The sequence below is a fragment of the Centroberyx gerrardi genome, chromosome 9 (assembly GCF_048128805.1).
Source record: "Centroberyx gerrardi isolate f3 chromosome 9, fCenGer3.hap1.cur.20231027, whole genome shotgun sequence".
Taxonomy (NCBI): domain Eukaryota; kingdom Metazoa; phylum Chordata; class Actinopteri; order Beryciformes; family Berycidae; genus Centroberyx; species Centroberyx gerrardi.
Window position 1 is genome coordinate 31900727 of NC_136005.1, and position 144179 is coordinate 32044905.

The 144179-nt window shown below is 41.0% G+C and overlaps 3 protein-coding genes and 1 pseudogene across 5 annotated transcripts in view; 2 read left to right on the forward strand and 2 right to left on the reverse strand.

Moving 5' to 3' along the window:
* Nucleotides 1-2949: 2949 nt before the first annotated feature.
* ttr (transthyretin (prealbumin, amyloidosis type I)) lies at nucleotides 2950-19250 on the reverse strand. Of its 2 annotated transcripts, none has more exons than XM_071914962.1 (4): nucleotides 19180-19250; nucleotides 14529-14668; nucleotides 5315-5450; nucleotides 2950-3411 (listed from the first exon to the last, which is right to left on the reverse strand). In XM_071914962.1, the coding sequence occupies exons 1-4, from the start codon at nucleotides 19243-19245 to the stop codon at nucleotides 3304-3306; spliced, it is 450 nt and encodes a 149-aa protein (XP_071771063.1). In that variant the 5' UTR covers nucleotides 19246-19250; the 3' UTR covers nucleotides 2950-3303. The 2 variants fall into 2 exon arrangements, with proteins under 2 accessions (XP_071771063.1, XP_071771064.1); XM_071914963.1 differs by having other exon boundaries at nucleotides 19174-19245.
* Nucleotides 19251-24925: 5675 nt separating this feature from the next.
* Nucleotides 24926-31241, forward strand: LOC139924038 (stonustoxin subunit beta-like; annotated as a pseudogene).
* A 1147-nt stretch (nucleotides 31242-32388) lies between these two features.
* Nucleotides 32389-83566, reverse strand: trappc8 (trafficking protein particle complex subunit 8). Of its 2 annotated transcripts, XM_078285683.1 has the most exons (30): nucleotides 83284-83566; nucleotides 76047-76256; nucleotides 69621-69704; nucleotides 66501-66590; nucleotides 65598-65772; nucleotides 64808-64961; nucleotides 63538-63637; nucleotides 61081-61343; nucleotides 59727-59842; nucleotides 59280-59430; nucleotides 57527-57627; nucleotides 56328-56433; nucleotides 55698-55829; nucleotides 54564-54788; nucleotides 54208-54313; nucleotides 53276-53470; nucleotides 51181-51356; nucleotides 50115-50189; nucleotides 47657-47765; nucleotides 47045-47202; nucleotides 45591-46030; nucleotides 44970-45126; nucleotides 44110-44206; nucleotides 43713-43781; nucleotides 43562-43620; nucleotides 40313-40519; nucleotides 36860-36961; nucleotides 36356-36498; nucleotides 35891-35980; nucleotides 32389-34403 (listed from the first exon to the last, which is right to left on the reverse strand). In XM_078285683.1, the coding sequence occupies exons 1-30, from the start codon at nucleotides 83438-83440 to the stop codon at nucleotides 34154-34156; spliced, it is 4497 nt and encodes a 1498-aa protein (XP_078141809.1). In that variant the 5' UTR covers nucleotides 83441-83566; the 3' UTR covers nucleotides 32389-34153. The 2 variants fall into 2 exon arrangements, with proteins under 2 accessions (XP_078141809.1, XP_078141810.1); XM_078285684.1 differs by lacking the exon at nucleotides 69621-69704.
* A 60059-nt stretch (nucleotides 83567-143625) lies between these two features.
* LOC139916400 (cytochrome P450 2K4-like) overlaps nucleotides 143626-144179 on the forward strand; it is a 4369-nt gene continuing 3815 nt past the window's right edge. The window contains exons 1-3 of the mRNA XM_071905262.1: nucleotides 143626-143755; nucleotides 143859-144019; nucleotides 144152-144179. The exon at nucleotides 144152-144179 is cut by the window's right edge and continues 152 nt beyond it. Coding sequence (XP_071761363.1) covers nucleotides 143641-143755; nucleotides 143859-144019; nucleotides 144152-144179 — 304 coding nt within the window. The 5' untranslated portion in view covers nucleotides 143626-143640. The remainder of the gene's footprint in view (nucleotides 143756-143858; nucleotides 144020-144151) is intronic.

The window sequence follows — 144179 nt, forward strand, 5'->3', positions numbered from 1 at the left end:
AATCCACTTGGACTCCTCTCTCTGGGCTGTGTTCAGCAAGACTCTAGATTCACTAAGACTCCGTTGTGAGGGCAATCTGTGCATTTTTTTGCATTGCTTGAGCTGAGAGCGCAGAGTTTTCATCTTACTCACTAAGAAATTGATGCAAACCAAGTTGTGGCGTAAACAGCACTGTGCAAGCAAATAGCTCCCTTCATCAACAGCTGCAAGCACAAATTGCTTCAGCTGTAAGCCTAATCCAGCAAGGCTGGCACCCTTGCGCCCCAGAAACGCCTTTATGATTGGAGTGTTCTCCAGTCTGACCTGCGCTAAACCAGTCTGTGCCGGACCACCTAGTCTGTTTGATGGTCGGGTCTGGTTCATGTATGTAAATGTATGTAGAACACAAGAAGGTCAGCCTTGCAGCAATTATAGCAGCCATTTTGAATGGCCAAACTGTTTGTGGCAAAATCTTACACCACCTTTCAAAGGATGTTTTAAGCGCTACAGTAACTTAGGGAGTCGGTGTTGTGTGAAGTGTTAGTGAATTGGGCGCAATCTCAATTTGCATGGCCTCGCCTACAAATATATCTGTGGGCAAAATAAGGAGATTTACCTATAATTTGCATATGCATGACCATAACAGGCGCAAGGAGGCTTAATTATTTTGACCAGTGCAGTTAGACAACTTTCCACTCACTATGCGCGATTACTGAACAGCATGGCTTTGTGATATGGGGTTTTTGGTGATATGGTGCCCTCAGTGCTGCGCAGACCTTAAGTGAATCTGAACCCCAATGTTGTGCGGTGTTCTGGTACAAATTGGTTATGTGGGACAGTCGATGGCAAAGGGAATAGGCCTACTGCAGTTGAACTCTCAAAGGAATATCTGGATATTGTACATGTTTTAAAAAAAATGTGTTCACCAGGCACTTGCGACATTGTATGGGGAAGGTTTCTGAGACACGAATGAAAACCGAAATGCCACGTCGATGTTGTGCCATCCTTTAGCCAAACCAAATGGCACCCACTTGCCGCAAGCCACCTCATTAGTTTGCCGCTACGGTAGCTGAAGGGGAAAAAAAGGAAACGTCCTCAATGTCCCAAGTGCTTTATGAAGAAAAATAAGGACTGAAACTGAACAAATTGCCAAGATGTCCCATTCCCTGTTCTGACAGAGTTGTTCCATATGTTCTACCATGCTGAACTCAGTCCAGGTGTCCTCTGCCCTGGTCTATCAGCAGGGCACAGAGGTGTACTGTAGGTGGAGCTAGACGACCAACTTTGACATCACCCGCCGTCCATCGCAAGAGCACCGTTCAATATTGGGTGGGGTGTGAGCGGTGGGCAGTGGGAAATGTCAAATTTGCTCCTCAAAGCTCTCCTTCTCTCACACAGTACTGTACGTCATATTCATCTGACTGATGGGTTTGTCATTTTAAGACGCTTTTAAGAATTAATTTTGATGAAAAAGCTGAAATACACACCAATCTGGTTGAAAATGTCAATGTAGCACCCACTCTGCACATGTTCAGTACTTCATCTCTGTCTTGTTCTGCCTTTCATTGGCTAGAAGCATGTGCTAGGGTTTCCACCACCACCCCATCCCCCCCCCCCCCCCCCCCCCAAAAAAAAAAAAAACTACTTTTTACATGGTGAAGTTGACCTGTTAGCTATATCATCAATCTTCTACAATCTTTGGTAACAGCCAGTATAAGAGTTGAGTCTGGTGTTGAACCGTTAGACTTTGTAAAGATTTATTTTTTTCTTTTTGTCAACGGAAGACGAAATAAACACTTCATTGCCATGTTCTGGAAAACAACCCTGATGTGTGTGTCATTTGTTTCCCTGTGGGTATGATGATTTCCACATGGTCAAAGCGTATTAGATGATGTTGATGAACATGATGATCATAAATCTGAGAGCAGGGTTCAGGAGGTTACATTCATAATCCGTTTCATCATTACCTGCTTCAAATTGCTGTAATGTCGTCCACTTGATTATTACTTGCATTTAATTACTTTCAGTTACTATTGAACAATTTTGCTGCCAAAGCATAAGCAGCCAAATGGTTTATTCCAATTCAGCCAGTATTTTTTTTACAGTATTCATATTATTTATGCAATCAAATTATCCCCAACCTTGTATGAGAGAAGGTGTGTGTGATTAAACATGACAAGGCAAGTCAGTCTGCCGTTTAGCTGCTTTATTAGAACAAGTATACCACACACATCAGTGTTTGGTGCAAAACGGGCGTCAGTGACATTTTACATTTTGGCTGAAAATAAGTATTATAGATCATTGGAAAGCTTATGTTGAGCTCTATCTGATGGCCAGAAGAACACAAATCAAAATACTCAAGTGAAAACCCTTGATTAAATTTGGTGCAATAGAAGTGCAACTAAACTGAATAGCTTTTTATAACATATACATTTTCTGAATTGTAATCTCTAAAAGTATTGTGTGTTGTGTAGTAGAGTGTTGTGTTTTGAATAAAAAAATCATTGCTCTGCTATATAATTAGGGAAAGATCACTTAACGCCCCTCTCACTCATAACCCTTGACATATGAGTGAATTACAGTCAGTATCGTATGCATTGGGACAGTGTGCTTAAGTTTTTTTTTTGCTGCTATTTCATATCAAATGGAAGACTGAAAGACCACAATAAAAAACTGACAGTCCTTTAATAATAGCTAGCCTATTTGTGTGGCATTTTCTTTGAGTTCGCTAATGTCCACTCAGCAGAATAGAAACAGAATGAATACTTAAAGCAAAATTCCACTTTAGTTGATACCAGAGGAGGGGGAGGGATACCATTTAGGAGAGATAGTTCCTGTTTGGGAGACCGGATCTACTTTTATATACTAATTTTCGCGTAAAACAAGAATAGAAATACGACATGACGACTGACTGTCACCAACTTGTTAAATGTCAGTTTTCAGGTTATTTTCGTGGCCTCATTCAAACTCTACAAACACTACAAACTCGTCCAGCTGCATCCGATCTTGGTGAGTTGTTTATATTCTCGTTTTAATGGCGGTCAAGTGCCAAATAACCCCCATGTTAAAACTGAGTGGAATATTGCTCTAACAGTAATACAACAGTGTAAAGTTACATACAAAATAACAACGCTCTAGACATGAAAATTCATTTAACACTCCAGTTACTGTAAGTGTACCTGCTGGCAAAACATAAAGCCTCCTCCTCTTTTGTTGTAAAGTCCATATTACACTGTACATGTGTCAAGAGCCAAACACTTCAGCTTTAGCTCACTGCCCCAATACTTCCAGCATACTGTGTAAATATGTATTGTGTGTTCTGTGTCACTGGTGTGTGTTGGTGACGACGGCGGTGGTGGTGTAGGAGTAGGGGCTGAGCAGCAGGGCTAAGGTGTAGTGACGATGACCTTCAGCGTGGGCCTCAAACACCACCTGCACACAGGAAGAGCAAAGATGAAAACCTCCATAATACATATTTAGACAGTAGACAATACCAATATAAACCCATAGTGTCAATGAAATGACCATTCACACTTAGTATAAACAAAGATGGAAGGAACGAATTACATGTACTCTACTTTCACTACGAAACCAAACTCCTTAATTTTATCCCTGAAATGTTCTTCATTTTTCCATTACTTGAACATTAATTATCCATTAAAAATAACATAGCTTTAAAAAAGTAAGGTTAGTATCATGGGTTTATAAGGGATTTATTCATGGGTTGATTCACACTAGTAATTAAGTTCCTCTCTCCCGGAATTTTTTTATTAAATTAGAAAGTAAGGAGTCAAGATTAAGGGGGTGTTTAAGGAGGTTTTGATGGGATCTCCTCCACTAATAACTCCCTCAATTAATTTTAAGGGTATTTTGCATGAATTAAAGGGTGAATTAATGTACATTAATGAAAATGTAAGGTTATTTTAGGAGATCACTGGTTCGTGTTTTTTTTTTAATTTTTTTTTTTTTTACTTAACCCCTTGCATCCTGAGTTCCCCCTTCACTTTCCCCTTAAGTAGCTTCAAAGTTATAAAAAATAATTTTTCCACACTGTACGACAATGTCACATACATATTCTGTATCCGCTCATTCCAACGCTTCACTCTAGCTGCTTATATTGAGTGAATATTCAAACTCAAGACACTGCTCCATTACATCAAATGGAAAAATCCAGATGTCTTGTGCGTCATTTTATACACGTTTCCCTGTAATTCAGGCTGACATGTTTAGCAGTAGCAGAGTACAAATTTTGTAGACCACTTGCATCAGAAGCTGGCTAAGGGTAATTGTGTTGATCCATGCTTTGTTTATGGACTTTATTATGTTTTTTGTTTTTTTTTATTAAAATGACGTAGTTTGAACTCTGTCTTCTCATCCTTTTAGCATTGCAAGAGAAAGATCACATGTAACAATGCTCTCTTGTAAAAGTAACTCAGTAACCTTTAGTCTGAAAATCCTGAGTTGGACATTTTGGTACTCCTTCCCACCCTGAGTACAAGTAGGACAAAGTGCAAAAAGATGCATGTGAGACAGAGAACAAGAAGAGGCTATTAGTTGTTGATGACAGATGACTTTTGGCCGAGTTGTTCTGAGAAATGTTTCCACATATTGGCGACAAACAGGGACAGTAGTATAGCAAACACTGCTTGGACATCGCCCAATACTGGTGACACTCTGCTGCCGGTTTCCCAGTAGTGTGAGTTGATGGCTTCCCTGACCATACTGAATACACTGTCCTAGATTTATTTGCCTATGTCAGGCTTAAAGGGCATTTAATAGCATTTAAGAAGTTTTTCCTATGATCTTGAACAATGTAATCAATATATGTGAACATATTGGGACATGCAATTTATTAATTTACCCAAAACTGCATGACATCTAATGGTAACGAAATGAAATTGCCATCTGCTATTGGCTGATCTTTGGTGCCAGGTGATGTCACCACCTGTTGTACTCTATAGAAGGTAGGGGTGAATTATTCCTTTAAGGTGTATGGCAAATTAAACATGTATTTTATTTGGATTTCTACATCTAATTTCTACTTTCTATAAATGAGGCCCTTAATCTGCTGTATTTCAACCATTTTAAAATAAGGAACTGAAACTCAGTTATGTGCAGCTTGTAAGTTAGTTAAAATGTAAAAAAAATTGTGCAAAGCTTTATTCACTCGTACTTACTTGTATAAATCAGCCTTACTTTGGCTACTGAAAATTACCTATTCAGTTTAAGTTTTCAACATCTGGACAGATGAATGACATCCATGCCAGGAATAACATGAATTCGTAGTAATATGTCTTCTAGTGACTGCTAGGTGTGATGATGGGTTTATACTCACATCAGCCACTTCATGGAACGGCACACTCCCCTCAGCCTTCCAGTAAGCCTTGGTATCGAACTCAACGCGATACACTCCTGCCGGGAACGCCTGCTCTGTGATCAGATTGTGGACCTCCCCGGTCGCATCTGTCACTCTACAAGAAGAGGTCAAAGGTCACCGAGGTCGTTCACATCCTTTCCACATTTCAAACAGATAGTAAGCACAGAGTAACTGCACTCATTTTACATCAGGTCTAGTATCTGTCAACTACACAATGCCATAACAGTTGAAGAATCATCCAGAATTCAGTGTGAAGCCCTGATGGACAGTTTCAATCTGGTTGACACTGAAATGCTTAGGGAAGTGGTAACAACACTGAAGTCCTCCACATGCACCCTTGACCCAATCCCAACCTCTTGTTTTAAAAATGTTTTTAATTCAGTGTCTGAGGAGGTCCTTGCAAGTTTTAATGACTCGATGCAACGAGGTGTATTCCCCACAGCATTCAAGACTGCACTTGTGAAGCCTCTTTTAAAAAAAAGTAGCCTTGATCCCTCGATACCCAGCAACTACAGACCAATCTCCAATCTTCCGTTTTTAAGTAAAATTTTAGAAAAGCTGGTGAACATTCAGTTAAACAATTTTATTAACTCAAGCAATAAGTTGGAATTGCTTCAATCTGGTTTTCGGGCTAATCATAGCACTGAGACAGCCCTAGATAAAAGTAGTCAATGACATCAGGATACATCTAGATGCAAATAAACCTTCAGTGTTGGTACTACTCGATCTGCGCGCTGCTTTTGATACAGTTGATCACAAAATTCTTTTAAATAGACTTAGGGATCACATTGGACTGTCGGGAACTGTTTTTAATTGGCTTTCCTCTTTCTGGCAGAGAGTTCTTTGTTGCAATTGATGACAACTTCTCCAAAACCTCCAAAATAACCTGTGGGGTTCCCCAAGGATCGATTTTAGGGCCACTTCTTTTTAATCTATATATGTTACCCCTCGGTGATGTCATCAGGAGACACGGCATCTCTTTCCATAGTTATGCCGATGACACACAACTTTATGTGGCCGTGTCTCCTGATGACACAGGACCAATTGATTCCCTTTTAAAATGTATTTTAGATATCATATGTCTGGATGTCACAAAACTTTTTACAGCTCAACCAGGATAAAACTGAAATTTTAGTCATAGGTTCTCAAGCTCAGAGAGAGAATCTGGTCGCAAAATTAAATTCCCTTGGACTTACCCCAAGCCAACAAGCAAGAAACCTTGGTGTGGTCTTTGACTCAGATCTTAACTTTAAGGCTCATGAAAAAATATCGCTAAAGTGCGACCATTTCTCTCTCTGAGTGACACAGAGAGACTAATGCACGCTTTTATATCGAGCAGGCTGGACTACTGTAATGTTCTCCTATCTGGTCTACCCAAAAAAGTTATAAATCAGCTGATTCAGAACTCTGAGGCCCGAATGCTGACCAGGACCAGAAGGAGAGAACACATTACACCTGTTTTAAAGTCCTTACATTGGTTGCCTGTCAGTTTCCGCATTGATTTTAAAATTCTTTTACTTGTTTTTACAGCACTTCATGGTCTTGCACCGGCATATGTGTACAGTATGCTTACAGTATATGAACCAGTTCGGCCCCTCAGGTCCTCTGGCACGAGTCTGTTAGTTGTTCCAAAGTACAGGACTAAAACTTTAGGTGAGGCAGCTTTTAGCTTTTATGCTCCGAGCCACTGGAACAGTCTGCCTGTGGATCTGAGAGCAGCTGGAAGTGTTGAAATCTTTAAATGTAAACTTAAAACCTACCTCTTCAGCCTGGCTTTTGATTAAGAATGGTTTATAGAGTTTATTTACTTTATTTTATTCACTTATTTTATTGTTTTTATGTTGTTTATTTTATCTGTTATTTTATTAATATTAGAGATGACACTGACTTCCGGCGGCATGGAGTGACCACGCCAAGCTCTCGCCACAGCCCTCTGCGAATTATACTGTAAATTCTACCACAGAAAACGCCAAACAAAGAATATATCCTATCAAGGTACGAACCTCATATCCGTGTCCCTATCACTTCTGAAGTAAACTTTGCCGGATTTACTAAACATCCTAATGACATCAAAGACTCGGGCTGCAGCCAAACAATCAATGGAGAACGCCGAGCTTGCCTCCGTGATCCGACAAATCATGCGAGAAGAAATAACAGAAGGCTTCGACAACAATCTTAAGCCTATCAAAGAATCTTTAAGTGACTTACAAACAAATGTTGCGTCATGCATGAGTAAAGTTAAAGAACTTGAGACCGCAGCCGATGCAATGGAAACGACCGCAAAGTCTTTGGAGGAGGAAAATAAGTGGCTCAAGACGGAGGTGTGCAAATTGAAAGAAAAGACTCTGGCTCTGGAGAGTCATAGTAGAAAATTTAATCTGAGAATAATCGGACTGCCAAAGGGAATTGAAGAGGGCAAGCCAACCCAGTTTGTGAACAAACTCTTTTATGAGATCTTTGGCCAAGACGCGCTTGGACCGTCTCCTCTAATTAATATTGCACACCGCACCGGACCAGCGGAACACGACAGGCGCACCATGATAACACGGCTGAACAGTTTTGAAGTGAAAAGAACCATCCTTCGCATGACTTCAGAAAAGGGGAAACAAGGGCTACAGTACCGCGGCCATAGGATAAGCATCTACCCCGACATGACATCGGAACAACGGGAACAGCATGCCACTTTTAACGAGGTGAGAGCACTACTACGCAAGACCAACCTGAGATACGGAATCGTGCAACCAACCAAGCTTCTGATCACTTTCAACAAGAAGACGCATTCCTTTACGCAGGCATCTGAAGCGAAAGACTTCTATATGAATGAGATCAAGCCAACGCTGGAATCCTAGATGCGCTCTCTGCCTATATGACTCGGGGCCGACTGTCATGCAGATGCAGATATGATAAGACTGAATTCCATTAATATTTGCACTCATGAGAGACAATTCCAAAGGTATATCCGCTTAGCCATCTGGCTGTTCTGTTTGTCTACTGGTTAAGTAGTATTTTTTTATTTATTTATTTATTTTTCCTTAGTGTTATTATTATTAATGACGAGTCTTTCTTCAGAAATTATCTTCGTTTGTTGTTGTTGTTTAGCTATATTATTATTTTTTTTATTTTTTTTCTGAGGTGATATTGGACCTCAAAGACCGTCAATCTATACCAGCATACAAGAGACATTTTAGTGTGGTCCTAAAGAAGTAAAAAATTTTCTTTATTTTTTTTTTTTTTCTGCTTTATTTTTTTTATTTTTATTTCATTCTTTTTTCTGTTGGTATGAACAAAACAACTACCACTCTCCATTGCTGTGAACAATGATATTATTGACTGATCGAGTGACTGGTTGGGGGTGGTACTATCAGAGGGCTGATGGGTTAAGCTTTTCCATGCCACAGCTTTGCAACGTGAAGCAGAGTAAAGGGAGTCAGAGAGAAGGGTACAGTAAATATAATGTGATATGTTATTATGACTTTTTTCCCCCTTCTCTTGGGAGGCAGGGAACTGAGGGGGGTATGGGAGGGTTTATGGCTGCAAATAAGAGTGGGGAGGAGGGTGGGCTCCAGGTGAACTGTTCAATTTTATTGAGTAAGATGTACATGCTGACACATAATAAAAAATGTGAATTATACTCTTCCGTATTATGGCCAAATTAGTTACTCTTTCATGGAACTTACGAGGCCTTAACACTGACCTGAAGATTGCCAGCTCTCTTGATATTATAAGCAGAAAAGGGGCAGATATTGCGATGCTTCAGGAAACACATGTTATGGAAAAAGATATATATAAAATTAAGAATAATAACTATAGAGTTGTTGCCTCATCATCTGCTAATAATAAAGCTAAAGGAGTTATCATACTCATGTGCAATAGCTTAAAGTTCCACATTGTTGATAAAGGGAACGACCAAGATGGGAGAATCGCCTATCTGAAAGGAAATTTCGTTGGTGAGAAGATTGCACTTATTACTTGTTATGCACCTAACTCCTACGAACCTGTTTTTTTTTTTACTTCTTATCAAGAATTATTACCAAAATGACTGGTTATCAAATAATCTTAGGGGGTGATATGAATGCTGTACTTGATCCATTGTTAGACAGATCCACATGCACCCAATCTACTTCTTCTGCCAATTCCGCTTTAAAGAGACTGATATCCAATTTCTCATTGGTCGACATCTGGAGACTCCAGCACCATGCAAGGAGAGAATAGACTTTCTTTTCTGCAAGACACCAAACATTCTCAAGGATAGATTACATTTTTGTCTCCTCTGGAATGGTTCCTTCTGTACAGAAAGCTGAAATTCATTATATGTCTATGTCAGATCATCATGCAAATTTGTGCAGGTTCGTCTTTCCCAATGTTCCAACAAGGGCCAGTAGATGGCGATTTAATCTGACATTGCTGCAGAACAAACAGTATAGCGACCAATTTAAAGCTGGCTTTCACGAATTTATTTTACTTAATAAGAATTCAGTCAAGGACATTCGCTTCTTGTGGAGTGCAGCTAAGGGATATATTCGTAATAAATCGATAGCATTTTCATCTGGTCTAAATAAGACACAACTCAAAACTATTTCTGACTTGGAGACCATTCAATCAGCTTTAATTAAGCAACAGCAAAATCAATTTGATTCAGATAGACAAAAAACATTATCTAACATTGAAACAGAGTTAAATGCGTTAAATCTAAAACGAGGTGAATTTCTAGTGCATAGAGCGAGACAATCCTGTTACTTAGATGGCAGCAGTCCAAGTTTTTTATTGGCAAGTAAAATTCGGATGAACGAACGATTAGCTGATATTCCAATTATTATGAACAATGAGGGAGTCCTACTTAATGACCCGCACTTAATTAATCTTGAATTTCAGCACTTTTATAAGATCTTGTACACGTCTGAATTGGACACATCAACAAAAGAATTGGAAAGCTTTTTTGTAGGTTTGAAGCTACCTAAACTTACAGTCAATGACATGAATTTTTTGGACTCTCCTATAACACTACAAGAACTATATGACTCTTTTAAACTCATGAAACAAGGGAAATCTCCAGGATGGGATGGTCTCCCTCCGGAATTTTACTTGCAGTTTTGGGCTGACCTCGGTCCAATACTATTAGAAATGATACACACAGCTATCGATCAAGGGGGTTTCCATAGGGACGTAAATACTGCCATTATTTCATTGTTACATAAGAAAGGGAAAGACCCTATTTTATGTTCCAGTCACAGACCTATATCACTTATAAATACAGATATCAAATTACATGCTAAGGTCCTAGCCTGTCGACTTGAGACAGTTCTGCCAGTATTAGTACATCCCGACCAAACAGGCTTTGTGAAACATAGACTATCATCTGACAATATCCGCCGCCTCCTTCATATTATTCATGGAGCATCCAATTTGCAGTCACCATGTGCTGTGATGTCAGTCGATGCTGAAAAAGCATTCGATAGGCTCGAATGGCCTTATCTTTGGTATACAATGCATAATATGGGATTTGGTGATAAATTCATGAATATGTTAAAAATATTATATCACAACCCAACAGCAATGGTTTTAACAGGAAATCAGTGCTCTCCACAGTTTCCTATTGCACGCGGTACAAGGCAGGGTTGTCCTGCCTCAGCATTACTATTTGCGATTTCCCTTGAGCTGTTGGCTCAAAAAATTAGAATATCTGAGGCAGCTAAACCAACAAACAATTAACAATACACACCACAAAATATCTTTATACGCCGATGATTTATTATGTTATATGGACCAAGTACCTACAACACTCCCAGTCGTTCTTGACATATTTACGAAATTTAGTGCAATATCTGGTTATAAGATCAACTTGACTAAGTCCTTATTACTACCTTTGAATGCAGCAATGACAGATCTGGATGGAAACACAGAAATTCCTGTTGTACAAAATTTTAGATACCTGGGAATAGATATATATCCATCTCTAGATAGACTTATAATCCAAAACTACAAAAGTATGTACAAGTCTATAAAGGCAGATATTGATAAGTGGGCCAATGTATCATTAGCTGAACGCATTTCAATAGTGAAAATGAATATTCTACCAAGAGTAAATTTTTTCGCTAGTATGCTACCACTGCCACCTCCTCTTGGATTTTGGGACAAACTTCAAGGTCGTGTCTCAAAATATATCTGGAAAGGACAGTTCCCTAGAATTAGAACAACTATATTACAGCATGACAGAATGTCTGGGGGTCTAAATGTCCCAAATTTTGAATTGTATTATTGTATTATGCCTTCATGCTTCACCCTTTAAAGAATTGGTTTAATGATAACTCAAAGGTGCCGTGGATAGAGGTCGAAAAGCAAATAGTGTCACCTTTTTCACTTAAAGACGTATTGTTCTCTGCCTTGTCTGACCATTATTGTTTCGAACATTTTGGCCCGATTGTTGCTCATTCTATTTATATATGGAACTGTGTAGAAAAACTGGGCGCTTGGAGATTGGATTGGCACCTTGATACTCCAATATTCAGGAATAACCATTTGAATATTGGGGGGAAACCAATCTACTTCCCACAGTGGCAAAATCAAGGGATTTATACTCTACCAGACATTATGAATGACGAAGGATTAAGGTCCTTCCAAGATCTGAAACATGATTTCAATTTGCCTGGGTCATCCTTTTTTTTTTATCTGCAGTTACGCACTGCTATGCGCACATATGGCGTGCCATGGAATCAGCCTCTCAAAATGCACCCAATGGTGGAAATGATGAGAACTCTCCATCCAGGTGTGGGTTTTGTGTCATATGTGTACAAAAAGATGCAACACAACACTCAAGGTTATATGGGAATTGTTAAAGTTTGGAATACCGATTTGAAAAATGATGGCTTGACAATAGATTGGAAAAGAGTATGGAGGAACATTTCATTAACATCTCGCAATTACAATAATCAGTTGCTGCACTATAAAATGATTCATAGATTCTATCTATCGCCTAGAAAGTGTTGCCAACTACAGATAACCCCCAGCATTTGCTCGCTATGTTCACAAAGGTCGATTGGCACCTACATCCATATGTTTTGGGAATGTTCAGGTGTAAGATCATTTTGGGTACAGATTGCACAGGTCTTATCAGATATTATTGGCACTGAAATACCATGTTTGCCTAATGTTATATTGTTGAATGACGATTCCTCCCTCAATATATTAGGCAAACAAAAAAAAATTTTCTTCTGTGGTCTTACAGCAGCAAAAAAGATTTTAGTAATGAGATGGAAACCACCGCATGTCCTTAAATTAGATCAGTGGATGTCTCTATTTTATAGTATACTTGTTTTAGAATCATCAATAGCAAGTGTAAATGGTGCAAAAAGAGAAACAGTTGAAGCACTTACAGATGCAGCCGAATTAGTCAAACGGCATATATAATACTAGTGGGGTGTAAAGTATATTATACTGTATTGTATTGCATGTATGTATGCATGTGTATGTATGTGTATGTATATGCGTACATGTGTACTGTATATGCTTGTATGTGGGCTGTATATGTATATGTATATACGTGTGCAGTGCGTGTGGGTGTGCGTGTATGTGTATATGTGTGTGTGTGTATATGCGTACATGTGTACTGTATATGTACTTGTATGTAGGCTGTATATGTATATGTATATACGTGTGCAGTGGGTGTGCGTGTATGTGTATATGTGTGTGTATGTATATGTGTATGTACATATATATGTATGTATGTATATGTATATACGTGTGTATGTGTATATATATATATATGTATGTGTATGTATGTATGTATATGTGTATGTATGTATGTATATGTATATGTATGTATGTGTGTGTGTGTATATATGTGTATGTGTATGTATATGTGTATATATGTGCATGTATATGAAACACTTTGCACTATTATACCCCCCTTCATTCCTTTTTTTTTTTTCTTTCTTTTTTTTTTTCTTTTTGTTTGTTTGTTTCTCTTTAATATTTATTTATTTATTTTGCCTTTATGACTGTTGTGCTTTACCGCGTTTCTGTCAATGGGTAATACCTGGGACGATCTTGGTGTGTTTCCGATGTCTATTCCCATGGACTATGTATTGTAGTTGTGCATTCGCTACTTGGTTGACCCAGCCTAATTATGTGGGTCTTTTCGCTGGCGTACTGTGGATGTTTTGTGGATAGTAGGTCAAGCAACGTTGTACTATTGATGGCTTGACACACACATGCACGGAACTTGTACATCTAAATTTATTTGTTTGTTTTTTGTTTTTGTTTTGAAGAGGCCTGAGAGGGGGAATGGAGAAGGAGAATGCTAGCGGCCCAAGTCATGTATATGAATCAATAAAAAATTGGTCATAAAAAAAAATATTATTATTATATATTTTTGCTTTTAAATCTATTTTAATTGTATTGCATTGTCATCATTTTTATTTTTGCATTGGTCTCAAATTATTTTTACGGTCTACACGTGTTCTGTCTAATTGTCCACTTGTCAGTCATCTGTGAAGCACTTTGAACTGCACTAACCTGTATGAAAGGTGCTATATAAATAAAGTTTTATTGATTGATTGATTGATTGATTGATTGATACAGTTTTTGCACAGGAATAGAAAATCCGAGTAGTAGTGTCAGCCAGGAAAAATGTTATTCCTTTAGTTTCTCTCAGTTTGGTCTGACATGAAATATTCAGATCTGTGCAGTGTCCGAAACTTGACTTTTTGGCTCACCTGCCAAGGGCTGGTAAACTAAAAAACATGTACCTGCCAAGAATAATTTTTGCCAGGCTGAAATAATTAATATACATTTTTCATTTAAATATGTCACCTTATTCGTTTTCACTGCTATTTCATGTATAGAATCAGGCACTGTGTGTGAATTTAGAATTTGCTCACTCATTTATACAATGGATCAAGTTTGTAATTCACCATGAAGTGCAGCAGAACTCAAACTGAGGCATTCAAACGTTATCATCTAAGAGTTGCCGGCCAGTGTGGCAGGTGACCATTATTGATTTATCCATCAAAGAAAGATTTCACCAGCATTTGGCGCTGGACAGGTGGTACATTCGGACCCTGAATCTGTGTCAGAAAGGTTAGAAAAACAGATTTTCTGTTCTTTTGCATATCCAGCAGTTGAAAGAGCAAATCAATAGACACAAATGGGCTAAGTGGCATGTTTTCATACATACCCATTAGCAATCTCTGTCCATTCTCCATTGGTGCCCTGCCGAGACACCTTGAGTGTGACGGATCCGGCCGGTGAACCCTTCACCGCATCCAGGATCTTCACCATCAGAGGACACTTGGTGTCTGACTCGCCATGCTTCTCCTGCAGCATAAACACAATGCAGCACTGTGACTTTTACACTTTTACTGTGACATTTTCTATTTTTGTAGTATTTTTCTTATTATTACTGACTTTTTTTGTGTGGCTTTTTTGCCTTTATTAGATAGGTAGTAGTAGAGATTGACAGGAAAGCTAGGGCAGAGAGAGGGGGGATGACATGCAGCAAAGGGCAAGGGCCAAATTTGAATCCATGCCGCTGCGATAAGAACTTCACCTTTGTCCCTCTCCTTCGTAGCTCTTTTAGCCTCTTCTGTTCTTTTTTCATTTTGTTGCTGAGGGTTCAGCAGTTACAGTCCTGTCTTCCATGTTACCACTATCTGCCATATTGATTAGCTTCAAACTGTGACTGTTGTCTTCCTGGTTTGGTTGAGGCGCCTCATTTCTGCTGTAAGTCAGTACGGCACTTCAGTATGCGCCAAATCGTACCCAGGGATACAGAGAATGAACAGACTGAAAGCAGCACATAGACTAAATTTAGAGCAATTCTGTTGTTTTTAAAGAATATTTTTTGGGCGTTTTGCCTTGATTGGATAGCTCAAAGTGAAGAGAGGGGGATGACATACGACAAAGGTCCTGGGCTGGATTCAAATCCAGGACGTTGTGGTTATATGGTACGTGCCTTAGACCACTGAGCCACCAGGACGCCCCCCAATTTAGAACCTGCAATAAGCAATAACCAATCCTGAAACTATGTGGAGATTCCATTGAGACATAATGATATAAGCCAATATCCACACAGCAGCCAGCTGTGTTGCTCTTTTCACCTCTTTTCTAAAGCTTGTTGTCAAATTCTGGTCCAAAAAGAAGCTCCTCCCAGACCATTCAGTAGCTTTTCATTTAAAAAAAAAAAAAACTAGCTTATCTCCTCCCTCCCTGTTTAAAAGCGGCCCTCACCCCTTCCCATTCCTGAATTCTCATAATGGTGGAATCGATGAAGGGAGGGAGTGAACTCAGTACACTAGTAAACTTGCTACCTAGCTCTTCACTTGTCATTCAGCGGTCGAAAGGCCTGGCAAAGCAAGACTGGTAACTGGCGAGATTTCTCCACAGGTACGTTTAGCTTAGCTATTAGCATTTATACACAGTTCTTTGCAATTTTGACCTTGGCAGGCCTCCGTAGTGCAGTAGCTTTGGTGTGTGTTATTTACAAATGTGTTGCGGTTTCTGTCGCCCTCTAGTGGTCAGAAAATTTCGCTTATTGCAGCTTTAAGTTTTTCATTAACCAAACAAATCTTTTGTAATGTTACCTGAATCTAAGTTGTTCTGCGTAATCCTTTTCCAACAAAATCACATCATATCAAGATAAAGTGGGACTGTCCAAATATAAATAATTTCTCTTAATCACTGTGCCTGTGCACAGTTAATTCAAAATGCGTTTTACGTGCAACCGGTTCCTTTCAGTCCAGTTGTGCGCATGTGCAACTTGACTCAAGTCCATCGAAATCTGACAAACTCCATCTAAGTCTGACACAAGACAGCTAAACCTGACGCAAGTCTATCGAAATCTAACAGAGTACATCTATGAATGACAAAGGTGGCTGATGATGTCCTAAAATGGCCACCGTAGGTATGTGTGGCCTCCTTGGTGCTGAAGTTACGGTAGATGTCTGTTGTAATAATTTATTAATTTTGTATTATGATTTTTTTAGACATACTCTATAATGGCTTGGCATTTAGTCCTCATTCAAATTTATGGTCTGTCTGGGATGTGAGTTGCATTCAGATTTGATACAGTATCACTCTGTGTAAAGCTTAGTATGGCATGTCAATCTATGATGTAAAGTATAGTAGTAGCCTACATTGTGTTTTACATTTGTCTGTAGTATGTGTGTTGAGCCTGTAGTTTAGCAATAAGTTCATGTAAATCTATGGTCTCTGTCACCATAGTAAATTTCACATGGAAGGAGGGGGGCACTTCAAGTGTGGTCACCCTAGGGCACCACACTGTGTTAATCTGGGTTTACTCCAAGCCAACTCATACTGTTTTGAATTACAGTATGCTTGTGGGGATTAGTCAGTACTTGCCGCTGGAACTTTGGGAATGGAGAATTTGGAGAAAGGTGACCGTCAGAAACAGGCCGCAGCGTACAGACTTTTTAGAGAGACAGCTGAGAGCCATAAAACAGAAGTGGGAAGAGGCCAAGGAAAAGAATGGTCTTGCTGAAAACAACGGCAGTCTTGGTTGAAGATGGTTAATGATTTTTCTTCTTTTTTTTTTGAGTAGCATAGCCTAAAAACACTGTCGCTCGCCTGTTTCGATTAAAATGAGGAAATGATGATGATGATGCACAAAAGGCATGAAGAATCCCTTAATTACTAGTGTCTCCACAAATCAACCCATGAATAAATCCCTTAAAGCTACACTAAGCGATTTTCCGACCACTAGAGGGTGACAGAAACCGCAACACATTTGTAAATAAACCACAGCAAAGCTGCTGGACTACGGAAGCTGCAAAAGACAAACCTAGTGAAGGACCGTGCATAAAGGCTAATAGCTAAGATAAATGTACCTACGGAGGATTGTCACCGGTTACCAGTCTCGCTTTGCCAGATTTTCCTCCCGCTGAAAGTTACATGTCCCGGTTACATGTGAAGAGGTAGGTAGCAAGTTTAGTAGAACAAGTTTACACGCTTGCTCATCGATTCTGCCATTACGAGAATTTTTTTCCAGAATGGGAGGGGGAGAGTGCTGCTTTTAAACATCAAGGGAGGAGACCAGCTAGTTTAAAAAAATGAAAAGCTACTGAATGGGTCGGAAGGAGCTTCGATTCGGTCCGAGTTTGACAACAAGCTTTAGGAAAGTGGTGAAAACAACAACACAGCTGGGCCGCGTGTGTGGCTGTTTGTTTATATCATTACGTCAAAAAAATCTCCACGTAGCACATGTTAACTTCAGGATTATAGGGTCTGAAATCACTTATTGCAGGTTTAAATACCTATGATACTACTTAGGTTTTTAAAGCTGTTAGTTTTAATGGATAATTAATGTATATGTAATGAGAAATTAAGGACATTTCAGCGATAAAATTAAGGGGTTTGGTTTCGTAGTGTTGTGCATGTGTTGTCAAGTTGGTGCATGTGTTTTCTCAATTGTGTACGTCTCCCACCACTTATTAGAACAGTTTAATCTTTTAAGAATATTTTATCAACACTGTATGATGTGTTTCTGAGATTGCTCTGTTTCCACTAAATTTTGCAGCTGTTATGCAACAGATTTTAGGGAATTATTTTAGAAAAAAAGAAACTGGTCCTGTGTATTGACAATGATAGCAGTTTTTGTGATCTTAATAATGAGTGCCATGGTGAGTTATTCCTGCTGTTAAGTGGATAATAGAAATTGTTCTACTATAGTTGCAAAAAAGTCATCACATTAAAATGTAAAGAAAGATCATCTTAGCAGATTTGTTGCAGCTGATTATGTAATTACTGCCGGATAATGTAGAAATGTAAGAAAATTTAACAAAAATGTCCCTCTAAATGGCTTGAAAATGTAATAAAACCTGTTGATGTAATAAATTGCAACACATTATTATTAAAAATATGTGATAATATAACATCACATTATTACATCAGCTGGTGATTATTTATTTATTAGGGGTGAAACATAATTTTAATAGATAGTCATTGACTAATGATATAAAAACTCAATCTTCTTCTAGTTATTACATTATTAGTCCATATTATTACATCATCAGTTAAAAATATACACCCTTTATAAAGTGATAATTACTGATAAATATTGTGATGTTATTACATTACCTGGAATTTACTACATTAACATGGTTTATTACATTTTCAGCTCATTTAGAGGGACAAGTTATCAGTTTGTACATGGTTTGTCTTGTATCCAGTCCTGTCAAGCATTTTCTAAATATTTTAATTGTGTTACTTTTAATGGTTTTTAACAAGCTTCATTCATTCATTGATTGCTTGATAATGTAACTCATTTAAAGTCTTTAGCTTGCAAAAATTAAATTTCTTTTTCTCCTTTCATGATTTTTGCCTAGAGCAAATCAGGTGAAAGGAGCAAGACCTGTAACAAGTTCTGGACTTTCGAAACTTGTGTGAGTTTCTATGGTGAAATTTTATAGATCAGTGGTTCTCAACCTGGGGGGTCACAAGATAATTAACAGAATGTGGAAAAGCTATATTCTAATACAATGTTTAATCGTTGTGGTAAATGCTTTTTTTTTTGTGAAATAATGAATATTTGTAACATTTGAATCTTCCAGTAACCAATCCAAAAAGTCATCATTTGGTGTCCAAGTTAACCATTCTGCACCTTGATGCCTGTAAATGTAAGGTTGTGAGATGGTTTCGCTTCCTATTTGGAGGTAGTTGAAAACACACAACAGCGCTACAAAACACACTGCCTATGGTGCTATAGTAGACTGTGACAATGCCTTTTCCTCAGAGGCTCGCTTAAACCTTTGGTACACTGAGGCAATGTTGTCTACATACACACACACACACACACACACACACACACTCACCGTGGGGGCAGCATTGCAGAGCAGGACAGCAGAGGCTAGAAGCAGACTGAGCAGTGATTTAACCATGCTGGAGCCCCACTGGTCGTCCTACAGACAAATTAAGAGACAGAACTAACTAGCATATAGACATGACCGCCACGGCCTCAGCTCTCTTATATAAGCTGCCGTCCTCCTCCTACGCCCACTCTGCTGCCAGCTCTGTTGACCAAGTCAATACCTGGACAATGAATAACTCAGACAAATCCGGCTTTGCAGCAAACCAATATAGAGGGATTAGAAAATGTTGGCAGCTAAGGCGATAATCTGCCAGTCCCTCAGATTATGTCTCATACTAAAACACAATGGATGGGTCAGTTCCAACACTGTGAGCTGCTTAGCATATTTCAGCCCTGTGGTAACTTTGCTGCCCACACAACTATTTGTCACTAGATACAATTAAAAGGCTAAATCGCTCAAAAAACATTTTATGGCCTGCATTTTTGGTCATTTTGTTGTGTTTGTTGAATCAGAGAGGAAAAAAACCTATCCATGATATAGAAGTGGAGTATTTGCTGAGTATATTTCTCATATGCGTCCAGCGGAAGTAAAGCAAACCTTTGATATTTGAGGGTCTTGAATGAGACTTGCACCAAGCATGGCACCAATTCAAAATTGAAACATACCGCTGCCAGTATAACATTATTTGGGTTGATATTTCCCTTTAAGGTGGGCTCAACTAAACCTTTTTTGGCGCAAAAAATGAAAAAGGGGCACCTCTTCCACCCGCACCAACCTGAAGCCACCTGGTTTTCGGGGGCATAAGTGCATGCTGATATAGCCCCCCAACTGGGTTGGAGTGAATATTAATTTAGGCTGAATTAGGTCACACACACACACACACACACACACACACAATCTCTTTCTCTCTCTCTCACTCTCAGACACACACACCTTACGCAAGAGTGTGTCTTTCAGTGGCATGGACACTCTCTGAGAAGGCGCTTTTTCATTTTTTCTAAGTGTTGTTAGGGCCGGCCTCATATGACTTTATATAGTCTAATAAATACACAAAGACAGATGTATTTCTTTGGAGTTTCTCTGCACTCCATTTGATGAACACACCAAACCCTTCCTCCTTTCCAGGTTAACCGTAACACCCACGATATTTGAAGTTTTGACTAAGGATTTTCAAAGTACAGGGCTTGAAATGGGCTTGCTTACTGTTGTGTTTTTTTGTTCCTAACTCTGTTGATTTATTGGCCACTTTAGCAGGTGTTTAACCTGTATTTGATCATTGTATCCCAAAGGACTATTTGGCTGTTTGAACACTGGAGTTACATGTGATGTTCTGTGGTCAGTTGACTAAAGAGTTGATTACATGCCCTGCTCAGACTCTTGATAGTTGGAATATTTGTCGCAGCTCCTTGGTGTGATTTCCAGTGCTGGGAGTGTTCACGTTATTAGTTAAATTTTAAATTGCTGTTCAGCTGTATCATTCCAAAATGCTTGTAAAATGTTAATGTTATTCAGTGTTTTAATACAAGCCGGCATATTTTCTTTTCAACTTACCTCTGTGTGGCATGATCCTTGATCTCATACATGCTCTGTAGACAAACGTAAATAGCCCATACACTTAAAGAGTAACTAAACCTCAAACCCAAATCTGTGGTGAAGCCTGACATCTAATGGTGAAAAGTATGGTACTGAACTGGCCATCTGCTATTGGCTGGTCTTTGTGCTAGGTGATGTCACCACCTGTTGTACTCTATAGAAGGTGCCATCACCTGGCACAAAGACCAGCCAATAGCAGATGGCCAGTTCAGTACCATACTTTTCACCATTAGATGTCAGGCTTCACCACGGATTTGGGTTTGAGGTTTAGTTACTCTTTAAAGTAGTTGGTACTAAGTACAGACCACATTGTAAGTGGTACACATGGCTGACTCTGCAGGCTTGGAACAGCCCGCTAAAGGGACAGCTGACTGTGCTGACATGAGATGGCCTGCTAAGCAGATCAGAAACCGAACTGTATTAACAAACAATAAGACCTGAGAACAGTGTACCACAACTCAACCCGGCTACCATATCTATACTATGATATGATACATAACTCTAAAAAGGTATTTGCATCTAAAATCTTTTATGAAGCACTTTGTAACTTCTTGATTTCAAAGGTGCTAAGAAAATAAAACGTACCTACTTACTTACCATTAACAGTTAATACAGTAGCCTATATAGTATATAACAGGTCAGAAACCAAATTATACCAACAATTATAGACTACAGGGACGGCTGACTCTGCTTCAGACAGCTTGCTCAGCAGATCAGAAACTGAATTGTATCAACAAACAATTATACCAAGACCTGAGAACAGTGTATCACGACTCACTCCAGCTACCATATCTATACATAATTCTAAAACCATTTACGTCTAAAATCTTAGGAGGCTGCAGCTGCTGCTCTGAGCTAATAGGACGGCTGACACTGCTGGCATGGAACAGCACACTCAGTAGATCAGAAACTGAATTGTATCAACAAACAATCATACCGAGATCTGAGAACAGTGTATCACAAATCACTCCGGCTGCCAAATCTATACTATAATATGATACATAACTCTAAGAACCTATTTATGTCTAAAATCGTACTATTTACAGTATCTATAATCAGAGTCTCAGGTGTCTCTTGGGTGGAGGGGGGCTGCTGCTGCTCTCATCCCAGCTAGCCTTCCTCTTCCTCTGACTCAGGAAGGCATCACAAGGCATCGGCACATTTCTGGGCCTGGGGAAGGTACAGAAGACGGACAGCTTCATGTGGCCCTCTGGACTGTAGTGTGACTGTCAGTCAGCCTCCACCGGCCCTCCAGCTCCCCTCTCTCAGAGCAGCAGACTGGGGAGAAGACCCTGAAGAAACGGCTGCCTGCCACCTTGAAAATAAGACCACAATGGAAATAAATGTTTTGTGTAACACTTTCATGTGCCATCCTCTGGGTTCAATGTAACACGGTAAGTCTTTTAACTTGTTTGGTTATTTTTTTTGCCCATAATAAATTCAAGCAATCAATCACCTCCATAAGGCAGACGTGGTTCCTGGGGTCTGCCTTCAGGGCTGCTGGCTCGATCTTGCCTGGGTGGCTTGGAGTCACAAGGGAGCGAGCAGAAGACCTGGAGGCTGCTGTGGACACCATCACAGCTGCCGGTGTTTCCATCACAGGACCTAGGGATGGGACAATATATTGAAATTCAATATATCACAATACAAATCTGATAATATGTATCGTGGGGCAAAAAAATGAATCGCAATATTAGCTAGGTCTATATCTTACTCTGCTGTAGTAATCACAAATGAGAACGCTTGCCCATCACAATTTCACAAGCTCTATCAAAATGATATTATTTGCACTTTGTAATGACATTTTTATATTGTTGTTTACTACTTGTTTCTAGCAAGCCAATGCCATTGCTAGAAAGATTTGTGGTTCAGAAATAAACATTATTCTGCACAGTCATACTTTGTTGTCATTGAACTTTTATCTATTACATTGCATCGTGGTTGCAGTATTTCCCCTACCATGGTTGTGCAAATGATTCGGTTCGTTTTATACACCAAAGTTTGCCGGCTTGGCAGTGTTTGCCCCTTCAGGCAAATCACACAGTATGTCACCACCTGTTGTACTCTATAGAAGGTGACATCACCTGGCACCAAGACCAGCCAATAGCAGATGGCCAGTTCAGTAACCTACTTTTCACCATTAGATGTCAGGCTTCACCACAGATTTGGGTTTGGGGTTTAGTTAAAGAAACAGAAAACTCCACCCAACCGGTGAGCCGGGCCACTTGAAATAAACGCACAATCAAATGACAGGCAGAGACAGTTTAATCTAAGCGGAGTTGACAGGTTGTGTTGTGAGAATGTCGGGAAAGAAGAACTAGATATTCTGTCTTATTTTCAACACATTGTGAGTGATAAAACAATGTGTTCAAGTGAATTTAACTTGTAAACAGACAAAAATATCATTGTCATTTTCTCATTATCCATCTTTGTGACTGAAATTACTATAGTGTAAAGTTTGCTACCTAGCATGGCATAGTATAAGGGTGTGTGCCCTTATACTACGGTAACCTGGTAGTAATGTAAATAGATGATGACCTGGATGAGAGTTGTCTTTAATGATGCCCTGTGCCCTCTTCTTACAGCGGATGGTATAGATTTCTGACAGTTGTGGTAGATCGCTACCCGTTATTCTAGAAGCCTGACTAATAACTCTGTTCAGCCACTTCAGATCTTTTGCAGTCATATTACCAAACCATGCCACTAAGCCGCCAGTGAGAATGCTTTCGATGGTGCACCGATAAAAATTCACCAGAGTTCTGGTTGACATACCAAATTTCTTGAGACATCTGAGAAAGAAAAGCCTTTGTTGAGCTTTCTTTAGTATACAGTTGGTGTTGACAGACCAGGTAAGAGAGTCAGAGATCTGTATTCCTAAGAACTTAAATGAGTTAACACGCTCAACAGCCGAACCATTGATGCTTACTGGAGTGTGGCTGGCTTTATTCTTCCTAAAATCTATGATGATCTCTTTGGTTTTGTCAACGTTGAGAGATAAATTATTATCTGTACACCACCGGGCCAGCTCCCTCACCTCCATCCTATAGGCGTCCTCATCATTATTGTGGATGAGACCAATCACTGTGGTATCATCTGCACACTTAACAATATGGTTATTGTGATGCTTGGCAACACATTCATAGGTAAACAAACTGTATAACAGAGGACTCAGGCAGCTCCTGTGTTACGGATCAGAGTAGATGAGTATTTTGTTCCCTGTCTCACTGTTTGGAGTCTCCCAGTTAAGAAGTCGCACACCCAGGCAACAATTTCTCCAAGCATTTATTTATTACAGAAGTCAGTGTGACTGGTCTATAATCATTTAGACATGTTACTGGTGTTTTTTTAGGCACAGGTACAATAAATGTTCTTGTAAAACATGTCAGGACCAAACAAGATGCCAATGACTGGTTAAAAATATCAGTGAACACCGTACATAGCTGAAAGAGCTCGAGAAAGATTTTACAACTCTGGGTGAAATCCCATCAGGGCCTGCCGCTTTACGTGCTTTGACAGATCTAAAAACTTTAACCATATCATTCTCTGTCACCTGCAAAGACTTGTCACAAATTTGGTCCTCTCTCAGTGGTGGTTAAGATGTATAAACACTTGTCTTTTAGTCATTTAAAGGCAGTTTTCTCACTGACCACTAGATGTCCTACATTGCAGTGGATGTTCATCAATTAGTTACATGAGTCACACGTTGGTTTTGAGTTGTGTCGAGATTAGTGTATGGCAGCAGGTTGTAATGTAGTGGCAATGTATGGCTATTGAAGTTAACTGCTAAATTAAAGTAATTTTCGATGCTGGTTAGTTTTATGTGTTGAATGATAGCTTTGAATGATCATTAGAGGCTGAGTCCATTGATACTGTGTCTTATTACAACGTTGTCTCTTAGTGTTGTGTCACAAGAGTGATCTTACAGCTGGTCTATAAAGGTTCCTACCTAAAAACCTTATAGTGATGTAGTGACCTCAGCAGATCTAGAGGGACCTAGATGGAGAAATGAGGCTGGGGGGCTGAGTCCTAAAGACAGGCCTGCTTATATTTTGGATCGATGTCAGTTAATAATGAAGTGAAAAAAGAACAGAGTCATTCAGAGTATTCAATCATGTATCTCTGACTTAGAAAATAAATGTGATCTAATAACTAAAGCATGTGTATGACAGAAATTGAGGCCCTGCCATATGTGTCTGGTCAGTAGAGTCTGGCTGCTGGGTATCAACTGAACTTCAGAGTCAACCCCAGTGGACTAGACCTCTATGGACCTCTATGGAGACCTCCAAGTTATAACATAACATATATAAAAATCATTCAAATGTGACATGTTACGTCTGTGTTAATCTACAGTCAGGTCAGTATTCCTCAACCTTTTCAACACATTAAAAACACATTTAAATCCTGTTTGGCATGCAGGTTTATTTCAGTGAAGATATTAACCCATGTAGGATTTTCCTGCTTACATGATTTTCAAACCAATCTTACTTTTGGCACTGTAATTATCAACCTGTCAACTGGTGTCCATGAGGATATTTCATTTCTGCCCTTTCTGTCTGCCTGTTGTTGTGACCTAAAATACCAGAAGGGCAAATTGATCCTAGAGCTTTACATTGAACCAAATGAAAACACAAAGCAGATCATTGGGTCAACTGTTTGTGTTGGTGACAGTAGATTAGCATTATCACAACTCATTTCAGAGCAGTGTACGAAGGAGAAAATTGGACATGTAACTTGTTTCAAACAGGGAGTTTACACTGAGGGCTATGATCTCTTTTTCAGAAAACCCCTGTGTACAAAATCAGGCAAAAGCAGTCCTCAGTAATAAACAATGAATAACAAACTATACATGAGTGGAGGAAAACTCAGCAATATATAAGTGTTTGCTGCTGGTGTGTGTGTGTTTCCAGGTTGTCATTCTTTTTTTTGTGATCAATTATTTATTGTGTGTATAAGGAAGGGGGAGCACCATCACAGTCACAAAAGTGACACAAGGCAAACAAACAAAGTGTACTACAACAGTACTACCCCCCCCCCATTTCCCTTGTTTTCCTCCCACCAACCCACTCCACCCCCACCCTCTAACCCCTAACATGATGAACCAAGGCAGTGTACATAGATAAAAACACAAAAACACAAAAACAGACACAAAAACAGCAAACAAACATTAACAAAACTACCAGTACAACCCACCCATTCCTCCCAACCCCATCCCCCTGCTACCCAGGAATCCCATGATCATTATAGACATAAACCAGCAGCATTCAGACACAAAGGAATTAGATAATTATGCTAATTTCTTCCATCATCCATGATAATATCCACAGAAGTAGCCAAGAGTATACATATATGTATATGTATATATATGAAGTAACCAAAGAATGTACATATAGTATATACAGTATATATAATATTCTAAACAAGTAAGCAAGCAAGCAAATCCATGAAAGCACAGCTGAAAAAGACAGTTAACCACAAATATTTATAATAAAACACTAATTTTTTCTAGTAGCTTTGACCAGCAAATAATATTTTGTGTTTTGGCATAATGTAATCGTGCTGTAGAAAGCTCCAGCTGTGCAATATCCCGGTAGGAAGAGAGCCATTCCCTCACCGACAGTGCATGTGGTGGTTTCCAGCGACAAGCTACCATCCTTTTAGCAGCTGTGAGACCAGCTAACAAGTGGCGCCTATCATTTGTAGTTAGCTCCAAAGAGGAGGTGTCATTAAGTAATAGCAGACATTGTGAGTGAGGGATGGCTCTCTCAATAATACTTGAGACATTTTCCCAAAATCTATTAACCTCTGGGCACTGCCAGACCAGGGGCGGAAATCACGGGGGGGACAGGGGGGTCCGGACCCCCCCTTCCTGGGACTAACAGAGAGTTGTCCCCCTCAATATATCATTGTAAACATAACTATATAATTTTAAATATTATAATAATATGCATTGAAAGCACTTGTGCTAATTATAGACGCAAAACAATGCGTTTTTAAGTTTCGAAAGATTGAGTCCCTCTCTCATATGCCTCACAGTGGTTTGGTCCACTGCCTACCTGCCTCCCCGAACCCCCACACACACACATTAGCCCTCGGTACGAGTGTGTGTGGAGGATCTCTGGAAGTGTGTCAGTGGTGGCTGACCTCCAGTAAGTAGCTGAGGTTAACTTAAAACAAAGGATGTGTCAGACATTTTTTTTTACTTCTACCACTCAATAGAATAAAACACATTCACAATTGTAATCAGACTACATTTTGTTCCGTTACCTCGCGGTTGAATCTTGTGCGTCAGCGTGTTGGTACGGAGCCGCGTCTCCTAATGCATGTATGTGTATGGAGGCAGGAGGTCTGTCCACAATTAAAATCATCATAACTCGCTGAATTTTCGACCGATTTTCAAGCGGTTTGGTTTGTTACAAATGCCAGACATGTATTTATGATACAGGATACTTGGTTAAATTAAAATGCGGGATTTCATACCAAAATACTTTATCTTTTGTAGATGGTAACAGTAATATTTCTATAATATAATATTTAAGATTAACTTACCCTATGTAATTAGGTTCTAAGTATATTATTTTTTTCTTACTGCATGTAAAATGGCTGCCACTATGTTATTTTGTTCATAATTTTGGAAATAAATGAAGACTTAATTAATAAAAAAAGACATAATTACAACAAACATTATGTTAAAATATAAGTACGTTTCTGGCAGGCTTCATAGCGTTCTGGACTTTTACACATTGACAGCAAAACATTAGAGATTTGCTTTTTCGGGAAAACAAAATCTAATTAGGCATATATTAGCTTTAGTTCAGTTAATGGGTGTTGCATCTCACCTACTACTGTAAATAACCTGCATGCTGTGTGTGTGTGTGTGTGTGTGTGTGTGTGTGTGTGTGTGTGTGTGTGTGTGTGTCTATTTGTCAGCCAGCCAGGTCAGTTAAAATGGCAGAGAAAAGAAAAACAGACATCCGATCATTTTTCAGTGCACCGAAACGCCAAGTAGAAAGACCCCAGTAATATCAAAGGCAATTTGATAAAATCTTCATAAGAAAGGAATGAAGTGCTTATGGAAATGTTTCATAATGGACCTCTATATACATTTAATACAACAGTACTTTTGGCGGCACCTTTGGTGTCCCCTTCAGGAATTGCTCTTGAGAAATTTTTCTGTTTATTGTCCCCCCCAACAGTGAAATGAAATATCCGCCCTTGTGCCAGACCAAAAGTGCCAATGGTATTGTCTGGACAAAAGTCGCAATATGGATTAGCTCTGAGTTTCATTTGTTGTAATCTTCGAGGTGTAAGATAAGACCTGTGAATAAATTTATAGTGTATCATTTGATGGTTTGGATTTCTGGATGACAGGGATATATTTGACCATATAGTGTGCCAATCCAGATCTGAGGAAGTATTGATATCTCTCTTCCAGAGTCTGTTAAGTGGCAAAGGTTTATATGAGGACTCAGTTATAAATTTATAAAGGTCAGAGACAATAAACAAGTATCAAATGAAAGGAGTGAGTTTCCAAATCAGTGCCCCATGGGACACCTTGAGCACGCACTGCTGCATGCAACTGTAGATAAAAAAAGAAAGAAGTGCCCGGAAGATTATAGGACCTTTGTAAATCTTGGAATTCACGAAGACCTTGTTGCCCTACAATGTCTTGGAGAGTATGAACACCTTTGTCACCCCACTGTGGAAAGAAAATTGGTTTCCCATCTATCAAAAGAGAATAGTTATATTATATAATATAATAATAAATAATATAATTGGCCCAAAATCCTGTTTCACTATCTTATGGGGTATGCTGGAATATATCAAATTTGGTAGATTATGTGGATATGTTAATTGTTCTTCAATGGGGCGCCATGACACACAAGTCTCTGGATTCAACCAGTTAGCAAGTGGACGCAGAGCAAAACACCATGAATACCATTCAAAATTAGGTAGGTTAACGCCTCCTGATAATTTATGCCTTTGCAAAGTAGAAGCTTTGATTCTAGGGTTTTTCTTGTTCCACAAAAAAGTACTGGTAACAGAATGCAACTTCTTCCAGTAGCCATCCGGTGGGGCTAGAGGTATCATTGAGCTAATAAAATTAATACGAGGCAATACATTCATCTTAATGACTGAAAGTCTAGACTGAAAGGAGGTAGGGAGTGTACCCCATCTCTTTAAATCGCCATCTATGTCGTTTAGGACTTTATTGTAGTTGTTAGTAATTAATGTGTCAAGGGAAGGATAGATAGAGACCCCTAAGTATTTAAAATTGCGAACGACAGGAATACTAAAAGAAGGTGTCTGCCCACTTAATTCACCCAATGGCATTAATGCTGATTTTGCCCAGTTAATTTTATATCCAGAGATATTACTAAAAACCTCAAAGATTTTAAAGAGATGTGAGAGTGATTTAGAGGGATTTTTGGTAAAAATCAAAATATCGTATGTGATGTGGTGTGTCGTGTATGACGATTGGCTCAAGGACCTCCGACTGTCGTATTGCCTGAGCAACAGGCTCCAAAGAAAGAGAAAATAAAAGTGGAGACAAGGGGCAGCCGTGACGAGAGGATCTGGAAACTGAGAACCTAGATGAGCAAATGTTACCTGTTATCACTACTGCGGAAGGGTTAGCATACAATAACTTAATCATAGAAATAAAGCCTTCACTGAAGCCCATGTGTTGGAGCACAGACCATAAATAGCGCCATTCCAGCCGGTCAAATGCCTTCTCGGCATCTAGTGAAAGAATGGCACTGTGGTTTTCTGACCTTGAAACTGAATCTATAACATGAAGCAAGTGACGGACATTATCAGATGCTAGTCTGGATTTAATAAACCCAGTTTGGTCATGGTGGACCAGACGAGGCACGTAGCGCTCCAACCGGGTTGCCAAAACCTTGGCGTAGAGTTTAACTTCACAGTTCAGGAGACTTAAAGGCCTGTAAGAAGAGCAGTCAATTGGAGGCTTGTCCTTCTTTAGCAAAAGAGGAATAACAGCAATATTTGAGCTAGTGGAAAAGGAACCTCTACTGATGGAACAATTAAGCAAATTCAACAGCAAAGGGCCAAGCTGGGGCCAAAAGGAAATATATAATTCTGGAGGTAATCCATCCAGGCCCGGAGATCTGCCTTTATTCATTGATTTGATGGCTTTTCTTAGCTCTTCTAGAGTGATAGGCGCCTCTAATGAACGCACAACCTCCGGGGGCAGCTTAGGTAAATGTAATGATTCTAAAAATTCACTACAGACTTTTTCATCATGAACAACCTCCGATTTATACAACTTTTGATAAAATAGTTGAAAAGTGCTATTAATCTGTATGGGATCAGAGGTTGGTCCTAATTGCTGAGATGTTTGCTAAATGATCATTCGTCCTTAACTTAAGAGCAAGAAGGCGGCTGGGTCGAGCACTGTTCATGTAGTGGTTCTGCCTAGTGCGATGAATAATGAATTCTGCTTCCTGTCTTAACAGGCCATTATGTTCATCCAATAAATTCTGTCGCTTGCGCATGTTTCTAGGTGAAATGTTATTTAGCATACTTTGTTCTAGTGTTGCAATTTCAGTTTCCAGAAACTCAATACGATGTTTCCTAACTTCATTAAGATTTGATGCAAAGGATATTGTTTTATTTCTGATGCAACCTTTGACTGCATCCCATAACACTCGAGGGTCGTCAACTGACGCACTATTTATGTTAATGAATTCATTCATCTTCAGCCTCAAGTTCTTGTTCCAGGTTGTCATTCTGTCTGTGCTTCTCTGGCCTCAGCTCTGAGCTCCAACCCATCCCATCTGAGAGAGCTGGACCTGAGCTACAATCATCCAGGAGCCTCAGGAGTGAAGCTGCTCTCTGCTGGACTGGAGGATCCACACTGGAGACTGGACACTCTCAGGTAGGTCATGTTGCATGTTGCCTGTGAACTCACACTGGACCCAAACACAGCACACAGAAATCTCTTTCTGTCTGAGGACAACAGAAAGGTGGCAGCAGTGAGAGAGAAGCAGCCATATCCTGATCACCCAGAGAGATTTGACTGCTGGGAACAGGTGCTGAGTAGAGATGGTCTGACTGGGCGCTCTTACTGGGAGGTGGAGAGGGAAGGAAGGGTTCATACAGGAGTGACATACAGAAGAATCAGAAGGAGAGGACGTAGTGTTGACTGCTGTCTTGGATGCAATGCCAAGTCCTGGAGTATGTTCTGCTGTGGTAATGGTTACTCTGCCTGTCACAATAAGATAACAGACATACACACACACTCTCCTCTGACTCAAACACAGTAGGAGTGCATCTGGACTGGCCTGCTGGCACTCTGTCCTTCTACAGTCTCCTCTGACACAGTGATGCACCTCTACACCTTCCACTGCACATTCACTGACCCACTGTACCCTGGGTTTGGGTTTGGGTTTGGGTTGACTGGATCTTCAGTGATTCTGTGTCTCACACTCCAGACCAAAGACAGATGCTGAAATGATATTTTACGCTGGACAGTTACACACACACACACACATACACACCTACATCTAAGTGAGAATATTAATATTTGTAATTTCATGTAGGTTTGCTACTGATTTCACTGGAAATAGAGTGTATGCTATGTGTCAGGTATGTGTCTTTTAAACCTTTGTTTGGTATTTTATGGTTGATGGGTTGATATAAGAGTGACATACAGAAGAATCAGAAGGAGAGGACGCGGTGTTCACTGGCAGGCCTAAAGAAAGTATGGTTTTCTATGGAAATGAATGTTCTCTGGTGTTAGATGAAGGGCTGTTAGACTGTATAATTGTCTTTAACTGTTGAGGAATTACTTGGCTGATATTTAAAAGATTGCAAATAGGCCAAAGGGGTTTTAATGTTGGCTACCTGCACAGCAACTGCTATGCCGCCTCAAGGACTCGATCCAACAAGGTAGAGGTCAGTCGGTATTTAGCGGTACTTTGGTCTAGTATGTATGTGTGCTAAAACCTGACGGATCCCTGCGCATGGTGTGGGACATTTACTTACTGCTAAATGTAGTTTACTTGAAGGAAAAGATGAGGGTTTTTTTTTAACCAAGCCTAGTGGTGTGCACTCCAAAAACTAATCAATTTTGTAAGGTTTAGGACTATGCATTTCAATTGTATGACACATTTCCATCAATTGGATGAATAAATTCGATCTTAAATTAAGCATTTTGATTTATAAAATTTGATTAATGAAGTAATGTCAGTTACTAGATTTAAATAAACTGAAAATGGTTTGGATGACTGAATTTTAGTAATTTGTGCTCATAGAACCAACCCATTTCAATTTTATATGTATATATGTATATATAATGTACTGTATGTGTGTGTGCTCTTTATTAGACAACAAACGTGTATTACTATTTATCACTTAAATAACATTTTAGGTATGTTGTATGTGTTTCCCTTCTCCTTTTCTCCAGTATATAATATGATGGAGACGAATGCTGGTCCTGAAGAAATTAGTTTAGTTCTACATTTTATATTTTCCACATACTTCTCAAAATTACCAGGAAATTCTCAAAATACTTCACCATAACTTTCAAAGCTTCCCTTCCCTACAGGATCCCTGCAGGATGTACATCATATCACAGACAACCTCTAACAGCACACATCATTGGTTACATTTTTATTTTCTATTTACACCCAATTTGTTATATAAATATAATACATCATTTTCAGAAAAGCAGTTGAGTAAATACATACAACAGCTAGATCACAATATGGCGAGGTCAAACATGGGGTCGGGGGAGGGGGATAATATGCTGATTGGATCAGTTGCACTCAGTTTATTCGTAGAAAATCAAATGCGTGCACATGAGGACATTATAGTCTATTGAATGGACAGAGCGCTAGACGGGAACACAGGCAGGTGAGTGGGCAGTAATACGGGCTCATTGGCCACAGTCAGGCTTTAGTGGTCAACCTCCGTCCTGAAGACTTTAGGAGAAGTGGGAGGCTCTGGCTGGCCAGGTGCCAAGGTGCAGTCTCAGTGGAAAGGTGGGTGGGTGGGGGGGAGGGTGGGTCTCTCATCCAAGATATCCAGGAAGTAAACATTAGCGTCGTCACAATAACTGAAATTTCAAAAACGACTTCAATACCATTGCAAAAGCTTGAATTCAATCAGGAATTCAATGACGTCACCTCCGGAGTGCGATATTTGCAGAATGGAATAGTTAAAAGAAGAAGAAGAAGGACTGGAATAGACAGAGGGTCAGTCTGGTTCTTGACAGTGGACTGCTGCACTCTGTCAAACAGCTGAAAACACCACGTCTTGAACTGGATTCCGGTCCGCCTGAACTGGTTCACCGAACGTACAGAACCAACAAAGATGGACACCCAACTGATATCAAAACTCCTGTGCAGTTTCATGTGCACTTCTTTGTTGCCTCACAGTGGTTTTTCTGTGACATTGTATATTGTTTTTCTCTTGTTAGCCGTGGTATTTAGGGATGGGACGATATATCGAAATTCAATATATCGCGATACAAAAATACGTATCGGCAGAAAAATGAATCGTGATATTAGCTACGTTTTATTCTGCTGTAGTAATCACAATTTTTTACTTGTTGTTTACATTCTATCAAGCCAATGCCATTTCTAGAAAGATTTGTGGCTCAGAAATAAACATAATTCTGCACAGTCATACTTTGTTGTCACTGAACTTTTATTTATTACATCGTATTGTGGTTGTATCGAATCGTGAACCACATATCGCGTATCGAATCACATTGTGAGCATATCGTCCCATCCCTAGTGCAGGATCTGATTTTTAAGATATGAAATTTAGTATCCGTATCGAAGTCAAAATTCTGGTATTGTGGCAACACTAGTCTATGTCTAAGGCCATCATGACCTGGCATTTGTGGGAATGTCGGGTCAAGCTGCTGCGGTTGAGATGACGGTGATGTGGAGGGCGGGGGGAGGCGGAGGGGACGGGGTGTGTGGGTGGGGTGGAGGATGGGAGGGTAAGCCTTTCTGTTGATGGGGAGGGGCTGTCGCATCAGAGCCAGGCACAGAAAAAGTGCTGTCCGACTGAAACTCTTTGATGCTCGGCTGTTGAGACATAAAACAGTTACTATTAGTCCATAAACTGCCTGACCACTGCATCTACAAGCTCAACTGATCCACGATTCATTCTCAAAAAAAAGGTCTAGCTGTTCATTTTAAATAAGCCTTCTTCAATTTTACTACCGAGTACAAAACAACCGCTTTTCCTGCTGTCCAGTATAGAGTATTAATAGTCAAGAAGAAGAAGAAAATTGGTCTGTGGAGGACTAGCTGGAGGCCGGGGCTCTACTTAGCGGCTACAACGTCCTGAGAGCCCGAGTCCTCACGCCTGCTGGATGAGGGACCGCTGTGGGTCGCAACGCCCCCGCTCAGGCGTTGTTGATGATGATGAGGGCGGGACTGGCCGTCTGCTGGCTCGTCTCGCACACGGCGCCCTGGTCGGCCGGCTTTGCGAAGACCCGCGGCGTGTTGAGGTTGTAGACGCCGGTCTGCAGGAAGCAGGCGCGCAACGCCAGGCACAGCACCTCCTGGGCCTTCAGCTGCAGCTTGTACTGGGTCTGACCCAGCCAGGTGAATGTACTGTGGACCTCCAGAGACTCAGGACTGAAGGAAGGAAGGCTGAGAGAGAGAGAGAGACGGGGGAGAAGAGGAATCATGACTGGGGATAGACTGCAAGAACAGTAACATTTCCCCCCCAGATGAAAATTCTGCCATTATGTACTCTCCCCATGTCAGTGGAAACTCCATTGAAGTCTGTACAACCACCAAACACAGTGAGTTAGGTGCTGCAGTTCTATCTCAGCCTTCTAAAAAAAAATGAATGGAGTCTTGATTAGAGAGGGCATAAAATGTCCATCAGATTTCTCTTGCAGCATAATCCTATTAACAGTGTTTTGTAGCCAGTTGATTGCAGTGGGAGTCCAAAAAGCCTAGACCTCATTAAGTAGCATCATTCTAGGCAGAGGTAACAGTAATTTCTTCCCGCATTGTGGAAAAGGAAACAAGGAATTCGGTTTATGTTTATGAGTGCACTACCGACTCTAGCACACACTTTAGCCCTTTTCCTTGTTTTGGTTGCCACACTGCACTAGAAGTTACTGATTTGTAGCACAATGATTTGGCTACAAAACACTTGGAATATGTTGTATGAGTTGTTCAGACAAATTTGATGGTCATTTTATGCTCTTTTTGAAACTCTAAACAGCCAGGCACGGTTCACTTCAATTATTTGTTAAAAGGCTGAGATAGAACTGCAGAAGCTCAGTCGCTCTGTGTTTTGTGGTCTTATGAACTTCAATGGCATTTCCACTGACATAGGGGAGGTAGATCATTGTCATTTTGGGGTGAATTTAATGGACAGATAGTCCTCTGACTATGTATGGACAGACTCTATTCCACTGTGGTTACAATGCTGACTAACAGAGAGAAAGTCAATAAAGAGCAATGGTTCTTAAAGGTGCTATTTGTATAAAAAAAAATGTAAGATGACTTTTTTTTAGGCATCTCTGCTTCATTTGGATAGTCACAGTGGAGAGACAGGAATGATGGACCTTAATGGTATGCTCTCTACCAGCTGAGCCACCAGGGTGCCCCGTGTATAATTTTTAACATCAATATCTCATTGTCAAATTAATTATGATACCTTGGTATAAATACAGTAAACAAAACTGATAGCCTCTATCTCATGGTAGTGGTATTGTTAATGCTGGTGTTTCTCTAAATTAAGAACACATTTCCCATAAACCCTGTTGCCTCCTGTCTGCCTCCTCCCTGGCATCTTTGGCTTTACTGAAGAGGATAAACATGTTTAGGAAGTGAGTTTTCTTGTTTTTTGTTTTTGTTTGCCATGAATCAATCTCCCTTTGTGCCATAAAGCAATCGTAAGCAATCCTAAAGCAAAATTCTGCCAAATGCAACCTGGTGGCACACAAGGTAAAATGCAGTGTAGAAGCTGGTAGATCGTGGTAATCGTGTCATGGAGGTCCATAGTCCAGTGTAATGAGCTGCTGCGGTGTTTGATTGGAATGGAAACTTTCAGACTCTTGTGCCTCCATGACACATGATTAAAACCCACTGATACAGAGTACACACATGGAGGGATTTACCTGGTGCTTTTGTGTCGCAGGTCGATGATGACATCAACTTGAGCCAAGGAGCAGTTGGACAGAGTCAGAGTGACTGGCACCACACAGAGGCTAGAGAGAGAGAAAGATTACCAACATTAACATTAACCGAGTTTTGCTTTTCTCATCAGGACCAGAGATGCTTGCTTTATCAACCATTTAACTGTAACATTGCAGGACCATTTGCAGCTGCCCCTGTTTCTGAGTGAAAGAATGAAAACTGACAAAAATTGCAAGCCAAAGAATATGGTAAGACTTAAGAGTAGCAAAATTGTGGTGCCTGGTGAAGGTTAGATTTTGCAGAGGAAGGGAAATGCTCGATGAATGATACAGTGTACATGTATGTATGGGGTGTGTGTTTGTGTTGCAGTTGGTGACATCAGAGGGAACGAAGTTGTTGATGAGCAAGCCAGTGTGCAAGTGTGTGTGTGTGTGTGTGTGTCTCACCTCTCCTGGACAAATGGGTGGCTGTAGGATTCAGGGTAGTGCAGGTTGGTTTTTATGAGGTGGGACAGTTGTTCTACGGAGGGTCGGACCACTGGAGGAGGCACCTCTGATTTGAACTTGAGCAGCACCATCTCCTGAGCCTCCTGCGGCCAAAAACAACAGACAGATACAGACAGTTACTGGACATGAAACTAGCTTCCTCTTCACATGGTCGTAGGGCCTTGGGGATTCAGCATTTCAACAGCCAATTTAATTTTTAAGTAGTCACACATTTAGACATAGAAAAAAATAGAAAAATAAGGACCAGGTTCAGGTAAGGAATTATCCTTTAACCAAAACCAAACCAAATGTAGTTTAACATATTCAGCTCCCAAACCCCATATTTGCAAGAACTTTGTGACTATTCAAAGACTATTCAGAAACCCCCTTGATATTTCATATTCTTAAAATGACACAAAAATGACACAATCAGTTTTTTTAGCTCCCATTTATGTGTGTGTATACCTCTTTCTGAGTCAGGGAACAGGCCTCTTTGCCGAATGTCTGAAGCGCCACATGGAGCTGGCCTTCTAGGATCAGCTGCTTGTTGTCTTCAACTACATAGGCCTGTGCAGACACACAGAGACGCTAAGCTGGAAACAAACACACTCATCTTCCACTCATAGATCCTCATTCAAACGGAACAAAACCTGTGAACAAAATCTGAACTTTTCGGATGAGTTTTCGGTGGACCTCTGGAATCATATAGATCACCAGATATTTTGTTTTCACACACACTAGTAGTAAGTAGGGGTGTCACGATTTCAATTCTAAATCGAAAATCGATCGAAATGAGCGTTTGATTTCGACCTTCGAAATCACAAGCAGGTTCACGATTCTCCCAGTATTTTTTTTCTCTCCACCCTTCAACACATTTCAATGACGACACAGCGTAGCTGCTAGAGAGCGCCCGTTCTATATTTCACTATAGCGCCCAAGAGCGTCCGTCATTTTTAAATCGTTTAAAATGTACCAAAAACTGAAAATCAAGTTATCAGCTTTGTTTTATATATACTTCAAGTTGTCATCAATGAACCGGAACCGGAAAATACTGTATATCTGGTGACACTGAGACGTTTGATTTTCCCCGGGTTTAGTCATCCTCCACCGGTAGATCTAAAAATGGCTTCGCCGGCTAAGCGTCACGCTTTTAAAACCTTCTGGAAGCTGTCAGATTGTGCTGTGAGACAGAACCTGACCCGCCGTATGTAGTGGAAAGTTACGAAGACATTGTGAGTTGAAGTCTTTTGATCGAAATCGCTTGTTCTTGCTCGATAAAACAAGACACAAGATCACCTTCACTAAACAGCGGGACCTACCTGGCTGTCACCACCAGAGACGGACGCTGTTTTCCAGGAGGCAGTGCGCCGAAGAGTCGGTAGGAGGACTGGCCGGGTTGCAGCAACTTTTATCCATATAAGTTTGGCGACTTTTTCCATATTTGTTCGGCGACTATTATTGTCTGATCTTATTACTGTGTGGGCTGAAGCGCTGGAGGTTTTGTATGTATTTTGAAAGCTTATCGTTAGCAAAGATAGGAAGGATCTGTTTTGTTGTCATACTGTGAATGACACTTCAGTAAGGAGACGCCCTGAATCGCCTTGCCATGTATTTGGTACCAAATTAAAGGGAAAGGGTTTTTTTAAATGGAAAAACTGTGAAAAAATTTGACCATATGGCCTGGTTAGTGTGGTAGGCTACATTCCAAAAAAAAAATATGGCAGTTATATCACACTTGATACTATCTTTTTAAAGAAGAATTTAAAAATGTAAATGACAGTTGTCAGGGCATAAAACCAATCATCTGTTGATCTTTACAAATCAAGAGTCGATAAGTCTAACAATGGCATAGCGTCAGTGCTGAAAAAAAAAAAGTTTAAATCGAAAATCGAATCGAATCGTGACCTTAAAATCGAAAGTCAAATCGAATCGTGGATTTGGAGAATCGTGACACCCCTAGTAGTAAGCATGTTGTGATGCTGGTTCAGTTTGCGGTTCCGTATCATTCCAACTTTTCAGACACCCTGTATTTTGCATTTTTGCTGCCTTTGCATATTTGGCTGTCTCATTTGTCAACACAGTGTAAAATGGTAAGATTGGATTATTTTGTAATTAGAACAGGCATAAAGAGAGATTGGTAGCATCACTAGCCAGTACCCCAGAAGAACCTGGATGGGCTGTGTCTACCTACAGAAAATAAGACAGGCAAACATTAACACACTGGAACAGCCATTAAACCAGTAATAAGCAGAAACCATCAAACTTCCAATTGTAACCCAGGTCTTTAAACATATGAGGCAATTAAAGTAGAACTTGTTATTATGTTACCGTATTTCCTCTAATAGTGGCCGGTAGTCAATTAAAAGCCGGGTCTCCAATAATGGCCGGGGCCGTGGTCAACACGAACAAATAAAGGCCAGCCTCAAATACAGGCCGGGGGAAAAAACAAAGGAAACAAGACTAGGTCAAATATGGCTGGACGGTGTCCGTCTCCTCTCTCCGCCGCTGTCCTCTCCACCGCGCCCACGGCCCATACCCATCGGGGACACCCGGTGACGCATCGGCGTCGGGACCCCCGCTGAAAATCTCAGCCGGATCACCGGGAACAAATCGGTGCCCAGCTATCGGCACTGGCCGGAACCGTGTCCCCGGGAAACTCCGGGAAGCGTCGGCAGTAAGCCCTCGGTGCGCCGAAACCTCCTTGCTTGTCTGTGTCTCTCTCTCCGCCAACAGAACAGAGGGCTGTCAGGTGGACTGAGCTCGCGCATATGCATCGAAATAAACGGCGATATGATATAATTGTATAGATTCTACTTCAGCTTCAGTTAGCTTCAGCTTACGTGCCTGTTATACATGTAATTGTAGTTTGTAGTAACGTACAAGTGCCACAAGATGGCTCGGCCAGCGGAAGTCTCTGGAGCATGCCGTCGTCGATTACCGTAATTATCGTAATGCATTGCAATAACAAAAAAACGGCTACCTAACGTACCCCAACAGAAGCAGATCAGAAAACAAGGAGGCTTCGTACTAAAATATGAGCAAATATACTTATCAAACAGAGGGAATTAGAAATAAAGGCCTGTCTCTACTATAAGCCTGCTTCCAATAAAAACCTAGTACCCTCTGCACTTGAGGTAAATAAAGGCCCGGGCCAATATTAGAGGAAATATGGTATGTTATTAGTTTCCAAATTAGATCAATTTTTATTTTAAAGGGAAAACTACTCCAGGGTTCCCAATAACTGCTCTGAGCCAACTAGGACTGAAAACACACTTAAAGAATAGTTCACCCCAAAATGAAAATCCTGTCACCTCAAAATGAAAATCCAGTCATCTACTCATCCCCATGTCAGTAAAAATTCAAAGTTTAAGTACGACCACCAAACACACAGCGATTTAGTTACTGCAGTTCCATGTCAAGAGCTCTAGATTTACGTCATTGCGCAGTACTATGAGCTACATTATGTAGTTTTGCCAGAAGGCTCTGATACTCACTGCCTTCAACCTATTCCATTGGCAACTTGTAAACAGGATTATCCCATTTCCCTGTTTCAGATAACACACAATATACAAGAAGTAGTTACCGTTTCCTCTACCTTGAACAACGCTACATGATGAGGCAAATATAGGCCTTTTGGACTACAAAACACTTGGATTATGCTGCATGAGTTGTTTAGAGAAATGTGGATGGTAATCCACATTTGGATCTCTAACAAACCAGAAGCCATTCACTTCAACTGTTTGTTATAAGGCTGAGATAGAACTGCAGTAACTAACCCACTGTGTGTTTGGTGGTCTTACAAACTTCAATGCAGTTTCCACTAGCATAGTGGTGAGTACATAATGACATGCCATTTTGGCATGAACTGTTCTTTTAATGTGGCCCTCCTGTGAAAGCCACCCAACTCCCTGACTGCACCTTCCAGAGGACGATGATGTCGAGGTCCAGCTCGTTACACTTCTTGACTATGCTCGTGATGTCGCTGGCCCCGCCTCCGGCTGGGACCGAACCCTGACTCCTGCTGTGGGAAGACGACCCCGCCGATGTCGGGCCCACTCGCCGAGACTCCGAGGTCTGACAGCAACGGAAGAAGAAGTCTCCGCAAGGTGTGGTGGAGCTTATGATCTGGAGGGAGGAAGGAGTAAGAGGTGAGGGGAAGGGAGAGGGGGGAAAAGAAGGAGAGCAGGAGAGGAGAGGGTGGGTAGAAAAGGAGGAGAGAGGAAAAAGTGATGAGAGAAGAAGCAGAATGCAGAGAGGGAGTGGGAGGAGAAATAGGGAGGAGAGGGAGAGGATGGGGTGAGCGATGTCTCAGTATACTACATTTTAAAAAAGCTCAGGATATTACACTGTTATTGAGTATATAGCAGTGTTTCCCACACATAGACTTTACTTGGGCGGGCCGCAGGTATATTAACGGCCGCCGAAGTATATTTGGCGACCCATTTTAGCATTTTTTATTTTTATTTTTTTATCCATCCGAGAGAACGACGACATCTGTGATCAATTAACTAGTGGACAATCTCCCCTCGCTCTACCCCTCCCATACTTGTTCGTTCTGCTATCGTGAGAAGGGTCTGCTGACAATCGCACATGCGCTGCAGAGAAACACAGAGAGAGAGAGACATTCTCTGGTATTACGTTAGAAGATGTGGACACGGTGTATATTTTACAAGCACGGACCAGGTAAAGCAACTCCTTTTCTCCTTCAGGGTTTCCCACACATAGAAAACTTTGTGGCGGCCTGCCATAATATCAGCACTGACCGCCACAGTATTTTTTTTTCCACTCTTTAATTGTAGAACTGCATGTAGCGCATTGATTCGCTCAGCCCCTAATTGCTCCGCACGCTCTCTCTCTCTCTCTGTATCTCGCTCGCTCTCTCTCTCTCTCTCTGTCGCTCACTCTCTCTCTCTCACTCTTTCTCTCTCTCTCTGTTGCTCGGTCTCTGTCTCTCTCGCGCTCGCTCACCGGACCCGTCTGTTCGCCTCCCATTACACACGCGGGCATGAGGGATATTTTTTTCCATGCCAAGAAGACTGCTGGCTGAATTCCCGACAAGAAGAACAGTTAACGTTACTTGGAATTCAGCTGGGTTTCTGAGATTAGCGTGCAGTCTAGCTGCTAGTCAGTATATACCGATAACGTTAATATTAACTTTTTGACTCTGAATGTATTCTCCCTCAATCCAGATTAATATTGAAAATATTTTTAAAGAAGGAAAAGGACTCGTCCTGAGGAGGAACAGGACAGTCTGGACCAGGTCGCTGCTAAGCAGTAAAACAGAGTAGATAATGTAATAATATTAAAGGCTAGTAATGTAACGATGTAAAGATACAGGTGAAAGTGACAGCACAGAGAGATGCAGCAGGGCAGAGGGGCAGAAAAGCAGATTTCTCTGTAAAAGGGGCCTCATTTTTTTCAAAGTACTTGAAAGGGAGCACTTAAGATGCATAGAGGTTAGTTTTTTGTTTGACAAATGGAACCATTTAAAGTGGAGTAGATTACATATTTTTTTTGGCATCCAGGTAATGGGATCCTTTATTGATAATAGCCTATGTATCGACAATGTAAGAGAATACAAGAATAAGAAGAAGGCACTAACAGCCCCCCCCCCTATAGAAACACTGTATACAGGGTTTCTGCAGGTTTCAACAAGTAAAATGTAAGACTTTTTAACATCATTATGAATGCAATTTAAGACCTATTTCACGTCCATACTGGCAAAAAAAGTACGAAGGATATGAGCATTTTTAACAATAAATAAATAAATATAGAACAATAAATATTGGGGCAGCAGGATGGACTAGTAGTTAAAGACACCATCCTTAAACCAGATGATTTGTGCCCCATGTCAGCAAAAAACCAAAGTGTCTGTGAGCAAGTCAGTGAATCCCTAGCAGCTCACACACACATACAGTTATTTATTATATTTATTGTCTCCGCTTTTAATGTTGGCGTAGATCCAAACGCTGTCCGGAGGTCGCTTACCGGAGTTGCAGGAGTTGCATGGGTCGCGCTGGGGCCGGACTTTGATGCTCCTGATGTGAAACCAGAATATTGGGTGATGGCAGGCGTTTGCTGCTGGCTTTTTATGGCGGCTTTATGTTTTTTAGACTTCCCATGCGACTCTAATGCCTTTATACCCAACGTTCCTAATTTCAGCGTTTTTTTGCACAAGGTGCAGCGGGCTTCAAATGTGTTTTCAACCGGTTTCAACCAAGCACTAAATTGGCTGTTCTCGAGCCAGATCTCGTTGAACTTGCACTTGCCCATTTTAGATGAAAGTAACGTTAGCCCACACAACACATCGCGACACACTAGCTGGGTGTGCTCCGATAAATTCTGACCGGGCTGCACAGTTTGCATTAGTCGTTATTGGTTCCATGTTGGTTTCGTTTTGTAGTTTTGTTACAGCGTGATCAATACACATTTTCCCCAAAAACACATTTAAAAACGAGACCGAAGTTAATGCAATTTTATAAAAGTAACCTTAACTTCATAATGCAATCAATTTTTAAGACCTGATTATTGGATTTTAGACTTTTTGACTTTTTAAGGACTCGCGGAAACCCTGTGTATAGTAGTTAGTATACACTCAATAACAGTGTATACTAACTACTATAAACTCAATAACAGTGTAACATCCAGAGTATATATATTAGTTAGTATACAATGTTGTTAGTTACCTCCATTCCAGCTATTTTTCCCTTTTTATTCTTTGTTTCCCCCTATTTGTGGGTAAATATTACCACCAGCTGAACCCTACTACGTATATTAACATACAGAGCCTTGCAAAATTATTCTGTCGTTATGGAAACTATACAGCAAATGTCAACCACCTGACTGATACCACCGATAGGCTTAGCCCAAATAGTAGGAATAGTGTGTGTTCAATTCTACGTCTTGGCTTCAGAGTGCTTGTGATGGCAATAGAAAAGAGGCAGAAGTCAACAGTAGCTTATTGCTTCAACTATTTTTAGCCCCGCTAGGCTGTTAGACTCTTAGTCTCGTTTCCTAATTACTTTTGTGCAATAATTGTATTTGCAAGACCTTACAGCTGCCTTGTGATGGATATCTCATATTGTCATGAGTGTAGTTAGATCCCTGCTGTAAAGTGGATGTTAAAAATAAATACACTATTTGCAATTGTTGTAGTTTCAAAATTACCCGTTCGTTTCCCAGATTCAGGTCTGCAAAAGTGTATTTCTCTACGGCATCCGAGGTAGCTGGGAAACAACAGACAAAACACAGCCAAATCAAATTACACAATTCCGTACTACAAAGCCCTACTTTGTTTGTATTTTATACATCAAAGTACCTTGATGGGGTTTGCATCGTGTGGCCCTGAAGCACAGCTTGGCTCTTTCTCTGCTGTTGAGTTTACAGTCTGAGGAAACAAGACAAGAGAGGAGATTAAGAGCTAATTCATACTTCAGAAAGAAAATAGGAATCTTGGAGAAAATTCTGTGGTGTGCTGGGCATTAACGCTAGAAAAGCGATTGGATTTTTTGAGACACCATAGATTCACCCTAATTGCCACACCAATGAAATTGGCGGTATTGGGTATTGTCAAGTGACAAATCAAACAGCAGCGAAATCCAAAAGTGTCTCCTAAATAAAAGCAAGAACCCTGTCCAGAGAAAGCTGGACTCCCCATCATTTTACACGATGAGACTAGAAAAACAGCGAGAGGGTGCTGAGAGTGCCAGACAAACCTTTATCCTTGGCTGGGTTGATACACTTGTGGAGCCACCAGTGTCGACTGCTGCTGGATACCTGGATGATGTGGAATTCACGCACTCCAGCTTCACTCTGAGGCGAGGTAGGAAAAGAGTGAAAAGGGGGAGGTAGAGAGACAGAGAAAATGATTGAAAGAGGGAAGGAACACTGTCATTTAGGGTTATACTAATACGATGCCGATATATCAGGCCAACACTACATTTTCAAGTATGCAGCTCCTACTAAAGCAGATACAAGAACAGAAAGAGAGCATTTTGGACAGCCTAACTGATGTTGAAGCTCGCTTTGATTTTTTGGAGCAGGAGGCTGAAGAAGCTAAAGCTAACCCCACTGCCAAGGAAGAGGTGGAGGTGGCTGCATTTGAAAATGGATGATGTAGAAGGCAGGAGCAGGAGAAAAAATCTGGATTCGTCTGCTTTCTAGCTGCAACTGAAGGAGATGCCCGGGCATTGTTGTAGAGCTTGGGCTTGATTATTGAGTGCTGGCCCCATCAAAGCTCTGAACAGCCTCCACGAATTATCATCACAGTGACTTTTTATGCTTTTGTGACACCCAGCGAATTAAGGCAGCAGCTCAGGAAAAGAGAGAAATCATCTGGAAGGGGATAAGAATTTACATATTCCCGGTCTACACCCAAGCAGTGGAGGCTAGAAGTGGCTTCACAAGTGTGGGGTGAGATTTTTCCCTTACATTTCCAGCAACACTAAGGATTTTGCTGGAGTCAAGAGTGAAGTACGAAGGCCTATTGGTGACATCCCACTCTTGTCTACAGCTCAATATTAGTTAATATTAAGAGTGTACTGGGGGTCTGGTAGTGTCCTGCTGTGTGTCTCACCGTGTTGATGTTCTCCACGTCGATGAAGACCAGCATGCTACCGATGGTTTCCTCTTCCTGATGCTGTTCTGGAGGGACATTGCTGCGGCAGGCCGACGCCCGGACGCTCAGAGACCGACTGGCACAGATAAACACTGTGTGACGCAACACCCGGTGGCTGGATGGGGGGGGTTGGAACAGAGATGGTAAGAGAAAGGGAAAATTAAGTGATAAGAGGTGGAGGTATGGAAACAGGAAGGGGTGGGCCAGGAGGATAGGAGGAGAAGTAAGTAAGTCTTATTTGTACGGAGCAATCTGACACACTGTCAGATTAAGAAAATGCTTGACAGAAAAGGTGGGTGTAGAAAGGCCAAACACCCTCAATTGAGAGCTTCAACCCAAATGACAGCTTGTTATTGAAACAATGCAATGCATTAATCTTTAAATCAATCTAACTTAAGGCTAGCAGCAATTTTTTGGTTAACAGTGCTAAAAGCTAATGCCGCAGTGACTGAGTGACTTTTAACATCAAGTTTATTTCAAGATGAGTTATTTGTACCAATAATGGCTGCACAAATAAACCACAATTACACAATGAGCTAATTCATCTCCCTTTCCTGCACTTGATCCCTCAGATTCTACCTGATTTTGCCTCCCTTTTCAGTGCTCTCGTAGTAGAAGAGGAAGTTGATTTCGTGGACCCCCTCTTGGTCCGGTCCTCTGAGCCAGAGGGGCAACTGGGCGGACTCCCCCGGCTGCAGAGTGCCACCCTCCACAGGGATCTCCACCACGCCGGACGGCCGGCCGAAATCCTCCGCCGACACCGACATCACCGCCGCCGCTGCACCCGGCTGGGCCCTGGGGGGCGTGGCCAGGGTTTTATAGGCGGAACAGTTCTCGGCCGAAGTCGGGCTGAGGGGGGTGAGGGGCGTCGTAGCCTGGCCGCCGAAGGTGAAGAAGTCCGGGTGTGTGGATGCGACCCGCAGGCCGCACAGGGCGACGCAGCTGACATTGCAGAACTCAACGTAGGCCTTCCTGATCTCGCCGCACAGAAGAGCAGTGGGAAACTGCAGGAAGAAGACCTGAGACAGACAGGTTGAGAGGCAGATAGCAAAGGCATGAGAACTGCATAATCTTGTAATTCATTATGTATTTTGCCTTGGCAGTATCACAGAAGAACTTTTGACCAGTCCAGAGAATTGTAAGTGACAAGATGAACAATATCAGATCTACTGGTTGATGGACAATTCATTACATTAACATGGTGGCATAACTGAATTTCTGAAAGCCATTTTATTTGGTCAACAGCCTAAGTTGAGTAAAGCCCAGGGACAAAGTTAGGAGCTGTAACCATCACAGAGAAATCTTCAGTTAAAAGGAAAAATCCAACCTTGGATACTCCTACAATGTTAGATATCATCAATTTGTGGTATTTAATGCATTCCAGGAGTTATCTTCTGATGAAGTGTTGTAATATAATTGTGTATATAATTGTCTTGTGTACTATTACTACTTCAGTTTCACCCAGAGAATGGGTGTGAACTTGCTGCGCTGGAAATATCTCAACGTGATGTCATATCATCTACGTTTGGCCAATTATCTGTGGGAATAAGAAAAACACACCACCAAACAACAAATGGGCCCATGCAAGGTACATTGCCAATAGCTGTTTCTGTTTTCTAGGTGTATGGCAGTGAGGACTCTAGGGCTCAAGATAATGTAATAAGTTATTACGTTATTGGGGAAAGAAGTTATTACAATATCGGTCAGGGGATTTTATTATTTATATCTGGCAATTTATTACATTAACGGTTTTTATTATATGTTCGACTTACTTAGAGGGACATTTTATTAGATTTTGACAAGCTATTATATTATCCGGCAGTTATTACATTATTGGTTGCTAAAGGTGTCATAGAAATTTTAGTGCCATTTTGGTGCCAATCCTCTCATCACATATTGTCAGTCTAGTCCATCAAAGCAAGTGTGGACCAATTTTGGTTTTATATCTTTCTGTCTTCAGATTTGAAAGGCTTGACGCTGTGAGTAATGCAGGATGGGCTGTGTGTCTCTATGGTGAGGGGAGTCAGCAGTACCTCCATCAGGGGCATGGCTGGTGTTATAATGGGATCGAGACGCCGGTCGGGGCCATGGCGAACCAACGTCTTGTCCTCTTTGGTGTGGTTGAGCCGTGGGCCGCGGATCTCCAGGTCCTGTCTGCCACGAACCACCAACAGATCCAATGTCTGCTGGCCTGAAGACAAGAAGAAAACCACACTATGCATTACTGTGGCTGGAAAACAGAGGCAGAGAAGAATGGCTGGTCGGTTTGTTTGCGTTTCCTTTTTTTTTTTCCATTCAGCCTTTTCAACAGAGATCTGAAAATGCACAATACAGGACACATGTCACATGTTTCATCAGTCTAACAGCATGTGTGTGATTTGCCCATGACTTATATTGTATATGTGGTAGCAGTAGTACTGCTACTAAAAAGTACTTTCTAAGAAAAATAGTGATAACAAGAACATTATTCACTCATTTTAAAAGCAAGCCTCTCTGTTTCCATCTCAATTGACATGAATTAAAAATATCTTTTCCATCAACCAATATCTACAGACACCAATAATATCTCTGGATATTAATTGATGCTAATATTAAGCTGATACAATGATTTGGGCAAATATCAGCTGATGATATTGATGTGTTACCTTCAGTGCTATGATCCATCTCTCCAGAGGAGGAGGGGGAGGCCAGGTTGTAGGCCACGCCAAGGATGTTGAGCTGGCCAGTCATGTGCGGCAGCAGCTTCAGACGGGCCTGGGACAGAGGTCAAAGGTCACAGTGACTGATGTGAACAGAACAGAACTAGAGCTCTGATCAGGCTGAGGAGGAAGGTCCAGCCGCAACGCAGCCCAAGTCCTAAGCAGCAGGTCATTAGCCTGAATCCAGAGGTATGACCAAGTCAACTTTGCTCGAGTCCCAAGTCAGTCTCAAGTCTTGAGGAACAAGTCAAGTCCCAAGTCTAAATGTAGATTACCAAGTCAAGTCCATGTCATTAATGTCAAGTCTCAAGTCTAAATGTAGAACACCAAGTCAAATCAAGAGTCCAGTATCAATTTAAAGACAACAAAATAGATACGTAAGATACATAATTGGTGGTGGGGTCAGAAAAAAATTGTAATTTAAAACAAATTTCCTGTATTTCTACACCACCTAACCTCTTCGATTAAGTCAAGAAACAGCAACCCTGTATAATGTTAACCAAAAATGTAAAATTATGTTATATTACTAGATTTCAGCATTGAGGTGCTTACATTCATGATTTTGCATAGGCATACTAACCTAAAAACCTATTATTGGGAATCTTGAGAAAGTTTCAGAGCGACAGACACAGAGCGTCCCCGTAACCATAGTAACTCACTCTCACTCCTGCCTGCGTGCGCACGGCGCGACAGGAGAGGGAGAGACGCAGAAGAGCCGCGGACTGAGATTACTCTGAGCACCATTGTTGGAATAATTGTACATAGAAGTTATCCTACATTTGCTTATACTGTTTGAGAGCTATATATGTGTGTGTGTGTGTCTGTGCGAGAGGATGTGTTAACTGTTTTTCAGAGGTATCACGAAGCCTCATGGGCAGGCTCAGGGTCGAGGTGACCGCATTGAGGAGGCAGATAAGAAACACTCCTACAAGAAGGCGGAGGCCGCAACTATGCCTTTGATCTGAATGAAGACACCTGCTACAAACGAGAACTTCTTTGTAACCATGTTTAGAAAAAGATACGTAGAGAATTTCAGCCCGTGTGTCCCCCACCCTTTAGGGGCTGTAATCCTTTTGTAACTAGGAACCACCTTAAGGAAATAAAAAGAGAGGAGACGGCGGGACGGGTTCAGAGCGGGGTGGAAAGTGTAACTGAGCACGTTTCCGTCCGTTCTCCCTTGCAAGGAAGAAAACTCTAACTCTGTGTCTTCTCTCTTTTTGTGTGTGTTTTAATAATGTTCAGGTTGCTTGAACCCGACAACCATGCATGGGAATAAATTACAATATAATAGATTTGTGTATATTTCTCGCTATTCAGATGGTCTGAATAACTCTCTGCTGCACGGTGCTGCTCTGTCTCGTCTCGTGCGCCGTCAGTGTCTCTTTATCAGTTACGAATTTGTTTTTCACTGCGTGAGAAAATGGACTTGTGGTGTGAGAGTGTGTGAAAAATGTCATTTGCGTGAGTCTCACGGTCAATGCGTGAGAGTTGGCAGCCCTGCTGAACTCGCTTGACATTATTATGTATGAAACTGCCAATCAGATTTATTTACTTATTAATCGAAGGTGCCGGAACGCCGTTCCGGATCGTTCCGGCCCACTTTAACCCCTGTGGACCGTGTATGGGTGTGCCACGTGCCACGGCCGACCAATGGTGTAACTAACTCCGCTGTAGACTGTTAATACAGAATAATAGTCCATACATCCATACTGATCTCCGTTCCAGCGCGTCCCGTCTCCTCTCTCCGCCGCTGTCCTCTCCACCGCACCCACGGCCCGCATCGATCCTCCCGATCCAAGCGCCAGTCGCTCTGGTACCCATCGGTGCCGAAAACGCCGTTCGCCGGACACCCGGTGACGCATCAGCGTCGGGACCCCCGCCGAAATCTCGGCCGGATCACCGGGAACAAATCACCGCCCAGCTCGGCACTGGCCGGAACCGTGCCCCTCGGAAACTCTGGGAAGCGTCGGCAGTAAGCCCTCGGCGCGCCGAAACCTCCATGCTTGTCTGTGTCTCTCTCTCCGCCGACAGAACAGAGGGCTGTCAGGTGGACTGAGCTCGCGCATATCGAAATAAACGGCGATATGATATAATTGTATAGATTCTACTTTAGCTTCAGCTTACATGCATGATATTGGTCAGCCTGCTTACTGTGTGGGAGAAATGGGCTCCCGATCTCAGCGGAGAAACAAGATAGCGGAGAAAACAAAACTTAAATTTCTGGCTCTGTGATCCTATGATGTGCCACGTGCCACGGCCGACCAATGGTGTAACTTCATCACTCACTCAGTCAGTCACTCAGTCAGTCAGTGAGTGAGTGACAGACATTCGTGTTTATAGGGCTGGCCCCGCTGTTGCGGTCCAGCCAAAAAAAGAGGGGAAGTAACGAGAAAGAACAGCTCACCACTTTTGTCTCCTCTGGGCTCATAGAAAACTCTGGGATGACTTCACTGGTAATGACATCAGCTTTCTGTGCCGTCTGCAAGAGAAAATCGACATAGGGAAGGTTATAAAAGTGTTATATCTTAATATTTTATTTCATTGATCGTTATTTAACCAACTGAGTCCTGTTGAGATAAAGAAAAATACTCTGGCCAAGGAAAACCAAATCCCTCATGAAACAAAGAGACACAGAGAGACCTAGAAAGATAAAGTACAAGGAGAGAGTATCCAAAACAGAGTGAGAAAAAGAGCAGACAAAAAAATTTTAATCTTTCACAGTGTCGGATGAACTCATCCTCCTTTGCACTGACAACAGTTTTGAAGTTCAGGATTCCCACCATGGCCCTGATGTAAAATTCCAAGACATTTCCATCACTTTCCATAACTAAGTCAGAGTGCTTCCATGACCTAAAAATGTTCTTCCTTCCTATTGTTTTTCACTCTGATTTTCACTACGGCTGGGCTGAAAACCGTCTAATGTGAAGAATGTGTGAAACAAGTTGGAAAATACATCTGCTATATTCCTGTAAATTAACCTATTTGTGAAATTCCCTGATATTCCCCAGAGATTGCCCAGAGAATTTATCAAAATCCTTGAATTTCCCTGTCTGGAATACACCTCAAACCTCTATAATATTCCATGACCCCTGGAAGTCGGTCAGCATTGACGGCATGACCGTCAACTGCAATGGCAATGGCAAGAGTTCAATAAAAAACTACAATAAAAAATGTATCCATTAAATAGCACTGTGTGGCTATTTTTCCAATATTTCTATTCAAAATAGTCAGAAGAAAACTTTGGGATATTCTCCACTTCATTGTCATCAGAAGACAAAACGAAAAGATCAGTTACATAAATGTATGTAGGTACATGTATTTAACAAAATATTTCAACATCCGGTGTATCTTTATCACTGTGGTAGAAGGCAAAAGTTGGGAAAATTAAAATTCTGTCGGCCAGTTATGCCAGCATTGACAGAGTTTTCCTCATTTCAGCCATAAGGAGGTGAAACCACAGCTGTCCTCACCCTGGGAGCCAGCGCCTCCTTCTCGTTGGTGATGGCCTCTCCCGCCATCTCTCCCGCCGACTCATCCTGCGGTCGAGAGAAGTCCTTGGCGGTGAACTTCCAGAGCAGGGAGAGGTCGGACAGAACCAGAGGAACCTTCAGAGGGTTCCTGAACGTCACCTCCACTATGATGGGTTCTATAGAGACAGAGAGATCAAGCATGGGGTTTGAAGAAAGTGCACAAAAGTTAAAAAAAAAGTTTGTATTTTTCTATGGCTACCCTACATGTTTTGGCACAGGTGCCTTTATCAGGGGTACACCTGTGATGAAGGGGCCGACGCCGAAACGTGCGGCGTAGCCATAGAAAAATAATGGCTTTTTTAAAGTCACAATGAAATGAAAAAATGACTTTGTCACCTTGTTAACCAATTTTCTGTATCATAATAATGCCAAAAAGACAGGATCAAAATGCATCAATGTCTGCTGTCCATCTCAAGCACTTGCAACTGAATTTTTGTAACTCATTGAATGATTCAACCTTGCTCAATGCCCCAACTAATTCAAAAGGTCAAATCTCAGATCAAATCTCCCTCACTGCATATGGGCACGGAGGAACTATTATTACTAGTAGTACTATTAGTATTACTATTAGTAGTACTATTCTCGACTCTATTGCTCCTTTCAAAAATAAAAAATCTTTGCCCTAGCTTAACAATCCCACCCAAACCTTAAAGGACTTGCCAACTTTCAACCATATCTCTATCTATCCGAAATTGGGATATAGTGTGAAAAACAACAACAGGTTTTTTTAATGTTCTCCGTGTCTCTGGGGCGCAGCTTCAAAATCTGTTGTACTTCCGCGAACCAGTGACATCATTGGTTCTCGGAAGAACAACAGATTTTGAAGCTGCGCCGGCTCGCATGGCTGTTATTGTAGTTACTCATTTTGTATGCCCGCATCCACGGACAGTCGGATCGAGAGCCATACGAGCCGGCAAATGAACGGGGAGCTCTCGGTGCAGGCAACATGGAGGGAAGGTAAACACTGTTCATTTGCATACCGACATTGTAATGATACAAAGCTGGTTGAAAATCGGCAAAGTGTTCCTTTAAGTGAGTGCTGGAGAGCACAATGAAAATGGAGGGCTAACAAATGACCAAAAGTCCTGTATGAAATCAATAAAATACCAGGAAGCGTCATTCTTTTCTTATCTCCAAGAATCATCGTAACCCCAGGATACTATACGTCATCAATTCTGTCATCAACCTTTCTCCCAACTTTTCTCTATAACCCTCCTCACTGAAGTTTGAAGAATTCCTGCAATTTTTCACCCAAAACATTGGGAATACGAGGCTACAACCTGTTTATTTCACCTGCAATCTCGACTGAATTCACCTGCTTTGCTCCTATGTCCCTACCATTCCTGGAGGACACCGTTTCCCACATGAAACCCTCCACCCTCCCCACAAAACTGAGGTTTTTGACATTTTTAGTCCTTGCATTCTGTCTATCATCAACAGCTCACTGACTACTGGCTTCTTTCCATCCAGTTTTAAATGCGCAATAGTACAACCTCCTGAAGAAACCTAACTTAGATCCTATGATCCTGAACAACTACAGGCCTATTTCAAAACTGCGCTTTCTTTCAAAGGTTGGACTGTCAGCGATCTGGTGGAAGAGCCTTGCTGCCTTCAGGCGCTCCTTGTAAGCTTGTATTTCTGAGACGGATAGTCGTAATAACTCATCTTAGTCTATTGGCTGAAAGTTGTTGTATATGCGTGACACCTAAATGTTCAACAAAGAGTGAGCATGTCACATCTTTGCATCTTGGGTATCGCTACTTTCCCATTTGTATTCACCACTTTGGGCGGTTCATGTGCAATCTATCCATAATTACAACATCTCCGACAGCATGTCAAGGCAGCGTCGGCTTTCTACTGTCGTATGTGGCGGTGGAGAAAAAAAGTGCAGAAAATCTAGGAGATAATGAGGTAACGGCACTTTGTGAACTCTGCTTTAAGAAAAGTGTTATAAACTAACGTGTAAAGTTGATTAATATTATCTATCCACTTATCCATCTATCCATCCTTCCCATCTCCCGAGAGGAGCTCTTACCTTCTACCACAGCCAATGGGAAGCGCAGGTTGTCTGTCTGGCTGTTCAGGCAGCACTGGGTGGGCTGGAAGGTGGCTGGGACGGCGCCCCGGTTGGCAGCGGCCACAACCTGCTCCTCTAGGTGGCACCACAGGGCAGCCAAGTCCTGGTCATATTCCTGGTCCAGCGACACATGAGTGGCTGCCTGCTTTTCACCTGCTCACCATCAATTACATTAGAGAGCATGCAAATCATTTATACAATATAATGACAATACGTCCACTGGGTTTTTCAATATGAGTGTAGTTGTTAAGTTTGGCCAGTCCTCACTTCTACAAGGAGCTAGTTTAGGATTAGGTCTTGGGTTTAGGTTTAGGATTAAGATTAGAATTAGAATTTTATGTCAGGGTAAGGGTTAAGGTTAAAGGGCACTTTGACTATAGTTAAGGGAGTTGTCAAGTTTGCAGTCAGTGTGATGATTCAAACACATACACTACCAGTCAAACGTTTGGGGACACCACATTTTTCTTTATTTTTACTATTTTCCACATTTTAGAATAATAGTAAATACATCAAAACTATGAAATAACACAAATTATGTAGTGACCAAAAAAATGTTAAACAAATCAAAACTATCTAACTAAAGAAATTCATACATAGGCATCAACACATTTGTCTAAGAAACAAATTTAAAGCATTTAAGCATAAGCCTTTAGATCAAAATGGCTTTAATGAAAATCATTGTACATTCAATGAGGTGTCCCCAAACTTTTGACGGGCAGTGTATGTACATAAAGCACACAACCAGTGGTGCTGTGGGTTTGGTTTCCAAGGTGGGCAAGGTTCTTCAGCAAGACACTGAATCCCCTAGCTGCTTACTAATTAGATGCAAAATGTAAAAATGTTGAAGCAAGGGTCAGGTAAGAGAGTGAGAGTGAGAGAGAGTTTTTTACCCTCTGCGAGGCGGCGTTCATGGCCGAAGTAGACCCGTGTGGCTGAGCTGTGGATGCAGGGCAGGGGCAGCTGGGGAAGGGCAACCTCACTTCCTTCCGTCACACTCTGAAACACACACACATGTAACGCTGTGAATGCACAACTCCTAACACACTAAGAAATATTATAGTCATTAAATCCGCAGGTTGAGAGTCAAGTTAAATTTAGGCCTGTTTAAGTATCAAATATAAGAAAAAAAACACAAATCAGATTTGAAAATGATAACAACTGGAGACCTATCAGAATGTAAGTCAATGAGGTGCTCTAGTCAGTTTTCTAGTCAGCATACAAATATAGACGTATTAACTCATGTTACCTTGTAAACATAGAGGTACTCTCTGAGGAAGGCCCCCTGCTGTGTGGCCGTCTGCTGGCTGTCATTGGTCAGGATTTGTCTGAAGGCTGACACAGCATTCTCTGGCTGGCGCAGTGTGAAGGACTGGCGGCCGATAGTGAAGTTGATATGGTCCTCTGCCAAAGACCAGCCCTTCCCCTTGTACACCTGCATGGCCTGGCAGTAACACCGCAGCGCATGCCTCTTCTGCATAGAGAGAGGAGAGAGGGGGAAGGAGTGTAACACCACCAGGTTGTGAAGTCGGAAGAGAAGGAGGGGAGGACCAGGAGGAAGAGGAAGAGATGAGGGGATAGAAAAACAGGTAGAAAGTGAAGAAGACAGATTAAAGGATAGAGAAGACAGCCAATGTGAGAGCAATCAAGGAAGCCATAAAAGGCTTCCTTGATTGCTCTCACATTGGCTGCTCTCACCTCTGGGGTGACTTCACTCCTGCCTGCCTGGGTCTCTCCACCTTGTTTTGCTTTCAAAGCCCTGAATAAAATCGATCTCACTCGCACACACACCATCTTCTCTATCACTAGGCAGTAGGGTTGTCGCGGTGGGTGGTGTTCCCGTAGGCATACAGTCTTGGAGTCGAGACCGGTCTTACTAGCCCCACACTGGGAATACCGTTATTCAGGTCTTCCATGTTCAAGTTAGGCTACTAAATGGTAGATGGACATACTAACAACATAATTAATTACTTGTCCTTACCTAGGTGACAGCAGTGTCCAGTAGAATCCAATGGTGAACAGGGGCAATATGCCAGATAGAGTTAACATGAGTGCAGCGTAGAAACTGAGTGTTGAGCAGTTTTGACACAGTTTGGAGGAAATTGTAGAACTTTTTGTTTTTGTGATTCTCACTTTGATAGCGCTTAGACCGTCCTCTAGTGGCGAAAAGTGGTATGACCAGTATGACCGGGGTTGAGGAAGGAAGCACCACCGGTGTAAAAATGGCACCACCGAGACCACTCTACTAGGCGGACACATCAACCAGTTTATTATCACCCAACTAACTCCCTATCGTTCATGGGTTTTAATTTACTTGAAGCTGCAGCTAACCGTGTCCAGTTAGACAGCAAAGATTAGCTATAGGTGAAAGTGAAAGGCTCACCTGTCCCGCTTTGCTGAAACGATGGCCAGCTAGGATCATATGGAAGGCAAACTTGCGCACCATGGGGTTACGCATGTTAATGAAGCAGTGGGCTGCCTGCTCCAACAGCAGAGCACTGCGCAGGTCTGAGTCCTATGAGGAAACCAGAATTAAAGTATATTCTTCAAAATCAGTCTCCATTTTGTTGGTCTTAATGGTGTCAGACTAGAGCCCTGGTTCCCTGGTTTTTAGCTTGAAGAGAGGGTTGTTTGTGTTCATAAGTCTAGATTTAACAGTCTAAATTCACAGAAATAACACATGAATTCTTAATTAGGGTGAATTTTCCCTATAAGCATTATCTCTCCTATGCTTTATATGTATTTATGAATAAACTGCATATACAGTAATGTGCAAAAGTCGTAGGCACCCTAGATGTTTTATATACATTTTGTCTTAGATGTTTATTTCTTTTCTGCATTATTGTGTCAGTAGACTGCTCTTTATAGTATTTTTTTTACATGTGCCTAAGACGTTTGCACAGTACTGTACATGTTTAAATAAATCGTGATCAACTCCAAGTGCAAATGACTTGACTTGAGAGCACAAGACGTACAAAAAGGACTGAGAGCTACAGTATCTGCGTTTCCTCACCTCACTGGTCATCTTGATGAGGAGAGTTGCAGCATCGGAGTATTTGCCCTGACTCTTCAGTACCTCAGCACTGAGTAGAGCACAGCGCTCAGCTAGCACCATGTTCCTGTTGAGGGATGAGTGGAGGGGTGGAGGGGTGGAGGGTTAGCATCAGAAAAATATAAACAGAGAAAGAATTCCACCTCACTAAATGGTATTCTGGTAGCATTTCTGATAGTAGACAATTGTAAGTAGATAGTATCAGTGTGACAGCCAACCGCCAGATTGCACTGGTTCTTGTCATGGTTAATCAGAGGTGATATTCTAAAGACATTCTGAAGTATTGGAAATGCCTCACTTCATCTAATATCTCTTCATTCCTCATTGGCAAAACAAGAGAATAGGATTCCCCATCTTGCATTCTCAACCTATTTCAAGGACGCACATGCCATCTTCATTTCAACTTTTTCTTTTAGTATCAATTGAGACCCTGTCTAAAAGTGGACACTACTGTACAGTAGGCATAATAAATGCCCCACTCAGGGTCATTGGCTTCACACTTCTGGCTTTGCTGCCCTGTTATGGATAGGTTTATAACTTCAGACTATAACTTCGACCTGCCTGTACTATGTAAGCAGTGAGCTTGGTGTGTTGCCAACTTGCGTTAGTATGCCTTGTATTAACTATGTACAGGCCTTAGACAGAATCGGAACTCATTAAAAAATCTTGGATGCAATATGCTGCTAAGAAATATATTAAGCATTTGAAAATATCTTTAGGTGTTGAGAAAAAGAGAGTCACAGAGCTACGCCCAAGAAGTTGAAAAATAGACACAACAGACAACTGCACCACACCAGGGATACTGGCCATTTGATCACAAAACTGGCTTTAGATTGGCATGGTAGGCAGACAAAAAAAATGGACGTCATTCATGGTACTGAACTCATTATTATTATTAACTATTATTATTAACCATTAAGTGCCACTGGCACTTAAGGTTAGGGTTAGGGTTTGTGTGTTTTATGATTATGTTGATGTCCCTCATTGTTTGACCAATTCAAGGCTGTTTTAATGTCTTAAAATGCAATAAAAAGGCAAAATGGAAGTTTTTATGACATGACTAAATGACTAAACCTTGATAAAAACAGGAGGCTGTGTTTGAGAAACATGTCTACATACAAATATAACCAAGGCAACAGAGAGCAAATGTTAAGTCATACTTGCAGACATCTCTGTAGGTCTGTATTGCTGTGTCCATATAATGTGCTGGGTATGGCCTCGGAGCTCCAGTCTGCAGGAAGGCCGACACTGCAGCCATTTCCTACAGGCACATGGAAAGAGGCGGATGTATGGGAGGGACAGAAAAAGAGGATCAGGGAGGGAGGGATCAAAATTAATGGGGGAAAGGATAGAGGGATGGAGGAAGAGAGAGACAGATCGTGATTTAAAATGTAGTCACTTCTCATGAGGGCATACGTTAATGGCATGGCAGACCCTTTCTACCTGTAATATGCCAATGACCCAAAAAACCATAGTGCATAGCCACCTTATTAGCACTCAGAGAACACTGGGTCAGCAAATGTTTGGGACAGGAGATCAATACAATCAGATGTGTGTGTGTGTGTGTGTGTGTGTGTGTGTGTGTGTGTGTGTGTGTGAGTGGGTGTGTGTCTGTTTGTCTAAAATATATAAACATATATATATCTATATATATAGATATATATATATATCTATATATATAATATATATAAATATATAAACAAAAACTTGTACAGTACACCTTGTTTTTCAGGCATTAAGGCTGTAAAGTGTGTCACGCTTGAGAACTGTGCAGATGTGTCTGTTAGCAAACTATCAAAAGTCAACTGAAAGCTGATGTTTGCAACAAGATTAACATAGTATTATCAAAGATTGTGCTTCTCTCGCTAGCTCTGCTCATCAAAATCAGCATATTAGCAAACCTAGCTGGTAAGCATCAACTTAACTTAAAATGGCCCCTTAAATGCTATAAACTAACATAGCTTAGCTTATCTTTAGTGTAGAAGAAAAGTTAGCATTCGCTAACTTTAAACAGCCAAAGGACATCGGCTGAAACAGATTAACTCAACTATAACCTGCACTCAAAGCTTTTGAACTACTTAAAGGTCCCATATTCTGCACTTTCCTGTGTTTTATTTTATGTCTTGAGGTCCACTAAAAGCTGTTTGTGTGGTGTCATGTACCAAAAACACTCTCAATCCATTTTAATCATTTTCCAGCATCTCTCTGAGCCTTACCAAGAACAGGCTGTTTCTGTCGCTGTGTCTTTAAGGCTCATTAATATTAACGACCCCTCTGTTCTGATTGGCTAACCATTTCAAGAGTGAAATGTGAGACACCACAGCCCGGCAGCTGCAGACAGGGAAAACTCTCCAGTAATAAACAATGACAACCGCTCAACCGCTTTGAAAAAAACACTTTGTTAAACTATTATTTCTTACAATAATGATAATGAGCGAACCTTTGTGACGCCACAAAGTTACGGAAGTCCAAGCGGCTCGTTTAGAGGCTCGCTGTTCTAATATGGATTGTGTGGATTTAGTTGGGGCCGTGCGTTTTGATACTTTCACCATGTTTAGATAGACCATCCAACTCCGTTATCATCACAGAGGCAAGGGGAATTCTGTTTTACACCATATGGGACCTTTAAAAAGACAGCAGCAAATGATAAAAGAGCTCCATCTAGTGGTGGCATGAGTGACAACTTAATTGCAGCTGCAATGCCAGTTTTCCACTGCTTAGGTCTTTGTTGCAAAACCTCTCACCTCAGCAACTTGCCGTAAGTCGGTTCATACGGAAGTTAGTCCAACGGTACACATAAAAATGGCCACTGCTCCCGAGCATTGATTTGAATAGCAAAGACTGTTCTATCCATTCAGGTTCTGTGATATATACAGCATGTGTGTGTGTGTTTGTAGGTTTGTGTGTTCTCACCAGTGCCCCTGCAGCATACAGCATAGCCTGGTCAGACAGGAAGTCTTTCTTGGCAGTGTGGTAGCAGCTGTAGGCCAGCTCGTAGTGCTGGACCAGGAAACACAGGTCGGCCATCTTCCTGATCTGCAGCTCCGGGGCTTCTGGGGGATAGCTGAAAAACGATAAATCATATATTCTTTTTAAAATTTATTTCCGTACATTTTTTTCCATAAATAAAAGCAGTTGTATTTTTTTTCCACAAATTCTCATGAGTGTCACATGTGGTTGTGGCCTATCACATAATGGCGTGTAACTCAAGGTGGGTTTTCACAGTCACCATGACACTTGATGTACATGGCAGGCAAATTAGCTGAGCGGATTAGCAGTGCTTGTCCTGTGATCTGTGTTAGGCCTGTGATGGACTGGCAACCTGTCCAGGGTGTTAGGCTTTGGTGTTGGTGAGCTTACAGGAGGCCAGACGTGCTCTTTAGTTCACTGATGCTCTTCTCTGGAACTTTCCCTCCACCAAACCACTTCTTGGTAGCGGAGAACAGGGATCGACTCAGACCTTTCCTGGAGACCAGCTATGGATAGAGAGAGAGGGAAAGAGAGAGAGAGAGAGAGAGAGAGAATGCCTGTTGAGTGTGTGTGTTGGGGGGCCGCTTGATCACTTAGTACTTGCACTAGTTAAAACAACATATCTAATAGTGCAGTATAAACAAGTTTTAGGTAATGCATAATTGGAAAATTGGATGTAGGCAGTTCCCATTGCAGTGTGGGTTTTTTTGTGTTGAAAGTGACATGTTTAAATTGCTTTTTGGGTTTGACTATTGGGTGTGTATAGGAGAGCAGTGCTCTCGGCGAACTGGAGGTAAGTAAAGCTCTACAGTGAAGTAAGTGACAAAATGTTGAATACAATCGTCATGATGGCAACAACTAGGAAAATAACACCCAGAACCAGAATCATCCATTAAAGGTGCAGTAGGAATTGCAACAACATCAGTAGAACGCATCTCCTCCTACACAAGTCTTCAGCAAAAAACTATGATTCATTTCCACAAGGTTAGGCAACAGTGTAATGCAGCCATAACAACTTTTACACAATATGTCATTGTTAGCAGAAAGGTCAGCTAAAATGCATAATTCAATCAGCAAAGAATCTGACTTGTGCATTCCTTGAAATCAGTTTTAAACACATGCTGTCTGTGTATGTGAGCAGGTAATGGACATTACTGTTTGTGTGTGTTCATTAAAATCTCCATTAGCTCCAACAGCAATGGAGACAAAACACACAAAACCATAGTACAGAACAAAAAATCTAAATGGAAATATAAGTAGGCTTGGGCCGATATTATCGAATATCGCGATATTCACTAAATTTCCCACAATATTGAATAGGAAGAATTAAAATAAAATCCCCCCCCCCCCCCCCCAAAAAAAAACAAAACAAAAAAAACAAAACAAAACAAAACAAATACACCCCCCCACCCCCCAGAGGCGATAACATCATATATCGCAATATTTTGGCCGAACAGTATCGCGATATTACATTTTGGATATTGCCCAATCCTAAATATAAGTAAGAATAAACTTAAGATAACATTTAGTGTGCAGCAAAATTATGTATTTCAGTAGAGAAACATATTACTGATACATTATGCAGTTATTCATCTCGTCAGTAGGCAGACAAATTCTACAGTCGTAATATCAGACATGAATAATAGTCTGGAAAAAAAGCTCAGTAAATTACTTGCACTTTGAAGTGCCAAATAACCATTACATGCTTTATGAGAGTTACGATGGGGTGTGTGTATGCATTTACCTGGTCATTGAGCTGTCTGATGTTCTTCTCGATGTGCGGCAGCAGGCCTCTGAAGGTGAACTCCTGTATGAACTGTCGGATGCGGTCGTGGTCGTTGAGGGTCAGGCAGGCCCCGTGGCTCGCCGCTCCCCCCGCCGGAGCCCCGGAACTCCCGGTGCCTTTCTTGGGGTCAGAGGCCATGGCGCTGAGGGTATCCAGGCTCCCTGAGTCACTGGGCGTGTCCAGCTGGAGAGGATGGCTGTCCAGGCTGTTGGACACTCCATCTGATGGCAAACAGTGTCACATCCGAGTTGAGTCACAACAGCATGACCCTAATATTCATTCACTTTAACTAGTGGGGTGGATCTTGTATTTAATAATCGGTTTGCAATTGCTCTGCAATTGAGCAACTGACATGGGGACTGGAGTAATCTAGTAGGCTATATATCATAGGTCTATGCATTACATTGCTCATATGTATTGTTTTCTGGATGATGATCTCCATGTAGGGTCCCCCCAGTAAAAACATTGCAGGACAACATGCAGGAGATGGACGCAGTCAGCAGGCCACAGCTGCCCACCATGGAGCGAAATCTAAACCTATCATGCTTGCAGTCAAGAGCGTAAACTAGACGGGAAACAAAAGCTACATTCACATTGCAGCTAGAAGTATCCCAATTCAATGCTTTTTACCTCACGTGACACAGATCTGATGTGTTCTAATCATCATTACAAACCAAAAGCTGTATGAAGGCACATTTTTTCAATTCCAATCTAAACCACATGGCTACAGGGTACACAATCGAATGTCATGTGACCTACATGTAGGCCTAGTTGTATTTGAACTGAAGACTCAAACTGATGCTAGTAAGATTTTGGATTCTTGATGTAAAAAAATTGTTGCTTGTGAAAAATTTAGGAAAAAATTACTTCTAAAAAGCAGTGATCCAAAAAACACGGACGCACAGTGTCATAGACGTGAAGCAGCCTACACAGTTCAGCAGTATTGCAGAGAGGAGGCGAGTGAATGATCTTTCAGTGTGTTTGTCTGTAGACATTACCAAGCCTCCTAATGGCCACTAGGGGGCAGATAGGCTAATCCTGGTTCAGTCTGTCGTCTGGAGGCACTGCCATGCCTCCAAATGCTCACTAGGGGGCAAATAGGCCAAATCTAGTTCAGTGTGTTGTCTGTAGACATTACTATACCTCCTAATGGCCACTAGGGGGCAGATAGGGTAATGCTAGTTCAGTATGTCGTCTGTGGGCATTGCCATGCCTCAAGCCACCTCACTCACCATAGCGCCGTCATTATAGCATGCGTTCAAGTGTTTGTGTGGGAAATGATGGCGACCATAGGGCTGTAAGTGACGTCCTTAACCAAACGTGTGGTTTGTTAACATCTAAAAAGGCACAGATAATTTTTTATGGTACTGGTTATTTAGAAAAAGAACATAAAAATCAATATTTTCTAGGGGTGTAACAATTCACTGATTCGAACCAATGCGGTTAGATAGGCTAACTGTGAGCAAGTGAATGAAAGCATGAATGAGTATGCGAGTTAAATAGTTTGTGGATCCATGAGACGCTTTGCATCAAAAAACCAAGGCACTCTGTCTTAAGATAAAAGATAAGAAAAACGATAAAAAGCCGTAATTACATGGGCTGCAAGACAACTAGAAATGCCCAATGTGTGTGGGCCCAGTGGTCTTTGTCAGGGTCATACAGATTAGTGTGTATAGCCAGCATGTAAAGAAACAATACCTTAACCTACAGTACATTCCACAGGAAAATTACATGACCATATATAGAAAAGCAGATAGATGGATCTGGATGGACAACAAAGAGCAGGGACAAAGGGGGAAAAAAGGAGAGAAAGAGAAAAAAGAAAAAAAAAATTCTAGAGAAAAGTTATTAATTCTTATTCATTTTCCCTTTGTTCCTTTTTATCTTTTTTCACTTGGAACAGAGTACCTTGGGTTTCTTTTTGGATCACTGCTTTTTAGAATTCATGTATTTCTTCAATTTTTTGTATGCCAAGTGCAGAAACCAAAATCTTTCTGGAATTTCTCAGCGTTGCCATGGCAATAAGTAAATCAGTAAATCAGATTGGCTGAGCCAGCATTAGCATGGAGGACAATGAAACAACAATGGAAAGCAAGCAAAATAGCCAATTTGATTGGTATTTGGGAAGATGCTTCAATTCAGTCAAAACTCAAAGGCATATACCATAACTGAAATGTGTTGGAAACAAAAAAATTAACGTCCATATTGTCCATATTAGTATGGGATATAGGGTACATCCTAGAATAGATGTAAACAGTCATCCAAAAAAAATCAGATATGAGCAGCAATTCAGAATTGAGCATGAGAGCCTGCAGTGTGAATGTACCATTAAGGTTCAGTAAGTGAAAACAGGACATCAGTACTGGTCCTGTAGACAAGTGGAGGCCAACATGAGTCCAGTGAAGAGTGACTGACCTTTCTCCGCCGAGTCATGCCAGTCCACTTCAGCTGCACTGACGTTATTCTCAACTGTGGCACTGTTCACCGCCGCTGGAGCCGGATCTTCATACATGTCCTGGAATAACAGTCACCATATTAACACATGTGGCACATTATATGATGGTACACACTAAAGCTGAACTAGACAACTTCACACGTCGGTGGCTCCAAATGGCTTGCTCACTATTGCTTAGGGGACAACTGTGGATTTCACTACTTAAGTTTGGATTCATCACTTCCCTTTGTGGAAAAGATTTCCAACCATAGTCCATACACCAGAATGTAACTTGGGAAAATAGAGTGAATGTACAGCATCACAATTAAAGGGGAGGAGACACTCTTCTCCGGCCCCAATTTCTGACTTAAGTTGATAAGACAGCAGGACTTTCACATACAAATATTGCCTAGTGAATTACCAAACAAAGAAAATAGCAGTCTATTGCCGACCACTATTTGGATGACAGCATCTTCCTCTTTCAAGCCTGACAGTAGTGGTGTAATAAAGCTATTCAAGTAAGTACATCCTGTTCTTAATGCAATGATGCACTGGGGATAGTGGTCATAATCTTTTTATGTACTCCGACCTGTTCTCCCTCAGCTGGATGGACTGACCCAGGCACTACTACTGCCTGGGTTTGTGATTTGATTCCCTGCATGTCTCAGTGGGTAGAACATAGAACAAAAACTGTGACAAATCTGAGCCAAATTAAAAATCTTTTATATGAAACCGCACCCAAGTGGAGCTAGACATCAAATTCAAGGACTTTTCAATGACTTTCAAGGTCTTGTTTCGTGAAATTCAAGTACTCAAAATTGTCATATTTTGGGGTTAAGATGGTCAAAATTAGACATCGTAGAGACCTCATTGTTTACTCTAAAACTACTGCTATATCAACACAAATAACCATTAGGATGTTGATCATGTGTTGATCCTAGGATGGAGAGAGGAATGATGAATTTAGGTGCTATATTTTAAAACATCAAGTACTTTCAAGGCACTCCATTCATTTAAAAAAAACTTTCAAGGCCTGATTTTATTTCTCTCAAATCCAAAAACTTTCAAGGCCTGATTTTACTTCTCTCAAATCCAAAAACTTTAGTATTTCCAAGGCCAGTGGGAACCCTCCTGAGAAAAAGACATTTAGGTTGCTGACAACACCTTACAGGAGTTTTGAGTAATGAAAGCCTCAAAATTTGTAGTGGTCCATCACCAATGAATGAACATAGAGGAAGCTGTGCTGCTCACCTGGTTGTGCATATTGTTCCTGTGGAGGTATTGACTCCAGGGGTCTGGGATCTGTTCATCTGCCCCAGCTGAGAGGGTGCAAGAGTTCACTTTCAACAGATAGCAGCCCTGAGCACCATACCTCTGTTTCATATCCTCATACACAGCATCTGCCCTAGAGGTGGGGGGTAAAAAAACACAACAAATAACCTAATCAAAATACTATTCTAAGCCTAATGTACTCTTACAAAGTCAAAACAGATTTATATTCAATTACAATTCACATTAAAGGAATAGTTCCTTTCAGTCAGACATAAAAAACAAAAAACACATACAATGTTCATCAAATTTCACTAATCAGCTTGTGCAGCATAATCCAAATGCTTTGTCGCCAAGCAACTGCACTGTGGGTCCAAAAGTCCAATATGTGCCTCATTATCTCCAATACTTTCCTCACCGATAATGCTCTTCTTCACCATGTATTAGCAACCAGAGTCTTTTGCAAAAGCGCCGTAGGGTGCACATGCAACCAGAGAACTGTCAGTGAGGAAAATAAAGCCGATAATGAGGTGAATACTGAACTTTTGGATGATGCATAGTGCTATCATTTGGCTACAAAACCCTTGGATTATGCTCTTTTGAGTTGTTTGGAGAAATTTAGGCATTTGCTTTTTTTGGAGCTGTCAAAAGATGCCACTGTTAACTTCAATAATCTAGGAGAAGGCTGAGATGTGAGTGTATCAGATGACAGTGTCAAATTTACATCTGTCCACATACTATGTAGCCTTACATGCATATATTTAATCTGTACCTCTGTTCATCACCCTCGCTCATGTCGTGCAGTAAGACGTAGTATTTGAGCGTGTTGGGAATAAACCACTTGGGGTTGGTGTATTCTCCGCTGTGCTGAATCCTGTGCTGCTCCTGGGAAAGCTTGAGGAACTGCTCCACGGGGACTGCCTCGCTGGAGGACACCACCAGCAGGCCTGTGTGGGATGGTGCTGTCATGGACTCAACAACAAGCCAAATGTAGAAAGGAGGGCAGAGGAATTGAACCAAGAGAGGCTTTTAGAGCGGGAGAGTCTAAGGCTGGGGACACATTTCTAACAAGGCTGAAAGAACAGGCTATTGAACTGAGCTGCTAAATTATTTAACTGACACATAGCACTACACAAGAGTAAGCTAGAAGAGAGGGAGGGAGGGAGAGAGAGTATAAACCAAAGAGAACCAGGAAAGAGACAGAGAGTAATAGATCAAGTGGGACAGAGACGGAGACAGAGATCCAGAGAATGATTGGGCGAGAGAAGGTACTAGACATAAAGTCAAAGCGCTAACTAGGATTGGGCGATGTCTAGTTTTATATGTCTAGATATATGATTTTATCACAGTATTGAGAAAATAACGTCACACATGTCTTGTCGCTAGAATTCGCTAGAAGTCTGAAAACCTGCTAAATCTAGCGACAAAGTCACCAAGCTGGAAACAGTAAGAACTGCCAAACAGCTGAAGTAGAATTTCTCTTTTCTTTTTCTCTCTCTTCTTACAGTGTAATTACTACAAGTGGTGCTCTTTGGGATCGGGGTACCGCCCGGCCCTGGTGCAAACTATTGGAAAAGTCGAGATCAAGAGGGAGAAAGCCAGAGCGAGTGGATAGATCACATGACTTTTGAACAGTTATGCATCACCGCTACATTATGTGCCGTCAGAAGGATACAGGCGAGGTAGTGATTGAGGAACTCGTGGTCCGAGGCAGGCATAGACTGCAGAAAGTTCTCTCTGTAGGCTTCAAACCAAGGCGTGGTCGCTAAAGACACACATAGACAACATGAGAGAGAGGATTTAATCCAACAGAACACAATCAACAACTATCATGGAGGTAAAACCATGACTCCTTGCATTGTGCAAGAATGGCTCAACCATGGAAGTAAGTTGAGACAGTGGTATTTTGTAATTGTAGATTTTTTGTTTTTCGCTCCCTAGATGTTGTTTCTTACATACCCGGCTATTATCAAGTCATCGCTTTCTTTCTCTTTTTTTTTATTTTGCAATTAAAACTTTGTGAGAAAAACGACACCTGTGAAGTAACTGTGACACATTTTCATCAGGATGATTAGTTTAGCTGCAAAGTGAGAGACTGTAGTCATTTTAAAATAGTCAAAATTCTTGATGGTAGTGTAATATGTGAAAAACAACACCAGGGGAGTTAATCAGCATTTTTCAAAATTATTTTGTTTTCTATTTGCAGGTCTGGCCAGGCTCCCACCATGAAACGGGGCAAGGTTAACTTTCTAGACCAGCTGTGGTAAATGACACTTGGAAGGAAAACATTACAATTACTCGTTCGCCAGATGAGGAATGTGAAACTTTATCTTTTATTGTTGAAAGCCATGGAAAAGCTGACTCCAAGATCACTAACTTAATCACTTCTATTAAAACAGTGCTACAATGACAAAGATGGCGGAAGGAAACCGTCTCTATCAGCCAGAGATCAGCCGGAGCAGAGAGTAATGTAATGGGTGGTGACTGATGTCAAAGTCACTCCACAGCCCAAGGAGAAACTGCTTCATTGCTACAAAGACAATATTGTTGAAGCCTCTGTTCTGGTCGCTGTAAATCAGTGGATTTCTAATAAGAAAAATCCGTCCTTGCACACTCTTGCACTGTTAGATCTATGTATGTTCAGTGCATTTCAGGAGTTCATTTGTGATAAAGTGGTGTAAATTTTTTGGTATACAAACTTTCCTTCAACCTGCCTTATTGACTTCGAATTCAGTTAGTGATTTCCAACATTAAAAGTTACTAAGTACTTGAATGATTTTTAGCGAGTTATTCTTAAATAATGTTTTAGACACTTAATCCAACTGGTTAACACTTAAATGAAGTAACAGTAGTTCAACGAGAGCAACATATTACAGTTCTCTTCACACCTCTAGTATTCTCTCCTCTTCTGGTTATTGGCACAACAGACTGATGTGGAGCTGACTGATGTGGTGCTGTTTTGCACATTGTGTTCTTACAGCTAGATCTACGGCAATGTAGGGGTATAAACAGAATAAAGCTTTGGTTCAGTGCCTAACCCAAGTCGCAAAAAGGATAAAAGTTTGACAATAATTAGGGGTTGACATCGTTTAGATGAATTACACATTAATCTTAACTTTGTAAAACATTTCTATGTGGATAAAACATGAGCCTTCGAATAATTTAGACAGCTGTCATCCTGTGTGGGAGGAGTCTCAATGCCATGCTTCACACGTCACTTCAAAATGTCGGGTGCAAGGACATTCCAATTCACGGGACACGGTTCACTCGCTTCCTCTCCTCCTCGCATCTTCTTCTCATGTCCTCTGTGGCCTTTCACAGAGAAGCCGATGGTGAGGAGGCGAGCAGAAATCTTTATGTAACAGAATGCACCCCTGGACTCACCAACGATGGCTGAACCTCTTCATCACATCCACCCCCACCAGACACTAAGGAGAAATGTCACCTTACAGGATTCCCAGGTAATGAAGTCCTTCAAACTTTCAAAAATTCGAACAGTTATCTTCTGCTGCCTCTTTCACAACAAGATTACACCAAACCAGATGTTCACAAGCTTCACAGCTTTGTAGCATAACATTTCACTCCTAAAGTGGGGAGTGGGGAATTTTTGTCTCACTTGCACAGCCATAATACGTAGGGTAGCCATTACCACTGTAACCAAATTAATGTACTTTCAGTTAGTCTTACAAACATTCTAATGATATAACAGGGATATAACAGCACAATACTGACAGAATTACTCTTATTTAGGTCCATTTGCTTCATGGGGGTACCACCCTAGAAAAATCCACCCTAGAAAAGAATTAACCTTGCCATTGAATACTCAGCCCCCATTGGGAGTTGTCACCCTGAATTTAATAATATTATTTCATTAGTATTGATTTCAATGGTTGTTTTAGCATTACTGGTCTTAATTCCGTTCCAGAAGGGGTATGAATGCACAAACTCCAGAATGTCTTCCTACCGATTCCCTACAATGGAGCAGCTACTACTGTATGTCGCTTGATCACGTGACAGATTGGGATCTTATGCCATGTTCACATCATATTGGAAGAAGCAGAAGAATGGGATGACATCCTGTTGCTTCAACTTGGAAGCATTCGCTTAACAGATTGGGACGTCCACATCAAAAATCATTTTTAATTACGAATTTAAACTCAACCATAAACAAAGTGCAGCAGATACTGCTCACTTTTCATAGTTGATTGTGTTACTGTGAATATAACTGATGCTGTGGGAGATAAAAAAATTCTAACATGTCCTAGTTGTAGTTACCACAAGGAGGCTGACAAACATTTTTTCCCAGTCGGCAGCTCATATTTACCGTCCAATATGACACGATCATGGCAGCAATTCTGCAAAGTCTCACTTTGGTAGAGAGTGGTTTACATTCACAAATAATAAATGAACAAATAAGCATTATGTTCTTTTTAGGGTGGATTTTCCTTTCAAGAGTATCTTTGGTAAGAAATGAGATGTCATTACCGTGTCCACTCTCTCCAAGGTGACTGGAGAGAGTAGACGAAGAAAGTGGATGAAAAAATAAGCTTCAACATTGTGAGCAACCTCTTTATAGAAAGACAAACAACATTTCACACATAGCAACACACAGAGAAGAAAAATCTAAATCTCTAGAGAGGGCCCACCACCTTGTGAGAAAAAAGCATGGGGAAGAGAGACTCCACTAGACAGTATAGCTACGGAAAGCTAGAGGGGGAAGAGGAGTGCAGGTAGGGTAGAGTTAAGAGATGAGGGCCGCCACCCATCCATAGTAGCAACCATGAGACAAGAATACCTGTGTAGAGCTTGGAGGTGCTGAGCTCCAACAGTGTTTCTCTCCAGGCACTGTACCAGGGGACGCTAGCTTTAAGAGAGCGATCTGACAGGTGGAAGCAGAGAGCCAGGGCTAATGTTAGCAACATCCCATTTCTGTCAAGGTTTTAGCATTCATTGATCAGGAAGGGGGAAACCAGGACTTGGGACTGAAAACCTAGGGTCAATTCAACCACCACCAAACTGGCTTTCATCATATCAAACATCAGAATTTAACTACTTCAGATACAACAGGGAAATGTCAATTGTTGCTCATAGTAGAGAAGAGACTGTGCAAAGAATCATGCAGTGACTCTCTGAATGATAAATACTTATTGGTATTTTCATAATTGTTCATAATTTCATACTGTACACATACTGATATTATTATATTTTTATTATATTATGTTTATACAGATTTTATTGATGAATTTGCTTAACTGCTATTTATTACAATGTCCGTTTTTGACAGAATTCTCATTTTAGGTGATTTTAATATCCATGTATGTTGTCCATCCCCTAATCTCAACCATGGTTTTATTCATTTTGTAGAATCCTCTAATCTGGTGCAATCTGTGACAGGCCCCACTCATGCGAAAGGTCATACTCTTGATTTAGTTCTCTCGGCTGGCTTTATTCCTCAAGATTTGGTTTGTGTTTCTGATCATAAAGCTATTATTTTTAAGGTTTTATTTTCGCTTTTCTTGCTGCTACCAATGGTAATCCTGATCTGCTGCCTTTGACACTTGATCAACTGGTTGGAGAACTGGGTCGGGCTCACTAGCACTGCTCTTATTTTTTTTAAATCATATCTTTCTGTTAGAAAATATTCTGTTGTGGTCATATACTATCTGCATATTTCCCTGCTGAATCCTATTACTTATGGTGCTGCAATGACCTAATTTCCCCACAGGGATCATTAATATTATAATATGTTTCATATTACCTTATCACATCACATTATCTTATCACAGTCAGGGTGGGCCACCCAGCTTCAAGGACAATTCCAGCGTGGTATGAGTTTTTGCTCATTTTTTACATTTTCCATCCCTTTAATGTTAATTGTGACAAAACATGCGCCAAACAGTCAGGGAATGCAGGAAATCAGCAAAAACTCCAATCACACTGGAATTCTCCTTTAAAGGACGGTCATGCTGAATAAAAAACAAATCATTAATACTTGTCTGAGTTTGGAATGGAATTAAGTCAAACTTCATCATCCAACGTCAGAAATGCTAGATGATGGTTAATCTAAATTTAATCTACATGCAGAGTTGCCAGAATAAAGGAGAGACAAATTTCTCCATCTTATCAATATAAATGTACATATTCATATTCATATATTTTTTATTTATTAAACCGTTAGAAAATGAGTCATCATTCATAGTTGGTTTGTATAGGGGTTCCATATTTTTGGCATTCACAATAAAAGACATGTTTTTTTTTTAAACTATTTTTAGACTAGGAGATGAATCAGGGGGAGTGTAGCAGAGAAACTAGTCCCCATCCCTCATTTTAATGGAGAGTTTTAGTGTCATATTGTCTAAATGCTGTTTCAGAGGCTTTCCTATCCTGCCAAGAAACATTTCCGGGTAAAACAGTGAATTGTAATATCACTATTATTATTATTTTGTTTTAGTAGTAGTAGTAGTAGTAGTAGTAAAACTAGTAGAAATAGAAAAAATGTATTACACTGGGGCAAATGTTTGGTTGGATTGGCATGACCCTGGTCAGGTTAGGCTACTTGACTATTTGACTGGGTGACCTCAAAGAGGAGCTCTACTCACAATAACACAGTGAAGAAGACAGGGACTAAAAAGGGAAGAAAAGCCACTGTGGCAGCAACACCACAATGTTAAAGGAACATTACCAGTCTTTCTGTATACAAATAGATTTGGATCTCCTAATTATCACAACAAACTCTAAAAGAAATGTATTTTTGAAATCATGTATGGAAGTCTTGGTTTCATTTTCATGCAGAGAGACAAGGAATGGTTTTGTCAATGGGTTAAGTGTTTGAGGAAAGCTCTTACCCAAGGTGAATCCAGGTGAGTATAAAAAAAAACAATGCACATGGGGAAAGACATCAATAAGGAAGCAATGAAGAGACAACAATCAATAGTGACGGCATAAAACTCCCTGGTACCGACTTTCTCCTTGGTGTCTATTGCCCTCTGCAGGAGACCTGAAGGGATGCATGGTTTTCTTTGTAACAGGAGAAGATCTGAAGGCTTTGCCTCATTTTTTCTTTTGTTGCACTTCGTAATCCAGTCCCTTTCCTTATGCATGTCTAGGTATTTTTCCTTCCTTTTTAAGCTATTCACCTTGAGAAAACAGGTCAAATGGTCTAGTAATGTTGCTGTCATTTTTGTCATGTCTTTGGGGAATACCTCTGAAATGAAGTTACTTCTATCCTACTCATGCCTTTACTTCATCTCAGATTGGCTACTGTAATGCTCTGTATTCTTGCCTTACACTCATTCTCATCTGCAGCTAGTCCAGAACGTAGCAGTTCAACTTAAACCTTTATTTACCCTAATTGGCTTCCAACTGAATTTAGAAGAGCACTCCTAAACTTTGGAACAACCTGCCTGAGAAAACATGATTAGTAAACTCTATATCTCCATGCAAGACACAACTGAAAACCCAATTTAATAAACTTGAAATTTAATGATTGATTGTTTGTTTTGGCTGTTGTATAGAAATATTGCCTAAATTGAAGCTGTTTATTGGTGTTTGCTTCATTCCTTTTATTTTACAGCACTTACAGCACTGCTATTCAAATATAGTTATATATTATAAAATACCTTTATTTATTCATTCATTGGTAGGTACCTTGATTTTGTGATTTTGTCATGCACAAATACACTGGGTTAGTTCCTGTTACTTTTATTGGGATTTCTGAGGTTGGACAACTAGAACTTGGCCTAACTATTTTCTGCTCCATCGCTGTCCCCATTTTGGTCAGTTTTGGTTCTAGCACAGGTTGTACAGGCAGCACTGAAATTGTTCTTTACTGCGTACTTTTTTATACAATGGGTCCACACTTGATAGTGTTTGTATTTTAGAGGATAATTTGGCTAAATAATAGGCCTAAATGTCTAGACGTGGTGCCGCACCATGCTATGGTGGCCCACCACTGATGAATATAAAAGAAATACTGCTTATCAGTAAGTCCTTTCTCTATCTTAGCCTATCTTAGCCTTTAGCTACCACTCTTCCCATGGTCCTGTGCTGAACAGTCTTTCTCTTTCACTGGGTGACATTGAGCAATATGCAGACTGTGACACAAATTCTTGAGCAATGGACATGACATGACCAGTGAGTAGCTGTTGTTCATACTGGAAGCAACACGATCAACAAAATCAAATGCAAAATTGATAAGAAGTTGATCACAGCCATTTAAAGCTTCCCAGTTCTCTACAACTTTTATTTGAAAGACAGGAATAAATGCGTCAACAACAATGCTTATAGAGCAGTTGCATCCATCTTTTTTTTCTGTTTAATCTTTTATTAATGCTACCTAATTAGCACTTGCTAGCTAGCTATGCTAACTCATCAAAACAATGTAATGTTATAAAATGCAATACCAAAGCAGCAAAATAGCCTATATTATGGGCGATTTCAACATCAACCTCTTAAATAGTCACTCATCCCAATTTATTGACCATCTTAACGACTCATCCTTCTTTCCTCTCATAACTAGAGCAACAAGGATTACTGCCACAACTGAAACTCTGATTGACAATATATTTACAAATTCCTATTGTGATTCCGGGGTATCTGGTATTTTGTACTGTGACTTATTCGACCATCCTCCTGTGTTTTACCTTGGGCCCCAAATTGCCCAAGGAAATCCTGTTGATAAGATTTTTCTCTGAAATTTTAATAACAGTAATATGAACAAATTTAATGACAGGCTATCTGTATTCAATTGGTCTGCTGTTGAAAATGAGCATGATACTCAAGTGGCGTATGATACCTTCCATGGTATATTTTTTAAGATCTTTGATGAGTCTTTCCAATTCCAAAGAAAAAAAGCTACTAATACTAGCAAATCTTGGTTAACTAATGGCTTGAATCGTTCTATTTCCAAGAAGCATAAACTTTATCAGGATTACCTTACAAATCCCACTCCACTACTTTTGAACCGATACACAACATATAGAAATAAATTAAATCACCTATTGAGGTCATCCAAACGCAAATATTACGAGATTAAATTGTCGGACTCTCGGAAAGATATGAAAAAGACAAAATACCACTAACCCCGCTATCTCTTTCAGGGATTAAGAGCCCCTCCTGTACCTTTGCATTTCATCCTATCACTGAAACTGAGCTTGCGGACATTGTCCACAAACTTAGATCAGCTTCAGCAGGTCATGATGAGTTGAAAGCTTCAATACTCAAAAAATGCCTTCCATACATCTCCAAACCACTCACATATATATTTTTAACCTCTCTCTTGAAACAGGTGCATTTCCGGATCAATTGAAATGGGCTAAAGTCATTACCCTCTTCAAAGCAGATGATCCGTCTATGTTTTCCAACTATAGGCCGGTATCCATCCTCCCATGTTTTTCTAAAGTATTAGAAAAGCTAGTCTATAATCGGTTGCTAACAATTTTTTTAATGACAATAACATTCTTTACACCCATCAGTATGGATTCAGAGAGAAACCTTCCACTTCCATGGCCCTTATCAAAACTTCTGGACAGTATCACTTAAGCCCTTGACAATAAGGAAATCACACTTGGAGTGTTTGTTGATTTATCGAAGGCATTTGACACTCTCAATCATGACATTTTATTACAGAAACTTTCTCTTTATGGTTTAAGTGGAACGGATCTGCTATCGTTCAAAAGCTACTTATCAGCAAGAAAGCAGTATGTGTTATGGAAGAATACTTCATCAGATTACAGGTTGATCTCCTACGGTGTTCCGCAAGGATCAATCCTGGGACCATTATTATTTCTTATTTATGTGAATGATCTATACACGACCTTATCAAATGCATTTTTTATCTTGTTTGCCGATGACTCGAATATTTTTCTATCTGGCAAAGATGGACACAAATTTGTATCAGAAATGAACTCAGAATTGAGTAAAGTTGACACATGGTTTAAGGCAAATAAATTATCCCTCAACATAAAGAAAAGTTCCTACGTGTTGTTTTTGCCCAAAAACCAACAAATCAATGATACTTTCCCTGAGGTACGAATATCAAGTAATATTTTAGAAAGGGTTCGAGTCACAAAATTTCTCACTTATTATAGATGATAAGCTCAGCTGGAAAAACCATATAACACTCATATCTAACAAGATAGCAAAAAATAGTGGAGTCATTAGAAGAAGATGACATCTGTTATCAAGAAAAATTCTTCTCAATCTATATTATACCATGATATATCCATATATTTCATACTGCAATATTGTATGGGCAAGTGCCTTTAAGAGCAACCTCAACTGTATTTTCACCCTACAAAAACGTTTTATCAAAATGATTACATTTTCCAACAGTTTAACCAGTTCCACTCCTTTGTTCCAATCTTTAAGAATCCTTTCTATTTTCGATGTAAACCGTTTTCAAATTTGTCTTTTTGCTTTTCTTTCTATTCACAACTTATACCTGATCCATTTTCAAAATGTATTTAAGTATAATTCTCAAATCCATCATTATCATACAAGATCAGCTAATAATCTTCATCCCACTTTCTTCAGGACAACCTTTTTTCTATTAGATTCAGAGGTCCACATTTTTGGAACAATTTACCTGAACACATTAGAACCTGCTCCAGTTTAAATTTATTCAAGAAGCAAGTTTCAGCCGTTTTTGGTCTCTCCACCGTAATATATACATTACCCTTGTAAACACCCACCACTTTTTACAAATAAATTTTTTTATATATTCACCTTAATTAATATTCACCACTCTTAGCTCCATGATATTTGGGTCTGTATGCGATTTCTCTGTAACCTTTTCCTTTTGTCCCTTTATGTATTTGTCTGCATTACATTTTTGGCTTTGATTGTTTTTTATTATGGTTGATTCAGGGCCACTTGACAAGCCCTTATGGGTTTTTTTTGGCTCCTCCTGCACATCTTTTCTGTTTTTCTTTCAGTCATTGTCTTCCAACTTCCAATCTCTATGTATTTCGATTTTTTAAATATGCGCAATAAACTAAACCAAAAAAAGCAAACCAAACCAAAACCTAATAAACCAAAAATTATTCTAACCTTTTAGCTGCAGACCACTACATAGCACAATCAGAGCCTTTTGTACCAGAATAGGCCCATTAACAAAGTTGCTCACAGTGTGACATAAGTAATAGGTGTGTATTTTGCAGCTTTTGCAATGTATGTCTGACCATTCTTTGATGTAGGCACCACTGTCCTGTCTGTTACTCACCATTAAAGTTGAGGTCATAGTCTCCTGCTGTGATCACATTGGCCACGCCGCCCTCTGGTGGCTGGCAGGATAATACCACTTCACTCAGCAGTCGACGCTGGGCAGGGCTGAGGGCACCGGAGGCCGGGGTGGGGCGAGTCACCACGTTGTTGACGCTAATGCGTAGGTTCTTCACTGGCTGCACTTGGTTGTTGGGGTCCCGTATGTGACCTGCACCAAAAGACAAGACAGCAATTCACACCGTGGCATAAAAAAACGCTATACCAGACTGCATCACAAAACTGCCTTATAATTACCATAGTATTTTTGATAAACAACAGACTTGACTAGGGATGGGATGATCGACTTATCTCACATTACGATTCAAAACGTGATATGGGGTTCACAATTCGATACAATCACGATACGATATAGGCCTAATGAACAAAAGTTCAATGACATCAAAGTCTGACTGTGCAGAATTATGTTTATTTCTGAGACACAAATTTTTCGATGGCATTGGCTCACTACAATGTAAACAACAATATAAAAATGTCAAATAGTGTAAGTGCAAATAATATAATTTGGATGGAGAGCTTGTGAAATTGTGATGGGCAAGCCGTCTTATTAGAATAAAATAAAATGGAGCCAATATCATGATTCATTTCTCTGCCCCATGATACGCATTGTCACATTTTTGTGGTCCCATCCCTGGACTTCAACAATCCATGCGCATAATACCTAGCATAAATCTGTTCAGCGAAAGATAGTCTGCTACCAATGACACTCAATTTGAATCTCTATGCTGGGGGAACTTCACCTGTAAATCTGATTGCTCTTTGTCCATTCCCTTCCCTCATCTACTCACCTGACAGATCTACTCACTGAGAGATTCCTTTCAGCCTGACGTCTACTTGAGCTATCAAAAGTTCACCCATCCATCCATCCTCAATCTGTGTGGCACCAATAAGACGCACTGTTCTGTGTCATCTCTCGTTTGAACCTCTGCTGTGTGACCCCTACTCTTTGAAAACTATGGGCTTGTCTTAACTTTATATAGCTTAGTCTCCTAGCCAAGTTAATGAACATGATTTTTTTTGCCTCCATATAAAGTTAGTATTGCTTGTAGCCATTATTATTCTGCTGTACCCATGGATTGAAGTTATGGGATTGAAGCACAGTGAATCAAAGGTCGGTAACCTCACAACATTTGGCTATAATCCAAATTACATTAGAACTCTCCAGGAACAAATGGTGGAATCATATGTGAACCGTCTATGAAGATGGGTTCGCATTATCCAGTAACAATAAGTTTTGTTACTGGAAAAAAAAAAATCAGCATTACCATTCAGGATAATCAGGGTTGGTGTGGTGTCACTAAGGTCACACTAAGGTTTATTTGAGTTTGCAAATAGTTGCACAAAAGCTGCATGGTGTGAAGCCAGTTTATGAAACAAAAAGTTTAACACTTTGCTATGATACTTTGATAAGACTATGCAGAATTAGTACACAAGGAGCCTGTCATAGCAACATTTCTACATGGTTGAACTCCCTATGGCATTGACTGATAACTACACATTATCAGTATGTAACTCAAGCAGGTTAACTCAAGTTGGACATCTAAAAACGAAGTTACAGGAAATAAACGAAATAAGAATGACCCTCTAAGCCAGGGGTGGCCAACCCGCAGTTCACACTTCAGTGTGTGAGCCAACCACTTGAGTAAACTGAACCTACTGAAAAATTTGCAAACCAATCATATAACTTGAAAATGAAAAAAACAATGTGCAGGGTGAATTTGCTGTTGAGCGTTCCGTTTTCTTTTAAGGCAGGTTCACTTTAAACATGGCAGGCAAATGTAAAAGTAAGCGCAGATATGAAGATGAACACAGAACGTTTTTAGAAGAGTGGGAGAGTTTTTATTTTTTTGTTGAACGCAATGGCAAACCATTCTGTCTGATATGCCAGACGTCATCAAATCTACAGCCATTTCAGCTCACTCCATACTAACATCGATCAGGAATTCCCGAAAGGTACTGAACTCCGGAAGGACAAATGAAACACTTCGAAAAGTCAGTCAGAAAAACATGCCTCAGATGTTGAAATCTTGTCTCCAGAAAATGACAAACTGAAACAAATGGTATCAGATGTCCAACTGTCACGCCACACTGTTGAACACAGACTATTAGACATACACAATGCAATCGAATCACAATTACATTCTGATCTTTCAGTATTGTGTTGGATGAGTCTTGCAACATACAAGACAAGCCTCAGTTGGCAATATTTGCAAGGTCCGTGTCAGATGATTGTGTAATAAACTCTTTGGTATCACATCATTAAAAGACAGAACCCGTGGCATCGATGTGAAAGAAGCAGTGTTAGATGTCATTGCAAAAACAAATCTACCATTACCGAAACTTATGGCAATCGCCGTGAACGGAGCACCATCTATGGTCGGATCTGTGAAACGGCTTGTGGGGCTCTGTAAAGCTTTTCACTGAATCATCCATCGGGAGCAACTGGTGTCTAAAAAGCTGAATTTAGACCACATCATGAAATCCATGCTGCAAATCATCAATTATATTTGCACATATGCTCTAAACCACAGACAATTCAAGAATCTCATTGCTGAACTTGAGCAAGGGCTTGCTGGAGACCTCCCACTCCACTGTACTGTGAGATGGTTTCTGTAAAGTGCTTTCTTGCTTTTTTGAACTTTTGGACGCTGTGAAGCTGTTCATGAAAGAGAAGCACAAGGAATATCCTGAGCTCTCAGACCCCAAGTGGATTTTGGATTTTGCTTTTTTGGTGAATGCTGCATCATCTGAACAGACTGAACCTGGATCTACAGGGGAAGTTAAAGATGCTGCCTGACTTTGTGCAAAGTGTATTCACTTTTGCATTCACTCACATTTGTAAAAAACATTAGCACAGAACTGTAGAATAAGGCTACGTGGAGCTAGTTAACTATGCTCATGAAAAATGTAGCTTGCAGGCTGGTTAACATTCAAAGCCATGTCTGCTGATACTAAATGTTAGTGGACTACTTATAGGTTGAGTTCATTGTCCGCTCTGGAGCAGCCGGTAGGTTTTTCTCTAGCTAGTGACATTTCAAGGCTTAAAATCTATACAACAAAGGGTCAAATGACTTTAGAAAAATATCGACAAGACAGAAGAACTCCCCTGTCAACAGTATGCATGCATTAGGTGAGAGTACAAACATTTGTTTTCATAAAGTGTTGACCTTGGCGGCGGGTGTGCCGTTTTGTACTTAAGAAAAGATAGCAGCTCCTTACCGTCCGTGGAGAAAAAAGAGAAAAGAATATTGTTAATGACTCCACGGTCGCTACCCGCTAGGTGATTACAATACTGACCAAGCTAGGTAAGTACACTATTTCCTCTTTGCTGTAATTTGGCTAAAAACAGTCCGCCGTGAAAGAACAAATCATTGCACATCGTCATTTACTCTCTTCGGTTTGGACTTCATCAATATTGTTTTCACTCCAGAAATGTATGTTTTTCTTTTATTTAAACACTTGTGAATAAAAGCTACTAAAGTAATTGCTCTAACATTATTGTCTTCCAAACATTTACACATTTGCAAACGTCTCAAATACTGTGAACATTTCCTTTATGAGGCGTCCGGCTCAGTGGTCTAAGGCGCATACCATGTAACCGCGGCGTCGCAAGTTCGAATACGGCTCAGGACGCCTACACTCTGAACTTTCTAATAAAGGCAAAAATACCAGAAAGATAATAATAAAAAAAAGTCAACACTGAGCAAGTTAGCTAATAGGATCACAATACAGTTGTAGGCTATATTGAATGACATTACAGTTTGTGTTTTGCAAACTGATATTAGCATAGTACAGCACACCTAAAACCAGTTTATCTTTCAGATCAGGATGAAAGACGGTTTACACATCGGTTTGTAAAAGGACAAATCAGTTACAGTCTACAGGGCTGCCTACAGGAGTAGGCTAGAGAATTCCCCCTATGCTCCATAACCTAGCCTGGCTTACATGGCTAACATAATTATTTAGTCATTTTTTATGCTGTTAAGTCTACCTTTTAATTTAATTTCAACATAAATTATTTTACTGACGCTCATTACTGACGCTCATTTTACATAACGGTCAGACGGACAGCTGCTGTGAATGGAGGGGTCACGTAAAACCTGGCAGCTGTAGTGTTAAAGCATCTGCCTAGAAAACAACATGCAGTTTGTGACAACAAAGTCTTGCATTTACACACACAAAAACAACTTCTCCTATGACTGATTGAGCCATGTCGTGCCACAGTCCATTAAAGGCGTACCGTGTCCCATGAACCGAGGAGCAAATACGTGAACTATTACACCCTTCCATTTTTAAAGATTTGGTAAAAACATAATACATTTTCTGTTGAAAATATTTGACATGCATTCATTTGCAGAAGCAAACAAGTGGCTTTGTAGAAAAATATGTTTAAATGCTTTCATTAACAAGTACTGAAAAAAGTTATTTTAAAATTTCCAAACTTTACCCAGCCATAGACTGAACCAACATTTCACAAGACGACATATTCATTTGTTTCACAAGACATATTCATTTGTTTCACAAGACGACATATTCATTTGTGTGTCTGACGCATTTTCCATATTATATTTTGCTGTTGACCCCCTCAGGCCAGGCACTGATATCATATAAAAATAATTAGGAGCAATTTGCCATAATTGCATATAGATCTAGTTAGGCTTATTCTCTGTAAAGTCCTTTCAGACATGCTTGTGATAAAGGGCTATATAAATAAACAAACCTGAACTTGAACTTGTAAAATCAAGCTTTATTTTACAGACTATAGCTGGCGAAAGTGCCTAGCTTTCATTTGTCTGTTGGCTTGAATGGGTTGTAATTGACAGAAGGCGGGTCCTAATGTAACTGCAGAGAACGTTAGCGGAAATCAGAGAAGCAGAAAGCGGAAGTACGATAACCCTCCAGTCTCGTCTCAGCTCTCACGGTATTCCTGAATGCATGCATTAATACGAAATGGTAAACGGTATGTCTTAAATGTTAAAGTTTACACACGCGATTGGCAGCCTCTCATTCACAGTGATGGATTACCTTTCCCGAAGTCTCCGGAGTTGTTTTCTATGCCATTTGGAACTGAATGAGAGTGAATGAGCCCAATAGGTATGGCAAAACTGATTTAAAAATATCTGGTGCATGTGTGTAAAAACTTTCACAATTCAGATTATGTAAAATGTAAAAAATGAGCAAACACTCAAATCACGCTGGAATTGTTCTTTAAGCTTTCAATGTTAACATTAAAAATATCCTGAACGTGTGATTGAGGTGTTATCATCTATTAGACTATCCGTTATTTTAAATCAGTTGTCATTGAGTGCTTGGATAAATACGTACCAAATTACATTCCACATTGGGAGTGAATTACCATTGTGCAGTAGCGGTTGAACAAGTATGTCACTGGCAACTTTTGATTTGACTTTAAGATTGTACAGTGTTGGGTTTAGGTTTATTTGTAGGTTAAATTACTATGCCGCAAAAGTCTAGGCCTATAACTTTGTTCACAAATCACTGGATGTCACCTGTAGGGATGTTCCCGATTCTGAATACCAAAGAACTGATAATGCGTCTGACAAAAATATTTTTTACTTTCTGATTTTTTTCAATATTATTTATTATTTATTTTTTTATTATTATGTTTTAATAGTATGCCTATAATTGTGGAGAAAACATAGGCCTATTCAACTAACAACATGACTAGCTGTATATGTTATGGTAAATGTGGGAAAATGGTAAATGTAGCCTATACATTTACCAGTAATGTATGTATACTACATACTTTCAACTAAGTAAGGCTCTACTACAATGAATACTTTTCGATCCGAAAATGATTAAATTGATCAAAAGACCTTCAAGTGAAGAACTGTAGCGTTGGACAGTGCACACAATGCATATCTTAATGACATCAACGTCTGTTCATTTCTCAAGCCCTGGGAAAGAGCTGTAGTGCTCAAGTCCGGTCTTGGTCATGATTCCAGTCTTGAGACCACTTTTGAGGTCTTGGTCTCGTGTCTTTTTTTTGACTCTGACTTGTCTTGGTCTCGGCCACTATTGGATGTTGACTGAAAGTAGTAGCAAAGAAGAGAAGGAGACGTGGATACAGAGAGAGAGAGAGAACTGCTTGTTCATACGCTTTGTGTTTGCTCCAGGAATAGTCTTATTATTTTGATTACTAGTGAGGCCAGTTTTTCAGGTCTGGTCTGCTCTGCTGATAGACTTTGTCTTCACAAAATAGCTTAGTCCACCACAGTTTATTTGGTGGAAGAAGACTGTAGGCAAACCAATTATAAAAGTTGAAATTGTATGTGCTGTATGGTGTATTGGATGGATGCCGAATTGAAAAGCGGCAGCTAATGTCTTATGTCATGGACTATCAGGTATGTACATTTGTCACAAGCAAGGAAACAGAATATTGCATAGAGTTTGGTGTGACATCTATCCATACAAGAGAGAACTGCACATTTAGTAAATACCATGCATTAAGTCCACAAATTTAATCCTTTGAAAGGGTGGCTGACTAGCACTGAGTCAAAGTAAGGGCACAGCATTATAATCTAGGCTACTCAAGGTCCTTAATCTTATTTTTTATGGCAAGGTCCTTAATCTTAACGGTGGAGTGAGTTCATGTAGCTATCTGGCAATGTCACACAACAAAGCACAATGACCATCTCCCCACATCTGTTATTATGTTGACAGGTATGTGACACTGCTTGCACCTTAGTCTCACTAGCGACAGAGTTAGCCTTCATGATGGACTTTGGGCCTGTATGGACTGCAACCAGAGCCCGTTAGCCGGTTAGCTGGCTTGCTACTAGGCGATTTCTTCACTAGGCTACTACCAAGAGGTTTGTTGAGGTTGACTACAAGTCATCCGAGAAGACGGCTCTCGAGTGACAAAGGCTGACTGCTCAGGTGGCAGTCGGCCCTCTCAGATGTCAAGTCGGTAGGGAAACTTAAGAGTCAACCCGGGTTCAGCTCCACCTCCCCGCCTTCCCGTCACCCGGCAGCCGCTTACAGTCCAGTCTGCTAGCCTAGCCTGTTAGCCTGCAGCTAACGTCAACTGTGTCCCACCTAAGGCTAAAAATGCTAGCTAGCAGCCTAAAGAGAGGACGCGATTTACTAAAATGCAAAATATGTGACAGCTGTATCAATGGCAATCTAGTGTCATGGTGAGTCTTAGCTCCTCTTACCCTCGGATGTTAGCCTGCAGAAGGGCCTGAGTAGCTCGGCAAAATTCAGGTTGTTTTTGCGAGTCACTTTCTCCGCATCTTCACTGCATAAGACGGCCACCATCGGGACAAACGAGTCCTGGATGAACTCCTGCACAGACTGAACACACTGGGCCATATCGGACCAGAGTCAAGACCAGCTAACAAATGTGAATTCTGCTTTATTTTGGGTTGATAATGTGAAAGCTCTACTTCTGAGTTGAAAACAACTCCCCTTCTGTCACCAGACAACAGCCATGTTGAATCCTCCTGCCCACTTCCTGTGTGAAACTGTGAAGTGGTCATGTGACGGCAGAGCTTAGGACCTGACAGCAGGCTAATGCTGCATTCAGGTCCCATGGGAAGGATGGTAAATGCGAGCTTCCTATGAGAAAATACTGTTCACCCCAACTCTCAGGTGGCAAATACTGGAAAATACCATTCATTCTGGTGGATCAGTTACCTCGCACCTACCATGTACCCGCAACTTTTGGGGTTTCTGAATCCAACTTGGGAACCTGCATGTTGCTTAATGCCAAAAATATATTGTAAAAGAGACAATAATAATAATGATAACAATTTTATGTATATAGCACTTTTCTTAACAAAGTTACAAAGTGCTGAAAACACCTTTTTTTATATATGGATTTATAATATGTCATGACTTATTTTCAATACATCATGGAACAGGGGCAATATGCCAGTAGCACTCATGTTAATTTTCTATATATGAGTGTTGATTAAAAGTGTCAAGTTACTTTATACACACACCGTTACAAACACATGCAAGTTTGGAGCAAATTGTAGAATTGGGTGGGGAGGGTGGGGAAGGGAGGGGTGTTGACTGCTCATTTGTCTGCAGACTTATGTGGACTTTGTGAAAAAATATACTTTAAAAGAAAGAAAAAAAGTTGTAAATCAGACTTGTCGCACATTCACTGATAGAGGGAGGACCAGGGGTGTAGTGGAGGGTAAACCTACCCACCTTTATTTGCAGAATAGGGTTTACCCTCCTTTTTAGGCTGACATAAATCTTTACAACGTAATACAAGAATAGGATATTATAAGGAAAATAATCATAAATTGATGCTTTTCTGAAAATATACATGATTTTTGTTAATGTTGGTGGTTGTTTGCCCTATGATGTGATAATCACCAACTGGAGTTTAACCACCTTTTTATCTACTTAATTACTGCCTCAAAGGTATGTGTACATTGATGTAAAAGTAGTCAAAGTCATCTTATTGGTCTTGTGGAAAGAGGTGTGCAACATTTTGTTAAAAATTGAATAATATTCAACCAAAGGTAAGAATTGTATGTGAAACAGGGGTAAGAATCATCAGCAATCTGTGACTTACAGCAATCTGCTAACAACAGCTGACTGTTTAAGCTTAAAAATTGAGAAGATATTGAGTCTGAAGGGGCAGGTAAGGGCTTGTGCCATTTTCTATCCATGCTTATTGATTGAGAGGCGGACTCAGGGGGTGAAGGGGCGCATGTGGACCAAGACACGTCTCCTGGTATTAACAAACATAAATGAAACACTGCTTTCCAGAGCATCTTTTGCTTTATTGGACAGTTTTACAGTGCCAAGAGACAGAAAAAATGAAATAGAGAGGGGGGGATGACATGCAACAATGGTCGCGAGATGGATTCAATCCCAGGATGTTGCAGATACATGGTATGTACCTTAGTTAACTGAGCCACCAGGATGCCCCTTGGTCTCGGCACTTTTTAATAAAAAAATTATATCAAAGTTAGTATATCATGAACTTGTTCTCAATCTTACAGCAGAATAACTAAAAGGACACAAATGTGTGACAGCCAACAACAGCAACATTCCCTCACAGTAGTCAGTGTAAACTGACCCCTGTAAACAGCAACCCCTCTGAAGTTGTTTGCTACCACCTCCAACTGCAGTCACACCCTGATAATGGAAGATGTTCATACAAAACACACTTATATTAATTGCAAACCCACCAACCACAATGGTATTGTACTCGAATACAAGGAAATGGAAAACCGTGAAGCAAAACAAGAAAGTCTATTAACTCTTCCAATGCCAACCTGCTCCCAAAGGGCCATGGCACCTCTCTCAACAAACAAGTGACCTGGAAAAAGAAGAAGATACACCCACCACCTACAGTGAGTGTATCTTTGTGACCCCTGCCCTCATGACACCAAATTCACCTGAAATAAGATAAAGAGTCTGGAGAAAACATCATTGGCACAACAAAGATCAAACAAGCACCTATGATCAATCTCCATCACCTTTGTAACCTCTGTACCCCCTTTCTCACCAACGACCACTTCACCTCACCATGGACGACTGCGCTCACTATGATTCGCTAACCTGGAAAAGACCAACACAGTGTTGCAAGCTACTGTCTTATCAGCCTCCTCAGCCACACTGGAAAATTATTTGTTAGAATACTCATGTCATGTTTCACCAACCGCGTGGAATCAGTGGACATTCTCTAACCCAGTTTAAATTCCCTGCAATATTAGGGATGCAGTGTGTTATGACCCTGGGTCATAGTTTGTGTTTGGGTGTGTATTTGTGTTGTTTCTCCCTCCCTGCCTGAGGGTGGCGGTGTTCACCCCGTTTGTGTGTTCTCCCTAGAGTGTCGAGTTGCAGGTGGCGGCTGGTGATTGGACGGGAGGCTGATGGCGCCTACTTTAAAAAGAGCGTCTGTCCGATGCCGGCTCACTCCTTCTCCTTCCTGGCTCCCAACCAGACCGTGCTGTGTTCTGCCACATGAATGTTGTCTTGACCTAGTGTTGTAGACTGTCCTTGTTGTTAAATCTGTATATACCTTCTGAAAGAGCAGTCCCGGTAGCCGTAGGGGTGAGAAGCCTTTTTCTTTGTTTTCTTTTCTCTTGTTTATGTTAGGGAGGCAGGTAAGCTGCTTGTTTTTTTGTTTTCGCTTACTTAAGTTAGGTAAGTTAGTTATTTTTTTATTAGAGATCGTTCTGTTTGTTATTTTGGCTGTGCTCCCCCCGACGCTTTTGGCTACCTTACTGAAGAGGTGTTTAATAAATCAATTCTGTTTGGACTGCACCTGCTGTGGCACTGGTCATCTTTGGGAGTGGGGAAAGAGGGGAGTCACTTTTGTGTTATGCTCGGTTTCCCCTAGGCCGGGCGTAACAAGTGGTTCCTGGTAGAGAATGGCAGTCTGTGGTTCATTTTTATTGCTTTGTTCTGAATTGTTTGCAGTCATATGTGATGATCAGCATTTATCCAGGCTGGGGTGGATTCAAAAAAGTGGTCTGACAGTGGTTTGACAAGTGAACTTAACCGTTCAGGATGATGTGCCATGCCACTGAATCACTGGAGAGGACATCAGCTAGTGGATTTCATTTAACAGAAGACATTAACTATGAGCCATAATTTTAATGTGTCCATTGGTCTTTGCTCTTCATACCACCTTATACCATTAATTAAGAAAACATGTTCTGTGCATATAAAACTCCACTCTATTGCAAATGGCCTAGCAACAATTTGCAGGTCAACACAACATAGCAAGTCTCTCAACAGCATGCAATTTTAATATTTTTGTTACTTTATGAGTGCAATGATTAAGATACACATGATTGAATCTTTGACGTTTATAATGAGATGCCCAGGAAAACATCTCTAATGCCCAACATAAATTTAATTACACCTTCACTGCTTTAGGCTACAGGTTACCCATAACTACATGAATAAAGGTGTGTTTTGAAGAAATGTGCAAAGACACTGTAACAGTAGTGTGCAAACAAATGTATTTGAATAAAATGATTCAGTTGTTTATTTCTGTTAAGTGGATAGGAAGATGATCGCGGTTTAGAAGTGCGCTGCAGATGAGAGGGTGTTCAAGCAGGGCTTTTGCTCATCTCCTTCTGTTTGGCAGTTCTGTTGGAGTGGCATCTCTGCTGTTGTAGCCATATTGTCAGCTGTGGTGGGAGTTTTCTGTAATAAAGAGACTTGGAGATGAGAAGTTGTCCTGATATCTTTATTGCTTGCAAGCAAGGCGCAATGCTCACCCAGCGAGTGTGTGAGACAAAGAGCGAAGCAATGAGCTTTGTCCACCCTTCTTATAATCATGTAGTAGAAACAGCTGAGTCATGAGAAGTCTGGCACATTCTTATACTTGAAACATTCTACGATTTGGGTACATCTGTGCAAAACAAAGATAAACGGGCTAGAGTTCCCAGGGTCATCTTCACACAGTAGCCATTGTCTCAAGCCAGTGGAAATGTACTGAGAGCAGACAACATAGAAATAAGACAGTGCTTCATGCATAGAGAAACAGAATGGTATAATATAATTTCCACTACATCAGCCTAAGAAGAAATACGAAGTAACATTTAAACTTTGGTTACTAAATGATTTTGCATTGGATACAATATGATTTTAGATTAACTGAATTGATTTAACTGCAAACATAAAGACTGAAACTGCAACATCAAGATGATCTTGAGTAAGCCCATGGCGTGGAGCGTAGGCAGCCACAAATGTAGAACTCACTGTTGAAGAAGCATACATGTGGTTTTGATCAAGTTCCTCCTCTTCCAGGAGGACAGAGATTAACTGCATCAGTTGAGAATCAGTGCTGACAACAGGTTCCCATTTGTCAAGATGGTCCAGAGTCGGCCCACGCTGTGGGGAGCAGTCAAGCACAAATCTAGAGAGATGTGATGAAGCATAGAGGAGCTCCTCACCACATCCCTCCTTCTTCAAGTCAAAGCGGGATTTGACCACTGGTTCCCACTCATCCAGGCAGCCCAGAGTAGATCCACAGGGTGAGCAGCACTCAGCCACAAATCCAGATATGTCACATGAGGGAGCATAGAGGTATCTCTTTCCAACTGCCTCCAGGTGGTAGTCATCGTCAAAACCATCTGAAGCAGCATCAATCTCTCAATGAGCCTCAACATCCTGAACTGGGTGGATGGATGCTCCAGCATTTCCTACAGCTGTGTCCTCGCTCATGAGAGGAGACTCGTTCTCTGTGGGAGGAAGGTCTCCTTTGTCCATATCCAAGAGAAGTTTGCATGCTGATGAAGCTGTGCTGGCTATTGGTTCCCATATATTGAGGCTCACAAATCCACAAGCAGGTTTGGAGCCCAGACCAACAGCAGACTGAGGTGAAAGGTCACAGTCAAGCTCAGCAGGAACTCCAGAGAAACTAGAGGCTTCAGCATAAAGGTACTGCTTCTTCTTCAGGACTTTCGCAAACATGCAGTTGATGTTCTCATGGCGATCGTCATTAAGGGCAGTGTGTTGAGTGACCATTTGCGCTGATGCTGAAAGAAATGTAATAGCAACATCTTAATGAAACAAATAACCATAAGGCCACCTGATGTAGCTTCATTCAATGTCAACATGCTTCATCATAGCTTCATCTTATGCCTTTCATCATAGTTTTGTTTCAACAGCCAAACTAACTGAATTTACAATGTAAATACAACTAAGGAAGAACTGGACACAAATGTAAATCCTTCAACACAAACGATTAGTCTATACTGGGCTGTCTCTTGTTTACCTCTTCAGCAAAATCCTCTACTAATCTTTTTATGTTAAATAACACAATAATACATGTGGCTTACCAAGATGGAAATCACTCTCCATGTTTTCCTTTCTAAACAGTAGATAATGGTTGTTGATGTTTCTCAAATGAATGCAACGTGAGTTTTCTTTCTCAATTTGCAGGTGAACACCAACGCCGTGGGAAAAACACATAACTGAATATTTGGAATTTGCATTAAGTTACCCTATTTGTTATGTGTAAAACATCTTTGACTATTTAATTGCTGATTTCTATTGCACTCGGCTGTGCCATGGGAAAAACAGACAGCCAACACACCGTAATCCTGACCAACGTTCAGCAGAAAGATTTCAATGCATCTTGTGAACAATCACACTGTCAACAAACAGAGAGGTCTTCCATTGTAAGTACTGTATATCACAGATGACTTCAACCACAAATGTCACAAAAGGTGAATAGCATGCACAGAGTATCACTCATGTCTAGTATCTGATAACTTAAAAAAAAAAGTGAGCAAACAGCGGAGGCTAAAGACAATCAGAGAACAGAAATGGAAAGAAAAACATTGAGAGACTATTTACATAGAAAAGTGTGTATCATATGAACAACAAGAGTTCCAAAGACCTACCAATGTTAATACAGCACATACGATTCAATGTATCACGCAGTGTGAACAACCAAAGAACCAACATACAGAAATGCCTACTAATGTACAGATAACTAATACTTCTCCAATTGTGGAACAGGATGGACAAATGGACTTCCAAAATATAGAGAGCCATAACAACATTAATATAACACCAAATAGCTTAAAAAAATGAGCAAGCTGCAAAGAAAAAAGACAATCAGACAAGAAAGACATAAAATTAAGCAAAATAAACAAAATGCTAATGGCACTGTGACAGAGCAGGGGAAAAAGTATACCATTTATGAACTGAGAAAGGAAAAACAAAAAATGAAAGGAATAAATATAAGAATTGTAAGCAATATCTAATGAAAAAAAAATCAAGCAGCCAAAAATAAATATGCACATGATCCAATTTAGTTTCAAACCAAAATTATGTGTTAAGATGTGTTTTATGTGCTCAAGATGCAGATTTCAGGATAAAGCAGAAGTTGTTTATCACCAATAGATATCACAGAGATGCTGCTTTCCAGCAGAAACAGAAATCATACATCATACATCACTCATCATACATGACCAACCGTTATCATGGAGATGCTGATGTCCAGCAGAAAAATAATTAATACGTGACCAACCGTTATCATAGAGATGCTGATGTACAGCAGAAAAACAAATCATACATTACATCACGTTATTCAAGTGACCAGGTGTAAAGATTGAAACAGAAACATATTTTTGTGAACAGGTATAGAAATTATCCGTCTTTTAGACTGAAGCATATACAGCGCTGCACTCTACACAATAGAAATAAATATGTCAATGAAGTAGTGTCCCAAGGTGTAACTAAGAACAGGTTTTTTGGTGTGTTCACTGGTGTGCTTTTGAGTTTTTGACTTTAATGACTAATTCTTGTGTTTTTAATGATTATCCTGTTCTATAGTGAGGCACCTGTTTACAGAAAAATGCACAGTCCCTGCAGAGAGGAGACAAGAGTGGATCTGTCATATGATAACCTAAAGTCTGGAAGCATGCCTTGTATAGCTGTAGCCAACAAACTAGCCCTGTCACCCATTCCCAAGGAACTTTGTGATTTGAATGGACTAGAGAAGCAGCTAATAGCAAAAGTCCTTCCATTTGCTAAAATCATTGCACTTCCCAAGGGACAGCAGCTTACATTCCATACAGACCAGACCGTAAAGTGCCGGGGATCAACATTACCGATATTGAGCCGTTCTCTAGCTTTAGCCTATCCCGGGGTGAGTGAAAGATTATGCATGCTACAAACTTTTCTAGAGTTCTGACTGTGTTAGTTAGCTAACTTTGCCATATTAGCTTCCAGTCGTGTACCTGCGTTCGTTGTAAAAAATTGTAAAAAAAAAACTAGCTTTCTGTCAATAGTTGTGTTCTATTTTGATAGGAACAATTTTTTCCTCAAAGGCGCACTACCTTCTAAGCCGGTGTAAGTGTCTACGAGAGCCAGAAGAATTAAAAAATAACAGCTGACAGAAAGCTTGTTTTTTTTTTTACAATACTGTGAGCATTGTGTTTTGCAAAACAACATTTATCATAGTTTTAAAAGACTGTCGCGAGCAGGCGGGTAGCGAAGTTATGGTTTCTACTAATAGGGATCATGACGGAAAACATGTTATTTGGGCCCAGGGTTCAAAATACCGAACTATTCCTTTACAAAAGTGCAGCTGAAGCCAATAATTCAGACCAGAATTGCATACATAGCTTAGACAATTTTCTTACTTGGACACCAGAAACCTTGACAGAGGAGGCAGGACCCACATCTGGGGAGGCCTTTAAAATGTAGGATGAATGTTACTGGCATGTGAGGGTCTTAACTAAATGGATAGACTGCCTGAAAGACCTCAAACAGTAGAACATACGGTACATGATCTGGAATAACAGTAAAAATAGGCTGGTTCTGATGGCATAACATGTCTGAGCTTACATCTGCATTATTCTCAGAGACACTCATCTCTGGAGGCATGTTGAAGACAGGAGTCTCATCTGGGGAAGCCTGAACATTTTCAGTTATAACAAAACATGTAACATGTAGGGCCAACAACTGGACAGGCATTTTTACAAAACAGCTGTGGCATGTTGCTTTTGGCATTTTGGAATGCATGGAAGAGGAGAAGTATCAAGAGTTTCTTGGATTGGGACTATGTACAGAATGCCCTTCCCACTCGCGGTGACTTTATTGAGGCAAGGACCTGCATAACCCTCTGCCTCAGGGGGCACAATGCATATTTTTCTTTGTCCAGATCCACCTACAAAGAAAACACAGAATAATAAATTATAGAAATAAAAATATGCAGTGCTCTCTGCAGTTAAGGGAAAGAAGCATTTTTTTTCTTAATTGGGCATTATACTCACAAGTTTAGATTTGTAATCAAACAATTCACATGAGGTTTAAAGGTTCAAAAATGAAAATTCAGTCATTATCTACTCACCCCAACGCCAATAGAAATCAGGTAAAGTTTGTTAGTCCATACAACAGTACCAGAGATCCCCAGAAGTGCATTGCAGCGTTCTCCAAAACAACTGAAGTTGCTGGAGACCTGTCTTCAGACTTCAAAAAATAAAGGAAAATAACCATAAAATGGCTCCATGCAGCTCTTACAGCATAATCAAAGTCTCTTGAAGCCAAAAGATCCCAAAGTGACTTGAAAAGACATTTACACCATTACTTAGCTGAAATCGCCACTCTAGCTGTGCGCAAAGTGCCGTACTGACTTACAGCAGAAAGTCAAACCAAACCAGGAAGAAAACAGACACAGTTTGAATGCAGACTAGTTGCTTAGATTGAACAGTGTGAAGCTAATCAATATGGCAGATAGTGGTAACATGGAAGACAGAACTGTAACTGCTGGACCCTCTGCAACAAAACAAAACAAGAAGCCTAAAGAAGAGGCTAAAACAGCTAAGAGGGTGAGGGAGGGCCCCGTGGATCGATCGACTTGAAGTTCCCGTTCCCCGGCCCCCCGCAACACGGCAGGCCGGAGACTCCGCTCACCAAACCCTGGGAGCCCGACAGACCCATCGGCGCCCAGCACTAGTTCTATAAGAGGCTAAAAGAGCTACGAACAAGCGTGACAAAGCACGGCATCAGACCAACCAGAGTTAACCGTGGCCGACGTTCACTCGCCAGAGAGCTAGACGGGAGCTGAAGAGGTTTAAGACCGACACAGAGCTGGCTTTCTTTCTCCTACACGTGTAAGTGAAACACCAATAAGGGTCTCAAACCCGTGTAGTTTACATCTGTGGTTACGTGTAATGGCATAATGTTAGTTTATTTGTTGTCACGGATCTGTGAGGACTCAAATGCAGACACAGGCGGAGGCAGGAATACGGTACAAAGGGGTTTAATCGGCAGGCAGTCTCGTAATCCAAACAGGCAGGAGGTCAAAACCAGAAAAGGCAAAAACTTAGGCAAAGGTACCAAAACGACTGGCAGAGAAACAAAGTCAAAAACTGGCAGGATCAAACCGGGATAGCAAATAAACAGGCAGGCAGAAGAAGAGCTGGAACAGACTAGGTACATCACTAGACGATCTGGCAGAGAACAAAGGGAAATTGACTGGTATTTTGCTAAGGGAATGAGATGCAGCTGGGCAGGGTGAAGATAGGTGACAGGTGATGCAGGAGGCGGGAAGGTGAGTAGGCAGACAACAACCAGAGCATGAACTGGAACTGGACTGGGATCTGAAAGACAAACATAAAAACACAGATCAGACAAGAGGGAACTGGGAGTGGAAAACAAGACCAAGACAGACAACACAGAGAGAGAAAAAGAGCTCAAGGAGATGAGCTGGCTGGACTCCTGACAGTACCCCCCCTCTTACGGACGCCACCTGGCGTCCTGGAAGGCTGGTCAGGATGAAGGCGATGGATGTCTCTGATAAGAGATGGGTCCAGGATGTGTTGGGCCGGGACCTAACTCCTCTCCTCTGGCCCGTACCCCTCCCAGTCCACCAGGTACGACCCCGGCCACGATGACAAGACTTCAACAGCTGTTTGACAGTGTAGGCGTCGGACCCATCGATGAGTCTGGGAAGCAGAGGGGGTTTGGAGGGAGGGCAGAGTGGACTGCTGTGGACTGGTTTCACTCAGGAGACGTGGAATGAAGGATGAATCCTTTTCATGGGTCATGGAAGCTGGAGGCGGACAGCAGTGGGACTGATGACCTTGGAGATAGAGAATGGACCGACAAACCAGGGAGCCAACTTGCGGGATTCTACCCTCAAGGGTAGATCACGGGTAGAGAGCCAGACTTGCTGCCCCTGCAGTAGTGACGAGCAGGGATCCGACGATGATCCGCTTGGTGCTTGTTCCTGGCAGCGCTGCGGAGCAGAGCCGAGCGGGCCCTCCTCCAGGTCATGTGGCAGCGTCGCACAAATGCCTGGGCTGAAGGTACGTTGACCTCTTCCTGAACTGGAAACACCACCCAGGCGAGGTGCTGACTCCAGCTGGAGGGGTTCTGTGCGACAAGGCAGTGCAGGGTGGTCTCCAGGTCCTGGTTGGCCCGCTCTGTCTGACCGTTGGACTGAGGGTGAAAACCAGACGAAAGACTAACAGAAGCACCAAGCAACTTACAGAAGGCCTTCCAAAACTGATGTGAAAATGTGAACTGAGGCCCTCTATCCGACACTATGTCCCTAGGTAACCCATGTAGCTTGATCACATGATCAATCAGTATCTGAGCGGTCTCTTTAGCAGAAGGGAGTTTCAGTAATGGGATGAAGTGTACTGATTTAGAAAATCTGTCGACTATGGTGAGAATGGTGGTGTTACCGTCAGAAGGAGGAAGACCGGTGACAAAATCAAGGGCAATATGGGACCAGGGTCTTCTGGGAGTTGGCAGTGGTTGTAACAAGCCAGCCAGTGGTTGGTTAGAGGACTTGTTCTGGGAACAGGTAGTACAGGCGGCGACGAAGCTCTGAACATTCTCCTTCGTGGAGATTTAATATTACATTACTCTCAAAAGAGGAATTTACAACTTATATTAATACTCATTTAGAAACCTTTATTGAGGTACACCAAAATAGCTCAGGATGTCCATTGATAATATGGGACACACTTAAGGCCTATATTAGAGGGTGTGTAATAGCTTTTTCCTCATCTTTGAAAAAGAAAACAAAGAATGAGCTGAAATGCATTTAACATGATATAATTAGTCTGGAGAGGCAACATTGTTTAACTAATGATCCTCATATTTTACTGCAGATAGATGATCTTAAGATGAAATATAATTCTATTAATACGTACGCTAGTGAACTTGCACTGACAAAATCAAAACTATTTTACGTAGAACAAGGTGAAATGGCAGGCAAATTACTAGCTAGGCAGATAAAAAAGGAATCAGACAGAACAATTCTTAAGATTAAAAAACAAGATGGATGCATTACAATGGACCCTCTTCAGATTAATGATGCATTTAAATCATATTACATTGAACTCTATACATCTACCGCACAATATGAGCCGGATAGGTGTAAATCCTTTTTAGATAACATTTCATTGCTTACTTTAACACAAGTGGATAGAGTACGTTTAGAACGCGATATATCCTCAGAAGAACTCCTGTCTGCTATGGCTACACTTCAAAATGGTAAAGCTCCTGGTTTAGACGGCCTTCCAATCGAGTTTTATAGACACTTTTCAAATTATTTATTGCCTCTTTTTCTTTCCATGATCAATGCTTGCTTTAGCAAAGGTTTTCTCCCTCAGTCTTTATGTATGGCTACCATTATCCTACTGCAAAAGAAAGATAAAGATCCTCTCCAGTGCACCTCCTATAGGCCAATTTCAATTCTTAATGCAGATTATAAAATCATTGCTAAAGTCCTTGCTTTACGGCTAAGTTTTACCTAGTCTTATTCATTTAGACCAAACTGGGTTTGTTCATGGTCGTACTTCTACTGATAATTTAAGCAGGTACTTTGATATTCTTTACCATACTAATGAACTTAATTCCCAGAATGTTATTCTCTCGGTCGATGCTGAAAAAGCATTCGACAGAGTTGAATGGAAATACCTTATGTCTGTCCTTAGAAGATTCAATTTTGGTTTTACATTTTGTTACTGGGTACATATTCTTTACAGTTCTCCTATGGCTATTGTTAAAACAAATATCAACTACTCTAAACCCTTCCTGCTTTCAAGAGGCACAAGACAAGGTTGCCCAACGTCACCTGCACTGTTTGCCATTGCTATCGAACCGTTAGCTGCAATGATTAGATCTCATGAATACATTAAAGGTGTTAAGATTGGGAAGGAGGAGCAGCTTATATCTTTGTATGCTGACGATATCTTGTTGTATCTTCATGACCCTGTAAACTCAATACCGTTTATGTTAACTTTAATTGAAAATTTCTGGAAGTTATCAGGATACAAAGTTAACTGGGATAAAACAGAGATAATGCCAATTTCCAACTTTGACTATACATCACTGAAGAATCAACTCAATTGGAACTGGTCCATTAAATGTATTACAGTTTTTTCTGATTGTTTAGGCACTATCTTTGAAACTATAGGCTATTTTTGCAAAACTCTACACACTAACCACAAAACCTTACACCAAACCAGCAAAACATTATACATCTCTTGCAAAAGCAAACAATTCTTGCAAAACTCTTCAAACTCTTTTAAAACATTGTGTTTTTGCGTCAATACAGTACACACAAACCATCATTTGAATAAGCACACGAAGCACCAACTACGCACTGATAGTATAAATGAAAAACACTTGTGGCTTTTGCTTTTTCTGTGTGCAGGGCATAGCAGTTTGCAATACTGTAAAGCTGTTATACTGTAAAGTTTTTTTCTTACTGTAAGAAAAAAAAAAAAAAACTTTTTCCCCTTATTTGTATTGATAGTGTGTTATGTTCGGAATACACATCCATACTTTACACATATGGATACCTGTGTGTATGTGTGTTTACGTTACTACATGTATGACAAAACTTTACAGAATTGCAAACTGAGTGTAAAGCAGTGAGTTGTGTTTACAATTTTGCAAAAAGTGTGTTATAAAATTACAAACTGAGTGTAAAGCAGAGAATGTGCATTCAGTTTGGCACACTTGGTAAATGCATTGGCTACAAGTGTTAATGGTTTCAGAGATAGTGCTTCAAGAATCACTGTTAGTGTTTAAGCATTCAGAAAAAACTGTAAGTACTTAGGTATGTTCATTCCTAGAAAATTGGAAGACTCTTTTAGTTTGAATTACCTTCCAGCAGTTAATAAAATATCGGAGGATTTAAAGAGAATTGGTCAGCTTCCCATTTCTCTTATGGGTAGAGTCAACATAGTTAAAATGTCTGTTTTGCCTAAATTTTTATATTTATTTCAAAATCTTCCAACTATACCGCCACAATCATTTTTTAAAAGGGTACAGAGTCTGCTGTCTTCCTTTATTTGGAACAACAAATCTCCACGAGTTTGGATGCCAGTGCTGTATTTACCATATGAAACTGGTGGCCTGAAGCTTCCCAACTTTTATTATTATTTTTTGTCAGCTCAACTTAGATTAAACAATAGTTTTTAAATACTTCCTGCTCATGGAAAAGAATAGAATCCTTGGATATTTATCCATACAACTTGGAACATCTACCATACATTGATTTCAGAGAAGTGGATAAAATCACCAAGAATCCTGTTACACTAAATAGCCTCTGTATCTGGAAATTGTCCCATAAATTGTTAGGTTACAACAATGCTCTTTCCCCTTTCTCCCCAATTTGGAAAAATCCAAGTCTCTCATGTTGTAAAGATGACACGTTCAAACCTTGGCATGATAAAGGTGTAAGGGAAATCTCTGATCTGTTTGAAAATGGGACCTTTCTCTCATTTGCTCAATTTCAACATAAATATGGAGTTCCCTCTTCCCATTTATTTAGATTTTTTCAAATAAGACACTTAGTAAATACTGAGCAGGGTTCTCTTCAAGAACCTAAACCATCAAATTTTTTTTATCATATTTAACAATAGGGAAAAGAACAAGAAAAAAGTTATCTCAAAGATTTATAATGCCCTTATTGAAAGTTCAATGGTAAATACAGATAATTTAAGACAGAAGTGGGAACAAGATCTTCATAATAATAATAATAATAATAAACTTTATTTGTATAGCACCTTTCATACAAGAAATGCAGCTCAAAGTGTTTACAACAGAGAAATTACATGCACCAAGTGCTTCACATAAAACTTGATAATGATAGTGAGAATAAGATAAAGAGGAGAATAGAATACATAAAATGCATCTTCACATGAAAATAGACATAGAATGAGCATAACATAAGATGGAAAATAAAACCCACTGAAGTTTAAGGCCTGTATCTGGAAAGTCATAGCTAGTTAAAGGCTAAAGTGAAGAGATAAGTTTTTAGCTTTCTTTTAAAAATATTTAGCGAGCTGGCTTCCCTGATATCTATAGGTAGTGTGTTCCATAGCTTTGGGGCGTAATTGACAAAGGCTGCATCCCCGATTTTCTTTCGGCTGTTGCTGGGAACCTCCAATAAACCAGCAGCAGATGATCGCAGTGTTCTTGAAGGCAGGTAGTGAACAAGGGAGTTAGCAATGTAGCTTGGTCCTAGCCCATTAAGGGCTTTGTATATAAGGTGGAGGACCTTAAAATCAATTCTAAATGTTACAGGAAGCCAGTGTAGAGCAGCTAAAACTGGACTAATATGCTCTCTCCTCTTGGTTCATATGGAAATACAACAAGAGGATTGGTCTTATATTTGTAGAAAAGTTCATAAATGCTCTTACAATGTAAGGCATAAACTAGCTCTATTTAAGATGGTACATAGGGTTTATTATACTCCAGAGAAACTAAATAAAATGAACAGTGAGATGTCATTTCTCTGTTGGCGTTGTAAGAAACAAAAAGGCACGTTTTTTCATATGTTTTGGTCATATAATTTACTTTCTTTATTTTGGAACTCCGTTACCAAGATAATATCACAATGTTTACATGTATCTATGCCCTTTTCACCTCGTTTATGTCTTTTGGGAACTAGTATGTCTGACAAGTGGAATAAATATGAAAGCAGGTACATAGATCTTGCCTTGTTGGCAGCTAGGAAGTGCATAGCTTTAAATTGGAAAGTATCCAAACCCCCAGTAATAGTCCACTGGTGGAATGAACTCGCAAGTTACCTTACGTTGGATAACATTTATTACAAGAGTAAAGGCAGATCCTCAGACTTTTTAAAAATATGGCAGAATTTGACTTTAAAACTTCTTACACCAATGTCAGTGACAATGACAACGGCAGGATCTGAGTGCAATAGTTTGTGTTGTTTTGTTTGTCTATTTATCTTGTTTGTTTTGTCTTTTAAATCTTGAGGATATGATATGTTTGGATAACGATCAGGATCCCTGATTGTTTGGAGTAGGCTCGACCCTCATTACTCCACTGACTAACCTTTTATGTTTCCCTCCACGTTGTCATGATTGTTATATCTCATCATGTTGTGCTTCCCTTGCCTTGTTTTGTCTGTTCTGTTTTTGTGGGGGATTTGAGAAATGGGGAATGAGATTTATGTATGTATACTCCGCGTGTTGTTCTCAAAAAGATAATTAAAAAAAAAAGGAAAAAAAAAGAAAAGAAAAACATGGCCGCCATCAACTAAAATATCTTCGCAAAGGGCGGGGCTTAGCAAATATTGCCCATAACTCATTAACCATTTGTTCGATCATCATAAATCTTGGTAGGTAACTTCAGTCTGTGTTTGGGAATAGGTCTCCCAAAGCATTTTGAGCCCGACCCATAGGGGGTGCCACAAATGCCACAAACATGTATCTGAAAACCCCGTGGACAGAATTTCACCAAAATTGGTGTGCATGCTCTGGGGGCGAGTATTAACCAAAATCTGAAGTGCCGTATTGATCGGTGCAAGTGGGCGTGGCCTATCACATATTTGCTCATAACTCAAGATGCCTTTGAGCAATCCTGATTAAACTCACTGGAGACATCCGGCGCCATCTCCTGAACATACACACCGAGTTTCGTTCAAATCCGATGGAGGGGGAACGAATGGTGGAACTTTGAGTGCGCAATTATTGAAATGCTGCAGGCTTTGTGATGATGAAACAAGTGTGTGATTGGTCTCGCTCCTTCTTTAAACAGAATTAAACTAGCTAGTTTTCAAATAAACTATGTTTTGGTTTTGGATTTTTGGAGACAAAACATAATTTTTTGTTTGCTGAGGCGCTGTCCATGGTGTTGAAAGGTGCAGTCACTAGGTGTGCTAAGCGCTGAAATAATTGTCCCCCATCCTGATGAAAACGCCTATGGTGCGTGCATAAGCGCATACATGTGCGCGTGCATGAACATTTGAAAATGTGTTCACCCTACCTCCAATATTAAAAGATGCTCAAAAAATTAAACAACGACATTGTGTTATTTGGAATTTTATTTTGAAAAGCCTTTGACTTCGTGGCAGTGCATTGTGGAATGAAGTTGAATGAAGTATCTCTGTATGAAAAAAGTGCGCCATAAGAAATAGACTTGATAGGACTTCATATCGGTGAGAGGCAGACAGCAGCCTACAGACTGAAGGCAGCGCTCCGCTCACACACCGCTGAGCCAAAAACAAAGCTGCATAGATCAAGTGAAGAGGTGTCACTCTGGCCCTAAATTAAATATATTGTAATTACGTGTTCTGCAATATTAAAATCATTCCACTGACGTTTTGGCCCGCAAAGGCAGATTGTAAAAAATATAATGGCTTACATTCTGATGCAGGACTTTGTGGGCAAAACGACAATGGAATGATATTAACTGTGTAATGCCACTTCACCTGATCTGATGGAGCAGAGCAGTCAGTTTAGCACAGGGCCGTTAAAGTGTCAATCATGAAGAAATTTTTGGTAATCAAACGGCAAGATGTCCAATCAACACTACTGGTCAGGTGCCGATAGAGAGAGAAAAGAAAAAAAGAGGATGTGCAGCAAATGAAACGTATGATATTGCCAAGAAGGAATAAATGTATGTAAAAAGTTATATAACGCTAGTTTTCTTATATCATGACTGTCAACAACAAAAGGTCAATAGCTTTGTTGACACTGCCTCCAAAAAGCACAGACAGCTCTGTGCGTCAGTTATGTAAAGACAATACTTTGTCTATTTGCCTCAGTCTCCTGTATGCTCGTAAGTATGTAATCTTTCTCTGATATTATTACTGCACTATATTTGTGTCTGTGCTGATTTTTAAAATGGCATGGTAGGTGAGGCCTAGTTGTTTTGCAGCTAAACTCAAACTTTATTCTTCACCATATTGGATGGCTTGTATCTTGTCTAAAATGTTGTTTTGCATGGCTCGTTATTCTACTGCAATGGAACAGGCACTGTGCTGGCTTTTTGTATGTACTTTATAATTAACATCTTTTCAAGCTAAAGCCAGTCAATGTTGTAGCAGGGCTTGGAGAAAAAACACACAAGTTTGGCTCTTAAAAAGGACCAGTGCACCGCAAAAAATAAATGACTAGAAACCAGATAATATCAGTGCAGTTGGTTGGAAGGAAAATACAACTACATAAAACACTGTAATTCTGTAAGACGGAAATTATTATTATTGTTATTGTATTATTATTAATGAAAAACAGGCAAAATTAGATAGATTGGCTGAAAGCCTGCTGTAACCAACATCTCACGTTGGATCTGTCATTTGTTTAGCACCTGAGTCATTCTTTCTTTATTTTCAGATAGCCTTTTTTAAAGTTACTACAAAACAAAACAAAAAAAACTGCAGAAACTCTCCAAGAGTGTTTCAGATACCTTGTCAGGCGTAGTAGTGTTTTGCGGGTCGATGCCATGTTTTCTTTTGAGGTGACCAGCGAGGTTCGTAGTATTGCCAGTGTATTTGATTTCGAATTGACACTGCATATTGCATGTGTTTTCACCATCTTTCCTTCTTTCTTACGGAATCCGAAATATTTCCATACTGTGGATTTATTTCCGAGAGGCGAGTTAAGTTCTTCACTTTCCCCAGACTGCAGGGGCACGTTCAATTGCCCCCAAACGTAGCAAAACATAGCAAACAGGAAGTAACAGAATGAAACGGTAGTGTGTTGAATGCAAGGACGTTTGGGGCAATTGAACATGCCCCAGGTCTGCCATGCTGCTGTGTCATGTGCGCGTTTACAGAGTGGGGGCGGGTACAGACAGGTGGAAGACGCAAGCGAGCACAATTTGATTGTGGTGGTTCAGAAGGGACCAACGACACCAATACCAATTATACATTTAATGAACTGTCTTGTATTATGATTTATTAAATAAATCGATATCTGTCCTTTGAATCGATTGAATTGGATCTTTACCTTGAGAATCAATCTATCGATCCAGATCAATGTATCATTACACCCCTAGTGATCGCACTGAGGGGCGTCGCTAAAGGCATGGGCGCTTCAAACTCCAAATCACTAGGTGGTTTTAGAGCCCCTGGCCAGCTGCCTGGCCCATGAGACGTTGACAATAATTGATAATTGCTGGTGTCACATGCAATGTATCTTGGTGTGATCCCCTCTATAGCACAATCTCAACTTGTCCTCTATATCAAAGCAAAGAAACCATTAAGAACAAAACTAAAGAATTGATGAACATGGAACAAATCAAAGTCCTCTCTCCATGTAAACAACATAATTGTCGCCAGAGTACACAACCTCAAGGAATAATAATAATAATTTTGATTATCATTGTTAACGTAATAAACAAGTTTGGTGGTGTAACTGTTTAATTTAACTGCCAGATAATAAGTGTTTGTGCTGTCCTCCTAATGGTGTTCATAACCAAAATTTGACAGCCGGCCAAACTCCCATCATGAAAGACACGAGTCAGGATTTAGCCTTCTGACTCCAAGTTTAATGAAGACTCTTTCAAACATGAATGAAGAGTAAAACTGAAAAGATACAAAGATAATGCAATTGTTTAAGATACATCCTATGTACTTACTTTAAAGTTTGAAATCAATGTACATAAATTGCGAAGCAAATAACCTACCTGACATGTTTAACAAGTATGCATTACTTTCATACTGACAAAGATGAAATGACGTCAGCTTAAATTAGTCAATATTGATAAACATAAAAAATATGACCTGTACAACACTGTGTTTGCACAATATCACTAAGAAATTGTTGATCATAACCTGAACAATGAAAAGCCACTTACAGTCAATGCGTTCGATGGGCAAAATCAAAGGATGGCAACAGATTGAGGACCTCAGTTGAGAAGTAGAACCCGCACACCGAAGTAGTAAACTTCATATTGCCTACTTTTGTTCATAATGTTTGTGACGTCCCTCTCCACAAGTCTACAGTATGTATCCAATGACGGATTTCTGTATCTGGGGGGACAGAAAGTTGACTTAGGCCTAAAAGGCGTAGGAGTACGGTGTATACTCTCTTGTAAAGAGACCTCATCATCTAGGAGGTTTGGAAGCTCTTACTCACTTCCTAAATAAAAGAGCCCCAAACACCATGCCCAGTACACCATGCATTAGAGACTTGGCAGAGATTGTCTTGAGAAAGAACTATTTTACGTTTGAGGACTCTTTCTATATCCAATGTAAGGGGACCTCAATGGGAAGCAAAATGAGTCCCCATTTTAGCTCCTTGTATGTAGCACTTTTTGAAAATGACTTTGTGACATGCTTAGAAAATCCATTTTATCAATATATTAAATTATGGAGACGATATGTGGATGATGTGTTCATGATTTGGCAAGGTTCTGAGGATGCTTTGATGGAGATTTTTTCATATTTGAACCGGTATGAGGTTACTTTTGTGTCTTTATTATGCAATCAAACAGAATAGGTTTGAGAGAAAAACTTTCCACACTGCAATCAAAAAATAGATTTGAGAGCAACACTTTCCACACTGCAATCAAAAAATAGATTTGAGAGCAAAAGTATCGACACTGCAATCAAAAAATGTTTTATTGCAAGTAAAATAAATTTGTGATTAAAAATGTATTAATGCAAATCCAAAAGTTTTGTTTGCGAATCCAAAAGTTTTGCTTGCCAATCCAAAAGTTTTGTTTGCGAATCCAAAAGTTTTGCTTGCCAATCCAAAAGTTTTGAATCCAAAAGTTTTGCTTGCTGTTGAGCTGAATCTCGTGGGTGGGACCTACGCTGAAAGACGTAAGACACATCTCTATTGGCCAGTCTCTTATGTTATATTTGTGATGTGCTGTATTATTTTATCAGCCTGTAGCCAGCTTAGCTTAGCTTTATAAGTATGGGAATGTGTAGTGACACGGTATTATTGATGTTACTGGTGGTGAAAATGGCTTAAATACATAGCTAACGTGAGGTATTATGGCCTTTTCCACTCAATGATAATACTTTCCCTTGTCTTCATGGCAGAATGGAAAACCAACCTGGCAGATCACAGGCCCAGGTAGGCTATTGGCTCATTTCTTCAAATTAATATATACATTTGGTCATGGTGTTGTCATTGTGGGAAATAAGAGATAAAATATTACTTGTTTTCCAGTATTGTCCTGCAGTATTGTACAGCTTGTGCATGACCGGAATCAATTGTTAATAACATTTATGCTCTGTATGATCACATTACAATGTTATGCACCTTAATATAAGCACATTATGATTTTAAAAATTATAAATGAAATTTCTTGTAGTCAAATCAAGTTTTATGTCATTACTGTAGATTGTTTTCCAAGCTGGCACAGAGCCTATTCGGTTGAATGGATCTTCATGCACTTGTGCAGCAGGCAAAGTTCTATGCAACCATCTCGTGGCCATGCTGTTTCAGAGTGCCCATTACCGCATGATGCAGGTGAAGGCGGTACCACCAACTATGGCCTGCACAAGCACTCTGCAAACATGGCATCGGCCACGGACACAGGTAACTTTGTGCAACATTGTGTAAAACCCTATGACAATAACTGATGATATATTAAAGCAAGACATTACTACAATCATGGCTGCTTATCCGTATCATTCTCAGGGGATCTGTGCAGAGCCTATTCAGGACTTGGTGGTGAAGAAACCAAAGCCATCTGCCAGGAACGTATGTAAATCAACGCTCTATCAAGCATACACAGGTGATGGTCATTATTATTGTACTGTCGTACTGTTGGCTATGTATTCATGATCATATTGTTGTATGTTACCAATTTGAACTTGCAAGAGAAGTGTGGGAGGACGATGAATTTAATACCTGTACTTTTAACATTTATGTTTTTTTTAATGCTTAATTTGTTTCAGGATCCCTCCCTGACCCATCAGTGTTGTCCCTTGGGGAAGGACTAAAAAGCTTCAGACCCCAACCGCTAATATCCTCGGTGCTGCATGGCTTGTCTGAGCTTTCACTGGTTGACTCCAGGTTTGGACCTGTGAAAAAAACTACTGAACATTACTGATGCCTTAGAATTATTAGAAGAGACCCCTTAGCTATTTTATTCTATTTTAGTTTATTTAATTTTTTTTGTCTTTTATTAGGTTATATTTCTGTTTACATTGTGTGCTTCTTTTTCTAAAGAGCCTACTACTGATGATGTATCACTTGCCATATATTGTTGTACAATTTCTACTTCAATAAAAAATAAACAAAATTTAAAAAAAATTCGCGCTTCCAGGTTTCCTAACCCTGAAGCAGTCATTGTTGTCTAAACTGTAAACTAAGTACATTTACTCAAGTACTGTACTTAAGTACAATTTTGACATACTTGTACTTTACTTGAGTATTTCCATTTAATGCTACTTTATACTTCTACTCCACTACATTTCAGAGGCAAATATTGTATTTTTTACTCATTTGACACTTATAGTTACTTTTCTCATAAAAAAACATGACTAGATAAGAGGAATGATTCCTCTTGCATTCCTTCCCCCCCCCCCCCCCCCCCCCCCCCCCCCCTCTCAGTTCGGGGTGAAATCTTCTCAAACAAAGAAAGTAATTTGTAAACAAGGCGTAACAGAAAAAGAGCGCGAAGTGTGATTTGCATGGCAAACCACGCCTGAAAATTCAGGCTCAAAGCTCAAAGAGCTATAAAACTTTATCTGGTTTTTCAGACAGTTCAACATTCCGCCCTTGCCAAGAAACCTGCTGAAGCCAAGATCAACAATTTAGCTACAATTCGACTTTAGCTGAAACTTAGAGTTTGAACCTGGAGTTTGAGACATCTTCTCCAGATGAACTTAAGAATCGCTTGCAAGAAGTTTGAACCTCGCATCTAATAGTCAAGAAGTTATCAGCGCTCGGACTTTACGTCGGTTGCACCAACTAAACTTAAGCCTAGTCTTAACTACGCCCGGTCTTAGCGAGCGTCCATGTGAATGTCCACGCGACTATGGCTATTGCCTAGCAGCGTGCGTTGCTAGGATACATTGTTAACAATCTCCCGCTGTCTTGCTAATTTGTTGCTAATCATTTCAAATTTGCGCCAACGTCATGGAGGATCAAAGAAAAAGAAAAGGCAATTTCACGGACATTGAGATAAGAAAATTAATAGAGCTGTACAGCCAGCACAAGAAAACGCTGCCAAGCAGTCCAACGTTATAACAAATAAGAAGAAGCAGTCGACTTGGAGAGAAATAACGGACGCCGTAAATGATTGTTCAGATTCAGGCAGCCTTCGTTCAGAACGATGTAAGGAAAAAGTGGAAAGACCTCCTGAGCAAGGCAAAGAAAGACGTTTCTTCAAAAAAAACCGGCGGGGGTCCTCCCCCGAAAACGTCAGTATACAGAGACATCGTTGTTGATGTTTTTGGAGAGGATTCCCCTGCTTTTACTGGTTTGGTCGGTGTGGAAAGCGGCGGCAGTATCGACCAACCGCTGGAAGAGAGTGATGTCTCTCCAGAGATGGATGTGGTTCATGACGAGAGCAGTAACGATATTGTGAATTGCGAAGGTGTGTATTCCACATAAACTACCCATTTATTTATTTATTTAGGCTATTTATTTATTTAGTTAGTTTGTTAGTTTAATAATAGCTAAATAAACTAATAATAAAATCTGCCAATAAACTCTGCTTCTAGTGTAATAGTGTTAGGCTAACGTTAAGTCTTAGAAATTGTCACATAACGGTATAGGCCAGATTTAATGAATTCGCTATTTGATTTCAGACTCGACCGATGCTCCTCCACAAACTTGTCATGGCAGCAGCAGAGCACCACCAACGAAACGGAGGAGACAGGACGATCTTCAGCAGATGCTGCTTGAGAAGGAAATCCTCAGAGTGGAGGCTGAAACCAAAAAATTACAGACGGAGCAGGAAAAGCTGGAGCTGGAAAAACAGAAAATAACATTAGAAATACAGTTGCTCCAACAACAACTAAATAGGCCTTCCTCTCGTATTTTTGAAGAGGAGGAGCGGTCCTATATGGTTTTGAATTAAATCAACATGATAACAATAATAATAATAACAATAATAATCAACCACAATCTTATGTAAACAATAAAATATTTATTTACAAACATTGCTGTCCATTCTTTATATTTGTTTTCTTTATATGTCCTTTATATTTGGTTTACAACGAGCAGACATTTAGCCGGGAATTATTTTGAACTGAAGCAATACATTGGAAATAGTTCAACGACAAGGAGCTGATTAAGATGTTTTGAAACAGTAAGAGAGATCTGTCTGGACTTATAAGGCATTAACAATGTGTGTACGGACTAGTCGTCCACCGACGTCCTCATGCAGTGCAGGGACCACAGGGTGCACATCTTCCTCCTGCACCGGCTGATGGTGTTGCCTGTGGAGGGGGATCCTCTTGGTGACACAGATGTTGTGGAGGACAGTGCACGCTGCTATTACGGTGCAGACTCTGTCAGGGTGCATCCGCATCTCCCCGTGAAGGCAGTGAAACCTAGAAAATATAGCTAATGATTAGGGTACTGTCAGGCTCAAATTTCTCACTAAGTGGCGAGCTTGTTTGTTTGTTTGGTTGTTTATTTAGTCTATTTTGCTTTATCTTTGTCTCTCTCATATTTAGAATTAACATGAGGCAGAAGTGGCAGGAATGTGGAGACGGACAACTTCTCTCGTTGACTACACCAACTCGTGTGTCATTTATTTGAAACCCACAGAGCAAGACAATTTACATCGCGCTGCCCAAAAACACAACTCTACGTCGAGCTGACGTCACTCAGAAAACCAGACTTTCTTAAAGGGACCGTGTCTCCTTAACCCTGAGAAGCACACAATATAACTGCGTGTGTTAAACATACCCAAACCACAGATTATATGATATGATAATGTCCATAGAGTCCGCCACATACGTCCCCCCAGAATTCACCATAACAGAGAAAGTCAACGTGGAGGGGGACGGATGGCCCGCAGGAGGAGCCTTGGGGACCCTGCGGCGGCGTGGGGGCAGGGTGGGGGGTGGAGGCAGGGCAGGGGGGCGCCCCCGCCGCGGGGGTAGGGCCAGGCCAACGGGTTGGTCCAAATCCAGGTGAGCTGGTTTGAGGCGGTCCACAGAAACGTGCTCCGGCTTGCCGCCGACGTCCACCACGAAGTGCGTGTCCCCGGTCTCCAGGATGCGGAACGGGCCGTCGTAGGGACGTTGCAGGGGCCCATGGTGGGCGTTGTGGCGGATGAAAATGTACCCTGCCGACTGCAGACTTGTGGGGACATGAGACCGTGGGAGGATGTGATGCGAAGTGGGGACCGGTGCGAAAACACTGGCGTTGTCCCGGAGCGTGGCCCGTTGGCGGGCTGCAGACCAGGGAGCCGTGGTGTTAGGGACGAAATCCCCTGGGACCCGCAGCGGCTGGCCGTAAACCAGTTCAGCAGATGAGGACTGGAGGTCCTCTTTAGGGGCCGTCCTGAGGCCCAGCATGACCCACGGGAGCCTGTCGACCCAGCTGCTGTCCTTGAGGTGGCCCGAAGAGCGGCCTTCATGGAGCGATGAAACCGCTCGCACAACCCGTTGGCCTGTGGGTTAGGGATGCACCGATGCCACTTTTTCAATGCCGATACCGATTACGAGTATGAAAGTTTAAGTATCGGCCGATACTGAGTACCGATCCGATCCATTACTTTTACTGAACAGTGCAGGCTTACTTCCTTAGTTTGGGGTCAATGGACAAAATTATTGAGATAAAATCCTTGTTTTTCCCACTGTTTGAGAAATACAGGCTTCTATGTGCCACAAATGCATAAAATCAAGACAGTTTGCTTTTATTTCTTACATGTTACTCATGGCTTTCGGTATCATATTTTAGTCTTGGGTAAAATCTCTGATACCGATATTCCATTTTAGCCTGGTATCGGCACCGATACCAGTATCGGTATCGGTGCATCCCTACTGTGGGTGGTACGCGGTGGTGCGGTGGAGCTTCATCCCCAGGCCCTTTGCGACTGCGTTCCAGAGCTCAGACGTAAACTGTGGGCCTCGGTCAGAGGAGAGGTCAGATGGGGTGCCGAACCAGGCGACCCAGGACCCGATGAACGCCCGGGCCACCTTGGTGGACGTCGTCAACGACAGCGGGATGGCTTCCGGCCATCGAGTGGTCCTGTCCACCATGGTGAGGAGGTAAGTGAAACCGTGGGAGGGGGGAAGGGGGCCCACCAGGTCCACGTTGAGGTGGTCGAACCGCCTTTCGGGCAACGGGAACTGCGCCAGGGGGGCTTTGGTGTGGCGGTGCACTTTAGAGCACTGGCACTCCATGCAGGTGCCAGCCCAGTCTCTCACGTCTTTTTTGAGCCTGTGCCAGACGAACCTGGCCACCACCAGCTTTATAGATGGCTTTTTGCCCGGGTGGGAGAGGCCATGGACGGCGTCGAACACACGCCGTCTCCACCCAGAGGGAATAGGCATTTGTTTTGATCCTATACAATCGTTCAGACAAAACAAACAACAACAGGTGTCAGAAAACACCTGTCGGAAAGATCAAAGAAGAAACCTTGTAAAATTGTCAGGATCTGTTCTATTCTTTCAGTTGGCACGCAACTCTAGCAAGAATGTTACCTTTGGTTCCGTGAGTGATGTGATCAATCCAGCAGTGACCTACGCCAAGCCACCACAACTGCGGGTCTTGTGAGTGGTTAAGGCTGAAGTTCAGCGGGTGAGAAGGTTTAATTTCTCAGTGGATAAAATAACCCCCGAGTTTCATCAGACCTTCAGCTTTGGAGTGACAAACGGCCGCATTGTTGCCAAGATGACTGCAGCTGAGGAAGTGTACGGGGAAACTGCAGGAGGGAAGAACCTGGAGGTTATGGATGTAACCAATGTTCCCTAAAGGAGGGAAACGGGGTACGAGGCAAACTAAACAAGGTTTAGTTTAACTTTTGTTAAGAAGATGGCCATGTTATGTATTATTTGTTTAGTTTGTCTAACATCTTGAGTTTATCCCAATTAAATGGGACACGAAAATTATGAGGCCGTATTGACAGTTTGTTACAAATACGGATGCGCGCTGTTTGGGTTAACTTGACGGGTGTAAAGGCAACAAATGATGATTAAGGTCTGGATGTTCCTCTGGGATATTATTATTAGAGGTCTGTAATTTGATCCTATGGAGCATAAAGAGCTGATTGAAAACGTCATAACATTTTACTTGATTTCACTGCTTGGCCATCTGAGTCTCCATTTCACAGCGTATCCAAAATGTGCGTACGGATGGGTCAAAGTTACCGTAGGGGTGCGCACTTTCTCACATCGTTGGTATCATTGATGCCATTAGGCCCATGAGGCGTTTGCACTGGCGGAAACAACGCAATTCAATTGGAAGAGAGATAGGCACTGATTGAACGTGATTATCCTCTGTGGGGAGTCCAACTCCAGCCCAAAGAAACACACTCTTTCAGATGGTGTGAGACAGCTCTTGTTCAGATTTATGATAAATCCCAGAGACTGTAAGTGAGACATCAGTATTGATGTGTGCGTGGCGACTTGGTGCGCTGATTCTGCCATCAGTATCAGGTTGTCTAAGTAGTCAAGAGTTCGAATCCCCTGACCCCTGATTGGCATCAAGGCCGCCTCTGCACATTTGGTAAAGATCCAAGGGGCGAGCAATAGACCAAATGGGAGGACTTGGTATTTGTAAGCCGTACCCTCATGCGCAAAACGCAGAAACTGTCTGTGTTTGCCGCAGGACCTCCTTCAGGAATTTAGTTGGGATAACATCCAAAGGACTAGAAGGCAGGCGCATGTGGGCTACTATATCTAACAGATTTTGAAGGGAGATAGGGGCGAACTCAGATAATAAAATGGGGCTGTTTGCTGTTAAATTTGAGCATGCTGATACAGGCTTGAAGTTACATCTAATGCCATTTATCTTGTCAACAAAAAAGGATAAGAATTTTTCACAGTCATTTTTTAAACAATTTTTTTTATTTAACCTTTATTTAACCAGGTTGGTCCCGTTGAGATACAAAGACCTCTTTTTCAAGGGAAGCCTGGCCAAGATAGCAGCATAAAAAGAGATAAAAGTTGCAACAACATTAAAACAGACAAACATTAAGACACAAACATGCAATAAAATAAATAAAAACAATTACAACATTCATAAGAAACGTGCAAGTACAAAAGGAATCTGCTTCTAGGTCTCTCATTTGATTTTTGAAAGTTCCAAGTGGAATAAGTTCCGGCAGTTTTAGGTTGCTCTGAAGTAAGTTCCAGGCTGTAGGTGCAGAATACATAAAAGCCTGTTTGCCAAGATCAGTCCGGACTTTGGGGACGGTTAGCTGGTAATAGTCATTTGATCGTAAACAATAATTACTGTAGGTTCTAGAAATATAACCACAGAGGTACGATGGAAGTAATCCTAGGATAGATTTATAGATAAATGTGTACCAATGGGTAAGTCTACGTGCAGCCAGAGAGGGCCACTCAACCCTGGCATATAGGGTGCAGTGGTGAGTGAGGGCTTTACAGCCCATAACAAACCTCAGAGCACCATGATACACAGTGTCCAGTGAGACAGCAGACAATGGACAGGGGGCATGCATATACAATAGATCACCATAATCGAGTACAGGGAGAAAGGTGGCTGCAACCAATTTTTTCCTGGCAGCGAAAGAAAAGCACGACCTGTTTCGAAAGAAGAAACCCAGCTTAAGTTTCAGCTTTTTGACAAGGCTTTCAATGTGGAGTCTGAAAGATAAACGATCGTCAATTAAAATGCCCAAATACTTATAGTGTGACACTAATTCGATCTGGCTGCCCTGCAAGGATAAAATGTTGGGAGGAGGATCTGTGGTCTTCCTGCCATTTGAAAACAACATTAATTAAGTTTTGGCAACATTTAGGACAAGCTTCAGTTCGATTAGTTGAGACTCCACAAGGTTAAAAGCAGTCTGCAAATAGCCAAGGGCTTGAGTAAGAGTGGATCCACAGCAATAAATGACAGTGTCATCAGCATAAAAATGAAACTTTGCATTGGGAACATTTCGGCCCAGCTCATCCACATAAATGGTAAACAAAATTGGGCCCAGGACCAAGCCCTGGGGTACACCAGATGATACATTTAATATGCTGGATGAGCTGCCTTCAAAACGAACACATTGAGACCTGTCAGACAGGTAATTTACAAACCAGCCAACAGCTTGCTCAGACAACCCAATATTAAGCAATCGTTGTTTCAAAATGAAATGGTCCACTGTGTCAAGGGCCTTGGAGAGATCAATAAAAAGGGCTGTACAACATTTTTTCTGATCCAGTGACTCTATTATATCATTTGTAACTTTTAGGGAGGCTGTAATAGTGCTGTGTTGTTTCCTGAAGCCAGATTGATATGAAGAAAGAGTATTTTTAGTGTGCAGGAAATCCTTTAACTGATCGTTTACTAACCTTTCAAGGACCTTTGACAAAATGCACAATTTGGAAATGGGCCTATAGTTATTAAGGGAGGTAGGGTCCCCCCCTTTTAGTAGGGGGAGAACGTAGGCGGTTTTCCAGATTTTTGGGATACAATTATTTGGAAGAGTGAGGTTAAAAATACATTGGAGGGGTTTGGCAATGAAATCAGCAGCTAATTTTAAAAAATAAGGTTCCAAATTGTCTGGGCCTGCAGGTTTAGTGTGGTCCAGCGATAGAAGGGCTCTGTGGACCTCTTCAACCGAGAACGGGATAAAACAAAAGGGCTGACCAACAAACATGTGACCATCATTTGGAGCAGAAGGCAAGACACTTGGAGCAGAAGGCAAGACACTAGAGGGAGAAGACTTGGCAAACAGAGAGCCAGAGGCAATAAAATGCTTATTAAAACACTCAAGCATAGTAGCCCTGTCAGAAATGGTGGTGGCGTCGTTGACAATACAGGGAGGAAGTTTCGGTGGCAGAGATAGATTTAATAACTTTCCAGAATTTCCTAGGGTTATTTAAATTTTCAGTAGTCGCAGAGAGATAAAATTCAGACTTGGCCCTTTTAATAAAAGAAGTAAACCGGTTTCGCAGTTGTCTAAAGATGAGCCAATCTGCCTCTGTCCCCGTTTTCCTAGCCTTAGCCCAAGCTAGGTTTCGCTCATGAAGTAGTTTGGCTAATTCAGGCGTGAACCATGGATTGTCCCTCCCCTTTACTTTATACCTTCTGAAAGGAGCATGCTTATCCACAAGGTAAGAAAAACCATCATAAAAGAACTTCCATGCAGCCTCCACATCACTGATTGAACCAATTCTTTCCCAGTCGTAGTGAAACAAGTCGTGAAAGAAACCTTGTTCAACAAAGGCGCTCATATTACATTTTACCATGACACAGGGTTTAGTCTTAGGAACCTTGGTGTTTCTGACTGCAGCAATCACACAGTGGTCACTTACATCATTCGCAAAAACACCTGTCATGGAGTACCTATGTGGAGCATTTGTTAGGAACAAGTCAATTAAAGACGACTTATAAGGGAATTTGGGGTTGGGGTGTGTAGGGCTCCCAGTAATCTGGGTAAAATTAAGTGAGACACATAAATCTTTAAAAGCATCAGATGTTGATTTCAGCCAGTCCCAATTTAAGTCACCGGTCAATATAATTTCACTATATTGCAGTTGTGCTAGCAACTGCATCAGCGAGGGAAGTGCCTCAGCAACAGCTGATGGAGGTCTGTAGCACCCGACAACAGTGATACAGAACACTTTAGACTCTTCGAGATTTAGGGCCAGGAACTCAAATTGCTTACTGACTGATTTAGAGAGCAAGACATTTACAGGGAATTTAGTTTTGACAAAAATGGCAACGCCTCCCCCCCTTTTCGGGCGGTCTGTTCTATAAACATTATATCCATCTATAGAAATAGCTTTATCCAAAATGGATTTACTAAGCCAGGTTTCAGATAAGACAATAACATCAGCATTAGTTGAATTGGCCCAGATACGCAGCATATCAATCTTGGGGAGCACACTATGAATATTCAGGTGAATAATACCCGGCCCAGCCCTGTTTTTAAAAACAGCTGGAGTGTTACAGATTGCAATGCTGGGGCCAGGATTGGGCTGTACATTTCCTGAGATCAGTAATAAAAGAAACAACAAACATCTTTGCCTTACAACATCATAATTGCAAGGCGTTTCCTTGGGGGAAAGAGGCAGATGAGTTTATTTATTTATACTATACTGTATATGGGTCATATTACTTATACCTGTCATGTTTTATATGCTCTCTACTAGCTTTCTACATGCTCTCTACTAGCTGTGGGAGTAGGACTATTCAGTATTACCAATTTTTGGATTCGCAGAGGCGTCTCAAAATATTTTTCCACTTTATTATGCCATGACATTATGACGGTTTTACTCACCTGATGTTCTAGTCATGTTATATCCAAGTGGTGCAGATTATACCAATATTTATTACTGTTGGATTTGTCGGGTAACTTTTCATGTTTTTTGTCATTTATATTTTGTGTATATTACATTTGCACCATTTGGGATCTTTACATGTATTTCACTTTAATTCTCTATCTACCTGAATCAGGTGACCTGTCAGGTGACCCCCTCTAAGAGGTATTTGTAAGGTGTGTCTCTGTATGCAGTCATGTCTGAAGAAGACCTTAAGCTTGAAACGTTATATGTGGTAATAAATACCATTGGAGTCATTTCTAGTGTGTGGACTTTATCTTGTTATAATTGACTGTTTCTCTGTCCAGCACCTAGTATTAGTTTGGATGTGCATGCTTTTTTGTATCTTCAGTTTATACCATAGTAAATTATTTACTGGTAATTATGTCCAATTTTGAACTTGGTGTATATTTATCAGCTGTGTAGAATATGAGTTCCTTTCCTGGTAAATGTGTAGATTTGCCATTTTCCAACATTTCCCTTATTTAATAGATACACCATCACTTTATCTAAGTGTCCATTAAAAACAGGTTGTATTTTGTTTTAGGTAATGATATTTTCAGTTCTACTATTATTCTACTAAATATGAAAGACTTAAAGGTCCTATATTCTACATTTTACAGTGTTTTGTTTTATGTCTTGAGGTCCATTAAAAGCTTTTTGTGTGGTGTCACGTACCAAAAACACTCTCAATCCATTTTTACTTGTTCATTTTCCAGCATCTCTCTGAGCCTTGCCAAGAACAGGCTGTTTCTGTTGCTGTGTCTTTTTTTTTTTTTTCCCAAAGTCTTTTTATTGAATTTTCTGCAGACATAGCAAAATCAGTTTAGCAGTTATAGGACAAGAGGAACCACTAAAAACAAAGGATAAAATAAAAATAAATAAAGTATAAAGTGAAATAAGACAACCCGGTCTCATGGCAGTTCGTGAAATAGTCACGAAATTTAATCTATTGATTCGTGTACATGGACACGATTTTTCCATTTTTTTTGTGACACGACTTTCAAACTAATGTATTTCAATTGGAAGTATCTTTCGTGCCTGCAACACGTTTTTTTTTCCTGTCAGTTGGGACTCAGGAAGTAGTGTGACATCAAAATAAAACAGTGGCTGAGGTGGTGGATGGGTGTATACGTTTTCCTTCTATGCCGACGACCGGGGTTCGATTCCCAGCGTGTTCAAAGTACATTTCAACCGTAAGCCACATTAAAATTTTTAACTAAAGTTTTTCTTATTTAACCATGACCAAACCATTTCTCTAACCTTAACCAAGTTGTTTTAGTTGCCTAATCATAACCGTAACACAACCTGTTTTATTTGCCTAACCTTACGTTTTCAAATTCGTGGTGGTGGAATGTAATTTAGGTCGTGGTGGAGGCACGTCTTTTAGGTCATGTTCATTTCACGAAAAAAAAGGTAAAAATTACAAAATCGTGTCCATGTACACGAATCAATAGATTACATTTTCGTGACTATTTCACGAACTGTCGTGAGACCGGGTTGAATAAGAGGATACATAAATAAACATATGTAGAAATAGCGATTAAGTTCAATAAACAACCAAATAACTAATAAATAAATAAAAATAAAGTAGTAATAATAATAATTAAAGTAGGTGAAATGGAAAAAGGCATATAGTAGAATAGACGATAGATAAAGAGGATTTGTAGGGAAGGAATAGTGAGGGTCCCTCTCTCCAGTGAGCTCTAGTTGCTGTGTCTTTAAGGCTCATTAATATTAATGTCCCTCTGTTCTGATTGGCTAACCGTTTCAAGAGTGAAACATGAGACACCGCGGCCCGGCAGGCACAGGTAGGGAAAACTCTCCGGTAAATAAACAATGGCAACTGCTCAACTGCTTTGAAAAAAACACTTTGTTGGCCTATTATTTCTTAGAAAAATGATAATGAGCGTACCTTTGTGATGCCACAAATTTACGGAAGTAAACTCAGTTGTCTGACCTCTGTAGAGATTTCAAGTTGAAGTGATTAGTAGTAAGATAACATTGCAGTGATGTTGAACTTTGGTAGTACCTTGGGTTGTGTAGCTTCCTAGCCATGATATAACCCCAAAATCATAGATTCTCTGTTATCTGTTGCTCCAGTACTCCAGTAGAGGCAGTTGGAGAATTGTGTTTTTTCCCACGGCGCAGCTGAGGGCATCTGGAGCCAAATTCAGGTCGGGCAGTCAGTCAGTCAGGTAACGCGTTGTGAGATGTCGCTTGGCCTCTAGAGGGCGTCTTTGACTAAGAGTTGGCCTATGGGCTAAATGCCACATTCAGTCCCACACACTGATAAATGCCACATTGAGTCCCGGTTGCAACCCGGTCCCACGGCAATTCGTGAAATAGTCACCTAATTTAATCTATCGATTCGTGTTCATGGACACAATTTTTCATTTTTTTTCGTGACACTCAGCACGACTTTCAAACTAATGTATTTCAATTGGAAGTATCTTTCGTGCCTGCAGCATGTTTTTTTTTCTGTCAGTCGGGACTCGGGAGCACAGAAGCCGTAACATAATCTTCGATTTTAATGATATCTTTAACATTTCTCAACACAAAAACAAGAAAATGTCCTTGATAACTCAACAACACGATAGGTTAATGTTATGGCCAACCGTTTTAATTATTTCACCTTCGATTCTGAGAAATCAAGTTTTTTTGTCAGTTTTGGACGATAGCGGATGAAAAAAAGATATAAAAGATATATCTACTGAATGTATCAAATATCTAGTACAGCCAAACTAGTAATTACACTGCATTTAGATGATCTATGTTAAGAAAAAGTAAAGATGTTGGTTTATTTCAGATATTTTAGCCAAAACAGGAGTCGAATGCGCCAAGTCCGCCAAAGAACAGCCCTTCCGTGAGCCACGTCATCCAACGTGTGTGTGTGTGTGTTTGACTCCTGTTTTGGCTAAAATATCTGAAATAAACCAACATCTTTACTTTTTCTTAACATAGATCATCTAGATGCAGTGTAATTACTAGTTCGGCTGTACTAGATATTTGATACATTCAGTATATATCTTTTGACGAACCTACTTACAACCCTACTTTGCAAACCGGAAGAACTACAACTGTGGTGGCGATTTGTATCAAGCTGCATGGCACGGCTCTAGGGAATTGTAGTTTTTAAAAAATATTAGCGTTTTTCCTAGAATTGGAAGTTGTAAATACTGAATTGAGAGTACACTGAGGAGTTTAAGGGGATGGTAAACACATTTGTGTAATCAGATTTTAAATATCTAATTGTTAAATGGGTGAAAATTAATTTTAACCATATTTTACTCATATTTGACAGCGCCCCCAGTTGTTGACTATACTCACATGATAGCTGAGGTCAAGAGCTCTCTATAACAGTTGGTCCCATGTCTGTAACCCCTTTTGTTGCTGCATTATGAGCCTTCAAACATACACTGAGGTCAAGGTTCAAAGGACAGTATTTCAAAGCAGGAGCCATGCAGAATCTTCATACTGACATATGTTACTCTCCAGGTCGAGACCTTTCCAACGATGTATACGACTACAGAACAAGCACAGATCCTGTACAGACCCACGGCATGTGTGTTCAATTCTATGCACTGAAGCACTGCGACACAGTTAAATTACCTAATTCCACTAACGTTACTTAAATACCACAAGGTAACGTCACCTACCGTTAAAGTTTGTAGGGCAGCGAAGACGAGTTACTGTCTACAAATCCCTGTTACTGACTGTGGAATGTTAAATTTCACTTTTCTTGTCACACCGGGAGACTCTGTGGATTGAGTTCACTGCTGTTGGTCTGCTGTTTGTGCATCTCCAAATGACAAACATGACATGGTGCGCACATCAGGCGCATTAGAGATCGATTTAGATCCATTTATATACAGTGACCAACTTTTGATTTTGTGCCTCTGTATGGGAAACACTGCATCTCACATTCAAAGATGCCCTCTAGAGGCCATCTGACGAAGCGCATCATCTCACTACCATTACCTGACTGACTGACTGACTGACTGACCGCCTGACCTGAATTTGCCTCGTGATGCCCTCGGCTGCGCCATGGGAAAAACGTACAAATCAACATAGTCTCATTGTTTTACCTAAAATAGAAAAAAAATGTTTTTGGTGTTTGAAGGGCTTTAAAAAACTTTAAATACTTAAGTTCATAAAACACTTCAGAACATAGCAATTAGTCAATAATTGAAAACACCAATAAAAAGTAAATTAGTCACCAGAATTGAACAGAATGGTCTTTTTCGAACACATTCTTTTCTAAATCACATTCACTTTCAAAGCACTGTGACAGGACCTCATTGGCAGAAAATGGAGGTGGTAGCAAACAACTTCAGAGGCGTTGCTGTTTACGGGGGTCTGACTACTGTGAGGGAATATGACTGGATTTTCACACATTTGCTTCCTTTTTGTTCTTCTGTTAACTTTGATAGAAATATTTTATTAAGAAGCACAGATCCTTTACAGACCCGCGGTGCGTGTTCAATTCTATGCATTGAAGCACTGTGACGCGGTTCAATTACCTATTTCCATAACGTTACTTAAATACCACAATACAATAACGTTACCTACCGTTAAAGTTTGTAGGGCCACAGAAGACGTGTTATACAGGCGAGTTTGGAGCAAGTTGTGGAATGTTTCACTTTTGTTTTCACACCAGCAGACTGTGGATTCAATACAATGCTGCTGGTCTGCTGTCTGTGCATCTCCACATGACAGGCATGACGTGATGCGCACATCAGGCGCATTAGAGATTGATTTAGATACATTTCTATATGGGAAACACTGCATCTCACAGTCAAAGACGAAGCGCATCATCTCACTAAGCATCCCTGTCTGACTGACTGACTGACTGACTGACCTGAATTTGCCTCAATGAGAACAATAGGATACAGACGTTCTTGGGAGTCGTAGTCGGTCAGAAAAATGTGTCCGCGGCTGGAGTGTGTGGCTCCATGCAAACCATCCCTGAGTGAGTGAGTGAGTGACTGACCTGAAATTACCACGTTCTGCCCACAGCCGCATGGTGTGCCATGGGAAAAAGTGCTGAGACCAAGGGGTATCCTGGTGGCTCAGTTAACTAAAGTACATACCATGTATCTGCAACATCTTGGGATTGAATCCATGTAGCAACCATTGTTGCATGTCATCCCCCTCTCTCTATTCCATTTTTCCTGTCTCTTGGCACTGTTAAACTGCCAAAAGCAAAAGATGCTCTGGAAAGCAGTGTTTCATTTATGTTTGTTTATACCATTAGGAGACATGTGTCTTGGTCCACATGTGCCCTCTCACACCATGAGTCTGCCTCTCAATCAATGAGCATGGATAGAAAATGGCACAACCCCTTACCTGCCCCTTCAGACTCAAGATCTTCTCAGTTTTTAAGCTTCAACAGTCAGCTGGTGTTATTACAATTGCTGTAAGTCACAGATTTCTGATGATTTTTACCCCTGCTTCATATACAATTCTTACCTTTGGTAGAATATTATTGAATTTTTAAGAAAATGTTGCACACCTCTTTCCACAAGACCAATAAGACGATTTTGACCACTTTTACATCAACGTACACATACCTTTGAGGCAGTAATTAAGTAGATAAAAAAGGTGGTTAAACTCCAGTTGGTGATTATCATAGGGCAAACAGCCACCAACATTAACAAAAAATCATGCATATTTTCAGAAAAGCATCAATTTGTGATTATTTTCCTCATAATTATGGAGGACCGTAACTGCCAAAATCAAAAATAAATAAATAAATGACTCAATAAATAAATAAATATGCCATTAAATGCACCAAATTTCCCTATTTATTTACTTTCCCATTTAATTTTCCATTTTATTTATTAATTCTTTTCATTTTATTTATTTCTGTATTTATGTCTGTATTATATTTTCCCTTTGCATTTTCCCCCGATTTATTTCCCCAAAGGTATTTATTTCTGTGTTCTATTTTTACATTTACATTTCTTTATGCGTTTCTGCTTCATTATGCAAATGAGGGGGCTGTGTCTCATGGGGTCAACTTTTCGCCTATTGGTTGATCGACATCAGCGTGCCTAGATCGACTATACATGCCTTGCTCCCACACTGGTGGCCAGCAGGTGGCCAGGCTAGGAAGGAGAAGTGTTAACCAACATGGCAGCTCCTTGTAGAAGAAAACTCTGTGACACAACATGTAAAACCGTACATTTTTGAGGCGGAATCTGTCAACCGAACAAGAGGAGGCAACTGCCGAAGTTTTACAGACACGGTTACAGCAGGATGTCTCTGAACGGTAGGTTGAAATTTCAGTGTGTTGTTCGTACTTTCTCACCGTGCGTGTGCATGTGGTTGCGTCAGCTATGTGGTATTTCTGGATAGCCATAGTGGACAAATTTGTATCCCATAAAAATTATATCTAACGTTACCTGCCGGAGTGTCTCGCACGGTAACTGTACCGCATGGTTTGTTTGATTCATTTTTAGCCTGACGTTCACTGGTGCCGGTGGTTTGAGGCTGTCTAGTCAACACAATAGGTGTTGGTAGCTTTTCGCTGGCTAACGTTACTTGGATAGCTGCTGTAATTTTATTCCATGAAGTGTCTTACAATTGCCGTTGTACTGGCTAGCGATACACACCAGACATTATGTAGTTATTACGTTCAAATACATCAAATTGATGTGTGATGTGTGCGAAAGAAGAACTCCTCTTCAGGGGATACAAATATAGTCACGACACCGGCAAACATATGGTTATGCCCCATGCTTTCTACCATTTGGACATATGACTGTCGTAATTTATGCCAGTGTTATTCAGCTATAACGCTAGCTCAACAGTTTTAGAACTATAGCTGTAATATTCAACCATTGCATCTCATGGAGGCCTGCTGGTCATTCCCCCCTGTACATAACATCTTACCTCTTTTAGAGTTGACACCTTTGTTTGTCCTGTACATTAGTTTGTACAGTACTCACATCTACTCTAAATTGTCTGTGCTAAATAATAAACATATAATATAGATAAACGTAATTATCAGTGTAATGTTCCTATAAAGCTTGCAAAATTCAATAAGTTACCCTTTCTCATTCCTTAGGTTACCAGAAGAATGAATCAGCTTCAGGATCCACCTACATGCATGGTGGATCATCCTGGTCTGCAGCCTGTATGATTGAATGTGTTCTCACTACAGAATGCAATGAACATTTATAAAGCAGACTATGGGCCCTTACAGCTTAGAGGTATAGAGCAGTAAGTTTCTTTTATGCATTCTGTGCATGAATTGATTTGAACATGTGACTTTGGATAATACTTTACATGACAATAAATTTGAGTAAAATAACTGTGTTGTTATACTTTATTACACATCCATGTAGAAAAAACTTAAGCACACTTAAAAGTCTATTAGTGACAGGGGCATAGGACAAAAGTTACTGAATAAGTAATATAATCCCACACACTGTCTACACTTGCATGGTGCTTTATTACATTTCAGTCATTGAAATATAATCAAGCACCATATAAGTGTAGACAGTGTCTGTGGGATTATATACGTTTTTCCCTTTACACACCCATGTAAAGTAAATGTGAAACCAATAAGTAACCACAACACTGACTGTTCATACAGAATACAATTATTTTATTTTAGAAAAAGCATAAAAAAGGCACATGTAAAAACATAACACTGCTTATGCAGGACCATAATGGAGTGCTATTATGTTACAAAATCTACATCTGTGAGTGTACACAGGGGAGTGTTCCACTGTAGCAGTTATTGCAGTGTAGTAAAGTAGTGCAGTATCAATGACCAAAATGATTTATAATTTGATGTTTTTAGTTATCTGTTATGTATTCGTGGAAAACACCCAACTACAACCTGACCTCATGCCAGATAACCAAAACAACAAAAGAAGAGACTAAGTATTCAAATGAAATATATTGACGGTATGTGTACCCTCTTCTCGGTGTCTAGCCTACAGCTCCTTTGTCAGCTAGTGCTGGGGCTTTCTAGGTCACAGGGTCAGAGTAGTGATACCAGTGTGTGTGGTGCTGTGCAAATGCTGTGAACTCCGTGATGCTGCCAGCTACGTCAGGTTCAGACTGCCTCTTGATTGAACCGAGACACGTGGCTGCAATGACGGCCTGTCAGACTGGGCGCACGGGTCTTCTGGGATGGGGATCTTCAAAACCTGGCTCACATAAGGTGCAGGGTCCTGGAAGACGTGATCAAAGATGAGGTCCATCAACTCATCGATGTAATCTGTGGAGTAACAGAAACACAGAAGTCATCAGTTGTTTCATTACAAAAGAATATACATTGGTATGTAGCAAAATGTGCAATTCTGATTCATAAATTATTTTATACTATAGTTTATACTTTGTTATAACATTTGTATATTTATTTAATGACTGTCTGAGATGTGCTGGCCTCATAGCAGGGAATAGCAATGTTTAATGCAACCAATTATCTCAAATATTTTTTAGGATATTGCATCATGAGTAATACCTACGCCTTACAATATACTGCAATCCAGTAACATTACCACAAACTACAGCCTCAATAATTACTATGTAGTTGATTCTAAACACAGTCTCAAGAAAAAATAGGACATTACAACCTCGAGAAAGGTAGCGTTTATTGTAGTCTCGTTGTTCAGGTTTTCTAGTTATTTTTTGCCACAACCCCAGCTGATTACAAGACTAGAGTTACGAGACTAGGTGCAAAGACAGAACATGAAATGTTACATCTCATCAGCCAGTAACTCCCTTCCATTAATTTGGCGTCAGAAGTGAAATGTTTGCGGTGAGCAGAGTCCCCGATAAACAAAGTACTGTTCGAGTTTTGCCACGTTAGAGATGTGTCCGCAAAGTGAGCCAGAGGAGCTAACCTTAGCTAACGCTAACGCTAGATTAGCATGCCACTAACTGCACTAACTTAGCCCCTAACCTCGATCATAGTAGGTTTGTCCTTTCGGGACCTGGTTAACTAGACGATTGCTAACTGTTGTCGTTGTGGCCAACAGGCTTCCTCGTATTCACAGGCCCACATCAAACACTTTCTCATTGGGACTGGAGCTTAATCGCTAACGTTACCCGATGCTAATCGGACTGAAATACCATAAACTACCGTATCCATTTCTCATTCTCATGCTACGTTAGCGGACACGTTTTGACGGCACACAGATTTCAGTGTAACACCAGTTGCTATAATTTTAAATTCTTACAAATACATAAAATCCTGTAACTTACCGCAACAGCAATCCACCCCGAGACCTCACATGCACACTTACCTTATGCCATACTCTGCCATCCGACGGTGAATTGTTCTTTCACCAACCCCAAAAAGCCTTGCAATGTCACCGATAGACAAACCCGCAAGCAAAAAACTTTCCTTTCTCTAGCGATCTCCTGACTGGAGGTAGCCATTTCTGTAGTGAGTGAGCCTGGCCACCGGTGTGGGAGCAAGGCATGTATAGTCGATCTAGGCACTCTGATGTCGATCAACCAATAGGCGAAAAGTTGACCCCATGAGACACAGCCCCCTCATTTGCGTAATGAAGCAGAAACGCATAAAGAAATGTAAATGTAAAAATAGAACACAGAAATAAATACGTTTGGGGAAATAAATACAGAAGCAAATTAAAACAGAAGTATAAATAAATAGGGGAATTAATACAAAGGTAAATAAATACAGAAGCAAATTAAAACAGAAGTATAAATAAATAGGGGAATTAATACAAAGGTAAATAAATACAGAAGCAAATTAAAACAAGTATAAGTAAATAGGGGAATTAATACAAAGGTAAATAAATACAGAAGCAAATTAAAACAGAAATATAAATAAATAGGGGAATTTATTTATTTATTGAGTCATTTATTTATTTATTTATTTATTTTTGATTTTGGCAGTTCCGGTCCTCCATACGTAATATCCTATCCTTGTATAACGTAAAGATTTATGTCAGCCTAAAAAGGAGGGTAAACTATATTCTGCAAATAGAAAGGTGGGTAGGTTTACCCTCCACTACACCCCTGGTTCTCCCTCTATCAGTTTGTATAAAAATGCATTTGCAACCAAAAATACTTGAAGAATGTGCGACAAGTCTGATTTATGACTTATGAGGATGGAAATAGGATTTCAGTAAGAGCACTTGAAAGTATTAGTTGTTGTTACTAATATTAAACACAAATAGTTGGTAACGCTTTATTTTACAGCCCGCTAATTAAGTATTTTGTAATTATGGGGTACTAAGAAAAAAACAATGCTGTAGTTACATGGTAACAAAACAAGAAGTCCAGGAATTAAGGGGTAACAATTTTGTAATTGTGAGAGACTTATAATGTAGTAATGACGTAACTATTTTTGTAATTAATGCATACTTAAAAAATAATTACAGGGTACGGTAACATAATTAGGGGGGGACAAAAGAAGTGTTATCAGTGCCTGTTCCCTGTAGTTAGTACAAGGTGTGCGGGCTGTAAAATAAAGCAGACTGTATCAATGGCTGCTATGCTTGTTGAACTGTATGAAAAATCTAAACTTAAAATTTTGAGGCTTTACCTTTGCACAAGGGATTTTGTGCATTCTGTCTCAGATTCTTCAGATGACAGTGAGATCTATGGACAGGTAATGTATGTAGAGCTGAAATAATTTACTGGTACCAGCTTTTCGAATGTGAAGATGATGCTGATCTTCTTAGTTATATGAAAATGATTATCTTTGGACAAAACAAGATTTTTTTAAAATGAGCTTGAGATCTTGAAATTGTGAAGGACATTTTTCACTTTTTTATAGATAAAATGATAATGCACACATTTTAATATCAGGGTACTTCTACTTTGAAATAATTAAAATACATGGCTACAGTATATACAGTCGCTTCAGAAAGGATTCAGACCCCTTCACTTTTTGCACACTTTATTTTGTTGGAGATTTCATTTTAAATGGATAAAATTGGCATTTTTTTCCCATCAATCTACACTCAAAATAACCCATAATGTCAAAGTGAAAACATGTTTTTATAAATTTTTGCAAATCTATAAAAAATCAAAAACTGAAATCTCTCATTTACAAAAGTATTCAGACCTTTAATTCAGTACTTTGTAGAAGTCCCTTTGGCAGCAATTACAGCTTTGAGTGTTCTTGGGTAAGTCTCTATAGCAGGGGCCACATACAGAAAAATATACGAAGGACTGGGCCACTCACTAGACATGAGGTATACTGCCTCACTTCTAATGCACTAACATTGGTAAAATCAATCAAATGCAGGTAAATTACGTTTGATAATTGAACATGTTTGAAGAAAAAAAGCCTCCATCACAGCTCTCCATTAGTAGATTTTCATTTTATTTTTTACAAAAAGGTTGGCAGGTCATTCTCACAGTGACAGCCTCAGATTGGTTCTTAGGATGCTGATCCCTCTTCATTGTCCTGTATGAAGGGAGAGACAAGAAGAGAAATAGGGGATGTGGATATTTCAAGCTTGTTACACAAATAAATAATTGGGCTTGTTAACACATCAACTAATGTTTGTTAAAAAATTGTCATCAACTTTAATTAATTGAATTTATTAAGTAATTGGGCTTATTGACACATGAAAACTGTGTGTATATTTTTAACTCACCTGTAATGGGAAGAATGTTGCGCTCAGTGGGAGCAGTGATGCTGCGCTTTGGTCTTAAGGATAGCTGGCAAGTCAGGAGTAAGTTTTGTGGTTGAGACGCGAAGGACGTCACGGAGATGGCTGTCGGTCATTCTGGTTCTCAATCTGCTTTTGTTCAGCGTTAACAGAGAGAATGTCTGCTCACAGATGTATGTTGAGCCGAACAGACTCATCATTTGTTTTGCGTGGCGTCTCATCAGAGTAAACTTGCCCTTTTCCAAGCTCCGGTAGAAGTCAGGTAGGGAGAGAAGCTGATGTTGATTCTTCAGAGAATCATCACACTGCATTTTGATCAGTTCTAATTGCAGACTCACTTCCACTTCTTCTGCATCCATTGAAAAGGGAGCCGCAAACAGTGTGATTTCCTTCTCAATGACAGAAAAATCCTGAAAGCGCTGACTGAATTCTGTAATGAGAGATGTGATCACACACACATATTCTCCCATTTTAGCAGAGAGCTTGGCATTTGGAAATGCGCATTTGATTTCGGTCAGCATGGGGAAGTGCGCTACATTGAAGTTGCGCAGTTGTGACTCGAAGAGACGGAGCTTCGCACGGAATGCTTTCATGTGCGCATACAGCTGTGGTACAAGCTGCTTTTTGCCTTGTTGCTGATACGGGCCAATTAAAAATGGATGGCGGGCCGCAGTTGGCCCGCGGGCCGTAGTTTGGACACCCCTGCTCTATAGGCTTTGCACACCTGAATTTGGGCAGTTTATCCCATTCTTCCTGACAGATCCTCTCAAGCTCCGTCATATTGAATGGGAAGCGTCTGTGAACTGCCATCTTCAGGTCTGTCCACAGATGCCCATTTAAGTCTGGGCTTTGGCTGAGCCACTCAAGGACAGTCAGAGACTTGTCCTGAAGCCACTCCAGTGTTGTCTTGGCTCTATGCTTCGGGTCATTGTCGTGCTGAAAGGTGAACCGTCGCCCCAGTCTCAGGTCCCTGCACTCTGGAGCAGGTTTTCTTCAAGGACCTCTCTGTATTTGGCTGAATTCATCCTTCCCTCAGTTCTGACCAGTCTCCCTGTCCCTGCTGCTGAGAAGCACCCCATAGCATGATGCTGCCGCCACCATGCTTCACTGGAGGGATGGTATTAGCCAGGTGATGGGCAGTGCCTGAGGACTGAGAGGACTCAGTCCTTTAAATGCAGTTTGACAAACTCCAAGTGGGCTGTCATGTGTCTTTTACTCAGAGTGGCTTCTTTCTAGTTGCTCTACCATAAAGGCCAGATTGATGGAACGCTGCTGAGATGGTTGTACTTCTGGCAGGTTCTCCATCTCTGCAGAGGACTTCTGGAGCTGGAGAGTGACCGTTGGGTTCTTGGTCACCAGGACCAAGGCCCTACTTGCTCGGTTACTCACTTTGCCCGGATGGCCAACTCTAGGAAGAGTCCTGGTGGTTCCAAACTTCTTCCATTTCACAGTTATTGAGTCCACTGTGCTCCTGGGAACACTCAAAGCTTTAGAAATGGTTTTATACTCTTGCCCTGAGCTGAGAGCCCTCCCTCCACTGGACCCCAACGAGCCAGCCCCTTTCTCAGTGGAGGACGTAAGGCGGCAGCTTAGCCAGTGTAAGCCAGGCCCCGGGGCCCGACAGCATCCCGGCAAGGGTGCTGAAGACCTGCGCCATGGAACTCTCACCAATTCTTCACTCACTCTTCTGCGAATCCTACTGGTCTGCCACAATACCCACCCTCTGGAAAACCGCAACGATAATTCCAGTGCCCAAAAAATCCCGACCCACAGAACTCAACCATTACCGCCCCATTGCCCTCACATCCATAATAATGAAGTGCCTGGAGAATCTGCTGCTACATAACATCTTGCCAATTGTCAACCAACAACTGGACCCCCTCCAATTTGCCTACAGGGCCAAGAGGGGCACAGATGATGCTGTGGCCTGCCTGCTGCACCTCTTCCTCCAGCACCTGGATTCCCCAGGCACCTTCGCCAGGATCTTCTTTGTGGATTTCAGCTCTGCTTTTAATACCATCCAAAGGCATCTGTTGATCCGGAAGCTACACCAACTCAACACTCCCCCCCATCTGATCCATCTCCTGCACAACTTCCTCAGTGACAGGCGGCAAGCAGTTCGGGTAGGCACAACAACATCACCTGCACTCATCACCAACACCGGAGCACCACAGGGTTGTGTTCTGAGCCCGTTCCTCTACACGCTGTACACCAATGACTGCACCAGCCCCTCACCCACCACCACTTACCTCAAATACTCTGACGACACTGCCATTCTCGCTTTTCTCACAGATAACCATTCTGTTCTGGACTATCATAACACTGTTGCACACTTCACCCAGTGGTGTGAGCATAATTACCTTCATCTCAATGTCAGGAAAACAAAAGAAATAGTAATAGGTACCTCGTCACCCCAGCATCCCATCCTCATCAATAACTAAACCGCTGAAATAGTTGACAGCTTCAAATATCTCGGAATTACACTGGACAATAAACTCAGCTTTGACCATCACACAAAGGACATTCAAAAAAGGAGCCATCAAAGACTATCAGCCATCCGTAAACTCAAAGGACTCTATGTTGCCCCCCATCTCCTCCTACTGCTGTACCAAAGTATTGTCCAACCCATCCTGATCTACTGCTCCACCTGTCTCTTTAACATGCTCTCTGTCACAAACCGGGTTAAATTTACACGCATAACCAACACTGCTGCCAAGATAATAGGTCTCCCCACTCCCAACCTCTCAGAGCTCAACTGTAAGGCCATCACACGCATTGCAAATACAATAGCACAGGACATCACACACCCACTCAATCGCCACGTCACTGTACTGCCCTCTGGGTGCAGGTACAGGACCCTGAGGTGCAGAAGGGCTCGCTTTGGCAGAAGCCTGATATCCACAGCCATAGCAGCCCTAAACAGGGTGACTCGCTGAGGGAACTATGAGTCTTGTCTTTTTATGTTGTTTTTGCCCGCCACTACTATGTGCTGCTGTGTTACACCCTACGTATTGTTACTGCCTGGTATTGTTGTGTGATGATGTGTGGAAGGTGTATTGTTGGTTCTCCTTGTGATGCACAGTTACTGTCTGCTATTGTTGTGTGATGATGTGTGTAAAGTGTATTGTTGGTTCTCCTTATGAGTTTTGTGGAAAAGAATTTCCCCCCGGGGGCAATAAAACTAACTAACTAACTAACTAACTGATCTATGCATCGTCACAATTTTATCACAGAGGTCTACAGAGAGTTTCTTGGACTTCATGGCTTGATTTTTGTCCTGACATGCAGTGTGAATTGTGGGATCTTATATACACAGGTGTGTGCCTTTCTAAACTATATCCAATGTTTGCCACAGGTGGACTCCAATCAGGTTCTAGACACATCTCAAGGATTATTAAAGCAAACAGGATAAACATGAACACAATTTGGAGCCACAGCAAAGCGTCTGAATACTTTTATAAATGAGAGATTTCAGTTTTTGATTTTTAATATATTTGCAAAAAATTCTAAAAACATGTTTTTACATGTCATTATGGGTTATTGGGTGTCGATTGATGGGAAAAAATGTCAATTTTATTAATTTAAAATTAAATTTACAACGCAATAGTGAGCAAAAAGTGAAGGGATCTGACTTTCTGAAGCAACTGTATATTTGTTCCTTTAAAACTCAACTCCCTGTGTAATTTTTGCTGCCCAGATCAAAGTCTAGAAATGTTTTTTTTTTAACAGCATCCAAAAAGACTCAGACAGTCTGATCAACACAACCAACTTTGTATCCCCACCAATGGGACTTCGGCTGTGGCAAGTCCAGTGCAAAACCCCACACCACAAGCAGCAGAACGCTTAAGTCCACTGCAACACTCGGTGACAGATGATGTGGCATCCCTGAGTCCAGTTCAGCACGCCACACCAGATGCAACAGAGCTCCAGAGTCCAGTGCACTACCTCAATGCAGATGATGTGCAGTTCTTAGGTCCAGTTCTACATTCCACACCAGATACAGCAGAGCATGGAAGCACAGTGCATCACTCCATGGCAGATGATGACACTGAATACCTGAACATGATGCGGGAACCAATAATTATGACCAACATCAATGAAAATGAAGATTTGGTTGAACCCGAGGACTCAGTTGTGCATATTGGACCACAGTCTGAAGATGGTGATGGTGAACTTCCAACAAAACTTCTATGGACAGAAGACCATTCTGAGGAGAATGGTGCAGAGCCCTCAGAAGTAAGTGTGGTAATACATTATTTGTTATATTTAAAGTCAAACCTTATTTGTAGGAATTGTACTAACGGTGTTGATGGAGGCATCATATATGTTCATGTTTTTGTTTTGTTTGTTTCATACCGATTTAATATTCATGTAATATTTCCACAAAGCCACCAAATAAGCTCTCATGTTCCTTTTCCTTTGCTGGACCATGACAGATATGTCTTGATATACAGAGGCCCATAGATGCACACAATGCATGTTTGTATATTTGACATTGTGGAATGGTTATAATGCAGCAGTATTTAAATACAAACACATTAAAAGTGTCCTTGACAAGTATTGGTCAGGATGTTATGGTTTTGATTTTCCAGCACCATCAACTTCTGCCAGCCATCCATCCACAGTAACTCACATTCAAATCATGCCAGCCCATACCACAGTACAGCAGTGATAGTATGGTGGTTAAGCTTAAACTTAAAGCCACTGAGGGGATGCCTAGACAGGCTAGTAACTGACATGTCCGTTGTAACACAGCATACCACATGTGTAGTGAAATAAACACAGTCCAAACTACTTGCCACATTGGCTCTTCAACTGTCCATGCAAGAGTCCATTACAACAGTCCATAAATTTCTCATTTCACCAATACTTCACAGTAATGTTTTTCCTGGCGTGATAGTCAAAATCACGGTTGGTTTGCCCCTTCTGCCTGGCAACACCTGAAATCTGACCTATATGCTCTATTGACCACAACACAAAGGTGACACCCTGTGTAAATACTGGTGAACTACATTACATTGACCTTTTGTAAGGAAAAGGCTCCTACAGATAGTTTTAATGTCTACTTTTAATAAAGATTACTTTGAACACTGAAGTCCTGAATATATTTAAGCCTGAATATGTAAAATGTTGCAAGTAAGTTTGTTATATGTTTCAATGTTTCAGGTTCCAGAAATGAATTCGCCGTTGGTCAGTGAGCCTTCAACAGCTGGAGGCATTTCTCTGCCACCCTCTTCACTTGAGGGACCACAAAATCCCAAAGAGACAAGGTATGCACACATTCGCCGAGTTATGATTGTGGATGATCTTCTGGATGTTTTCATGGACACAAAAGTGATGAATATGGAATTAAAGATGGAGTTCAAAAATTAGATGGCTGTTGACACCAGTGGGGTTTCAAGAGAAGTATACACTGCTTTCTGGGAGCAATTCCTGGAACAACGTGAAGGGGAAGAGGAGCGAGTGCCAAGACTCAGACCTGACTTTTCAGAAGCTCAGTGGCAAGCACTCAGAAGCATTTGGGCAAAGGGACTTATGGACCATGGTGTGATTCCTGTGAGACTGTCAAAGGCTTTTATTTTGGCCTGTATCCTTGGTGTTGATTCAGTAGATAATGCAGTGCTGATGTCATCTTTCTCTAATTACTTATCTGATGGCGAGCGGATTACTGTTGAAAGGGCACTTCAGGGCACACTGGAGGAGAGTGAAAAAGAGGATTTGCTTGACTTGTTCTCACGAATGGGTTCACATTGCCTCCCTTCTGAGCAAAACACAAAGGTAGCCATTGAAACAATGGCCCATAAAGCCATGCTGCAAGAACCCAAATACATAATAGACTGTTTTTCTCGCAGCCTGACAGATGTGCAGTTGAATCTACCTCATAAAGCTAATGTGCTGTATTTGTATGAGTCAAAAAAAAGCAACAAACAAGAAGGTGGCTGAAATGCTGCAAACAGAGTCTGTGGTTCTGTCACAGAAAGAGCAGACAACATTTAACCACTTGCAGTGATACATCAGGAATGCAGACCAACGCAAGTTGGAAAGGTTTTTGCGTTTTTGCACAGGGTCCTCTGTTCTTTGCACAAAACAAATCAAAGTAACCTTCAATGCTGAAACAGGTTTTGGTAGAAGGCCTGTTGCACATACGTGTGGAGCAATAATTGATATTCCTTATACATACAGCTCCTACCCAGATTTTCGAACAGAGTTTGATAATGTTCTATCTGCTAACTTCTTCGCCATGGACATAATATAAGGTGAGGTGTCCATAAACAATGCTAAATGCATTAACCTGAGAATCTCCACACTACTTTCCATTTGCATTACTCTATGTTGTTATACATCAAGTGCTATATTCATACTCATCTGTGTTTAAGTTCTATAATCAATATTTCTTATAAAAATGTATGAAAAGATAATGTGCAATGTCAGAGGTGTGAGCTAAAAGAGAGTGAATACTGGACTTAGATTCACCAGGTGGACAGAAACACAAGTCCAAATTAAAGCTGCAAGCAGCGATGATCGGGCCCTCGCACTTTGCGCACATCGGGGTGTGCCGCAGCCGCGGCATCGTTACTGGACACCGACTGGTCGACGTGGCTCTGAATTTTCATTATAAAACATGTCATTTCCTTTTGCCAGTAGGTGGCGCTATGACTATGATTGAAAATTGGCCTGTAGATGTGTTCAGGCCGGGACTCTCATCAAACGTGTGAAGTTTGGGGCAGATTTGACCATGTACAGCTGAGTTCCAAACCACTTCCTATGTTGCCAGTAGGTGGCGCTATGACCATAAGTAAATATTGGCCTGTAGTTTTGTTCAGGCCGGGACTGGCATCAATCGTGTGAAGTTTGGGGCAGATTTGACCATGTACGGTGGAGTTACAGAGCACTTCCTGTGTTGGCAGTAGGTGGCGCTATGACTGTAACTGAATATTGGCATGTAGATGTCTTCAGTCCGGGGCACGTATCAAACATTTGACGTTTGGGGCAGATTTGACCATGTACAGTGAAGTTACAAACCACTTCCTGTGTTGCCAGTAGGTGGCGCTATGACTGTAACGGAATATTGGCCTGTAGATGTGCTCAGGCCGGGACTCTCATCAAACATGTGAAGTTTGGGGCAGATTTGAGCATGTACAGTGGAGTTACAAACCACTTCCTGTTTTGCCAGTAGGTGGCGCTATGACCATAACTGAATATTGGCCTGTGGATGTGCTCTGGCCGGGACACTCATCAAACATATGAAGTTTGGGGCAGATGTGACCATGTACAGTGGAGTTACAAACCACTTCCTGTTTTGCCAGTAGGTGGCGCTATGACTATAACTGAATATTGCCATGTCGATGTCTTGAGGCCATGAGACTTATCAAACATGTGAAGTTTGGGGCAGATGTGACCATGTACAGTCGAGTTACATAGCACTTCCTGTTTCATGGCGAAACATGGAAATTCGAAGCCTCGCCACGCCCACGCCGTTGGACGAAAACTCAAGCTTAGAATAACTTTTAATCGTCAAGGTCTGTTACATACGCTGAGCAAGTTTGAGGTGGATCCGATTAACCTCCTAGGAGGAGTTCGTTAAAGTATGACCCCTGTAAATGGTGCAAAATGCAGAAAAATGCCACAAGAAATGCAAAATGGCTGACTTCCTGTTGGGTTTAGGTCATGGGACCTATTGATGTTTTTTGTAAGTCTGGACATGATACATGTGCCTGCCAAATTTCGTACATGTAGCTGAAACGTAGAGCGATGAGTATTTTTTTGAATTTTGTAGGGGGCGCTATTGAGCCATTTTGCCACACCCATGTGCAAGACCCATAAAATATAAAATTTTTCAGCACTTGTGAGGCATGTGCAAAGTTTCGCAACTATCCGAGCACCTTTAGCCCCTTAAAAATGCGATTCATTCGAGGGAAATATAATAATAATAATAATTAAAGCTGCAAGCAGCGATGATCGGGCCCTCGCACTTCGCGCATGTCGGGGTGTGCCGCAGCCGCGGCATCGTTGCTGGACACCGACCTGTAGACGCGGCTCTGATTTTCTGTATATAACGTGTCATTTCCTGTGTTGCCAGTAGGTGGCGCTATGTCTATAACTGAATATTGGCCTGTGGATGTGTTCAGGCTGGGACACTTAGCAAACATGTGAAGTTTGGGGCAGATTTGAGCACGTACAGCCGAGTTACAAACCACTTCCTGTTTTGCCAGTAGGTGGCGCTATGACTATGACTAAATATTGCCATGTAGATTTGTTCAGGCTGGGACTGTCATCAAACATGTGAAGTTTGGGGCAGATTAGACCACGGACAGCCGAGTTACAAGCCATTTCCTGTGTTGCCAGTAGGTGGCCCTATGACTATAACAGAATATTGGCATGTAGAAATGTTGAGGCCAGGACTCTCATAAAAAATGTGAAGTTTGGGGCAGATTTGACCACGTACAGCCGAGATACAAACCACTTCCTGTTTTGCCAGTAGGTGGCGCTATGACTATAACTGAATATTGGCCTTTAGATGTGTTCAGACTGTGACACTTAGCAAACATGTGAAGTTTGGGCCAGATTTGACCACGTCCAGCGGAGTTACATACCACTTCCTGTTTCGTGGCGAAACATGGAAATGCGACGCCCCGCCCATGACTATAACTGAATATTGGCCTTTAGATGTGTTCAGACTGTGACACTTAGCAAACATGTGAAGCTTGGGGCAGATTTGACCATGTACAGTGGAGTTTCAAAGCACTTCCTGTTTCGTGGCGAAACATGGAAATTCGACGCCCCGCCCATGACTATAACTGATTATTGGCCTTTAGATGTGTTCAGACTGTGACACTTATCAAACATGTGAAGTTTGGGGCAGATTTGACCATGTACAGTGGAGTTACATAGCACTTCCTGTTTCGTGGCGAAACATGGAAATTCGACGCCTCGCCACGCCCACGCCGTTTGAGGAAAACTCAAGCTTTTAACCATTTTTCATCGTCAAGGTCTGTTATATACGCTGCGCAAGTTTGAGGTTGATCCAATTAACCGTCTAGGAGGAGTTCGTTAAAGTATGACCCCTGTAAATGGGCAAAAACGCACAAAAATGCCACAATCAATTAAAAATGGCTGACTTCCTGTTGGGTTTAGGTCATGGCACTAAGAGACTTTTTTTTAAGTCTGGACATGATACACGTGCCTACCAAATTTCGTACATCTAGGTGAAACAGAAAGTTGGGGGCTTTTGTTTTGAAATTTTGTAGGGGGCGCTATTGAGGCATTTTGCCACACCCATGCGCGAGACCCATAAAATCCGTAATTTTTCAGCACTTCTGACGCATGGGCAAAGTTTCGCAACTTTCCGAGCACGTTCAGCCCCTCAAAAATGCGTTTTTTTTTTACAAAGAAAAATAATAATAATTAAAGCTGCAAGCAGCGATGATCGGGCCCTCGCACTCCGCGCACGTCAGGGTGTGCCGCAGCCGCGGCATCATTACTGGACACCGACCGGTCGACGCGGCTCTGAATTTTCAGTATAAAACAAGTCATTTCCTTTTGCCAGTAGCTGGCGCTATGACTATGATTGAAAATTGGCCTGTAGATGTGTTCAGGCCGGGAGTCTCATCAAACATGTGAAGTTTGGGGCAGATTTGACCACGTACAGCCGAGTTACAAACCACTTCCTGTGTTGCCAGCAGGTGGCGCTATGACCATAACTGAATATTGGCATGTCGATGTCTTCAGCCCGGGACTCTCATCAAATATGTGAAGTTTGGTGCAGATTTGAGCATGTACAGTGGAGTTACAAACCACTTCCTGTGTTGCCAGTAGGTGGCACTATGACTATAACTGAATATTGGCCTGTGGATGTGTTCAGGCTGGGACACTCATCAAACATGTGAAGTTTGGGGCAGATGTGACCATGTACAGTGGAGTTACAAAGCACTTCCTGTATTGCCAGCAGGTGGCGCTATGACTATAAATTAATATTGCCATGTCGATGTCTTGAGGCCATGACACTTAGCAAACATGTGAAGTTTGGGGCAGATGTGACCACGTACAGCCGAGTTACAAAGCACTTCCTGTGTTGCCAGTAGGTGGCGCTATGACAGTGATTGAAAATCGGCATGTAGAAATGTTGAGGCCGGGACACTTATCAAACATGTGAAGTTTGGGGCAGATGTGAGCATGTACGGTGGAGTTACAGGCACTTCCTGTTTCATGGCGAAACATGGAAATTCGACGCCAGGCCACGCCCACACCGTTGGAGGAAAACTCAAGCTTTTAATAACTTTTGATCGTCAAGGTCTGTTATGTACGCTGAGCAAGTTTGAGATGGATCCGATGAACCGTCTAGGAGGAGTTCGTTAAAGTATGACCCCTGTAAATGGCCAAAAACGCACAAAAATGGCACAATCAATTCAAAATGGCTGACTTCCTGTTGGGTTTAGGTCATGGCACGTATTGATGTTTTTTGTAGGTCTGGACATGATACATGTGCCTACCAAATTTGGTACATGTAGGTGAAACGTAGAGCGATGAGTATTTTTTTGAAATTTTGTAGGGGGCGCTATTGAGCCATTTAGCCAAACCCATGCGCAAGACCCATAAAATATGTAATTTTTCACCACTTCTGACGTGTGTGCAAAGTTTCGCAACTTTTCCAGCACGTTTAGGCCCTCAAAAATGCGATTCATTGGAGGGAAAAATAATAATAATAATAATTCCTTGCATTACAATAGGTCCTCGCACCGGTCGGTGCTCGGGCCCTAATAATTCCTTGCATTACAATAGGTCCTCGCACCGGTCGGTGCTCGGGCCCTAATAATAATAATTCCTTGCATTACAATAGGTCCTCGCACCGGTCGGTGCTCGGGCCCTAATAATTCCTTGCATTTCAATAGGTCCTCGCACCGGTCAGTGCTCGGGCCCTAATAATAATAATAATTCCTTGAAATACAATAGGTCCTCGCACTGGACGGTGCTCGGGCCCTAATAATAATAATAATAATAATTAAAGCTGCAAGCAGCGATGATCGGGCCCTCGCACTTCGCGCACGTCAGGGTGTGCCGCAGCCGTGGCGTCGTTACTGGACACCGACCGGTCGACGTGACTCTGAATTTTCATTATAAAACATGTCATTTCCTTTTGCCAGTAGGTGGTGCTATGACTATGATTGAAAATTGGCCTGTAGATGTGTTCAGGCCGGGAGTCTCATCAAACGTGTGAAGTTTGGGGCAGATTTGACCACGTACAGCCGAGTTACAAACCACTTCCTGTGTTGCCAGTAGGTGGCGCTATGACCATAACTGAATATTGGCATGTCGATGTCTTCATGCCGGGAGTGTCATCAAACATGTGAAGTTTGGGGCAGATTTGACCATATACGGTGGAGTTACAGAGCACTTCCTGTGTTGCCAGTAGGTGGCGCTATGACTGTGATTGAAAATTGGCATGTAGAAATGTTGAGGCCGGGACACTTATCAAATATGTGAAGTTTGGGGCAGATGTGACCATGTACGGCCGAGTTACAAAGCACTTCCTGTTTCGTGGCGAAACATGGAAATTCGACGCCTCGCCACGCCCACGCCGTTCAAGGAAAACTCAAGCTTTTAATAACTTTTCATCGTCAAGGTCTGTTATATACGCTGAGCAAGTTTGAGGTGGATCCGATTAACCGTCTAGGAGGAGTTCGTTAAAGTATGACCCCTGTAAATGGGCAAAAACGCACAAAAATGCCACAATCAATTCAAAATGGCTGACTTCCTGTTGGGTTTAGGTCATGGCACCTATTGACGTTTTTTGTAGGTCTGGACATGATACATGTGCCTACCAAATTTCGTACATGTAGATCAAACGTAGAGCGATGAGTATTATTTAGAAATTTTGTAGGAGGCGCTATTGAGCCATTTTGCCACACCCATGTGCGAGACCCATAAAATACGTAATTTTTCAGCACTTCTGACGTATGTGCAAATTTTCGCAACTTTTCCAGCACCTTTAGCCCCTCAAAAATGCGATTCATTCGGCAGAAAAATAATAATAATTCCTTGCATTACAATAGGTCCTCGCACCGGTCGGTGCTCGGGCCCTAATAATAATAATTCCTTGCATTACAATAGGTCCTCGCACCGGTCGGTGCTCGGGCCCTAATAATTCCTTGAAATACAATAGGTCCTCGCACCGGACGGTGCTCGGGCCCTAATAATTCCTTGAAATACAATAGGTCCTCGCACCGGACGGTGCTCGGGCCCTAATAATTCCTTGAAATACAATAGGTCCTCGCACTGGACGGTGCTCGGGCCCTAATAATAATAATTCCTTGAAATACAATAGGTCCTCGCACCGGACGGTGCTCGGGCCCTAATAATAATTCCTTGAAATACAATAGGTCCTCGCACCGGACGGTGCTCGGGCCCTAATAATTCCTTGCATTTCAATAGGGCTTCGCACCGGTCGGTGCTCGGGCCCTAATAATAATTCCTTGAAATACAATAGGTCCTCGCACCGGACGGTGCTCGGGCCCTAATAATTCCTTGCATTACAATAGGTCCTCGCACCGGTCGGTGCTCGGGCCCTAATAATAATAATTCCTTGCATTTCAATAGGGCTTCGCACCGGTCGGTGCTCGGGCCCTAATAATAATTCCTTGCATTTCAATAGGGCTTCGCACCGGTCGGTGCTCGGGCCCTAATAATAATTCCTTGCATTACAATAGGTCCTCGCACCGGTCGGTGCTCGGGCCCTAATAATTCCTTGAAATACAATAGGTCCTCGCACCGGACGGTGCTCGGGCCCTAATAATAATAATAATAATTCCTTGCATTACAATAGGTCCTCGCACCGGTCGGTGCTCGGGCCCTAATAATAATAATAATTCCTTGAAATACAATAGGTCCTCGCACCGGACGGTGCTCGGGCCCTAATAATAATTCCTTGCATTACAATAGGTCCTCGCACCGGTCGGTGCTCGGGCCCTAATAATAATAATAATAATTCCTTGCATTACAATAGGTCCTCGCACCGGTCGGTGCTCGGGCCCTAATAATTCCTTGCATTACAATAGGTCCTCGCACCGGTCGGTGCTCGGGCCCTAATAATAATAATAATAATTCCTTGAAATACAATCGGTCCTCGCACCGGTCGGTGCTCGGGCCCTAATAATAATAATAATAATTCCTTGCATTACAATAGGTCCTCGCACCGGTCGGTGCTCGGGCCCTAATAATAATAATTCCTTGCATTTCAATAGGGCTTCGCACCGGTCGGTGCTCGGGCCCTAATAATAATAATAATTCCTTGCATTTCAATAGGGCTTCGCACCGGTCGGTGCTCGGGCCCTAATAATAATTCCTTGCATTTCAATAGGGCTTCGCACCGGTCGGTGCTCGGGCCCTAATAATAATTCCTTGCATTACAATAGGTCCTCGCACCGGTCGGTGCTCGGGCCCTAATAATAATAATTCCTTGAAATACAATAGGTCCTCGCACCGGACGGTGCTCGGGCCCTAATAATAATTCCTTGCATTACAATAGGTCCTCGCACCGGACGGTGCTCGGGCCCTAATAATTAAAGCTGCAAGCAGCGATGATCGGGCCCTCGCACTTTGCGCACGTCGGGGTGTGCCGCAGCCGCGGCATCGTTACTGGACACCGACCGGTCGACGTGGCTCTGAATTTTCATTATAAAACATGTCATTTCCTTTTGCCAGTAGGTGGCGCTATGACTATGATTGAAAATTGGCCTGTAGATGTGTTCAGGCCGGGACTCTCATCAAACGTGTGAAGTTTGGGGCAGATTTGACCATGTACAGCTGAGTTCCAAACCACTTCCTATGTTGCCAGTAGGTGGCGCTATGAGCATAAGTAAATATTGGCCTGTAGTTTTGTTCAGGCCGGGACTGGCATCAATCATGTGAAGTTTGGGGCAGATTTGACCATGTACGGTGGAGTTACAGAGCACTTCCTGTTTTGGCAGTAGGTGGCGCCATGACTGTAACTGAATATTGGCATGTAAATGTCTTCAGTCAGGGGCACGTATCAAACATTTGACGTTTGGGGCAGATTTGAGCATGTACAGTGGAGTTACAAACCACTTCCTGTTTTGCCAGTAGGTGGCGCTATGACCATAACTGAATATTGGCCTGTGGATGTGCTCTGGCTGGGACACTCATCAAACATATGAAGTTTGGGGCAGATGTGACCATGTACAGTGGAGTTACAAACCACTTCCTGTTTTGCCAGTAGGTGGCGCTATGACTATAACTGAATATTGCCATGTCGATGTCTTGAGGCCATGAGACCTATCAAACATGTGAAGTTTGGGGCAGATTTGACCATGTACAGTGGAGTTACATAGCACTTCCTGTTTCGTGGTGAAACATGGAAATTCGACGCCTCGCCACGCCCACGCCGTTGGACGAAAACTCAAGCTTATATTAACTTTTAATCGTCAAGGTCTGTTATATACGCTGAGCAAGTTTGAGGTGGATCCGATAAACCGTCTAGGAGGAGTTAGTTAAAGTATGACCCCTGTAAATGTCCAAAAATGCACAAAAATGCCACAATAAATGCAAAATGGCTGACTTCCTGTTGGGTTTAGGTCATGGCACCTATTGATGTTTTTTGTATGTCTGGACATGATACATGTGCCTGCCAAAGTTGGTACATGTAGCTGAAACGTAGAGCGATGAGTATTTTTTTGAATTTTGTAGGGGGCGCTATTGAGCCATTTTGCCACACCCATGCGCAAGACCCATAAAATATATAATTTTTCACCACTTCTGAGGCATGTGCAAAGTTTTGTGAGTTTTTGAGCACCTTTAGCCCCTCAAAAATACGATTCATTCGGCAGAAAAATAATAATTCCTTGCATTACAATAGGGCCTCGCACCGGTCGGTGCTCGGGCCCTAATAATTCCTTGCATTTCAATAGGGCTTCGCACCGGTCGGTGCTCGGGCCCTAATAATTCCTTGCATTTCAATAGGGCTTCGCACCGGTCGGTGCTCGGGCCCTAATAATAATTCCTTGCATTACAATATGTCCTCGCACTGATCGGTGCTCGGGCCCTAATTATTCAATTGTTAGTTGATATTTCCAATTGATAGTTAACTTTATGAGACTGATAGGAGACTGATTTTTAGACATTGTAGGAATATTTGTCTTATCATTTGTGCTACCTTATGAAAATTGATAACTCTTCATAATCAGTGCCACTGTGTGAAAAGACCCATATTCCTTACATTAATATTACCCACATGGGAGGACATTCCCTACAAAAAGTAACACAAGTTGTATTCTATTGTACTCCATTCTATTCAGCATGAAGAAGGATGTCATTTTTCTTTTTTGGGACAAGACACATTTTGGCTAACCCTAACCCTTGATGCCTCAATTTATCTGCCCCACCTTTTTGTTTTTTGGAAGGATTCCTTTTCCATTTTGTTATGTTTTTATCCACAACACTGCTGTCTGATCGCGCTGATCGGCTCATCTGACGTTCCGTTCGCGAGGGGTGGGGGCATCGCTCACTCACCGCTCTCTCTCTCTCTCTCTCTCGCTCTCTCTCTCTCTCTCTCTCTCTCATTTATGAAGTAGGCGGCTCAAAGTGCCGTGGCCACCGGCCCATAAAGCGAGCGGTTCTCCCGATTACCCCGATTAGGTTTCAAGTTGTCACAAAATTGTACGGTGATGTGGGAATAAGAATAACCCACTCTGGATTATGGTTCACAATATATAGGCCTGACAGGACATAATCAATGCATATGTAGACCTAGCAGTTTTTAATTAAGAAATATTACACAAGAGGGTGTAGTTCACTGCCATAATTGCCTATACAGCGATGACTAGAAATTAAAAATAAAGTTATGTGATTTGGCTGCGAAGCATGTGTTAGTAATGATGATCCCGCATGAGGAACAAAGGTTCACCCATCATCACCCATCTACCTAATGTCACAAATTGCGCTTCTGATAGACAAAAAAGGATTCACACTGGCATCAGTTTAAAATTTTAAAGCAATCAAAACTCAACCCTAAGTCTAATTATTAAAAGGGCGTTGTCAAATCCGGCCTGTCCCGATTTAACATAAACTCTATGTTCGTTGTCAATGTTACATTTGGTGTTAAACGCACAGTATGTAATTTCTGCCGCTAGGGGTCTCTCAATCAAAACAATAACAAAAGATGTAGTTTGATGACGTCGTGAAGTAGCGTGGGATCATGGGAGTTTTTTTACGGGGACAGCTTCGGCGACAGAACGTGCAGCAAACGGGAATGAATAATTGTGATCCATCACGAGTGAGCAATAAAAACAATAGAATGAAAAAAACAACAGAGTGGCTAGAGTGGCTAGCTAGCTAGTTCGCCGACTTCCTTCCTCACTCTCTGACGTATCATCTGGTGTGACCGTGTTTCCCAGGAAGTTAGGGGGTAAAGGGGATATGACGCCATTGACAGGCGACCAAATGAAACACACCGTTACCTTGAATAAAATTACGGATTTCTCTGGGTTTGAACATTGTTGGAAACATTTGGGATAATGTAAGTACACAACTCAACAAAATATATAACATAGGTCTAGTCGTTTTTAGATATTTTAATGTGGTTCTGTTACATATTATACCTTTAAATACATCTAAAAACTGTTTGACTCAAGCAAATCTTTGTGATAAGCCATACTCACTTACATCGTAGCTTCCACTTTCCTTAAGCTAAGGAAGCATGCTAAAGTCGAGCAGTGCTCCAAATGGCAGCTAATGTCAGTCTCTGTTGCTGTCGTCGTCAGCCCTCCCATTTGGAGCTATAAGCACCTCCCACTTGGAGTTAGCACCCTCCTATTTGGAGGTACTCCGGGCTGCAGCTATACCCTACTCAACAAAAGGGATTCTAAACCTTGCGTGAGAGGGAATGAAAGTATTGTATCGCGGAGAGTAGGATGAAAACCTTCAGAAGAGTGAACTGAGAAATCTTGCCTGATGGAATGAGAGCACATACTTCGCGCAGTGCTGGTCCAATGGTCACGCGAAGCCAATCATAAAGCTTGCGCAGAGCCAAACGGAATATCAAGCCATGCGCAGAGCCAGTTCAATAAGCACGAGAGAAGCATTATACAGCTGCTTGAGTAATTGGAATAATTTACCTTCTCATTTATGATCTACTACCTCTTTTGGTTTATTTAAAACTGCTTTAGTTTTGCATCTGGAAATTATTTGCTCATGCTTTTAATGTATTGTATACTTTTTCATACCATGGTCCTGCACTTGTTCAATGTTGTTTTGACTTTGATGTTGCCTTTCTGTTCTTTTTTTCTTTTTATATGACTCTTTTTATTTATTGTTTATGCTTACACCACCTGAATTGTTGACTGGACATTGATGTGCAACTCTTGTGTATTGTAGGACCCCCTCAAAAACGAGATGCAACATCTCAAGGGGCCTATCCTACTAAATAAATACATTTCTACTAAATCATTACAATGTGCCTCTGGTCTTAGCAAGAAATATGGATCAGTGTTCACATTCTATTTTGGACCAAAGAAAGTGGTGATCCTGGCAGGATACAAGACAGTCAAGGAGGCTCTGGTCAACCATGCTGAAGAGTTTGGAGAAAGAGAGATAACCCCAATATTGCATGACCTCAGTGAAGGGCATGGTAAGGAAAGAAAAAAAAATTGACTTTCTATGTCAGTCAGTTAAACATTTTCTCAATCTACAGCTTTCAATAAATATTTATAGTATTTACATATAATCAATTTCTCAATTAAAACATTTTGTTGAAATACTTTAATTTAGGCATTATATTTGCCAATGGGGATTCATGGAAAGAGATGACGCGGTTTGCCTTGACTAAGCTGAGAGACTTTGGCATGGGCAAGATGGCAAGTGAGGAGAAAATCATTGAGGAAAGTCACAACCTCATTGAAGTGTTTGAGAAATACAAAGGTAAGCCTCATATTTTAACCAAATTCATAATTGACAAAACTGCACATTTGAAAACAAAACTTCTCTTCTTGTCTTTGTTTTTGTTGTCTTTTTCTCCTTGCAGGTAAAGCTTTTGATACTACCAAATCAGTGAACCATGCAGTCTCCAATGTTATCTGCTCCATAGTCTATGGCAGCAGATTTGAATATGATAACCCAGAGTTCACAGTTATGGTGAATCACGCTAATGAGAAGATTCGAGTTGTGGGCTCTCCCTCAATACAGGTACCACTTCATATTTTTCTGGATTTTAGACTGAAAAATTAAATATAGTACATAAACAGTTGTAATTGTAGCAGAAAACATCATTGATAGTTTCATTTTTCATGTATTTTCATGTATTTTCTTGGTCAACAGGTGTACAACATTTCCCCATGGCTGGGCA

Coding starts and splice junctions, on each gene's coding strand:
- ttr (XM_071914963.1), bottom strand. CDS start 19,245: ATGGTTAAATCACTGCTCAGTCTGCTTCTAGCCTCTGCTGTCCTGCTC. Junction 14,669..19,173: donor ATGCTGCCCCCACGGTGAGT/GTGTGTGTGTGT, acceptor TTTATGCTGCAG/GAGAAGCATGGCGAGTCAGA. Junction 3,412..5,314: donor CGTTCCATGAAGTGGCTGAT/GTGAGTATAAAC, acceptor TCCTGTGTGCAG/GTGGTGTTTGAGGCCCACGC.
- trappc8 (XM_078285683.1), bottom strand. CDS start 83,440: ATGGCCCAGTGTGTTCAGTCTGTGCAGGAGTTCATCCAGGACTCGTTT. Junction 69,705..76,046: donor CTATGACCTCAACTTTAATG/GTGAGTAACAGA, acceptor TCCACCTGTCAG/ATCGCTCTCTTAAAGCTAGC. Junction 61,344..63,537: donor GCATGACTCGGCGGAGAAAG/GTCAGTCACTCT, acceptor GTTTGCCATCAG/ATGGAGTGTCCAACAGCCTG.